The sequence below is a fragment of the Cynara cardunculus genome (assembly GCF_001531365.2).
Source record: "Cynara cardunculus var. scolymus isolate 2C chromosome LG 17, CcrdV1, whole genome shotgun sequence".
Lineage (NCBI taxonomy): Eukaryota > Viridiplantae > Streptophyta > Magnoliopsida > Asterales > Asteraceae > Cynara > Cynara cardunculus.
In genome coordinates, this window is record NC_037544.1 from 199,618 (window position 1) to 324,104 (window position 124,487).

The window sequence follows — 124,487 nt, forward strand, 5'->3', positions numbered from 1 at the left end:
ATAGCATCACCCGCAAATTCAACTTCTTTCTCCACATTGTCGCTGGTTTGATTCATCACAGAGCTGTCGTAATCATCTTCTTGATCAATCTGATGATGATCGGTTGGCGTAATCTTGGATTTGTTGTGGCTGGACCTATGCCCACCAAGTGCTTGATGGCTAGTAAAAGATTTGTTGCAGGTGGTGCATTTGTACTTACTTTCCGGCTGTTCATGTCGTGACGCCATCGACGACGTCAGCGGCAGCGGCGGATGTCCGCCAACCGTCTCCTGAGTAAATCCCTGTTCCAATTCCATCATCAGCTTCATCTTCTTCCTCTTCTTGATCTTGTTTGGATTATTGGATAAATTCTTCTTATATTTGCAACTAATCATCATCTGTTCATTGGTGTTCCGACTATCGGATTCGTTATCTGAGAAATTCTTGATGATCATATTCATACCACCACCACCATCAACCTCCACTTTTGCCACCGGTTTCCCCTCGATTTCTTCCTCCATAAACGCCTTTCCGTTGTTGCTATCGCCCGGCGACTTCTCGTCGATTTTATTATCCTTGTTCGTCGGAGAATTACTATTGGTACCTTCAAACACCTCCGCCCGTAACTGCCGCTGTGAAACATCGGATTCCGCCATAGTTGGATGATCACCATGAGCTAAGCTCATAAGATCCTCCACCGCTTCCCGTAAAACCTCATCTTCATCAGCTGCTTTCAACGCCCGACGGCCTCTCCTTTCCGTCACCGTCCACCCCCGTAAAAACTTAGTCAAATCAACCACCTCATCACCATCATCATCAACGATGTTGCTTCTTTCTTCATAATTAACATTCAAACCATTTTCAGACGATGAAGAAGGAGGAGAAACAGAAGCAGATGAGCTTGGTTTAAGGCTACGGCGGTATAGGGCGGTTGTGGGGGTGTCGGGTGGAGGTACAATACCTCGCCATAGACGTTCAGGATGACACCTCATATGACCAAAAAGAGATTTCATCGATGGAAAAATCTTGCCACAAATAGAACATATAGGTTTACCTTCACCATTCACACTGTTCTTATAATTAGGTTTGCTTCCATGATCGCCATTGTTGAAATCTTGACCAGATTTCTTAAACTTAGTGGTTTTCGAGGGTTTCAGAAAAGTGTTTCGATTAGCAGCTTGAACATGAATCCTCATGTGACCACCCAATGCTTTCCCTGAGCTGAACTCCTTTTTACATTCTAAACAAACCCTTTTCGTCGTCTCACCTTCTTTCAGCGTTTTCGAGCTCGACGTCGATAAGGTTCCGATCACATCCTCCTGCTTCATAACTTCCGACGATCTTTCATCTTCCATGGCCGCCGTGAGCTTTGGAATCCTTAGCTTTATCACCATCTTTCCTTCACTCAATGGCGATCCGATCATTGTATGATCTCCTTGACGATCTTCATCCCCCGTGATTTTCTCCATCAATCAAAAACAAACACTGACCAGCTGTGACAGAAACCGATTCCGACGGCGGAGATCAAATGAAGAGTGAAGAAAACCCTAAACCACTAGGAACACAAGATAAGGAAGAGACGATTTCATAGCAAAAAAGGGGATATTCTTTTCTTTCTTTCTCTCTCTCTCTCTAAATCGATACAACTGGTCATATCTTTGAAACCCAGCTCCAAGAATCAGCTGGAAGATCTGGGAAGTGAGAAAAGACGATGAAGAAGAAAGAAAACAAAGGTCTTGAGTCGACTCGCAACTGCCATGTATGTGTGTTGAGGGAAATTGACCATCACGTTCGCCCTCCGCTTCCCTCTTATTCCGGTTTCTTCTCTCCCTCTCTCTCTCTCTCTCTCTCACACACACACACACACACACACACTAATATCTCTCTAACTCCTCACAGAAGATATATATTATACACACACACACGTCTTAAGAATTTAATTTAAATTGCTTGACTACCCACCTCAAACCAAAAATATTCTTACTCAAAATACGAATTTAGCCCTTTCACTTTCATAATCAACAAATTCAGTCCCTGTACTCGTTAACTTATACTTTTCACATTTGTACTAGATCCATCATTTCATATTCTTTTGATGCTCTTTTGGTTGGAGGATTGTGTTGCTTTCTCTTAATTTCAACATAAAGAGAACGTAACCGTATTCCAAAAAGTTAAAAGAAAATATTTTACATATCAAAATCAACGTTAATTAATGACTTACAATCCAAACTAAATTTGCCAAAAAAGGAGAATCTTTTTTTTTTTTTTTTTTTTGTATTTGTAGGGTTTCTGAGCCAGCTTATGCGTACTAACTAATCCTCCGACCGACCATGAACACCGTGGGTGAACCTCCTAACTATAAGAGCTTTGACAGCGTCTGAATTTGAACTGAGATTTTCCATTACATCCCTGTATATGAGACTTACATATGTGATTAGTTAAAGTAATTGATTTTTATCACAAATTACCTTTCTAAGTCGAACACAAAAACCATTATTTTAATACTTAGTTTAAGCTTGTTAAGAAAATAAAAACACTCAATATAAGAAACAGTGAAAATGCAAAATTTTATAAGTATCCTAAAAACCTACAACATGTATCTTTTTGAGAAGTTTTTATGTTAACTTTATCTTAAAATTCTTTATGCAAGATTGATTATTTGTTATCAATTAAGGTTTACATGATTTTTATTGAAAATTAGTTATTACAAATGTTATTTAGCTTATCAGCTAACAGTTAACTTATTAATCAACTGTTATATCATCAATTACTGTGTCAAGTATTTTATTTTTTTTCAAAATCAAGTAATAAATAAGATATTATAGTTCATAAGAAGATATATGTTTTATTTTTCTCACACAATGCAACAACTACATAAGAATTTTTATTTATTTATTTTCAAGAAAATTAATATATAAGTTTATTAGTTATTGCATAAGGAATGGTATTATGTTTGTTGTAGATTGAAACATTTGCATTCTTGGAAAATGGAAAATGGAAAATGCTTGACTTAAAAGAGTTGAAGGTTCAAATAGAAAATATTCAAATAGTGTAGGGGCTAAATATGTTTGGTGTGATTTCTATATATCTGAGTGAATCCTTATATTTTTAATTTATTTAGTATTATGTATATAAGGTTTAAGATATAAATTATTTTCCAATTAAAACAACCCAATATCTTTCATATCTCCATTCAATTAAAAATATATCGTTTTATTCTAAATATATAATATTCATAATTACCCAAAAATTTGGTATTTTTGTTATCATAATAACAAAAAAAAAAAAAAAATTGGTTTAATTTTTTTTTAATTAACATGCTAAAAAGATTATTAAAAAAATTTAATAAACGTTTCTCTCTCTCTCTTTCTATATACATATATATATATATATATATATATATAACTAAAGCATTTGAACATAAAATCTGTTATTTTAATTTATAATATAGTAATGATACATGAAATCATTTCTATAGATAAAAGAAAAATGGAATTGATGATTTCCTTGTTGTTGTAATTGATGGATTATTATCTCCAAATAGTTTCCTAATTTTTGTCTAAATTAGAGTCAAACATCCAATCAAATTTAATTATTATCCTCCTATTATCTCAGTAGATCATCGCAATTTGATTTTTTTATGCTTATCTTTTTATTTATATATTTAAGAAAACAATATTATATACTTTACAATTATATTTTAATTTCAGAAAAACTATTTATTCGTTAATTTTTTTTATATATATTGATGAAAATAAAAAATGAATAGTGTCAACACTATTAAAATCTATAAAAGCTATTATACTTTAATTTTAAATATCCAATCAAAATATTTTTAATTTTAAAATTGATATACATACATATGTAATATCAAATTTTGCTAATTGTATTCCAAGTTACAAAAAAAAAAAAAAAAAATCAAAACAAAGGTTAAGAGTTAGACGATAACATGTTTATATAGAGTCAAGTTTATGTCTTCTTATTCGGTTATTCTTCTCATTTAAACTTCTTTTAATATATATATATATATATATATATATATATATATAGAGAGAGAGAGAGAGAAAGGTTCAAAAAGAAAAAACCCTAAATAAATGAAAAAATAGAAAACATTTTATCAACTCTCAGATTAATTGAGCTAATGGATGTGATTAAATGAACATTTTTTAAACTAGACAGATAGGGGGGTTAATTTGCAAGAAGTACCAGAAATGTCAAATCACATGTAATACAAACACATCATGTTGATCAACAATCGTACGGACGACTTTGTGCATGAGCTTAGTCCCATTGACCAAGTACCTGCATGCATACCGACCCTTCTCGCATTACTTGCAAATTGAAGGATATTTCGCATCCTTCCACACATGTACGTGTACGTCTTATTTTACAGTCTGGATCACTTATGTTAAATAGACTATAAAGATTGTTGCTACAACTTGAACGAAAGAATGATTGAGGGATTAAAGTTGCATGAAGACTAAAAATCCATGGACTTGAAGTTCATATATTTGATATTTAAAGTGAAGGCCATAACTAGTATGGAAGTGAGGTCTTATTTGATGAATTAATTGTCATGATCCAACGGTGGTGATCATAATACTCATCCTTTTAATCAATGCCTTCATTAATTCTCTTAATCAACTCATTTTAATTACTATCCTTCTCTCACACGCCAATTTTATGTTTCATTTTAATTCCCTTTTCCATTTTTACCCCTCGCAGTTATATATCACACATTTTTATGGTAATGGGATTATTATTCTAGAAAAATCATTATGTATTTTAAATTTGAGCAAAAAAATGTCAACTTATACGCTAAATACATTTAAATCGAGCAAATTAAACATATAAATCAAATATATTTCTATAATATATGTTTCAGTTCAACAAAATTATGATACACATCAAGAATTGATGGAGAGACAATTGTGTTCTTTGGGTTTCTTTTTCTTATAACAAGTATTGATGACAAGTTATGAATTCAATCTCTTGGTATCCAAAAGTTATATTGTTGACATGTTTTATGTAAGAAATTGGAATTTATGAAGCATAACAAGTTACAAAAAGCCTTCATTTAATATGGTTGGTATTAATTAAATTTCTATACGTATATTGTTTTAAGAACCAATCTTAAAGAATACAAACGGTTTTCGGTTTGATACATAACTCATTCATTTGTTAATGGACGTTATATAAGTTCGTCAAATGTTTAGACCAATAAACGAGTACGTTTTGGTAAAACGAAAAATGAGTTGGGTTTGTATTAAACCAGTTTTAAATTGAATCTTTTAAGATTATGAAATAAGACGTAAATTTGGATTTATTTAAAAGAAAAGGCAAAAACAATAATATGTTTATAAAGATTGTCATGTGATGAGAGTGATGTAGAAATAATGGGTTTGCATTTGTTTGTTTAAACCCACAAAAAGCAATTCAAAAGCCTTGGATATCATGTGACATGACATGGGATGGCTTTTTTTCCTAACAATTTTTTTGGAATTTATTCTCTTTTCTAAATAATATAGAAATTATTTTATAAAAATAATATCTTTTCCCAAACAAAACTTAAAGATAAGTATCGAGAGCGGTGGTCAAAGTTCAAGAATTCTAGAGATTGAATTGAACGAAGACCATCCAAAGAAACTTCTCTTCCAAATTACAACAAACCAAATCAACCTCATATATCCTCTGTTCCCATTTGAAAAGTGAGACCCCACACTTCATTATCGGTCTCATGACTCGACCTGCTTTGCATTTAGTGGTAGTCTGCAAAACACAAACCAGCTCAAGTCATTTGACTCGATTACGGGTCTCAGACAACAAGATTGTGTCATTTCACCTGTTCCAACGACTTCAAACTTGCTCCTATCAACACCAAGATTCAGTGATGAGACGTTATAAACTTCAGCAAAAAAACCCACCATTTTTTTTTTTTGGCAAATTTCGCACATCGTGATTGGAGAAAACAAACCCTTTCTCCGGCGATCTAAACTACAACAAACCGAAAGGGTCGGAAACAAAGAAAGTACAACAACAAACCCAGAGTCTACTACAAAAGAGAGGAGAAGAAGAAGATTGCCCGCAGCCTACCAAGCACTAGCTCGATGCGAGTCAAGAGTCTTTGGCGTGATCTATCTTTCCTTGCCTCTTGATCCCTTTTCCTGATAAACCTACAACACAAAAGAAGGTTCTTGAAAACATTGGTTTACTCAAGTTTCCGATACACATCTTTTGATCATTAAAGAAAATTAGTGAAAAAAGTCAAAACTGTCCAACTGTCCTAATAAATTGTTTTATAAGATCCAACAATTGTGCGTCACATATAAATTTACTACAATAAATTGACAAGACCGTTTCTGGGCGTTCTAAGAGCATCTCCAATGCTCCTTTTTGCACTTTTTGTCGTCACCTCATCTCCAACTCTCATCAAATCAAGAACTATCCTAAAAATCCACAATAATAGTTTTTATAAGAACCTCCTTTTGTGGGTCCTATTGATTTTTTCAACATCACTAATAATTATAAAGTCAAGAAAATAAAATAAAAACTAGGAAATGTCACTTCTTGCAAACTTCATGGTAAGAACCAAGGTTCATGTACAAGAACCTAAAGAGGATAAGCTTCTTATAAGAACTCTCCACAATGATTAGTTCCTACCAGCCACTTCACTTTTTGCTAATAACAACCTAAAGTTATTGGTTCTTACCTTGAATTTTGTATGGAATCATGTATTATTAGGTTTTTAGATATTTTTTGATTTTTATATCCATATTATTGATGTTGAAATAATATATGGGACCCACAGAAGGAAGATCTTATTAGTCAGTGTCATTGTCGAGTTTTATGCTAGTTCTTAAATTGTTGAGTTGGCAACGATGTGACTAAAAAGAAGTGGAAAAAAAAGGTTCTCATAAGTCACTCTATCGGAGATGCTCTAACAAGTTCCTTAAGACGATTTTAGAAAAATAAATCCTTATATTAGTCTTTTTATATGACATTATTTAAAAATGTGTCTTATAAAAAACAAGTGTCGTGTAAAAAGAAGACACCTCTGTAAAAAAAACTAATAGGACACTGTATTTCAAAAGTGTGCTTAAAAACTTGCTTGGATGCCCAAATACGTAGCAACTTCCTATTGTAACACCTTTAATAGGATGCATAGTTGTTTGATCATTTAAACTGAAGTCCTGTAAAGTAGTCTATTAGAACATTTAGACAAATGATTGAGGTGATCGGGCATTTACCTGTTTCTCCTCTTCTGTCAGAGTGCTCCATAAAACTTGAATTCTTTTGCGGATGACATTCTCCTGCCCGTGGTACAAAGGCTTTAACCTGATATAGTGCTCGGTGAAAAACACGTCGTAGCCGCTCGTGTCCGGCTCAGGTGAAGGTTCCCTTAGTGCAAGCTGATACATATTGTGGGTCCCATGAGAAGGAGCCGGAGAATCGGATGGAAGATGATACAGAAAGCCTGAAAGCTTCTCAGAACCCATATCCACAGTAACTACATAACCATGATCGAATCTTTTATCAATGGTTCCAGTTACTTGTCCACCAACCTCAACCATTCGCCTTCCTGCACCACATAAACAACAACCATCCTTCGTTTCAGTGACACACTATCAACACATCAAGCGTTTTCTACCGTGTTCTCGAAATATTTGTTTGAGGGAAAGGAAAGGGAGGAAAAGGAGCGAAAAACAAAAAAAATCATGTGTTCTCTTAACTTCTTAGGAGGAAAAGGAAATGAACACAGATAGAAAATATCATTTATGTTTCCTCCCAAATATGGAAGAAACGGATCGAAAGAAAATAAGGGAGTCTACAATCTTTTATGACAAAAATACCCTCATAAAAAAGTGAGAAAAACAAATATAACGGGTATATTCCTATCATTTCTCTCTGGTTCAAGAACATGAAAAACGGTTTCCTCTTCATTCCGTCCCTTCCATTTCAAGAACACAAATAAAAAACTTCCTTCCCGTTCCATTCTTTATGACAAGCATACCCTCATAAGAAAAAGTGAAAAAAACAAATATAAAGGGTATATTTGTAAATATGACATCTTTCCTTTCATTTCTATCCGGTTTAAGAACCTGATAAATTGTTTCTTTTTCATTCCTCTCCTTCCATTTCAAGAACAAAAATAAAAAACTTCCTTCCCATTCCATTCTTTATGACAAACATACCCTCATAAGAAAAAGTGAGAAAGCAATTATAAAGGGTATATTTGTAAAAAATGACATCTTTCCTTTCATTGCTCTTCAAGGACATGAAAAATTGTTTCTTTTTCATTCCTTCCCTTCCATTTCAAGAACACAAATAAGAAACTTTCTTCTCATTCCATTCTTTTCCCTCCCTTTTCGTTTCCTTTCTTTTCGTCTCAAATTCACAAACACGGTATTATGGGATGTCCCAATGAAATTGCAATATTTCTCTCTACGGTAGCTTTCTAAGTCCAAAATTACTTATTTGCCCACCACCAGTATTACAAGGAATCCACAGTTCTCCCCTATTTTTTCATTTTTGAGGGGTATTTAAGAAATTTGGTTGATAGTCAGTGATTTATGAAAGATCAAAAAGTTGCAATTTTCATGGGACAGAACAAATACATGAACCACATAGTAACCTGACCAGAAAACAGGTTCTTGACAGAACCAGATCCACCGGAGAGCCTGTTTGTAGCATCTGTCGGGAAAGGGCAATAAAGTCATAAAGCTTTTTATGTTAAATAAAATTTAAAGAAACATAAGATAAAAGGATGTTCAAGAATGAGTACCAGCAGGAACGATAGTGGGGGTCTTCTTGCGGAAGTAATAAACCTGCTCAAAATGATAGAGCAACGAGAGATAGTATTTTCGCAAGACAAAAGACGCGTTGGTGATTGTAGGACCAAATTTGAAGACAGCCATAACTTCCTTCCATCTTCGGTCACTCACAATCTGTAAAACAACTTGACAGGAAATGTATGCCGAGTTATATTTGTTATAAAAAGTCCGATAATTTGTTTGTTTTACCATTTTTTCAAACGGGCCTGAGCTGAAACGGACCGGCTTAGACTTCTAAGTTATGAAAAATTATCATTCACTATTCCACTTGCGATTCACAAAGAAAGAAAAAAGATGCCCGATCTTTACGCTGTTTGTTCTGGTATATGAATAAAAATCATACCTTTTCAATGCCACCTCGTGAAGTGACCTCTATAAATAGCCGGTGTAGATCTAACGACTTCCCTCCAATGATCGGGATCCTATGTACATTAAGAAAAAAAATTCAAATCTTATCATACGACCCACAAAATTAAAGCAATATCAGAACATATCATAGTACCCATAGAGGCATACCATGAAGATTTAAAGAAGAATAAGTTCATGATTACTTGGTGGTAGAAGATGAAACTATAGATTGTGGTTATTATATTTATTCTTTAACATTTAATATCCGTATCAACGTATGCAAATTGAGCGGGTATGGATGATACCCGTTTTGACTAGTACATGTAAAAAATTGATTTACCCCGATAGCCTTTTTCTCAAACAATACATTTTGCAGCCTGAATCATTAAATGATTTCAATTATTTTTTGAATCTAAACAAAGCATCACTAGCATGAAACTAGACCCTCTTCATGATAAAACTGAACAAAGTTTAACAACTAAGCTGATTAAAAGAAGAGCATAACATGATCTTTCATATATACACAACTTCCTTGATCTCAATCTTGAAAAGAAGCTACATATGGTGCGAAAGTTTACAGCATGACAGAACAGACAAAAGCAGCAAAAGCAGAACAATCTTTCAAGAAAGTTACGGTTCCTTGATTTGGTCCATTCCAAAATGAGTCACTTTCCAAACCAAATGAGCCCAGTATATCCCACCCGGCGGTGGGGTTAGGACGGGTGTTAAGATGTACGTGGACTTGAACTCTACCCTGAAGACTAGAGTACCCGTTTCCAAGAAGACCCCCAGCTAGTGAGAATCGTGTGAAAGTGAAAAAAGAACAAATAAGCTAAGATTTGAAAAGCTAGATATGAGTAAGCAATAGCAATATAAATAGAAAGACAGATATGAGTAGCCTCACCCCTAGTCTGCTATCCTAGTCTTGCATATCCAAGAACTCCTAATGAGAAGTATGAAAATGAAAAGAAGGAAAAAAATAACAGATGAGCTGAAATGAGTCACTCAATAGGGACAATGGCAACTTTCAGTGGCAATTTTAAAGAAAAAGAAGTCTTCATTCAAGGACAGCAATTCAATAAAAACATACTAAATAACTTGAAAAACAGTCCAAGTCCCTTCATCTGCCTATGCGATTAGTAAACCTACAGGTTATCATAGATCTTTTGGGCTCATTTGACCAGGTTAACTAAATCTTTGCCACCAGTCGCAAAGCCTGTTGCAACTTTCCTTCGTTACCAGGACCTTAACTATTTCACCATTCTATTAAATTTTTATGGGGTCCATTTCTAGCCATCCCCAACTAGTTTATGAAAAAAAGATCGTTGTTCATCATCATCCAGAGTCTACTTTTACAATACAAAATATAAAGTGTTAATCTTGCAGTTTAACAAGAGTTTGCTATATTGGATGGGTAACTAGTTACCAAATAACCAGTTTCATCTAACTTGTGGTGGTACGTAGTCTTGGTTGGAAAATATGAAAGGATGTTGTATATTGAAGTATTACAATGCAATGTACTATAGGTGCTTGTGTCTCGGTATACACACATATCTAATGAAATATCCCATCTAATATATTTCAAAACAAAGAACTTACTTTTAATTATGTTTGAATTTCACCTGAGACGGATGAATTTACCCTAGTCCTCTTAAGAGTGTTATTTTTCTTTCCTATATAGAGATCCAATAATAGAGATTTAAAAAGTAGCACATTTTCTAACAACTTCAGTATAAATATTGCATATGTTTCTTACCCATAACTCTCTCTCTCTCTCTCTCTCTCTCTCTCTCACTTCATGCTCTCAAAGAATGGATTGATGGCTGCAACCACAAGGATCGACGAAATCTCACAATGATATACACAATGGTACGAATTCAAGTATCAATGTGCATAAAACCTTTTTTTTTCTCTTACCATTGTTCAAAAATAGCAAGACTGGCCTTAACTTATTGTACCTTACATTCTCCGCTGCCTTTTTCCTTTCTATAGCTGCTTCCAAGCCTAATTTGTTGTCCAAACAACCACATCTTGGGTCATACAGTCTTGATTGCATTGCAGAGGGTTACTAAACTAAGTAAGAAAAAGATAAATCACTCCATAAATGACCAAGCTTTCTATATTATAAATGTAGACCAACCCTACCCAATTTCATTTCAATATGACTTTAGCACTGCAGGTCACATAAATGACCAAGCCTGAACCTATGGCACCAGAAACTTTCTAAATTGTATTTCAGATAGCTAGTGTCAAAATCAACTATCAAAATAACACATAAGATGAGTGTAGGCGTGTAGCACAAATGCAAAAACTAAGTCTAGTGCCCACACGTGACGGGTGGATTAGAAACAATTATATAAAGGTAACATCTATTATAGTGCACGTTGATGAGGAAAACAAGGAGAACCTGCTTGAGACATCTTGATCATCTCCAATTCACAACAATTGGGATATAATCATGTCAAACTTGAACCAAAAGGAGATCTTTAAGCCATAGATTGACATTTGGGATAAGTAGTTCACATGTCCAAGAATCCAAAGTTTTCAACTCATAATAAATTCTATCAACGCATTAGTTTATAGCTTACCCTACTTAATTTGAGATAAAAGATTAATAATGGGTTACACATCAAAAACACTAAAAGGTATTCAAAAACTTTGACCATATATACTAAATGACAGTGTGATGAGACTTCACATTCTTAAACTCTTTTAAGACAATCAAATCAAATAGTGATCTAAAACTGCACATTTATGTCCTACAACACTCCAATAACAATACCAAAATCAAATTCACCTCAATCCATGCTTCAGAACCCTGCCAATTTGGTTTTCCCAGATTTTGACACAGATTTCCCCAAATTAAATTACAAGGCTTTCTCAAATCATCAAGGAAATACACACATAAATTGCAAGTACATAGTTAACCATCAAACCTACTACAATGAAAGATCAAATACCCAGAAAAATCCCTCATCATTCAAGAAAAAAGAAATGAATATTGGGAAGAAGGGTGAAACTAGAAATTCAAAGAAATCTTTGAAACAAAAATAGCAAAATATGATTAAAATAAAATAAAAAGGTAGACAATAAATAATGTATGTGTACTTACTTGAACTTGGTACCGAAAACCGAGTGAAATATTTGAAGTTTTTCCAAGAAAAATTGAGGGTTTTGAGTGATTTCTTCATAAGAAGCCTCTGGTGAAGGGTATGAGGTCGTGGGTGTACCGTAACCATTGGTAAAGACGGCCGTTTTTGGGCCGTATGAGAGATGAGGGGCCGACATTTTTAATCGGAGGTTAACCAAGATTCGATTATATGTGTAATCATACACAATAACACTAAGAGGTGAAGAAATTTCGATTAAATAGAAAAATATAAACAGCGTGACTCACTGACTGTAGATTTATTTCAGTTTTTTTTTTCCTTCTCATATATACAAGACGATGAAGCCTTCTTTATTGGATACCGTGATTAATATCATCAAACCTACCTTCTTTAAAATAATCTTTTTTTTACTTTTTAATTTATAAATTAATAAAAAGATCCAAACTTTCATCACCAAAATGGAGTTTACACTCAATGTCATAATTTTAAAAGAAAATGAGGATTAATTCATTAAATTAAAGATTATTTTTTGTGATTATTATCGGTCAAACCTATCCCTCTTATATTTAGAATATTTAAGGTTTCTTTTGCTTTACTCTGATGTGGACTTTTGATGTTTCCATTTTTTTTTTCCTTATTTTCTTTCAAAAACATCAAACAAATAATTCTTTTCTTGTATTTTTTTTTTTTTTGAAATATATGGTTTTAACTCTGTGTTTAAATTATATTGTATGTCTTTGAATATTGTTCTATACTTATACTTAAACCATTACTTCTTTAATTAGATACAAATGGAGTCGCGTTCGTTCGTAAGTAATTCTTTTTTTTTTTTCTGGTTGCCAATATTTGCTCGAATAGATATTCAATTTTGTTGACCAATAGTTACCATGTGACTGTATTTAATGATATCCTAAAAAGTTAACGGCTTTCGGTTTCCCATTTTTGTTCCCGTGGTCAGCATGCATATGAATTTTATTTAATTCGCTTGAAACCCTTAATGTTTTAATGATGATGTTTGCTCTTTCTTTTATCGTTTTTCAGATTTATTATCAACTCTTGATTTTTATTTCTACTGTTTGTATTGCTTTTCTTTGACGAATCAAAAAAAGACGCATTCTTAACAATGCTTTGATCTAAAATAAGGGGAGAGTTTATAGTATAAGAAAACCTCCATACTTTAATCAAAAACATCTCTTTTAAGCCAGTATTTTTTATAGTGGAGGGTACAATAAAAATTTCGTTCATGATTTAAAATAATTATCATAATATGAAATAAAATATTATAGTACATAAAATATCAATGGGGAATGGGCCACCATGGATTTTCTTAGCGGGCCCATCCATGATCTTATGTGTGGAAAAAATGAATCGTGTGACTTGGTGGTTGAGGTTTTAGGGGATGTCGTGTGATATCTCATTTGTCAGGGTTTGATTTCAGATGTACACAACAATTGTGTCACTGAATTTATCAAGACTGACTTTTACTGTCACAGTTTATCATAATTAGTTCAAGCATAACCTAAGATACCCTACTAAAAAGATAAATCACATCATTTTCTATCGTAAAATGTAAACCAAAAACACCAAAAAGACAACGATAATTTAGCCTTTGACTATCAAAGTAATAATACAAACCATCCAAGTACTTGCATGTGGTTGTTATCATGATTGATCATAAGTCTAGTTTGCGACATTTAAACAGTCCAACTTAATCACGGTTGTTTGGAAAAAAATTAACTCAACCTAAACCACTAGACATTGCAACTCTACGATAATCCTTCAAAAGTATAATGGAATGACAACAAAGTAATGTCTAATTACAGACAAAATGTTACCAATAGTTTATCAACATGTATATTTTTCAATGACTCTATTGTCGTACTATGAGTGCACAATTACATATTAGACCACGATTTATCAACCACATACCAATGGTAACCTGACTCAACTTTCCAACTAATTACTAAGGGATCGTCAAAATTTTGGAATTCAAGACTTTTTTTTATTATAGTTTTTCCGAAAAACGTTTTCATTGAAAAACAACATTTAAGATTTTGGAAATACATGTAGACTACTGTACACATGCATATACTATAGGTGATCATGATGTGCACATAGACTATACATACATGATACATATGCACCATAGATAATTACACACACACACACTATATTTCATATATACAAGTAGCTATACACTACATGTAAATCTGAACTATATATGAAACCTCAAATGACCCAACACACTATACATTATATGTATTGAAGACCATAACAACACATTAAAAGATCCATGACAATTCATTACTATATATTAAAGCATATTGTGAGGAACCGGTTCATTATTAAGTTTTGTACGAATAAAGTTATCTGTTTGGATTAATGTGTCTGTAAAGATTGATAAATTTTTTGTTTGAAAGAGTTTTTTCATACATGAAATGAGCATGATTTTATTTGAGAGAGACATGTTTCGACAAAACTTGGATTTTTGCATAAAGCTACCCTCGAAAAGCTTAATGAATACTATTAAGAAGTAAACAAAAGCTTAATAAAGTTATCCATAATTGTTTTTTTTTCCAAGCAAAATCTTGATTCAGGATGCCTTTGAATGAAACTATTAAGAGGTAAACAAAACCGCTACTCTTTTTATTTATATTTATGAAATTTCAATACTTTTGGATGCTTATGAAGTGAATTTTGAATCATACGGAATCTTTCAAATTCGTTTAAATTTTGATTAGAAAGGGTTTTGCAATTTGAGTGACATCTATTTAGTTTTTCTTTCTTTCAAATGTAATTTGTGTTTATAGACTATGAAAATATTGGTGGTTGGGATACCAGTTTGTTCAATTGCTTAGTTTGTAAACAATTCACAAGATTTTCTTGGAGAGGGAAAAGTAGTAAAAGGTATATCAATCCACTGTCAGCTTTTATCTATACAGGATTTAATGGAAAACCATCAGTCATGAGACGGTTCATGTGATCGCTTCTCTAGTTCTTTGACACTGTATCAGTTTTAGATACTCTTAGGACATGTTTGTTGGTGTTGAGAATGATACGTATTTCCTCCTGAATGGTAACTGCTTTTTGGCATAAATTCTGGAAGACTAATCGGAAGCAATTAATAGGGGAAGACAAAAGTCTTCTAATATTWCGGTTATTATCTCAATTCATGGAGAATAGTTGTTTTTACCTTCAAATATATATTCTCCATTCATTCATAAGAAAAAGGAGTATTGAAGGAGAGCCAGAGAAGAGACTATAGAAAGATTGAGATACTTATAAACTCTTGTAACTTCCTCATTTTTCTCATATAGTGATATCATCGGTTGTGCCTGTGGTTTTTTCCCGCAAGGGTTTTTCCACRTAAAATCTTGGTGTTCTCGTTTTATTTCCTTTATTATCGTCGATTAATTATTACAGTTGGCAACTTAATAAGCTTAATGAAACTCAAAGCTTATTCAGTCAATTATGCATTTTAGTAGCGGCTTAATAATATAGAAAGTTTATTCAGAGCTTTATGCAGAATGCCAAGCTTTTCTTCTTTCCAAAGTTTGGTAATATATAATGACCCTGACAGTGACATACTTGAATTGTGATTGTATAGGAAATCCTCGTCGTCATATGCTATCATTTATGCATATATAGGGTCAACGACTACAATCCCCTGGAGCTATATATGGTTATTGCAAAATTGGTTGGAGCAAGTACGGTTCTCCATCTCGGTTGGCTACATATGTGGTAAGTGATTGCTTTAGTAGACCATTTAAGACATCACAATACAAGCATAGAACTTGATTTATGACTTGTCTGTTCCAATTACGCTAATCATTTGCTACTTACTGTGACCAAGTATTTGTTGTTGATCTGCTTACGGTGTCAAAAGGAATGTTTTCTATTCTATCACCATAACGTATGTACAGAATCTATTAAGGTTCAAAATGAAAATACTTCTCTCTTATTCCCCTAACATGGTTGTTGCATGACTTGCACCCAACTCTAACTTTATTTGCATCAAGAAGAACAAGCGGAATCTAAACAACAGCTTTTAGCTTGCTTCTTGATTGTGGCGATCCCCTTCTTCTATTCTTGACTCGTACCTGAAGCTAAGCTAGACTCAAGAAGGCTTCAAAGCCAGATCTTCGTCTTTCATATAGAAAGGAGACCTCTCCTTCTCAAGTTATCCTTTTTTTTGCTTGAATCTGGCCGTCAACTTCTTCAACTGCTGACCTATATGGTGTGCTTTTCGTTCCTTTTGCTTCGAGCGCCCTTTCCCCTCCTCCGCACTCAAGTTGTTGTTCACCTTACTTTCAAGCGTCAATCATTTTTAAGTCAACACCAAAATGACACATGCAACTCACATAGTCTTTTCCTGACGGCTATCTAATAGAAGTCAATCTGAGAGTTTTATTTGAGATGAGCGTGTTCATCATGTGAAATAGGAGCTGAAACTTGAAAGTGTTGCTACAGATCCACCGAACATTAGACTTTAGAAGGAGCTTAATGATGTATCCTTGGTATATTGAAAATCTCTGTTTCCTACAACCCATTCAAGACTTCAATAATATGTCCATGTGTAACAACTTGTCCCACATGGATAGAAAATTATATCTGTGAGTTTCTCATAAGCTCAAAGTTGTCGGCTACCAATAATTTTTACCATGGTTTTAAGTTGATTTAGAGGTTATTGGGTTGGCCTATTGTTTTGGCCTTTGGGCTATGGGTCGTTACACCACGCATTACTCCCATAGCATGAGCACATCCAAATAAAATTTTCATAAATGTTGCTTAATAAGCTTCTACATCATCACTCCCTCCAATGACTAAATGGATAAAAGATCTCACCCAGTTGAGCAGATCATATATTCATATTGATTGGGTTACTTTGCATGTAGAATCTTTGTTATGTGACTTTGGACTATTTGTCTGAATTCCGGAAGGATACAGAAGCATCACAAAGAGTTGGTTCCGAGGGTTTGTATTCATCTTCATTGGAGCTTTTTTGTAGTAGTCGTGACCAACAGCCATCAGCTGTCGGCTCGTTGGTAAGGTGAGAGCTTCAAGCCCGATTTCTGGTGGCGCACCCCCCACACAAGGACCGCCCGACGAAGGGGGGACGAGTAAAGCTACAGGCCCAAAAACTTCGGCTCCTCCTTCTAAATGAGGGTGCCCAGGGCACCTAATCTTGTCATTTTGTCCTTGCTCATTCCCGTTAGGCTGAAGTATTTTCTCTCAAGAAAAAGCGTTTCCAAACAGGAGAGATTCTATTTAAGCCACATATTGCAGGAAGGTATGTAGACATACCTTTGAACCTATCATCTCTACATCATTTGTCTCTGTGATTTTGTTTTTCCATCATGGTATTTCAAGTCATTTTTTATTATTTATGTAAAGGGCTTGCATCGAGTAGTGGCCCATTGCATTGACCATTGCCAATATGTCAAACCAAAGACTGGTCGTAATTGGTACAAGACTATTGTCTTGGCTGGGGGCACTGCAAGTTTACCAGGTATACATTCGTGTTTTATGTAGACACATCTAATTCTTGACGATTGGCCGAACTTTGATGTTTGAACTATCTTCCAACTTGCAGAAGGAACTACACGATCTTCTACCCTCCTCCATATCCCATGGAATCCGTGTTATTCCGTCGCCATATGGTGCAGATGCTGCATGGCATGTTGGGTTTTTTGTTAGTGGGTCATGTTTGAATAAGTCTTTGCTTTGCAGGGGAAGTTTATTTTGTTTTTGAAATTTTCCAGCTTTCCAATAGAATAGGGAGTTTGTTGTTTTCAGCGTTTGTTATTTTCTGTGGTGTATTTAAGAAGCCAATTGGCAGCATGGATAAGTAGAGAGGCTTTTGAGCATCAATACTGAGTATTACTATGTGTGTGGTACCATAACATTTGGTATCAAAGCCAGTGGAAGAGCTCTTTACTGTCAAAAGGTGAGGAAGAAAGGAAGATATGGAAAACTCTGATAAGTTTGTGCAACCATCAATTCCAAAGTTCGATGGTCATTTTGATCATTGGGCTTTGCTAATGGAGAATTTCCTAAGGAGTAAGGAGATGTGGAACCTGGTGGAAAATGGCGTTCCCGCACAAACGACCAATCTAAGTGAAGCACAGAGGAAGGCTTTGGTTGAAGCCAAGTTGAAGGACTAGAAAGTGAAGAACTATCTGTTCCAAGCAATTGAAAGGGAAATCTTGGAAACTATCTTGGATAAGAGCTCTTCAAAGGGAATTTGGGACTCCATGAGACAGAAGTATGAGGGCTCTACAAAGGTGAAGAGAGCTCAACTGCAGGCTTTGAGAAGAGAATATGAACTTCTCACAATGAAGGATGGTGAAAAGGTCGACACTTACCTTGCCCGAACCCTGACGATTGTGAACAAGATGGAGGCAAATGGTGACCCTTTGACCTTAGGTACGGTTGTTGCCAAAATACTACGATTTTTGAGCCCAAAGTTCAATTACGTTGTTTGTTCGATTAAAGAATCAAACAATCTCGACACTATGACGATAGATGAATTACATGGTAGCCTATTGGTTCATGAGCAGCGCATGATCGGGCAACAAGAAGATGAGCAAGCTTTGAAGATAACAACTAGTTCACCCTCTCGAGGTTGGGGAAGGGGACGTGGTGGTTCAAGCAGAGATAGAGGACGTGGCAGATCTTCCTTCAACAAGAGTACTATTGAATGTTACAAATGTCACAAACTTTGACACTTTCAAAGTGAGTGTCCAGATTGGGAGAAGGATGTTAACTATGTCGAGCATGACGATACGGAGGAAATGGTGTTGGTGGCTCAAGATGGTGGTTCAACAAAACAGTGTGTTTGGTTTGGATTCGGGTTGCTCGAATCACATGACGGGAGAGAAGAAATGGTTTTGTTCGTTGGATGATACCTACCGTAATAACGTGCGTCTTGGAAATAATGTACGTATGGTTGTTTTGGGAAAAGGAAGTGTACGTCTCGATATTGAAGGGATCGTTCATACGTTAACCAATGTGTACTTTGTTCCCGATCTCATGAATAATTTAGTAAGTATCGGTCAAGTTCAAGAAAGGGGTTGGAGATATTAATAAAGAAAGGAACTTGCAGCATGTTCCATCCAAAAAGAGGCCTGATCATACGCATCCAAATGAGCTCAAATAGGATGTTCATGATCAAAGCTAAACCAAGTTGTAATGAGGAATGTCACAAAGCAGAAACTGATGATGTTACTCTTCTTTGGCATCAAAGGTTTGGACACATCAACAATAGGAGTTTAAAGGTGCTACATGACAAAGAATTGGTGAAGGGGCTGCCGGCTATCAATACTGAAGTGGGTACTTGTGCAGATTGCTTGGTGTGAAAGCAAACTAGAGAGCCATTTCCAAAAGCATGTTCGTGGAGGGCAACCCAACGATTACAACTCGTTTATTCCGACATTTGTGGACCTATCACCCCCCAGTCGAGTAGTCTAAAGAGGTACATTCTTAATTTCATTGATGATTTCTCAAGGAAATGTTGGAGCTATTTTCTTACAGAAAAGTCACAAGCTTTAGAAACTTTTAAGAAGTTTAAAGCCTTGGTTGAGAGAGAAGCAGGAACGGTGATCAAGTGTCTGAGAACCGATAGAGGAGGGGGGTTTAATTCCAGGGAGTTTAAGCTATTTTGTGAAGACAATGGGATACAACGACAACTTATCGCAAGCTATACGCCACACCAAGATGGTGTGGCTGAGAGGAAGAACCGAACCGTGATGATATGGTCCGAAGTGTGATGAGTGCTAGAAAGGTTCCAAAGATATTTTGGCCGGAAGCCACCAACTGGTGTATACATGTCATTAACCGAAGTCCTACTGCAGCTCTCGAAAACAACACACCTGAAGAAAAGTGGAGCAATCGAAAACCCTTTGTAAGTTATTTTAGGGTATTCGGTTGTATTGCTCATGTTCATGTGCCTAGAGAAAAAAGATTAAAATTGGATGATAGAAGCTTTAAATGTGTTCTATTTGGGGTTAGTGAAGAAGCCAAGGCATATCGACTCTATGATCCAACTACCAATAAGATTATTGTTAGCAATGATGTTGTATTCGAAGAAGAAGCCACGTGGAACTAGTCTCAAGAATTTGGAATTAAGGTTTCAGATTTAGAATGGGAAGATAATAATGACGATGGGTCAGGTTCATCTGACGTTACAAACGAGTTATTCAATGACTCAACTGGGCCTCACAATTCTGACGGGACTGGCAATTTGGATGGTCCATCAAGTGGGACTGAAAGTGGGTCTTCAGATGTGAATCCGGTTACAACTACAACCAATGAAAGGGGAAGAAGGCAAACGAGAGCACCTGCTTGGATGCATGATTACGTCAGCGGAGAGGGGGTTCTTAGTGATGAAAATCAGGAGGAGAATGTCGCTATGTTCTCTTTTTTATCGGAGCCTACAAATTACCATGATGCAGCGCAAGAGGAGTGTTGGAGACATGCTATGAAGCTTGAAATTGAGGTGATCGAGAGGAATAACACCTGGGAACTTTGTGATTTACCCCCGGGTGCGACAGCAATCGGAGTAAAGTGGGTGTTCAAGACCAAGTTAGACAAGGGTTAGACTACTCAGAGGTCTTTGCTCCGGTGGCTTGGTGGGATACGATCAGAACTGTCTTCGCTTTTGCTGCACAAAGAGGTATGAAAATTCACCAGTTAGACGTTAAAAGTGCCTTTTTGTATAGCATGCTAGAAGAAATTGTCTTTGTAGGGCAGCCCCAAGGTTTTGAAGTGCATGGTAAGGAGGAAAAAGTATACCGACTAAGAAAGGCCCTATACGGTTTGAACCAGGCTCTGAGGGCCTGATACGGGAGGATAGAAAGCTACTTTCTTAAGGAAGGGTTCAAGAAATGTCCTTATGAACCAACACTATTTGTTAAGTCGGTCAAGGAGAATGATGATTTTCTAATTGTTTCAATTTATGTAGATGACTTGATTATAACAGGAACCACACTTGCATTAATTGAGAAATTCAARACCTCGATGAAGTCTGAATTTGAAATGTCATACATGGGGGAGATGAGTYATTTTTTGGGTGTGGAAGTTAATCAAGGTGAAGATGGAATTCACCTAAGTCAGCAAAAWTATGCTCGTGAAATTCTTCAAAGGTTCAACATGAAGGATTGCAATAGTGTAAAGAATCCTATAGTTCCCGGTTGCACGCTGGTAAAGAACGATCAAAGTGGCTTCGTTGATGCAACCGTGTATAAACAAATGGTGGGGGTGCATTATGTACTTGGCTGCAACCAGGCCAGACATAATGTTTTTTGCAGGTAAGCTTTGTCGACACATGGAAGCTCCTACCGAGCAACATGTGACAGCAATGAAGAAGATATTCCGTTATGTCCAGGGAACTAAAGAGCTTGGAATTTTCTATAAGAAAGGGGGTAGTAATCGGTTGATCGCATACTCCGATAGTGATTACGCAGGTGATTATGATAATYGAAGGAGTACATCGGGTTACGTTTGTTTTCTAAGTGGGGCTGCAATTGCATGGTCATCAAAATGACAACCGATTGTGACTCTTTCCACCACATAAGCGGAGTTTGTGGCTGCCACAGCTTATGCATGTCAAGTGCTGTGGTTAAGGATGATGTTTGAGCATATTGGTCTTATTCAAGAGGAAGGTACTATTATTAATTGTGACAACATGTCAACCATCAAGCTTTCAAAGAATCCGGTAATGCATAATCGAAGCAAACACACAGATGTGAGGTACTTTTTTCTTCGTGATTTAGTGAATGAAGGTACAATCAAATTGAAGTACTGCAACACACAAGCTCAAGTTGCAGATATTATGACAAAGCCACTGAAGGTTGATCAATTTGAGAAATTGTCAGGTATGCTTGGTATGTGCAACACATCAGAGCTAAACTAAAGCTGGAAGTGTTTAGTTTAGGAGAAGGTATGTTGGGTTTTTTGTTAGTGGGTCATGTTTGAATAAGTCTCTGCTTTGCAGGGGAAGTTTGTTTTGTTTTTGAAATTTTCCAGTTTTCCAATAGAATAGGGAGTTTGTTGTTTTCAACGTTTGTTATTTTTTGTGCTGTATTTAAGAAGCCAATTGACAGCATGAATAAGTAGAGAGGCTTTTGAGCACCAATACTGAGTATTACTGTGTGTGTGGTACCATAACATGGCATGGGGCAAAGATGGTCGGTAATGTAAGTTCTTATTTACTCTTCCCCCCAATGCCCACTAAGTACCCTTCTGGGTTTCTTCACTGAAACTTTAGTGTCGAGACAAAGTCCGCATATTTCATACCCCGATCCTGTCTCTGTGTGGGATATACTAGGATTGTTTGGTTTACCAGATACGCACATTTGGTCAAATCGATCGTGGTCCCTTTTTTGTTCATTATATGTGTAACCATTTCATTTTTAACCAAATTCCGTAACATACATGTACACTTTTTATGGTGCAGTTGAGCTCCTTTCAAAAGTCTTGGTGCTTATCTGGGGTCAACCGTCAACGTCTAATGATCTTTGGAGGGTTGTATAGATACATAGTTCTTGAAGATCCCTAGAAAGAAGTTGATTGTTTCGAATTTTCCGTTTTTAAGATCACATACCGCTTGAGAAGGAGAACAAACGTTACTTTATTGTAAAACTTATATATCAAATACATTTTAAAACCCCAAGTCCAAATGTAGATAAAACAGATAATATTTGGTACAATTGATCGAGATGATGTTAATCTCTCATGTTATCTACCCCAAAGGGTATTAATTTCTTTATTGGTACAAGAGTAAATCACATGTTTCGTGTTTTTAACCGTCATTGTCCCTTTTTTAAAGTTCAACAAAACATGTTCTTATAATTGCGTTTTTTAATGAGTTATATCCACGTAGTTGCATTTTTTTAAGAGTTGGGTCGCAATGATTGCAATTGAGTCTAATACCTAAAGATATCAAGGACCCAGCTCCTTGTAAATATTCAACTACAAGGACACGATCCATTGAATTCTCATAAAAAGAGACAAGTTTTGTTAAGGGCATATAACTACATATAATTTACTCTTGGATTAATTCAAATTTGAAAGTTATAATAATTAACACAAGTTTAGAGCTATGACAGACTCAATTACGTTGAAATAATAAATACAAGGACTAAAAATAACAATTGTTACACTATAGGGACTATAAGTGTACCTAAATCTTAAGTAAAGGGACATATAACGAAACTAACATCATCCCAAGTGCCAACAACTTCCTTTACCAAAAAATGACCCAAACGGGAAATCGTCCCCGTTTCTGTTAAAACCTCGCCGGAGAACCACTAGTCAGTTCCGACTTCCGATGGCGCAGCTGTTGAAGAAGGTTTGGGAATCAATTTCTAATGATTGGTATTCGAGTCATTCTAGTTTAAACTCGTTATACAATTTGGACTACAGAGCTCTAGTTCATGGATCCCTATCCGATCAGATTATCATCTGTTCGTCATCTATTGGAGCATTCGATCGATTGCCTCTAGATATATTTATGCAAATACTCAAGCTTCTCGGACCTAAAGAGGCGGCTAGGCTCACCTCCGTTTGCAAATCGTGGAAATTTATGGTCTCCGATAACACGTTGTGGATATACTTTCTCCAGAACCAACAGGATCCGTGGGATTCTATTTTCTTTGCTGAAACTAACTTACGATCTGGTTTTCCTCTTCGGTACGCTTCTTTTTCTTAGTTTAGTCATTCAATTATTTTTATGAACTTTCAATTATCTTTTGTTAGTTAGGGCAGCTTAACGAGGTTAATGAGATTCACAATTTACTCAGTCGACTTTAAGTAGTGATTTAATAATATAGAGATCGGCTTATTCAATAATACTTTTTCCAAACCTGCCCCTCTCATGCTCTCCCTTCTATGAAAAAAAAATTCTCTCAAACAAAAAATTTCCCCACACGCACCAGTTCTATCTATACAGGACTTATATCTAGTTGGTTTTCCATTAAGAGGTTGTTTGATTGGTTTTCATTAAGTCCTGTACGAATAAAGTTGTTTGTATGGATTGATCTGTCTGTCAAGAGATTGAGAAATTTTTTGTTTGAGAGGGTTTTCATAGATGGAATGGAAGGAGCGTGTTTCTTTTGTTAGAAGAGACATTTTTAGAAGGAAAAAAACTTGGCTTTCTGCATAAAGCCCTCCTAAAAGCTTACTGAATAGGCCACTTTATATATCATTAAATCACTATCAAACAATCATGTATAGCTGACCAAATAAGTTGCAAGTCTTATCAAACTGCTAACAAACAGACTCACTGTACGTAATGAAGCACCATCATTTCAATTTTTTTTTTGGGTTGAAAATTATCTTAGTTTATCAAGAGTACTTTGCAGTGGTCATGCAATAAAATGTTGTTTATTTGCTATGTTATGTCACCTGTGCCGATCTGTACTATGGTTTAGCTATAACTTGACGAGCCTGACATAGTTGAATTGTGATTGTAGAACATATCGTCGTCAGATGCAATCTTTTATGCATATTTATGGTGAACGAGCAGAAGTGCCTGGAGCTGTTATCATTGACGGTGTGTGCTCATAATTCTACCCAATGCTGTCATGCCAATTTCGGGCGTCTTCTTTCTTGCTTTGTGCCATAGTTCTTATCGTATTTACTGTTCCTTGTTTACCTAATTGTTTCTGCATGAGGAAGATAATTGTATGATTCTTTCTACATTAACCAAAATGGTTCTATGCTGAAATTTTTAGGAGTCAAAAAAGTCGGTTCCCTTTTTATGGGCTTATGAAGTTCAACTGTTAATTAGGGGCTGATTGGCTGGTTTTCCATCAAGTCCTGTATGATAAAGTTGTCTGTGTGGATTAATCTGCCCGCATAGATTGGGAAGGTTTATTTTGGGAGAGTTTTTTCATAGATGGGAGAATGTTTTTTAATTGGGAAGGACAGTTTGGAAAAAACTTGACCTTACGAGCCACTTTATAGCTTAGCCGAATAAGCTGTGAATCCCATTAAGCTCATTAAGTTGTTAACAAACAGCCCCAGTCTAAAAGATGTGCTACATATGTACGCTTCCACTACATCTACTGTTATTACCATGTCAATTAATTGTTGTTCCCTTGATGCTCATTGTAAATTATTTGGTTTACTGTATCCTTCATTAAAGGTGGTGCTGGCTATTGCAAATTTGGTTGGAGCAAGTATGATTCTCCATCTGGGCGATCGGCAACATTTGTGGTAAGTGATTGCTTTAGTGGATGACTTAAACATCATAATATAAGCATAAAACTCGATTTTGATTTGCATTTGTTATTGCACTTCATTGACTGTGCTAAAAGTTTGACTTCATGTGTAGGAATTTGGTAACATTGAGTCTCCATTGTATTCTAGGCTTCGTCATTTTTTTGCGACAATCTATAGCAGGTTTTTCTTACATTTGCAGCTGCACTTACCCGGCACTTTAAATATAGGTGCCTTTTACTTTCCCTTCATCTTATCCTGAAAGATTTCTCATAGTTACGACTTTAATCATTCAGGATGCAGTTGAAATCATCTACACAGCCAATTATTGTCTCAATTCCAATCTCCCATTATGAAGGTATCATCCGAGTTGCAATCTATTTTTGTCTTTATGCAGATTAGTTCATGTGGATTTTGTTTCATAGTCTCCTTTAATGATCGGGTTCTTTAATGTTCTCTGAATTTACTTTAGATAACGGAGCTGCTAAAGCTTTTAGAAGCGAACTAGAAGAAGCCGTCTACTCAGCATTGTTTGGAATGAAGGTTCCCGCTGTTTGTGCAGTCAGCCAGGTATGAGGTACTTATTTCTTGTTCATTCCTTTAACATTCAAATCAGATGTCCTTATTTTCCACTGAGGTTTAGGTTAAATATATCTTATTTCCAATTTAGTTGATAGCAAGGAAAGATGAGAAGATTACAAAAAAGTAGGGATGGATTTTTAACATGATCTATGACTTGTCTATTCCAGTTACATCCTGCTACTTGTTAGAAGGAAGTATTTGTTATTGATCTGCATACAATGTCAAAAGGGACTGCTCCCTGTTCCATCACAATAACATATGTACAAAAACAATTAAATTCCAAAATGGAAATACAATTGATAGGTACACGTAATTGATGAATAAAGTCTGTATTTTTATATGTCACTCCCCTAATGTTGCTGTCACATGATGTGCAGGCAACTTTAGCATTGTTTTCAGCAAGAAGAACATCAGGAATTCTTGTCAACATTGGTTTTCATCAAACTTCTGTTGTTCCAAGTACGTTATTCAGTTAGGATTTCATCCTCCTACCTTAGGCATAATAGACTGAAATCATGTTACAGGCTTTATATTATACCCTGGGCGCTAAATGATGTTATGTTGGACCAAATGCAAATCAAATTTCATCTATGTGGAGGAACCAAGTTTGAGGTCCCCTTGTTTGAGCACTTTTGACATATAAGGTTTGTGCTATGTTTCCAGTTTTACATGGTAAGGTAATGCATAAAGTTGGCGTGGTAACCGTGGGTGTTGGAGCTGTAAAACTTACTGAATACCTCAGGGAGCAACTGCGGCAGAGAAATCTACATATTTCTTCATTATACACAGTGCGCTCGTTGAAAGAGGTATTGATGACATTCCACATACCGCTTTACTCTTACGAAATTTGTTGGTGGACATAGAACTATAAAAGATAAACATGTTCCACTCAATGCAAATAAAAGAACCCCTTATCTTTCACTTGTATTGAACACGAGAATCTCACATTCCCTGATAGCTGTCTAGCAGGAAGTTAAGCTGAAAGTTCTATTCAAGAACAACCAACCCATCATGTGAGTTTAGGACTTGAAGTGTCACTACAAATCCCAAAGTGAATATTAGAGGGAGTTTATGATATATAGCTTAATGATGCATCCATGGGAACTGGGATCAAGATCTCCAGTTACCTACACCCATTCAGACGAGGGCCGTCTAATTGTGCAGAATACCAAGTGATCCATGATTTAAGCATTCTTTTTTCAAATTCAATTATGATTAGTGGCGATGATGAACTGCAAGGCCTTAAAATAATGTGTCCATGTGTCTCTCACCTAGCATGAGAATCTCTAACTATGTATTTTCATATATGTTGCTTGATTCTGTCTGGTTCAATTCACATGCAGAACCTTTGTTATGTTTCTTTGGACTATGAGGCTGAATTACAGAAGGATACAGAAGCATCATACGAAGTTGCTTCTGAGGGTTGGTTTACTCTTAAGCAAGAGCGTTTCCAAACAGGAGAGATTCTATTCCAGCCACATATTGCAGGAATGTATGTCCATGTACCCTTGAACCTGTCATCTCTACGTTATTCACATAATTCTTTGTCACTGATACTGTTCTCTCATTATTGTTTATCAAGTTATATTTGCCCTTTTTGGTACAGGCATGCAATGGGTCTGCATCAGGCGGTGGCGCACTGTGTTGACCGTTGCCGTGCTGCCAAAGTGACGACTGATCATACTTGGTTCAACACCATTGTCTTGGCCGGGGGCACTGCATGTTTACCAGGGTTAGCAGGTATAAAATAGTATTTTATGTAATGTACATCTAACGCTTCATGCCAAAATTTATTGGCCAAATCTTGATGTTTAAAGTGTCTTTCCATCTTGTAGAAAGATTGAATAAGGAACTACATGATCTTCTCCCTCCCTCCCTGTCCAGTGGTTTGCGTGTTATCTCGTCTCCTTATGGTGCAGATTCTGCATGGTATGGAGCAAAGCTTGTCGGCAATGTAAGTTCTTAATATGCCGTTCTCTCTTGCCGCCTCCTCCGACCCCCTTAAAATAAATCCCTTCTAATTGCCAACCATTTGGTTTACCATATGACAAAGGGCCATGTATTAGCATGTTAAATATGAGTTCTTGAACAGCGCCCCCAAAATTTTGGGGTTCAATCTTACTTTTGTTCGGGGCCTGATTTATATAGACTTGTGAATCAACCTCAATTAAGACCTATCTAATTCATTTCAAAAGCAAAAGCGGCTCTTTAATTTCAGAATTTGCTGGTCAAAACAAAAATGACTACGAAATTCTTTTCATTTTGTCATTTTAACCATTTTAGATGATCAATAGTTCTAGTACAGGTGTACCAGGGCCTCCAAAAAGATTGGGGAGGCCCTCACGCACACTTCATCTTAAAAGCATTGTGGTCCTTGTTTCTGCGTTAATTGTCTAGTCATCATTTTAACCAAATTTCATGGACTACCTTCTCTAAATAACATCTGTATATATTTTTATCTGTGCAGTTGAGCACCTTTCCGAATTCCTGGTGCATCACAGAGGAGTCTTGGTCAAAGTCCAAACGAACCATCTTATGGTGAACCTCATAGTCGAGTATGCTAATGATCTTTCAAGGTTGTATTTGTCGGGATATATACTTTGGATTCCTAAACATCATAATCCACCGTTAAGTGATAGGGGTCGTGTTATATTGTCTGGTTTTGTACATCTTGTGTAATTATATACCTGATATAGGATATGAAACACTATTATGTGTTATAAAGATGAAGTAAAACCGCAGCTTTCATAGGAATCAAAGACAAATGAATAAGTTTCGATATTGTGCAATGAAATATTAAAAACTGAGTTCTAGTGTACCATTTTATTTGTTGTTTCTTTCTTACGTTGATGCAGTATCAGGATCCAGGGGTCACCCCAATCTTTCTGAATATATGCCCTCTTGTTCTCTATCATCAACAGGTATGGAAAATTCTTTCGCTGCCGCATTAGAATCATTAATTCATGCGCCACACACAGTGGCACAAGAAACATCATATAGCACATACATATTTAACTTCCTTAATAAACTTATCAACTGTTTCCTAGAAAAAACTCGCATTTCCCCATTTGAAATCACCTTATTGGTGTAATGTTTCATTGGTTAAACAACAATGTATTCAAAAGAGACCAACCATATGTGTTGTTTCATTGGTGAACCAACACTATATTATCAAAACGGATCAACACAGATCAACCATATTGTGTTGTTTCATTGGTGAAGCAACACCGCATTAGTAAAATGGATCAATACAAATCAACCTATGTATTATTTCATTGGTGAAACAACACTCCTTGTTTCAAAAGCAAAAAAAAAAAAAATGAGTTTTTTAGGAAACGATGATAAGATAATAAAGATAATTATGGAAGTTAAATATTAGTGGTTAATATTGGTTCATAGACTTTCTAACTTATAGGAGTTTTTTATGAGTTTGGCCCTATATATCAACACAATCTAGAACATAACCTTGAACCTTGAAACTCACCAAAAAAACAAGATTAGGAATCCTGTAGTTAGAATTGTTTACTGATATAAAAATATTTATATGTATATCAACACAATCTAGAACATATTGAAACTCACTAGAAGAACAAGATTAGGAATCCTGTGGTTAGAATTAGCAGTGAGGATGGATTGCAGATAGTCGGGGTGTGGTTAGAATCATCTGTCACCCCACCCCGGCCCACCCCTGGTGGTACTGCATCACAAGGTAGCCCAACATTGTCACCATGACACAAACTAGAAAAAAGTCCAGGTGGATAATTCCCGTAGCGGTTGATGTAGCTGAACATTACCGTCGAACAATCGTTTGACAAGTCGTCCAATTCGCTAGTGAAAGGACAGGCAAAGTCTTTGAGAGCTTGACAACAGATATTAGCAGAGTATTTTGGACCTTTGCAACTGCTAGTGATGATTGTATAATTCATAGACTCTAAGTTTACTGGGCATGCTGCAGATAGAAACAAACCAAGATCACATAAAACACTGTTGAACACCAAGATTTAAGGTTCTTATAAGCAAAAAATGTAGCTTCTCATAAGAATCAATATTGTTGAAGTTGATGTCAAATAACAATTTGCAGTTTTTTTTATATGTTTTAAATTAAATATCTGATATTCGTTTATAAATGTATAATAGCTATTGATGTTTAAAAAATACATGGTACCCATAAAAGAGGTGGTAGTGAATGGAAGCGAACTTAATGAAAGGGATGTATGAATTGAAATTTGTAGATGAGAGAAGAGGGAGAGAGATACGTTTGGCAGCCTGAAGAAGGTTTCGTCTGATTGAAGGTTGAGAGGTGAAGACGACATTATCTGGTAAACATACACAAATAACCATTAACCAAGATGCGATAAGATTAAGAAGGTGATGGCATTGGAATGTGGGAAAACCCTAATTGACGAACCTGAAAGGGAAATTGGAGATGAGAAACAGCAGGAGGATAGAAGCAGCAGCAGCAGAAAGCAGCGAATTGCGATCTTCATAGCAGATGGTGGGTAGGGTTTTGATTGAGATGGTGTTTAGTGAGTAAATTAGTATTTGGGTTCAGATGCTGATTTGTCCAAACAGTAACACTACATTTTCGCTTCTTACGTGTTGTATATTTATTTCTCATCTACAATCTAGTGGTATTATGGACAAGTTTTAAAAAGGAGCGAGGCGTGACGGCACCGACACGTTTTTTTATGTCACATAAGGATGTAAATTTTTATATTATATATAAATATATGTTTTGTATATATTATTTAAATCAATTAATGATATTAAAAAATATACATTCATATTCATATTAGAAGAATAAAAATCATATATATTATTATTATCATAGGTTTTTTATTAAATATTTAAAATAAAATTTATCAATTTGATCATGAGTTTGTAACATTTATGAATTTGTGAAACTGTCAGTGATGTGATTAGTTGTATCTCTAAAAATGTAAAATCTAAAGTTAAAAGTGTAAAAAAAACAAAAAAAATATTCTTTTTGGAAAAATAAATCATGTCTTGGAAAAAAAAGTACGCTATGGCATAAACCATGCCTTACAAAAACGTTATGGGTCATTTTATAACGGCATTAAAAGTTGAAACGTTTTGTCACCACCTTTTTAAACATTGATTATGACTAAAAATAGGAACATTCTTCATCAACAATAATAATCAAAATTCAAATTTATTACAATATTATTTATATTATTAAAATATTTTTATGTATTTTTTGTTCGGAAACGTATAATTTTAAGGTTTATTTATTAGTGGAAACATAAAAATATTTCTTTTATGGTAATTAACTTTTGTTGTTTTGGAGAATTTCATGGAACGAAAATCTGATCAAAATTCTTAAAATCTCAATTTTTTCAATTTTAAAAATTTGTTCGAAGTCATGCATGATAGCAATACCAAATCAAATAAGACAAAAATGTGTTCCTCGTCTATATAGATTCTCAAGATGGCCTCTTCATTTTAAATGCCGGTGAAATAATAATAAAAAAAACTCGATATCTTATTGATGAGATTTTTATAAAAGCTATCATTTTTTTTAAATCTTACTTCAATAAAAAGGTATGGATGTTGTTTAAGTTGTGTAATAAAAGTTATGCGTTAAACGAATATATTTTGAGAATTTTCGGATTGATTAGTCTGAAAATTATAGTTTCTTGACATGGTACTTTTAAATGATTTAAAAAAATTAAGAATCTAAAACACAAATATCTTCTATTTAAATTAGAGGGATTACTATTCATACTCCTCTTCACTCACATATCATCTTATTTCTTACCTCTTTTCAAGTCATACAAATAGAATACACCAAATTAGAAGTCTTGATTGAGACTTTATTCATAACAATCTAATTAACATTCAAGAAAAGTAACCAAAAGAACAAATTTGATTCGAAAAAAGTAACCACCTTTTTTTCTTTCCGTTTAACGCTTTGTTCTCGAAACCCCTTTTTACGAAAGAAAGGAAAGGAGAAGGAGAAGAAAAAAAAGACGGGTGTTCACGAAACTTTTTTAGGAGAGAGAGAAAAGAAAAATAATTTCCTTCCAAACATGAGAGGAAAGAAATTAAAACCCTTTCAAAATATTATTAAAATTATAAAACTATCCAAACTTTTATCATAAATAATATATTTTTAAATTTTTTTTCCCTAAATTCGAGAACACATTCACATTGAATTTGGATGGATAGAGGAGAAGGTAGCAAAGCAAGAATATTTTGAAAGCATGTATTCACATCTCATTTCAAGAAACTTTATTATTATTAGTATTCAGTCAACATAATATAAGCCTTTGATTGTAACTTCACTATACCTTCTCAGACACAATTAGCATAACAGAGAACAGAAAAAAAGGGTGCTCACTGTCTCTAACATAACTTTCACCTCTTTCCAGTTTCTCCACTCTACACCAACTTTCAACACATCGTTCGCCGCTGCAAAACATATACTACATCACAAAGTTGTTGCAAATCCATCTGAAGTTCCAATTTTAAAGAGACTCGTGTGTTTGGTATGCAAATAATACTAACAAAACAAGAACTTGTTGCCTCATGTTTGGTATGAAAATTTAAGGAAAATAAAATACAATAAACAAAATTTAAAGAATGGATCAAATTTATAGATGGAGACATAGTTGATGTTTTAAAATAGAATAAGTTTTACTTTAAGAGTATATTGGTTAAATATAGGCTTGTTTCGCCTTGTTTAATGCACACAAAAGTCGTGCCAAACGTGAAACAATGATCTCAATTCTGTTCTGTCCTGGTCAATGTACCAAACATACCCTAATAGACCAAACAAGATGAGAGAAAGTAACTTACACAGAATTTATACTGCTGCAGCCTTTCCATCAATTCTGAAATCTCAAGTTGCTTCACCACAGTGGCATGTAATACCTGTGTGCAATGATTGGTGAGGAGCTCAAGTCAAGAAAAGCAATAGTGATTATCCAGAAAAGTGGAAAACTGACCAAAACAGTCAATTCCCTTACCAATTTCACTTTTTAATCTCAAATTTTTATTTTAACCGAAAATTCACTTTTTAATCTCAAATTTTTATTTTAACGGAAGTTTACAAGCATTTGCCTAAAGTCTATTTTCAGATTAAAGAAAAGTAAAAAAAATCTTTTTCCCAAATGAGATCCTTACTCAAATTCTTTAAGCGAATCACGCAAATTTGTGTAAAGATTTTTTATTTTTATTTTTATCTGAAAATAGGATTTATGCAAACATGTAAAGTATTTGCATAGGAATTTGATTAAAAAATGGCTAAAAAGGGAATTTGATAGAGAAGATTCACTATTTTGGTCAATTTCCAATAAAAGTTTACGAGGTTGTAAAAGGAGCCTACTTTCTTGGTTTTATGAAGATCAAGTTCTACCGACTTAATCCTATCTAAAGAATGTTCCAACATCTGCTCTTTTTCTGCAGGAATTTGGGCAGGTTTCTTTTTAAGTTCTTCCAGCATTCTTTCAAGTTTTTGTAGACGCTCCAAACACGGAAGGATTTGATCTTCTCTGATACCCTCCGTGCGAGAGGCCGAATCACTGGGTGCCACTGCATTAGAGGGGCATATGATGTTCAGTTTTCTCCAATATTCAATGGGTAGGCTGCAAACGAGCGTTTTCAGTTTTGTCGCCAATGAGACCACCGGTTTTGCTATATAATTGAAGCTTCTCTTCACAACCTTTTCCTGAATGGTGTTCAACAACTGGATACATACAGTACCTAAAAAAACGATGAAAATTAACCCACATGTCTTCATAAAAACCAAGAAAGAATCCAGTTGTTGAACGGTGTTCAACAACTAGATTCATAAAAGCAGATTAAGGGGATGTTTGGTTGGTTTTCCAATTAGGTCCTGTTGTTAGCAACTTAATGGGACTCGCAGCTTATTCGGTCATCTATATATGATTGGTTGGTAGTGGCTTAATGATATAGAAAGTGGCTTTTTCAGTAAGCTTTCAGGGGGGATCTTTATGCAGAAGGTCAAGTTTTTTCCAAAGTTACCATCCGAAAAGAGAAAAAAAGGGGTTTGATTGTCCATCTTTTTGATAAATTGGATATCTATATAACGCATTCTCTGGATAATTCAAACTCGGGGGTGGGTGCAGGGCGGATGATTTTAAAGCAGACTCCCCATTCATTAGAAAGAACCGAGTCGACCACTAGAACTTCTAGTCTTAGAGCCAGAAAAAGATCTATTTAGATACGCTCAAATGACCCCTTCTCACAATGAGAATGTACGTTAGGAGAGTCAAGGGGGGACATATTGTTTTCGGCATTAAGCTTAGGAGAAAAAAATTTATCGTCTAGACGTCATAGAGAATTGAGAATTCTAATTTCCCGTGAGGGTGAGCTAACTCCAAAAACCCATCCTTAGTTCAGATTGCAGCGTTCTTAAGGCCAAAGAGTCGGCGTAAAAGGAAGAGTGTGAAATTCTATTTCCTTTCCGCAGGGACCAAGAGATTGATTCTCTCCCAATTGGTTGGACAGTAGGTGCGATGATTTACTTCACGGGCGAGGTCTCGGGTTCAAACATTCATGATCTGGATGTGAATGAGTCGAATTGCTTCTCCCTAGCTGCCCCTCCCAATTAAAAAAACACGTTCCCTCTATCTATGAAAAACCCTCCCAAACAAAAACCTTCACAATCTATACAGACTGATTAATCCACACAGACAGCTTTATCCATACAAGACTTAATGAAAACCAACCAAACAGCCCCTAAGTCCTATATGAATAAAGTTGTCTGTGTGGATTAATATGTCTTATATAGATTGGGAACGTTTTTTGTTTGGAAGGGTTTTTCCGTAGATGGAAGGAGCATGTTTTTTAATCAGGAGGGCAGGTTTGGAAAAAACTTGGCATTCTTCATAAAACTCCCCCTAGAAGCTTACTGAATAAGCCACTTTATATATCATTAAGCAACTAACAAACAGCCATGTATAGCTAACCAAATAAGTTGCGAGTCCCATTAAGCTCATTAAGCTGCAAACAGGCCCTAAACCTAGTAAAAAGGTTCTTTTAAACTGAACAAATGTTGTAAAGTTCGAGCTTATGGATGTTTTGTAACATCTTATCAAAAACACCTTCTGAAACCTGTAAAGCCGTACCAGAAGTAATTCCCTCACTGTCTGGTGTAGGAGACCGACTGCGAGAAATTTCCAGACCTCGATCAGCGGCAATAGCTTCTTCACGTGGACTGAAATCATCATCACAACTATGATAGACGGGTGAATCAGATGCCACGGCCTGCATAAGTTACAACTCATGCTGGTAAGTATTCACATGAAAGCTATTGTTGGCTTTAGTACCCTTAAAACTACTGTATCAAGTCCTAAATTAATTAGGCCTCTGTCTCAAACTTGTTTTGAGCAGGCTGAAATAGTTCCCTTAAGAGTTTCATTATTCTAGTAAAAAATATGGTTCTTAAAAATGTAAATGTTTCATTAACCAAACCTAATGCATTTCAAAGTTGACATAATAATCATAAGCGATACTAGAGCTATGTGATGTCATAATATGAATTCATATGTGTGTAATATGTAAATGAACCATAACATACAAGTATGAATGTATGTTATCTGTATTACGGAATTAGATCCAAAATTTACTTGTGAAAAAAAGGAGAAAGGGTGGGTTGTATAATCTCACTAGTTGACACTTCATGGAGAAAAGTACCTAACAGAATTTCTTAAGACTTACTTCGTCACTAACTGATGCGAATTCTGGAATCCTAGAATTATTTGGGCTAGTTAGACAAGGGTCATCAGCATCTGATCCTGATTCAAAGATTGATGCATCACTTCTGCCCTGAAAATAGAATGCAACCATATGATAAAAGACCCCGGATAACAATCAATATTCTAAAACTTGACTTGGATACTTGCCTTCACAGGTTGTATTTGGACAGAAGAGTCAATTTTCTGTTGATCATTATAGACTCTGGTGATTTGCCTTTCAAATGTGGCTTCTGCATTATTTACAACCTGCAAAAATTACAAAGACACATAAATATAAACAAGCAAGGAGGTAATCTTACCAAATCACTGTTACATTCTACCACGATCAAGACAAAAGTCATCAACCTAGAAACAAGTGTTGTTTAACAGAATCGTACATTAAAAAAGTGGCACTTAGTTGGAATCTAGGTAGTATTTTAAGAGATAACTTATATACTAATGAGAGGAAGAAGTCAAGAATGAACAAGTTTCTGAACATTTCTGTACAAAATGAATCCGCTAGATAATACATACCTTCATTATTTCAGGGTCATTCCATGGACCCATGTTAGACCTAAGGCAACCACCCTCAGAAGGACAAGAACATGAACCACCAAGGAAGTTGGGCAATTGACTAAAACAGTGATCAAGAATCAGATGATTGTATAAGTGGAAATCGAACAGATTAATTCAAAAATCAAAACAAACAGACCTTGGGTCTATGGCTTCATGTAGTTTTCCCAATGATTTGGGTTCAAGCACCTACAATGCGAGAACATGAGTGGAACTGCCGCAAAGGAAGCTAGACATAAAGATGTAAATAGTTAACACATTTCTGTTACCTGAATTTTTGGAATCGTCTTTGCATCCAAAAACTTTTGAGCAGCAGGCCATAAATATTTCTTAAAAGTTGCACTAGCATTGATGACGAACATGTGATGTAATGTCTACTGGTAAATGCGGAAATCCATTATTGCAAACACCCTTGTTGATTTGAAAAATCTACTAAAGGAATAGGAGTTATTTACCTCTGGGTAGTAGTTACTGTCAACCTTTGTCACAGCTCCAAGAATACTTGCAGCAGTTGGAGTGAAATTCTTTAAACCCTGTATATTATATTAAGTGTATGGTTAATTGTGTTAAACGCCGGAGTAAGAGGCTGTTTGGTTGGTTTTCCATTAAGTCCTACATGGATAAAGTTGTCTGTGTGGTATGGATTAGGAATGTTTTTGTTTGGGAGGATTTTTTCATAAATGGAATGAGCATGTTTTTTAATTTGGGAGGGCAGGTGTGGAAAAAACTTGGCTCTCTGCATGAAGTTCCCCCCTAGAAGCTTACTGAATAAGCCACTTCTCATTAGCCACTACCAAACAGTCATGTATATCTACTGAATAAGCTGAGTCCCATTAAGCTGCTAATAAACGGGGCTGTTTACTTGCGGCTTAATTAGGCTTATTGGTCTATCTGGCTTATTTACACAGCTCATTTGGATTGTTTACTTACGGCTTATTCGCACAGATAGAAATGGTGTGTTGTCCCCATTCAGCCACAAAAATTACCCCTACCCCTTATTTAAAGCACCGCCTCCTTCCCATATGAGACACCCCATCTTCGGCCTCTTTATGATTTTTTGTTTTGATGTTCAAATAATTAATATTGGGGGGTAATCAGTCATTTATGTTATTCAGACTGTTGGTTCAGATAAAAAAAAAAGTAAAAACAACAACACCCATTTATCCAGACAGACAAATTTATCCATACATGACTTAATAAAAAATTTGGTTTGAAGTCTTGTATTGATAAAGTTATCTGTGTGGATTAATTTGTTTGTATAGAGTAGGAAGGTTTTTGTTTCGAAGGGTTTTTTATAGATGAAATGAGCGTGTTTTTTAATTGGGAGGGACAGGTTTGGAAAAAAACTTGGTTTTCTGCATAAAGCTCCTCCTAGAAGCTTACTGAATAACCCACTTTCTATATCATTAAGCCACTACCAAACAGTCATGTATAGCTGACTGAACAAGTTGTGAGCCCCATTAAGCTCACAAACCTCTAATGGCAATATGTCCCTTCCCCTCCCCTCCCCTCCCCTTCCATACTTAATCACGTGTCAACTCTGATATTTTCGGCCATCAACTAGTACTACTATTTGTGTACACAATTTGTAAAAAACCGATCGTATGAAGAGTGTAATAAGTATTAAATCAAGTAGTTCCCGTACCAGGCCTTGCACATCCAAGATTGTTGTAGTTGAACAAATTTGTCTCTTTGCAGCAATTGAACAAGCAGGGAACTTCTCGTTAAAAGCCCTTTCAAACTCTTGGACATGGTATTTCAGGTAACGTTCAACTGAAGTAGTTTGCATAAGCTTACTAGGGTGTGCCATCCCGAGCCTTTCAATGTAAACGGGTCTTCCTTCCCTATCAACTCCATGGTACCCTTGAGGGTACTGCTGCAAGACTTCTTCCAGCTCCGTAAATTCGTAATCCTGAGGGGGGTTCATATTAATATATAAGCAACACACCATGGATGATAAAGTTAAGATGGTTTCAACCTCAGGAAAGAAAGTGTTTGAGATACATGTAAAGAAATATTATCTACGTATGCCCAGATTATATGTGTAACATCTCAGGCTAATTGTACCAAATATTGTCCACTTTGTCCGCACACTTGGACTCATAGTTTTAGAACGCATCTGGTATAGGAGGTATCAAGCCCCTTATAAGGCAATCTTTGTTCCCCTCCCCAACCAATGTGGGATCATACAATCCCACCCCCCCTTGGGTACCTGGGGTCCTCATTGGCACACCGGTCCGATTCCTGATTCTAATACCATCCCACGCTAACCGTACCAAATATTTTCCGCATTGTTCACACAGCTGGACTCACGATTTTAAAACGCGTCTGGTAGAGGAGATATCAAGCCCCTTATAAGGCAACCTCTGTTCCCCTCCCCAACCAATGTGGGATCTTATAATATGAACTTATTTGAATACCACACATTCATGTGACTTCAAATGCAAAAATGTTGACAATTCGTACTAAGTTCAGGATGATTGTTACTACCTCCAACATTGTATCTGCTCCAAACTCTTTTCGCCAATTTAGCATTTCTTCCCACATGAGGGTTGTTCTTCCAATGTCAAAATCCCTCGCCTTCAAGAACCTAAGAGAACAAATAGACAAGTTAAACACAACTTATAAAACCAAATACGTTCTGTTTACATTCAAATGAAGACAATTTCACTCCAAGAGCTATGAATGTCCACCGAAGTCCAAAAGCCACCGACAGCAGAAGCAAAACTATCTCACTTGAAACTTCTCTGAAGAAGACAGGGCTTATCTTCTTGGATATGAAAGACTAAAGAACGACACATTCAATCAAAAGTGCAGAGACCAAACTCTCAAACTCATGCAGAAGCTCTGACCAAGATCAAAAGGATCTTGATCACAACTGAACATCTTTTTGGGTGAACTCTACACATACTCAACCTATGCACATTTGATGAGTCAAAGTATCTATGAAATGGCAATATCTCCATAACTTTGTTTATACAAAATATTTTATGTTGTCTGGTGGGTTTTCCATCAAGTCCTATATGGATAAACCTATCTGTGTGAATTAATCTGTCTATATGAATTAGGAAGGTTTTTGTTTGGGACGGTTTTTTAGTAGATGGAAGGATTGCGTATTTTAATTGGGAGGGGAAGGTTTGGAAAAAATATAGCTTTCTGCATAAAGCTCCCCTATAAAAGCTTATTGAATAAGCCACTTTATATAGCATTAAGCCACTATCAAACTGTCATGTATAGCTGACCGAATAAGCTATGAGTTTCATTAAGCTCATTAAGCAGCTAACCAACAGGCCCTAATTTGAACTTGTATTTCAATTTTTTGCAAAGATTATACTTATCATGTTTCTTGACATGTTATGTACTTATTTTTAGACTTTTGATACATAAAACATAATTTTAGCAAATGTACATGATTCTTGGTTTTCATAAAATCTTGAAATGTATTTTATAGGCACTAAGTAATCAATATAACAAGTATGCTTCTCCAATGTTTCGGCTTTGTTTAGAAGAAACATTGATATAACAGCTCGGATATAATAATGATTTTAAACTGAAAAAATTTACTCGCCTCAACAAGGTATGATAGTCATCATGTCTAGTTGGCAGTAAGTTATTGTCAAGAAGCTTTTTCCGTAATTCACAGACAGCTCTCTCCTCATTTGCATCACGTACATCTACTATGGGAACCGAAGGAACCTTGGAATTAACTTTTCGCTTTCGCCTTCTCTTGAGCGAGTGGGTAAACCTGTTAGATGCATTCAATGCCTTCTTCTTTAGGGATCTCATTCTGGATAGCCGTATCTCATCTTCAGAATTCTCAAGATCCGACTTCCTTTCTCCTGTTTCATCGAAAGCCTCATTTCCTTCTAGGCCTGATACACAAAAAATAAAAACAAAAACAGCCCAATATTGTTATTTTCTTGATCAAAAACTACAAAAAAATGGTGCGGTTATGTGCATAAAACAATGTTACTTAACGATGCAAAATGCAACTCACCTGACATTTTAGCCAGGTGCAGAAGGGTAGAGACTCAGCAGTAGGCTAGAGTGCAGGAAGATATGTCTGTCAGCACACCCATCAAAAGCCATGTTACCATAAGAACAACTCCACGTACCAAGCAACCGACCACCATGATTACATAAATAAAGCATCATACAGTATACTGCATAAAGTAAAATGTCAGGCAAGCTCTAAAATAAGAAGATTAGGGCTTCAAACAATCAAATGTCAAATTATTGATTTTGTAAGGTCCTAGACCTCATAGGAAATTGGACGACCTACGTTAAGAAGACAATCTTTAATTCCATCATGTCATGGTGGCCTTAGAGGTTGTTCAGTTGGTTTTCCATTAAGCCATGTATGGATAAAGTTGTCAGTGTGGATTAACCTGTTTGCTGTTTGCATAGATTGAAAAGGTTTTTGTTTGGGATGAATTTTTCATAGATGGAAGGAGCATTTTTTTTTTTTAATTTGGAGGGACAGGTGTGGAGAAAACTTGACCCTTTCTGCATAAAGCTCCCCTCTAGAAGCTTACCGAATAAGTCACTTTATATATATAAGCCACTTTATATATATAAGCCACTACCAAACAGTCATGTATAGCTGACCGAATAAGTTGTGAGTCCCATTAAGCTCGTTAAGCTGCTAACAAACAGGCTCTAAAGTTGGGTGAAAGGGAGTTGGATAGGTTGGGGTAGTGGGATGACTTAGGCTAAGAGATGTGTTTTTCGCCTTATTTGCTCTACATGGGTTTTCCTTTTCTTGTCTTTCCTATGTTTTCATTGTACCTTATTGTTACTTTTTCTTACTTATTTTTCTCGTGCCACATTCACCTCATATTAGTATTTATTCTTTCTAACTGTTTGCTCACAATCTTGAACAAGACAGGTTTCTTCATAAAAACAACCTCTCAACTATTTTCGGATAGATTTAAGGTCTGCGTACATCCCCCCACCCAGCCACCCTACTTTCGAGTGGGATTTATGGACCAGGTCGTTTGGTTTGGGTTGGTTAGTTCATGTCAACTGATAAAATATGTAAATACAAAGAGGGATCTTGAACCTCTTGAATGTCTAATATGTACACGATAGATAAAAACTAACAATGTAGGTTGTGTAATCACCAAAAATGGCAAAAAGATCGCATCTAATATCTTCCCTCACTTCCATTAAATTCCTAAAACCCATGATCAAGAAACTACCTATAGTGATCAATTTTTTCTTGAACATGTAAGCACATAAATGTAGCTGTACAGGCAATTATCTTAATTATGGCCTCAAGTTAATCTACAAACTTACCATACTTAATCTAACTCTTATTACATGAAACAAATGCAACAAAATTAATGATTAGTACATTCAATACAAGGGGAAAAATGGCAAATTTCAAAAATGCCAGTTGATAACCAATCATATATCGATTAGTTCAGCAACACAAATCTCATGGATTTCGTATAACACGATTGCTTCGTTCAAATAAAAACATTTGATTCGATAGAAAAACAAAATCATTATAAATCATACCAGAAACCCTATAACATACTCGTGGAAAGATTGAAATTGATAGGCGGAAATTGGGAATTTTCTTGAATGAAAAAGAAAATTTCCCAAAGAATGAAACAGAGATGATCGGGGCGCGCTGGAACCGATCAAATCAATACGTATATGTTGTATGTATAATAGGTTTCTTGATGCCTTTCTCTAATTTTTCTTCCGTTTCCTCTCTTACCTAACTTTCACAATTTACGTAATTACGTGCCTAATATATTTTCCTATGCAGCCCCCTTCTTTTAGAAAGCTGCAAAACACCCCCTTTATTTTTGAATTTATGTCACTTCATGACGTCTTTTTTTATTAACTTGGATATCCAACCCGCTATACAAGCCGACTAATCTCAGTGCAATCAACCGCTTTGTGGGTAGCCCGGAGTCACCGCATTTGAACCTCCATGGCCATAAGATAATTTTTTTTTCTCCTTGGATTTGAACCTGTGATCTTTATGCACTTTTGGCCTTTTAAGCTCAAGCTCAAACCAATCAGACACCACCCTTGTAGTTATAATTCATGAGAAAATAAATATTGTCTTGAAAAATTAAAACCGAACAAATAAACGCATTATATTCCACTTGAAATAAGGTGCAAGAGTGAAGTATATACAAACATCTTTTTTCTCAATTTGTAGAATGGTTACATCTTCTTAAACTTCCAAATTTGTGCAACGGTATGGCTGAAGTGAAAAGAAAAAAAACTAGCATATAGGAAAAGAAATATATGAGTAGAAGAATTAAAAAGTATATACACTGCAAAAAGAAAAAAAGATAGGATGAACATATAAAAAAGAAAGTACAAATGTATAAAGTCTTGTTATTCTGTTAACCCTCTAACCTTACCCTCACCCTATCCAATTTCCTCAAACTATTTGTGCTAACTACGGGTCTTTCCGCTTAGTTTGTTATCCTAGTTTTGTGTCTACAATAACTCTTATCAAGGATCATGTCCTTTAAAATGTCTAAAGTCGTTATATCCATCATCAATTGTTCATCCCACACCCTCCTCAATTTCTATCGGTGTATGCTTTCTACCCTCATCACCAGTGAAATCATCTGTATCTTATGAACGTGTTTAAACTACGCCAATCTAAACTCTCTTAAATTTATCCATCTTCTAACTTCGCTCAGAATAATACGCTCGATATTTTATCTAACATGGTTCGACCACAAGTTCATCTAAGCATCCTCGTTTATGCAAATTCCCATCCTTTTTGGCATGAACTTTCTCTTCGCCCAATAATGCAATTATGTTTTCAGTTTTGATAAAACATTATTGTCTCACAACACCTCTCTTTTTAGTCTTCTTGTTCTTATATGGTATGTTACATCATCATCGACCCTACGTCTTTCTTGATCATGAAATCAAATTACTTAAAGAAAAAAGCCCAAAAACCATAAGCAAATGAAACCAAACTGACAAATCAGAAAACATAAGACGTAGAATCTTAAAAAGCAAATTCAATTAGTTTTATGTGTGATCTTTTATAATTAATAAACATTCATCCAACAACATCATTAGAAAAAATCAAATAAAAGATTTGATTAAAAAAAACAAGAATGTGGAGATATTTTCTATTCTCCCATGGTGATAAAAAATCCGAACCCAAGTCCACGGTCTTCCCTATTAAAAACATAAAGCACTATAAGAACGTTTGTTGCAACAAAATCAACTTCACATCAAGTTCCTTTCACCGCCGACTTGGGTTGCCGGTCACCCGTAGCCACGCAATACCCATTTGCTCTAAATTTCCAATCTTTGTCTTGCCCAGAAAGAAAAAGACCACCCCCTTCTCTCTCTATATATACACACACACCCGTCCAGATATATTATACATACAATTATATATAGACCCAGAGTTTGAAATGCATCTGTATAACGCCTGGCTTCCACCTCCGGTGGCCGACGCCACCAAGAAAGAGAAAGAATCGTTCGCCGGTGTTTTATCTTCTGTGAAAGAATCGTATCTTGTGGATGATCCAGAATCTGTCTACTCCACTCTCAAATGGATATCAGTCATTAACCTGTGAGCTCCAATTTTTTGTTTATAGTATTAATTCGCTGTATTTTATGTGCATACGTATGCCAGTAACTACGATCGCTTGTTTTTATGTCTGTTTACACTTAATTTTACTGTTAATTTTTTAATTTCTCACTCGTTTTTTGATAATTGATGCCTTGAGTATTCTTTTGTTGAAATTGATGGATAAATCTTGAATTTTTTTGAGTTCTAGTGAAATCTTGATGTGTTCTTGAGGTTTTACTCGGACAGGTCAACTATCTACTTTGAACAGTTCAATTATTAATCTTTTCTTGAAGGTCTAGTTCTCTTTATTGTAATTTAGGCAGACAAACATATGTGAGAAGTAATGCGTATTAAATCTCATCCAACAAGTTCAAAATTCACTTTCTTTCAGAACTAGGTATCATCTTTTGTTTGTTGTAGCATGTTAGGATGTGTCATTTTTGGGATTCAATTAGTTCATATTAATTTTTAAAGATATTTAATATGTGGGTATTTGTTAACTGTTTCCCTGAGGATGTTAGGATGTGTAGCTAGAGATTAACATCCCCAAACATACCATCATGGATATCTTGAGGCATCACTTTGCTTGTGATGTTGTAGTTTGCATGTGATCAAAATCTTGAATGTGTGGTGGGTTCTTTTTCTTCTTTTTAACTTTTCCCCAAGGGAATCATCCCTTTTAGTTGGCAAGATATTCATATTCCTTATCTAATATTGATTAAGCAGGTACCTAATGGTGAGAACTGAAGGATCATTGGCAAGATTCCTTATTTGTTTGCTGAAATAAATTAATCATGTACAGGCATTTTATAAATGAACGATCGGTTTTACTTTGACAGATCATTAAGAGCAGAAGCTTCATTTCATTTTCTTATTTTGTTTTTATGTTGTTTTATACTGATTGAATTTCCCTAGAAACTACTTATAGTATTATTTTTGGAGGCATTAGGCATGACCTCATATAAGAGTTCTTGGAGGAGGCAGTGGATTAAAGCAGTTTATTGCTTGGGGGAGTTTCAAGAGTCTTTAGATAGATTTGCGGTATCTTTTTGATAGAAATAGGGAGTTTCTTTTGGTAGGGGGAGTGTTGTGTGTGTTTTTTAGTTTGGGAAGCACTTTGCGTTTTTTTATATTTCTGTCTTTAGAAAATTTTGCTTTCTAAATTCTTTACTATACATTTTTCGCAAGTTGGGGGTTTTCTCGGAAACAACCTCTCTGTCTCTTGAGACAAAGGTAAGGTATGCCTACATCTTACCGCTCTTAAACTGTAATTCTCGTCCCACATGGATAGAAAATGGGACTTGTGATACCTTTATGGGCTACCAATAACTTCCACATTTGTTTTAAGTTGGATATGAAGTTATTGGGCCAGCCTGTTGCTTTGGGTTTTGAGGTGTTAAATAAACCCTACCTCAGGCCTCAGGGTCTGATATATTGGGTTTTTTTGGTCTTCTTTTGTAACCTAGTTATCAGAATGATTTTATTATTGAGTAAAGATATTCTTGTTTGTTCATTATTGATTCAATATCCTAGCAACTTGGATATGTAATTGGAGACACAGTGTAACTTATTTTGAGATATTTGCATGTGATAAAAATTTGGATGATTGTTAACTTGTTTGGTTGGATGGAATCAGCTTTTCAAACAGCAAGATGTTCATTATTATCAATCATGCAGGTTCATAAAGGCGAAGAGTGAAGTGTCATTGGAAGATGTGGCTTCTCTTGTGGAATTTGGGCTGCAAGTTTTTCATGCATCACAAGACAAGCTTTATGCTCAGGTGTTCTTTTGTGTCTCAAAATTTCTCCTCTTCCATGTGTATGTATTCTGTTCACTGTCTACCACGATACTGAAATTGGAATCACTTGTATTTGGTCAGGTGAGATGGGGAAATGTTCTCGTGAGCTTGCTGAATAAATTTCGCAAGAAGTTGACTTTGAAAGTTGACTGGCGCCCTTTCTATGATAATTTGATCCAAACACACTTTACAAGGTACTACTATTCATGATTTACTCGCTATACTATGCTTGTTTTCAGCTTGCTTTATTATTATATACTTTATTATATGGATCAAATTATAAGAAATCAGTTAGTAGTTGATCTGGATAAATTACATTGATGTTGATGCCCATTTTGATGGTAATCATGAGTTTTTATTGCATATCTGCTACAGGAATACAGGACCAGAGGGATGGAGGGTAAGGCAAAGACATTTCGAGACTGTCACTTCCCTTGTTCGTTCCTGCCGCAGGTTCTTTCCACCAGGTTCTGCCCATGAGATATGGTCCGAGTTTAGGTAAATTTCTAACTTCCATTTTCAGGTTGGTTGGCAACAATGATGATAATTTATAGAATAAGTAAGAGATGTCATCTGATTTCTCTTGGCTATTGTGAGATTATAAAAATAAAAAAATCCAAATAATTTCCCTTGAATGTTAGTACTGGATAAATGCTAATTAAAGGTACCTTTCGTGAAATATGGACCAAACTAGTAGTTATGATTTGCTCTAGATTCTACCACATAAAGAGCCTGAGGAGTAAATTATCGAGTAGTTGAGGTAAATAACTTGCTGAAAGAACCTGTCAAAGTCATTTTGCTTGCCCAAAAGCCAAACAATAAAATTTATGCCAACTGGAATAGCTTTTAAATGAACATTTAGGAAACGGCACTAGAAAGTGAGGGGCTTATTCTTTGGAAAAATATACTTTTGTTCAAAAGCCAAAGAAGCAAATTTATGCCAACTGGAGATCGCTTTTGAAGCACACTGTAAAGCGTGGGGGATACATTGAGAGAGACATACTTTTAATCTTATTAAAAGAACCTAATTGGTTGTTAGCCACTTAGCCTCAATCTTGTGTTGGTCTTGGATGTTATTTGTAGAAGAGAAGTTATGCTTTTAGTGCTCTAACATCACCTTCTAAGGAATACCTTGTGCCATGAACGCCATGAGTGACTAAAACACTGCTAATGTTTGCCAAAGTTTTTTTGAGCTCACCTAGTTATCTCCAACTCATCATTACACACCCACTAAAATACAAATAGGGATCAGAAATATAATGTGGTCATAATCCTGATTTTGGTCCACAAGATTTACTTGAATATGGGAACCAAAAGTTAATTTCAAGCACACTAATTCGACATGGTAGATGGTATTTTATCCATGACTAATGTGAAGATACTCTTATTGTACGCACTTAGTGTCTATTGTTGCAATTTTATGTGACCAATAGAGTTGTACACTAGACTCTTGGTCGTCACCAACTCATTGAATTTGAATGAAATCAATTTTCAGATCTCTACTTGAAAATCCATGGCATAACTCAGTTTTTGAAGGCTCTGGATTTGTGAGACTCTTCCTTCCTACAAACCTGAATAACGAAGACTTCTATTCACGGTAATTTATAGATGCTTGTTCTGTTATTCTCTTGATGCCGTTAATTAGTGAAACAAATTAATCACCTTCCCTGTCTTGACAGTGAATGGATCAACACATGTATTCTTCAGTGGGATTCTATACCAAATTGCCAGTTCTGGAACAGCCAATGGGCAGCTATTATGGCCCGTGTAATTAAGAACTACAAATCTAAGGACTGGGAGGACCTTTTACCTGAAATATTCAGTCGATTCTTGAACATGTTTGAGGTACTGTCTTGTAGAAATTATCACTTCGCTCTTTTAATAATTACTAGTTACAATCTAAGAAACTTGTACTTTCAGCAGATATCGTCCAATATATAGTGTTGGCTCTAAGGACCTGTCTGTTAGCAGCTTAATGAGCTTAATGAGACTCATAGCTTATTCGGTGAGCTATATATAACTGTTTGGTAGTGGCTTAATGATATAGAAAGTGGCTTATTCAGTAAGCGTCTAAGGGGATCTTATGCACAAAGCCAAGTTTTTTTCAAACCTGCCCCTCAGTTAAAAAAACGCTCCTTTCATCCGTGAAAAAAACCCTCCAAACAAAAATCTATAGACAGATTAATCCACACAAACATCTTTATCCATATAGGGCTTAATGGGAAACCAACCAAACAGTCCCTAAATAAAATATAGCAATGTTTCAACAACAGTTGAATGGACAAGATATTCATTCCCGCAAGTGATATATTATAGCTTTAGGAACAAAAATCAATGATGTCAGATTAAAGTTTGTTACTTTGTTGTGCCTATTTGCTTCTTGAAAAAGTATATAATATTACTCACTTCTACAGGTGCCCGTGGCTAGTGGGGGTGGATCATACCCTTTCTCTATCGATGTCCCAAGAAATACAAGATTCCTGTTTTCCAATAGATCACACACTCCATCCAAGGCCATTGCAAAATCAATTGTAAGATCAATATGCTAATTCATAGAACTGCAATTTTTTCATTCATATTTGGTCCCTAACAGTTCTATATCTCTATCCTGTGTTTTTGATGCTGCAGGTTTATCTATTAAAGCCCGGTAGCTTGGCCCAACAACACTTTGAGAAATTGGTCAACCTCTTAGAACAGTTTGTTTTCTAGATTTTGTTACTTGCATCTTCAACGACATATGTGGTTATGATGTATATTCACATGTTTGGATACTTCTCGCAGATATTACCATCCTTCTAATGGCGGTCGTTGGACATACTCGCTAGAGAGGTTTTTGTTTCACTTGGTATATACATTCCAAAAGCGATTACAACAAGAGAAAGAGTAAGAACCATTTTGCCATAGTTTTTATCCAATTTTATCATCCTTTTCTTTGCTCGCTTAAATATATATGATTTCTTGTAAGTGTGGAATTGTTGGTACAGGAAACCAGATAAACAGATTGAACTTTGCCTAGGACAATCAGAAAGGGAATCTTTTGTCAGTACTGTTCTGAAGTTAATTGATCGTGGTCAATACAGCAAAAATGAAAACCTTTCTGAAACAGTTGCTGCTGCAACGTCCATTTTGTCTTATGTGGAGCCTTCATTGGTTCTACCCTTTTTGGTTTCTCGATTCCATATGGCATTAGAAACGGTTAGTGACATAACAGGTTTTCATCTGAGATTGCTTTATCTAGATGAGCGATTGATTTCACTAACTCCTCTTGCATTTCTTTCTGGTTAGATGACAGCAACCCATCAGTTGAAAACAGCCGTGACATCAGTGGCGTTTTCTGGACGATCACTATTTTTTATGTCCCTATCTGCTTCACCAATGGAAACAGATGACATTAATGATGCTGATATGTTCCGTGATCTTCTGATGATATCGCTGACCAATGCCTTGCTTGGGATGGATGCGAATGATCCACCCAAGACCCTAGCAACTATGCAACTGATTGGCTCCATATTTTCCAATGTAACAAAAAATAATATGAATGATCAAATTGTACCACTTTTGAAGAAATGTTCTATCTAACTGATTTGCCAATTCCAGATGGCGACATTGGATGATGATACAGATAGTTTGTCATTCATGCCTGCAGAACGCTTTTCAGAATGGCTTGATGAGTTCTTATGCCGCCTATTTTCTTTGTTACAACACTTGGAACCTAGTAGTGTTTTGTAAGTATCATCAAGATGCAATACCCTCCTGTTTTTTTTCATGTTTACTCCCTCTAAAATTTGGAATTTAGCTAGTTTGGTCACAGAAGGATTGTAAGATCCCGCATTGGTTGGTGAGGGGAACGAAAGTTGCCTTATAAGGGACTGGATACCTCCTCTATGAGACGTGTTTTAAAATCGTGTCCAGGTGTGTGGACAAAGCGGAAAATATCTTGTACGGTTGGTCTGGGATGTTACAAGTGGTATCAGAGCCAGGAACCAGACTAGTGTGATAGCGAGGACGTTGGGCTCTCAAGGGGGGTGGATTTTGAGATGCCACATTGGTTAGGGAGGGGAATGGAAGTTGCCTTATAAGGGACTGGATAGCTCCTCTAGCATACACATTTTAAAACCGTGAGTACAGTGTGTGGACATCTGGTGCGGTTGGCCTGGGATGTTACAAGGGTATTTTGTATAGGAAACAAAAATTGCATCTTTTCTTATTTCTGTTAGCCTCCATATGTCCAATTAACACTTGGAAAATAAAATAATGGTGTCCTGCAGAAATGAAGATGTTCATTCACCTGCTACATCTGGAACGTTCCTAGTTGAGGATGGACCTCAGTATTTCTGCATGTTGGAAATATTATTTGGAAGACTTTCAAGATCCCTGTACAACCAGGTTCAATCTTTTGTCTCATATTGAACGGAACTGTTCCATTATGTTCAAGGTCGTAAGCTTTTCTATTTATACTGAACAGGCTATTAAAAAAGTTTCCAAGTTTCTGAAGACCAATATTCTACCTGGAGCTATCGCTGAAGTTGGGCTTCTTTGTTGTGCTTGCATTCATTCAAATCCAGAATTGGCTGTTAATCACCTTGTTGAACCTCTTCTATCTTCGGTTATATCATCTTTGAAAGGAATCCCTCTGACGGGTTTTGGTGGAAGTGGAAATTTCACGACCCCATCTTTGAATAAGGTTTTTTCTCTTGTAACTCTTCTAAATCATTTATTTTATGTTTGACTTGCTTCTTGTGTTACTATCTTTAGTATAATTGTAGGCAAGAGCGACACTTTCTCCAGCCCTTGAAACATCAATTGATTACCAGTTGAAGGTCTTGTCAATTGCAATCAGTTATGGAGGTCCTTCACTTCTTCATTACAAGGATCAATTTAAGGAGGCTATACATTCTGCCTTTGAATCCCCATCTTGGAAGGTTTTTTAAATCTCTTTCCATTATCTTGATGGTTCAGTTAACTTAGTGGCATTGCAATTCGATTACAAATGTTATGCATGAATAGTTTATATAACTTTAGACAACAATTGAACCTTGCAAATGCAACAAAAGCCGACCATGTCCATTTTTCCCATATTTCTTTAGATGCCCACATACATTAACTTCAAGTCCTAAATCAACGTTCAGTCGAGGTCAAACTAGGCATAAAAGTCCAACATCGCAATGATGTTCTCAATGCGGAAGATAATACAGATATCCATTCAGTCAAACTTGATAAATGATAGAGCAATAAACTTGAAGCAATATAATGAAGCATAACAGATAGGAGACTGACAGTACCAAGATTTACGTGGAAACCTAATGCAGGAGAAAACCACTGGTGGGTAATCTCACTGAGAGAAGCCCACTAGTAAATGATGAAGTTAGAATGCAAATCCAAGGAGAAACAATGTTGAAATAGTGTTGGAGTTATAGGAGCGTCAATGGGGTTTTGAGATTATTTTTGTATGAAATGTTGAAGAGGGTAAGTAACAAAGAAACCTAGAAAAGGCAGATAAAATATATAAAAGAATAATAAGGAAAAAGAGATAACTTGTCCAAGCAGGATCGTAAGTATCCTTCTTGTTGGCATGGTTCTTGCCTTTTTATTGGCTGTTTTTGCAGTCTTGATTTAGTTTCTTGTAGTTTTTGGATACAATTTTTTGGGCCTAATGTCGCACACACTAACTCGTTGCTACTTTCATAATTTGACAGGTTAACATAGCTGGTGATCAAGTCCTTCGATCCCTCCTTGGAAGTCTGGTTCTCTATTATCCTGTTGATCAGTACAAGTATGTTCCTTGTGGTGGTTGCATAACAATATAATAATAACATTAGCAACAATGACGATAATAACGTTAATAATGATAATTATGATAATCTTGTAACTTGTGTAAACTCTTCTTGTAAATCAGTCTCTATTACAATGTGAATGTGTCGATATTAAGGGGATTGTGCTATTTGGCTTCACAGGTCTGTTTCACGCCATTCTTCTTTGACCCCACTGGAGGAATGGATAAGTATTAAAGATTTTTCAAATGATGAAGCATTTACGGGCCCAAAGTGGCATATCCCTAGTGATGAAGAAATACAATTTGCCAATGATCTCTTGAACCTGCATCTCAATTCAGCTTTAGATGAGCTTCTGAAAATATGTCAAGATAACATTCACTCTGATCCAGGTATACCTGAAACTCCTATCCGTAAGAATTTCTTGTTTTTATGTGTGTGTGTGTGTATATATATAGAGGGAAATTCAGGGGAAACTTCCAAAAATATGAAAAACTGATGAACACCTTCATCTGGACGGTATGCACATGTGCATACAAGTAATTGAAGTTGTTTGTTGGTTTTTATGAACGTGTGCACGTTATGCACATGTGCATACCAAACAAATTGCTTACAGATTACTTGTATGCACATGTGCATACCGTCCAAATGATCAGTTTACCAGGGTGTTCCTCAGTTTTTCATTTTTTTGGAGGGTTTCCTCTGAACCTAACCCTATATATATATAGTCAAGAGTAAGTTCAGACATCTTGTAGCTATTAGTTAAGGTTGCAACTTTATGAATTCCCATTGGTTCTGTTGCACAGGAAACGAGAAAGACCACTTGAAAGTGACTCTTTTGCGCATAGACTCTTCATTGCAAGGTGTTTTGTCATGTTTGCCTGATTTCATACCATCCTTTAGGAACGGTAAGGTTGATCCGCCTTTCTTAATCGCGGGAGCAACGGGGGCAAGTGTTGGTAGTACTAGATTGCGGGAAAAAGCTGCTAATATCATCCATATAGCCTCCAAGTAAATCTGTTCTCCGGTTATCGTGTTTCCCTTCTTTCAATTATTTCTTCTCTTAAATTCATTTCTCTACATGACTTGCCTAAGAGCTTAAACCTTTGGCTACTTGCAGATACTTGCTTGAGAAAAAATCAGATGACAGCATTCTATTGCTACTCCTTATTCGTATTATCGAGGCTTTGGGGAACTATGGTAATGTACACTGCAACTTTATGGGCGTCGGTATCTATTTTCGAGTACTTATTTAGACTTGTTTCTTGACTAACTTGCTGTACAGGAAGTTCTGAATATGAAGAGTGGAGTAACCATAGGCAGGCATGGAAATTGGAATCTGTTGCCATAATCGAACCTCCTGTTAACTTCATTGTGCCATCTCATTCTAAAGGGAAGAAAAGGTAAGTTTTTTATACATAACCCCTTTATATCCTTCAGAATGACGAATTTTTTGTTTTCCTAATTTTGATTTGTTCCTTAATTCCAGGCCAAGGTGGGCACTCATCGATAAAGCATACATGCACAATACATGGAGAACATCACAAGCATCGTATCATTTATTTCGTACAAGTAAAAATGCATCTCCATCAGACCATGTGAATGTTTTGATGGATGATCTTCTAAATCTATCTGTGCATAACTATGATACTGTTCGCACGTGAGTTCTCTTCTACATATTTGCTCTCTTATCTACTTCTGATACCCTTTTGATATTCTCCCCGCTTTGTTATTCTCTCCCTCGAAAGGAAAAAGTTTCTCGTTTCTCTTAATTTATGTTGTATTTATCTCCAGGCTTGCTGGGAGATCTCTTGTCAAAATGATCAAACGATGGCCATCTCTCATTGCAAAATGTGTACTTACTTTTACCGAGAATTTGCGAAATCCTGGCTCACCGGAATATGCAGTCTTAGGTTCTTGTGCTGTCCTCGGAACTCAAACTGTTCTCAAGCATCTCACATTGGTATTTTATCATTTACAAATTTGCAAGGACTTCAATTTTTATATTCCAATTTTCTTTCGTACATGATTTCTTCCCGTTGTCTCTGAATACAGGAACCAAAATCTTTCTCATCTTTCCTTCTTGGAATTCTTTTGAGGTGAGTATATATATACATATATATTATGATACAAGTTATAGTTGTTGAATCTAGTGGTGGTGCGAGATTGTCTTACTCTTTTTCATATATATATATATATATATATATGTGTGTGTGTGTGTGTGTGTGTATTATAATACAAGCTATAGTTGTTGAATCTAGTGGTGGTGCGAGATTGTCTTACACTTTTTCGTTTTCGCTTGCAGTTCTCATCATGAATCCTTGAAAACCCAGAAAGCTATCAATTCGGTAAATGTTCTAAGATGATTCAATAGCCTATTTTCCTGTATTATACCTGCTAACTCTATGACAACCATTTGTCAATATTAACAGCTTTTTGTCAAATACAACATCTATTTTGCGGGAATCTCTAGAAACATTTTCCAGAAATCGGCGGACCATTCTGGGACAGACTTTGCATCTTTGGTTTCTGAGATAGGTTCTATGAGTTTTGAGTCGACTAACTTGCATTGGAGGTAAACATTCTGTCCCCTTAAAATCTGATGATTCATCGTCTCCATATATGGTCATCCAAACTTTCTATTGATGGTTATATGAAACATCTACTAAATTTGTTCAACTGTTTTGTATAGGTATAACTTGATGGCCAACAGGGTTCTACTGTTGTTGGCTATGTCATCTAGAAACGAACCCAACTTGTCGTCAAAGATTCTCAGTGAAGCTGCTGGTTAGTTTTTTGGTTCATGCTGTTAATAAATTTGCAAATTAATTTGGCCTAATTTCAGCACCTCAAGTCCTCTTCAGTATGACATGGAATATGTATATATAGAGGGAGGTTCACGTGAAAACCCCCAAAAAAATGAAAAACTAGGAATACTCTAGTAACCGTTCATCTGGACGGACGGTATGCACATGTGCATACAAGTAATTGAAGATGTTTCCTTGTTTCTATGCAAGTGTGCATGTTATACACATGCACATACTGGAACAATTACTTACAAGTTACTTGTTTGCACATGTGCATGCCGTACAAATGAATGGTTACCAACTAGGGTGTTCCTCACGTTTTCATCTTTTTACGGTTTTCCACTGAACCTGCATATATATATATATATATAGGATTGATTTCCGGTGAGAAAGAGTGTTAAGGTAAGAAGCGTAAGAAGGATCTCCACCCTTGGATGCACATTAGGATGAGATGCATCGAGATGCACCAGATCAATCCTTGTATCAAGCACGATTCATGGGTGGGTTTGAGATTGAAGGTGATCAAGGGTCGAGATCCCTTCTTACGCTTCTCACCTTAACTCTCCTTCTTACACGATGCTTCTTCTATATATGTATGTATGTATGTATGTATGTATAGAGGGAGGTTCTGAGGGAAACCCTCAAAAAACGAAAAACTAAGGAACACCCTGGTAACGTTCATCTGGACGGTATGCACATGTGCATACAAGTTATTGAAGCTATTTTTTGGTTTTTATGCACGTGTGCCTACAGGACAAATTGCTTTAAAATTACTTGTATGTACATGTGCATACCGTCCAGATGAACGGTTACCAGTTTCTCAATTTTTCATTTTCTTTGTGGTTTTCCCATCCTATATGTATATACTATTATATTCTCGTTTGGTTTGGTTATTATTTTATATAAACTTTTGTGTATGGCTTTCAGGTCATTTCCTAAAGAATTTGAAAAGTCAACTTCCACAGACGAGAATACTGGCCATCTCTGCTCTAAATATGTTACTGAAAGAATCACCTTATAAGCTGTCAGCTGAGCAACAAGTTGTAGCTGCACGGGATTTACAAGAAAATACCAAATCCTCTCTTGAAGGGACGTTGAGTAATATATTTCAGGAGGAAGGATTCTTTAGCGAGACTTTTGACAGCCTTTCTAATGTCCATATTATTGGTGATACTGAAAACTCATCTTCCAGAGGCCATGAAAATTCTTCGTTTCAAAGTTTGGCAGATAAATCAATCACTCGTTTCTATTTCGATTTTTCATCTTCATGGCCTCGTACACCCACTTGGATTTCCTTTTTCGGAAGCGATACTTTTTATTCAAGTTTTGCTCGTATATTCAAGCGTTTAGTTCAAGAATGTGGCGCCCCTGTTTTACTATCGCTAAAGAGTGCATTGGAGGAGTTTGTAAACGCTAAGGAGAGGTCTAAACAGTGTGTTGCTGCCGAGGCTTTTGCGGGTTTGCTGCATGCTGATGTTATTGGCCTCGTAGAAGCTTGGGATAGCTGGATGATGGTCCAATTGCAGAATATCCTTCTTGCACCATCAGTCGAATCTATTCCAGAATGGGCTGCTTGTATACGTTATGCAGTTACTGGGAAGGGAAAATATGGGATGAAAGTACCTCTTTTAAGGCAGAGGATTTTGGATTGTCTGATTGAACCGTTACCTCAAACAGTAACTACAACTGTGGTTGCCAAGCGGTATTCTTTTCTTTCTGCTGCTTTGATAGAGGTCTCTCCACCGAGGATGCCTTTGTCAGAAATTCAGCTCCACCATAAACTACTGCAGGAGTTGCTAGATAAAATGAGCCATCCCACTGCCCACGTAAGTATGTTTGTTGATATTTTCACTACGACAAAATCGGCTTATAGGACGTGAATATGTCTAAGGGCTTGTTTGTTAGCACTTAATTAGCTTAACAGAACTCACAGCTTATTCGGTCAGGTATAAATAGACTGTTTGGTAGTGGCTTAATGATATATATAAAGTGGCTTTTTCAGGGAGAGCTTTATGCAGAACACCATGTATATTGCAAACCTGCCCCTACCAATTAAAAAACATGCTCCTTCCATCTATGGAAAAACCCTCCCAATCAATACAGACAGATTAATTCACACAGTCAGCTTTATCTATACAGGACTTAATGGAAAACCAACCAAACAGCCCCTAACTGACCTAATAGACTGCTTAAGAGGACCTAAGTTTATAGGACCGAACAATTGTAAAGGTGCAATAATAAGTTGATGGAACGCTTTTTGGGTCTTAACAAGTTTTTAGGACAATCTTGAAATAAAGCGTCCTATTTGTCTTTTCATATGACATTATTTGAAAAAGTGTTCTATAAAAATCTCTGTACTTGTTGTTGATGTACATGCCAATAGGTCAGGGAAGCAATCGCTATTGCCCTTTCTGTGTTGTGCTCAAACATCCGACTACATGCATCCTTCAATACGCCTGAGGAGGGAAATAGCATGATAAATGGAAAACATGGAAAGAGTTGGGATCAGCTTTTACAAGAAAGAGCGTCTGAACTCGTGGTGGCAATTCAGAACGCTAATCCTTCTGACAATTTGGAGAACTTAGCAGAAATGAATGCACTTTCTGGATCAGATAGCAACTCACCAGATGATGTTCAATGGATGGAAACGGTACTTATTAGTGGAATTGTGTTTATTTCATTGTTATAGCTTTTCAAAAGTATTAAAATCTGCTCTCTTTTATGTGTAGTTGTTTCATTTTGTTATCTCATTAATGAAGTCTGGGAGATCGGCATTCCTGCTGGATGTTCTTGTGGGTTTCCTTCACCCTGTGATCTCCTTACAGGTGAGTATATTTAATAATTCATCAAAATAGTTGATGATTTTCCATTCTTGTACGGTTAAGATGGTTCAGATGGTATATAGGTTTCCACACTTCCTTACGAGTTGTTGTTATCTTGAAGGAAACTTCAAACAAAGATTTGTCAATACTGGCCAAGGCAGCTTTCGAGTTATTGAAATGGAGAATATTCACAAATGGTCATCTCCGAAAGGCGGTATCAATTCTTCTTTCTTCAGCTGAAGATCCTAACTGGCGGACCAGATCTGCAACTCTAACTTTTCTACGGAGCTTTATGTACAGGTATGCAGCTATTTTCTTGAATGCTTTATGCACATATATAGGATCGTATGTTAGTGTGAGATCTCTATCAGACGGGTTTTTATAACCTTGAGTCCAAGTGTGGATAAAAGCGGACAATATCTAGTACGGTTGGCCAGGGATGTTATAACTGGTATTAGAGCCAGGAACCGAACTGGTGTGCCAGCAAGGGCCCTGGCTTCCTGAGGGGTGGATTGTTAGATCCCACATCATTTGGGAGGGGAACAAAAGTTGCCTTATAAGGGACTGGATACCTCCACTATCAAACACGTTTAAAAACCTTGAGGCCAACTGTCTAAATGTGGATAAAGCTGACATTATCTGGTACGGTTGGCCGGGCATGTTACAGTTAGTTTATCTTATGACATCCTTCATAGTATTCTGTGTTGTTTATATTCCCCTGGAAACATCTTTAGTCATGACGTGCTCTCAATTCTCACAGGCACACTTTCATTCTCTCGAATGATGAGAAGCAGAAAATCTGGAAAACCGTTGAGAAGCTACTGACAGATAATCAAGTAGAGGCGAGTTTCTGGCTTCTCCTTCTTCCCAAATATGAATTATTTCTTCATTTCTTGTAGTCTAAGGGGCCGTTTATCAAACACTTACCTGGTAAGTGCTTACCGGTAAAATTTAACACTATTATGTACTTACCGGGTAAGATTTTAGTCCACCAAAACGACATAGTATACAACAATTTACCCGGTAAGCGCTTACCGTGGTAAGAGTCGCCGCCCTCACTTACTGGATAAGACTCTTGATCCTTGTCTCGCTCATACCGGGTAAGATTCTTGGTACTTGCTATATTCATCCGGTGAGGTAATGTTACTTGGTGAACACTTACCCGGGTAAGCGTTTGGTAAACGGCCCCTAACTATAACTTCTCTTACCAGACAGTTTTCTCTTTCAACTTCTGTTTTCTGTTCACATCCTTCTAAAATGAGGCTACGCTTGGTTGAACCTTATGTAGGAGGTTATAAAGTATTTAGGTTAAGGTCTTAAAACAACTAATTAAGCGTTAGGTATTGCTTAGTGATGCTTAATTTTGAAGGTTACAAGTAATTGCTACATATGAACAATATTTTGAAGCTTTCTTGCACTCCTACTGAATCCTTGACTAGAGGGGTTGACGCCATTGAAAATTGGGCTTTTGGTACAGGTAAGGGAACATGCAGCAGCAGTTTTAGCTGGCTTAATGAAGGGTGAGGATGGAGAACTATCAAAGGATTTCCGTGAGAGAGCTTACAGCGAGGCTTTGAAGCTTCAGAAAAGAAGAAAGCAGAGGTCCCCCTTCTGGTTTTTAGGAATTATAAATCTATTATTTTGAGTTCAACCAACCATGGTTATATATATAGAGAGAGAGGGGAAGGTTCAAACGAAAACGCTAACTATTTAAGAAAACAAGAAAAAGGTCGTTAATGTACAAAATCATGTGATTTTGTACATTAACTGGAAACGGGCGACTTTCGAGGCCACTTAAGTCGTGGGACAAAGTTTCCCGGATCATGTATGATTTGTTACGTGAATCATATATGATTTTGTACATTAACGACTTTTTTCTTGTTTTCTTAAATAGTTAGTGTTCTCGTTTGAATCTGCCCCCATATAGAGGAAGGTTCTATGTATGTATGCGTATATGTACATAGGGTTAGATTAAGGGGAAAACCAATAAAGATGGAAAATAAGGAACGCCCTACTATAACCATTCATTTGTCTGACATGTATATGTGCATAAAAGCAATTTGTCCGGTATGCACATGTGCAAAAAATGCACAATTTCATAGAAACCAGGAAACATTTTCAATCACTTTTATGCAGATGTGCGTACCGGATAAGTGAATGGTTATTAAATTTTTCCTTAGTTTTCCATTTCTTTTGTGGTTATCTAGCATGTTTTAATTTTTGGGTAACTAATAATTCTATCCATTTATTATTATAAACTGCAGAAGCTCAAGTAGTGGTCCTTCCATAGCCTCCGTACATGGTCGTGTTCTTGCTCTGGTTGCTTGTGTGCTCTCGGTTCCTTATGATATGCCCAGGTACCTCTTAACAGAACGAGTAGCCTAATTATTTATTTCATCTTTATACTGGTCACTGCAAAAACAGCCGCTCTACTCTCCTGGTGGTATATATTGGGCTCGTTTGGTTTGTTTTGGCTTTCCTGTTCGTTCTCTAAGATGATCCATTAATTGTCGTTATTTTTGTTTTAGTTGGTTGCCTGAGCATGCTACCTTGTTGGCCCGTTTCGTTGGAGAGCCCTCCCCAGTTAAAACCACTGTCACAAAAGCAGTTGCAGAGTTCCGCCGCACCCATGCAGATACTTGGAGCGTTCAGAAAGATTCGTTCACTGAAGAACAACTCGAGGCAAGATTATAATTTTTTTTTCTCTACTCTTAAAAACCCCATAAATATGTTTCTAATTCCTAGTTTAAATACTTGCAGGTTTTGGCAGATACATCATCTTCATCATCATATTTTGCCTGATTTATGTTTGAAGAACAAATAGAAGTACTACAAGCAAGTAAATTTGATAAGTAGTCCAATAGAAACTGTAATTTTTCTCAACAAGTAGAAGAAGAAGACATCAATTTTTCATAATGGCATGAGACATAAAATAAGCCATGCTTATTTACATTTGGTTACCACCGGATTTAGCATCAATATGTATCTGTACGCTGTAGTTGATCCTTCTTTGAGATCGTTCTAAAGTAACAATGACTATTGTTGGTCCATTGATTAGCTCATCTTTGCTTCTATGACCCCTGCAACTGATCCAATAAAAGCCATTGCTGATACCACCATCAGCAGACTGCTGAAGATTTGCAGAACCACCCATTTTCTGCTCCAAGATTCTATCTTTCTTTGAACTATATACATTTCCACTGGAAAATATATTGCCAATGGCCATAGATTCAAACCCCCTAAAAGCCCCAATATTTCATTGAAGTATGGGAACGCCATTGCAATTCCAGTTGTTGACACAACATACGATGTTCTGAAGCTTAGTCTGAATAGATTCAGCTGAAAATGGGGCAAAAATGGCAGCTTTAAGCCGTAGAATTTGTTCAGAAATCCACTTCCTGGGAACTTCCCAGTTAACCATCTTTCTGCATATGCGAATACCGGCTGACTGTAGAGCTTTTATTACCAAAAAAGGATGTAGGTTTGTGTTAGTCAGTTTTAACAGTCAAATTATTTACAGTTCTAAAATGAATATGCCCCTTACTTGGTATCCTCCGATTAGATGTAGTATGATGCAAGCATTAGCAAAATCGATGAGCCAATAAGGCTCATAAAAACCGAATCCAGTCAAGAGGTTTCCTGGTGTATCGTTCCCAAAGGCTGCATATCCGGTACATGCACACCCGAGGTAGAAGAAGGTTGTAACTAGAATTGCAATAGCCGATGCCCTTTTCATAGTCTTGTTCTCCGATGGGGGTGACTTCACAGTATCCTTAAACACAAGAAAAACAAGCATCACACGTCACAGGTCAGAGTCCTATATCAGCCAGATCTAAGACATATTTTTTACGTTCTTTTTCTTCTCAATGGATTTTTTAGAAAGAGATTCAGAGGGTTTTTACATATTCTCACATGGTATTAGAGGCAAGATCTAGCGCTCTAGGCACTGGACCCCTTGGGTCAATTTGTACCTGTCTAGCCCACTCCGGAACAAATTGTGTCCATTTAGCCTCCGTTAGAGGGGGCGTGTTAAAATCACACATTGACTAGAGTGGGAAAGTAGTTTAATAGGGTTCCACGTATTCTCAAATTCCAATTTGTCAACCTAAAATAGATTGCTGACCTGTATTTCAAGAAAAACTATGGAATATGGATAAGCAAAAGCTATATCACCAAGTGCTTGAAAAGCGAGCCATGTTTTCAGGGGTGCACTGATGGTTGGGACTCCTGTGATGCTCCCATATATTTTGCCGTTCTCTGCAGTTACAAACGTTCGTTAGAAACTGTCGAATGGAATTTGACAGCATAATTGTGAACTATTAATACATACGTACCGATTACTTTAGCCACACCAAGTCCAAAACCGATCGTGGAGTAACAGAAGGACATGATGGCAGCAATAACAGATATCCACACCATGCTATGAAAATCAGGTATTTGTGACATAAGAATCTGTATAACTCCAAACAAGAACATATAAAGATTGCCCTCATATTCACAAGAAGCTTCATGCCCTTCTTTATGGTAACAATCTGATTTCTGAATTGCACTGTTATATAAACATCAACATAAGAATCAAGAAAAACACCATTTCATGCCTACGGGTTGGATTTAGGGGAAAACCACAAAAAAGAATTGAAAACTGAGGAACACCCTGCATAACTATTCATTTGTCCGTTATGCACATGTGCATAGAAACTTAGAAACATTTTCAATTACTTTTATGCACTTGTGCATACCAGACAAGTGAATGGTTATTACGGCGTTCCTCATTTTTTCATATTTTTGTGGTTTTCCCCTTAACATGAGTCTTATGCTTAGATTCTGAAAGAACTTACTATCTGTGACTAAAATGATTTCCAAAAGAAAAGAAGCCAAAAAAGGGTGGCAATACCTCATACAAGTTGAAGTTGTAACCACATAAGCAACACCAGTCCCATAGAAGTTCAAATATTGAAGAAAACCACATAACCATGCCTGTTTTTCACCTGGAGTACTATCAATTTCTTTGACCAAATAATAGAAATACAAAAATAAGCGGAACCCCATTAGATTATTCTCCAAAAGAGTACTTGTAGAGAGAAAGGAGGTTCCAACATATATAGAGGAGAAATGATCCAAGTCTAGCTGATGTGGGACTCTTAACACTCCCTCTCCAACAGAGGCTAAAAGGGTGTAGATTCTCCCAAAGTGTCAAGTCCCCCGAGTAGTAGATTTCAGTTTTGATACCATGCAAGGATAAATGGATCCTCATTAGATTATTCTCCAAAAGAAACTTTGGGGAGAGAAGGGAGATTCCATATGTTGAGAAGAAAGGATCAAAGTCTAACAGCCCCCGGGCGTCTAGCTTCCTCTCAACACTTTGGAAGGACGTGTTAGGGGCTGTTTGGTTGGTTTCCATTAAGTCCTGTATGGATGAAACTGTCTGTGTAATCTGTCTGTATAGATTGAGTAGATTTTTGTTTGGGAGGGTTTTTCCAGAGATGGAATGAACTGTTGTTCTTTCAAATCGGGAGGGACAGGTTAGAGAACACTTGGCTTTTCTGCATAAAGCTCCCCCAAGAAGCTTATTGAATAAGACATTTTCTATATCATTAAGTCACTACCAAACAATCATTGCATAACTGAGGGAATAAGTTCCGAGTCCCATTAAGGTCATTAAGCTGCTAACAAGCAGGCCCTTGGAGTCTCACATATGCTTAGATTGGACCCTTTCTTCCCAAAATATAATGGAATCTCCGTTCTTTCCTCAAGGGCTATTTTAGAGTAATCTAACAGGGTCATACGTATTCTCGTAAGATATCTAGAAACTATAAGTAGCTAGATTTAGAAACTTTGAGGAGGTAGTACCAAGGATAACTCTAACTGCATCTATATACGAGCAGTTTCTAGTTCCGGTAACAGGATCAGGAGACCTGTAACAATCCGAAAGTAGCGATGAAGACACGTAGGTTACCAACGCAAAGCAGATCAATGCAACTGGTCCTCCTATCCAACCGAGTTGTGACACACTCCAAGCGAGCGAAAGTACACCGGATCCAATAACAGCAGTGATTATGTGAGCAATTGTAGTCCATAGGGTGCCTGACTCAAAGCAAATCTATTCAGATTGCTATCTTTTCAAGTTTGAATTCAAGAAACACAAAAGGATGTTTAGATTTACCCGTTCTTATCGTTTTCTTATGATCATCGATGGCAAAAACTTCAGTGCAGATTGCATGCTCGACTGTTACGTCTATCAAAATCAAAAGGGTCTTAAATTAATCAGAAAACACTGATCAATTCATAAGTATCTCTGAGAGAAAACAAGAAATTAAAGATGAAATTAAACGAGGGTTCTTACGAGGGGAGGCCTGCAACATCGGAGTTTCCTCCTCCTCATAATCATCTTCTGCTCCGACCATGTTCATGAGTTCTTCCGATTCTGAAACTTGTGAAGAATCTTGGAGCATTTTATTTGGGAATTTGGATTCTGCAGAAAACATCGTTTTCCAAGTTCCAGTTTCAAACCAATCTTGCAGACCATATAAAAGTGGAGTCTTGGTCAACAACTCTTTGTGGAGGAGCAATCTGGCTAATTGGTTCTAACTCAAAACAAGAATCGTTTAAGAATTTACAATTGGGTATGTATCTTTAATAATAATAAAGAAAAAACACAGGTTGTATTCAGACATCGTTGTCTGAAAGGCGCCAATTTCACTATTTCCGTGGGTCAATGTATTATTTCTTATTAAATTGCTTACGATAATTCTTTGCTTTCGTTTGATTTATGGATGCGAATCCGGAAAGATCAACGCTAAATGCCTTCTAATAGTAACATATTTTTCATGGATTTTATTGCTTTTATCATTTTAATTCAAATCAAATATGAACTATTATTATAAATAATTTAATATATATAATAAAGAAATACATAAAAGTATGTAGGTATTTCATCCATTTATCACAGATTCAATTGCATACAATGTAACCAAATTGGAATAACAAGATTTAGGTAGAGGAGGACTAGTTCATCTTTGCTTCAATAAGTCCAGCAACTGACCCAACTAAAGCCACCACTGAAACCACCATTAAAACCCCACTGAATATTTCAAGAATCACCCATTTTCTGCTCCAAGTTTCCATCTTTTTCTGCACTATATACATCTCCACCGGAAAATATATCGCCAACGGCCACAGATTCAATGCTCCTAAAACACCCAATATCTCATTGAAGTAAGGGAACACCAACGCGATTCCGGTCGTCGATGCCACATATGCTGATCGGAAAAGTAGCCGGAACAGATTCAACCTTAAAACCGGCAACAATGGCAGCTTTAAGTCATGGAATCTGTTCAGAAATTGACTGGTCGGGAACTTTTCAGTTAACCATCTTTCAGCAAATGCAAATACTGGTTGGCTGAATAGCTTTTGAAACGGGTTTGTGTTAGTTATTCTCTTAACATTCATGTGTGCCAGCAAAAGAAACAGTTTGACTTTTGAGATCAACTAGAATTGTTCAAGATTCCATTATTTACTTGTATATATGTCTTATGCTTGAGAAAACTTTGTTAATTGATGGAATTTTAATCCAGTATTAGATGTAAAAAACAATCTTGGTATGGAAAAAGTTGATAAAAATCTACTAAAATTCAATTTCAAAAGTCATGTTTTTTATCTTAAAAAGTCAAACTGTTCTTGCAAAACCAAACAGTTTGACTTTTGGAGGTCAAACTAAAAACTAAAGATTCCATTATTTTTGAGGAATCTCTAATATTTCAGAAACACCTTAATTATTGGATCAACCTTAAGAACATTTAACATGTGTGATAGAATCTTGGTTCAAAAAATCTTGATAAAACTCATCAATTTCAACTTGAAAAGTCATAACTTTGACCTTAAAAGTCAAAATGGAATGAAATGGCTTGTTTTTGTTAAGTACTGAAGGTTTACTTGATATCCTCCTATCAGATGTATTATAATGCACACATTAGCAAAGTCGACAAGCCAGTAAGGCTCGTAGAACCCGAATCCCGTCAATAGATTCCCTGGCGTATCGTTCCCAAACGCTGCATATCCGAAACATGCGCATCCAAGGTAGAAAAAAGTCGTCACAACAATTGCAATCACTGAAGCCCTTTTCGTCACCTTGTTCTCCGCAGGAGGTGACTTCACGGTATCCTATTACGAACGAACAAAAGAATTTATCAAACACTCTTACATATGTATATGTAACGGAAAATTCATTTAGAAACCATGAGAACCAACTATTCATGAATAATTCATCATTAATATACTTGTATGATTGTATGATTGAATATACCTTGTATATTCATCATGAATGAATGATTTCATCATCAATATGCCTGTATATTCATCATGAATGAATGATTGAGCATACTTATGAATATACCTATGTATTCATCATGAGTATACCTATGTATTCACCATGAATATATCCTATATATATTCACCATGAATAGTTGGTTGTCACGGTTATCAAATGAACCTATCCCTATGTATGTATAGCAAACATGTAATCCTGCACATACAAACTTCTAACCTGAATTTCTAGAAGAATAAGGGCATACGGATACGCGAAAGCTATGTCTCCGAGTGCTTGAAAAGATAGCCATAACTTCTGAGGTAAACTAGCAGCTGGGACTCCTCTAATGCTCCCAGCTATCTTCCCATTTTCTGCAGTTTTCAAGTGATCCGATCACACCGTTGGCCTGAAAAACCAAACGGAAATCCAAATACAAAGGCATCCGTACCAACAGCTTTTGCCAAACCAAGCCCGAAACCAATGGTAGCGTAACAAAATGACATAATAGCCGCAACAACCGACACCAACACCATGCTATGGAAATCCGGTATCTGTGACATAACAATCTGCACAACCCCGAACAGCAACATGTAAATTTTGCCATCGTATTCGCAACTAGCAGCGTGTCCTTCTTTATGGTAACAATTGGATTTCCGAATCGCCCTGACAGAAATCGAGACCACAAACATAGCGTTAACAGATGACCCAGATTCAAATGTAACCGTCTGTAAGATTACCTCATACAAGTTGCGGTTGTCACCACGTAAGCAATCCCGGTTCCATAAAAACTCACATACTGAAGTAAACCACATATCCATGCCTGTTTTTCACCTGAAACCGAATCCCGCCATGATCACTAATCCAAAATGCCGAAATGTAAAGTTAAACAGCAAAAACCAGAAGTTCCAAAAGTTGGTACCGAGGATAACTCTAACGGCATCCGTATACGAACGGTTTCTAGTTCCAGTAACAGGATCAGGAGACCTGTAGCAATCCGATAAAAGAGACGAAGATAGATACGTAACAAAAGCAAAACAGAATAACGCAACCGGCCCTGCGATCCAACCAAGCTGCGCCGTGCTCCACGCAAGCGACAGTACACCTGAACCAATCACAGCGGTTATAATATGCGCGATCGTGCTCCATAGCGTACCTGGTTTCAAGAATCAACAAAATCTTTCACACCCATTATAGTAATCGATATAATTCACAGAAAAAATCGGTTTTTACCGGTTCTTATCGTCTTATCGTCATCTTTATCAGTCGTGGGATCTCCATGGATGAGTTCATGATCATCTTCGACCGCCATCGCTCTCCACCTCGATCCAAGATCGACCCTTAAGACTTCATGTGTTTCGACTAAGCTGAAGTAGTTAATTAATTAATAGGGTTTTTATTTTCGTTAGAATTAAGATTCGTCGAGATGTTTGCTACCATCGTTTAGCAAATGTGCGAAGATTCTTGGTTTCCTTTCGTTCTCATTTGGGTCCATCTTTCTTGAAAACATGTTGGAAACTTTTTGCAAAAACTAATAATTGTCTTGTGATTTTTGGATGTATTTGAGGTGGGCAAAAGAAAATAAGTGATAAAGATGGTATTTGGGTTCTGAACCAAAGCTTTTTAAATTGCAATAATAGGATACGCCGGCCAAAAATATACCCTATTCCCTTTGACCATGGGGATTTTGGATCTCTTGTATTTTTTCTTTTTTAGTAAATGTGAGTTTTCGTGATAGTTTACAAGCATTAAGGGTCTGTTTATCAGTAGTTTAATCAGTTTAATGGGATTTATAACTTATTTAATTAATTATATATAATTGTTTGATACTGACGTAATGATATAGAAAGTGATTTATTCAGCAAATTATATATGACTAATCGAACTTGTCCCTCGTAATAAAAAAAAACACATTCCTTTCATCTGATGAAAAAATCATCTCAAACAAAAACTTTTTCAATCCATATTAGATAGATTAATTCATACAAACAACGTTACCTATACATAACTTGACTCAAATAGCCCTTAAATCACGACCAGAGATGGTCTAGAATCATTGCACATCATATTCTACAACTACAAAAACTTTGACAATGTTTGGATTTAACTTCAGAAAAGATTACATTTCTTCAACCTTAATCAGTATGTCACAATCTATGAAAATTACATAAGTAACAGAAAAAGAAAAAGAAACATTTTGGTAACATTTGTGTCTTGTTCAGATCAAATAAAACATAAACGCAACAAATGTTCCTAATTTTCGGTAAAACACCTAACCTCCACCTCCCATTCATTTTGCATGCTACAATTATTATAAGTCTATTAGTAGTAAAAATTTACTATTAATATTCGATCAAAAACTAGGAATACTTGAATATTAAACTTTTTATATATTAATATTAAACATTGTACCTTTAAGTTTGAATATTTGATATTTTATTTAAATATTTGAATCTTTATATGTCCGGTTTTACAAACAAAAAGTTTCGTACAATTAAAAACTTTTAGACATGTATTACATTAAAACAATCTTAAAATCTTATAGGTTCAAAAACAGAAAATCTTTGAATTAAATGTATGAAATACGTTGGAAAAAGGAAAACCTTGAATTAAATGTTTGAAAGAGGCCGCGCGAACGCAGACCTCCACTGGCACAAATTATGACGTAGGTTCGACCTCTTGGGCCGACCTTAGACAGGAGCCCCTCCAAAGTGCAATGGAGGTCGCCAACCTAGGCCATGGGCCATCTTGACCACCCATTGACCCCGTCCAGGTAAGTACCTTTTCATTCCCCACCTCCTCCTTTTAAACCCACCTCTCCACCTTTCAATTCTTCACTCACTACCGATGTGGGATCAACAATTCTTTTATTATTACAGACCACACCAAACTACACTTGTAACTTATTCGTTCATAAACTAAACCCTTCGTTATTTGAACTACTAATTAAGCTGTGTCTGCCGTTCTAATCTCCGCCGAGTTCTCCGCCGTCTGTTTCAGGTGATTAGCCCAATCTTTTCCGGTATCTTTCACATTTTCAGAAGCTTTGTTGGCCGTTTTATTCTCCGGTGAGTTCTCCACCGGTTGTTTCAGGTGGTTAACCCAATCTTTTCCGGTATCCATCACGTTCTCTCCTGACTCAACCACCTTCTCTTTCAGTTTCTCGCCGGACTCCACCAACTTCTGTGTCAAGTTCAGACCTTTTAATCCGTCGTCTTTAACTGACCGGAGAACCCAACTCAACGCCGACAGACCTGCGATTGCCATCAGTCCTGCGGCCCCGAACCCCACCAAGGCTGCTAAGAAGACAAAGCTGGCAGCCATGAGAAGAGGACTGAAGATGATGAGAAGTGGAGAAGTGACTACAAAGAGAGCCATTGTTGTTAAGAAACTGAAAGCCATTAAGGCCAGAAGAGGTCCTCCGACTGTAATTCCGGCGACGGTTGCGAGTAAGATGGTTTTGGTGCTGACTTGCCGGTGCCGGTGCCGGAGTGCCATGTGTGTTTGATGCTGGTTCTCCATGTTTGATGATATGTATGGTGTTTTTAGTTTTGAATTCGATTGGAAAAATGGTGGTATATAAAGTTGGGGGTATGGGTGGTGATAAGAATGAAATTTATGAAGGAAAGAATGTGTAATTGGTTAAGTTGAATGGTGAGGTGGCACGTGGCAGGATTTATGGGAGGTGTATAGATTGAATGATGACAAGTGGTTATAATTGGAGTGGTGTATTTAGGTCATAGTACATGCATGCTTACGGATAAAGTAAAATAACAGGCGTATCTTTGGGTAATTTTTAGAAATATAATATAAATAGCAAGATTTGCGGTTTTGATTTGAGAAGTAAAAAAATGATTCTAGCTTTTCATCTTAAAATTTGTGGTTTTGATCGATCAAGATTTGTAGCATTATAAGAGTTTTGTGAAAAATAAAGAGATAGACTCGTAAATTTTACAAATAGACGGTAAACAAATATATATGTAAACTTATGTGATAAAAAAAAATCTTTATATGTAGAATATACAAAAACAGAGTAATTCAAGTATTGTGAAATGAATGCCACAAGCCATACCACAAACATCCTTTTGAAGGAACCCTTTCTAGAAGCCCTATCCGTTCTGGTACACCAAAAATACACGGACCCACCTCCAAGCCCGCGGCTCAATTCACGCCTTTGGGCTATCATAACTATGGACCCTGGTGCACCCCTGACCCCACCCTTCTAGAAACAAACAATCATCTCCCAACACGCAAACAGAAAGAGACCTCCGGCTGGCCATCCGTCATTTTTCTATATATAACACACTGCCTCCCAAACCTTAAAAATCGATTCAAAATTCCCAATTTCCAAATTCTCCAATATCGGAATGATCGGAACCCTATCCACCTCGCTCGGAGGGACATCTCTCGGCCTACTGAATGATACACGGCCATCACCACTCAATTCCACCGGAAAAGTGTCTTTCCGGCGTCACAAAGCTTGTAACGCCTTAATTCATGCCGTAACTGACTCTGTTGAGTCCAGTCTTTATGAAGTTCTACGAGTCAACCGTAACGCTTCTCCGATCGAGATCAAGACTGCGTACCGGAATTTAGCGAAGCTTTACCATCCTGATGCTTCCGATCTCAAGCAACATCATGAACCGAACTTTATCGAGATCCACAATGCTTACGCCACGTTGTATGATCCGGCGGAACGAGCGATGTATGATCGGAAACTGAACATTGGATTAGGACGTGGGTCTACGGCCGGCGGAATGAGGCGGGGGGTTAACACAACCCGGCGATGGGAGACCGATCAGTGTTGGTAGATTCTGATTTATGACCATATGATTGTTCAAATATAAAACAAAAAAAAAAAGGAAAAAACTAGTTGTATATTATGAGGTAATGACATCCACTAATCCCCTTTCTTCTTTAATTATCTTATTTCTGATAGCTACAATTTTTTTACAACAAAATTAAAATAAAAATAGTGTAACAATCTCACATTCACTCTCCTCCTAATGCAATATACAACACTCAAATTTTTCAAAACCAATTTGGAAAAATTACTCATTCCACCTAAAATAGACGTCTACAACAAAAAATGACCAATGTACGATTATTGCACTATTTAATTAATCAAAACACAAATGTACCCTTAGGAATAAACAAAGAGAGTAATCAAGTAATTTAAGGGTGGTTTATCAAATATTTATCCGGGTAAATACCTACCAGGAAACTCAACACTATCATTTACTTAGGGGCTGTTTGTTTACGTCTGAATGATACCATTAAGACTTTAAGGTCTGATTCGGTCAGACATTTTCTTGTTTGGATGGGTTTTTAAAAAGGTCTGAATGAAAACTTTACATCTGATTCGCTCCTTCACCCTCTAGCCCTCCATACGATTCAGATGTCATATTTTTCCAGGTTTACCCTCCCTTTTTTCTCTAATCATCGTTCTATTCTTCTTCATCAGTCCATATGACGCTTGTTCTTCTTCATCTGTAGGAATCGCCAGCAACCCTCGTCGTTCTCTTCTTCTTCATCAGTCACCAGTCTCGCTTGGTCACAAACAGCCCCTATAGCTGTGTTTGGCCCTGTTTTTCAACAGATTTTTGGCCACTGTGTTTGGCCCTGTTTTTTACATTCAAATAGTAGCCAAAGCAAAGGGTTTATACATGATCGTTGAAAACAAAAGGGAGAAGAAATAGATTCAACAAAAGGGAGAAGAAAAAGAAAACCTCATGAGTTCTAAATAGAAAAAGCATTTTAACAAACCTGCAGATGCTTCTTCTAGGTTGATGGAGAAACCACTWTTGAGATGACAATTTGGAGTTAAAACAATCCATGGTTTTATGTATTCCCTCCCACGGTTTTGGTACAATTTRAGTAATATTATAATATTGATGACATTGGAGGTGGGGTGCTTGGAATGAACTTCACATTTACCAAAAACAAGAGGTTGGGTATTAAAATTATATGGTGGATAAAGAATGTGTATTTATTTTTTTGTTGGGTATAAGAATTATATGGAGGACCATTAATTATTTTTTATTTTTTATTTAGAAATTTCTTTCAGAATTGTTGTTAAACGTTAATTTTTATTAAACATAAGACTGAGGGTAAAATGGTAATTTTATGTCATTCAGACAGTTGATTCAGAACAGTTTCCAAACAACCTTTTTCTATCTGACACTAAATCATACAGAGTCTCTTAATCATTCTGACCACTTAATCATACTGCATTAAACCATTCAGCAACTGCCAAACAGCCCCTTACCTAGTAAAACTTTAGTCCACCAGAACATCACCAATTCATCTAGTAAACGCTACTCGTGTCTCACTTACCGAGTAAGATTCTCATTGCTTGTTATATTCATCCATCCGATAAGGTAAAATGACTTGGTAAGCGCTTACCCAAGTAACCGTCTGGTAAACGTTCTAGAAATATGTCAACCAGCAATCTATCAATGTCATACTTTAAGAAGATGAATATTAGAACTTACAAAGTAAACCAAAAAAAACCCAATACATCTCAAACAAAGATGCAATGACATTGCATCTACCCCAAGGGGTAGAAAGGGGTTATTTCCATAAAGACTACTATAAAGTGTATGCAAACCATCAACAAAACGAAAGCGCAATATAGACCAAGGGAGTGTGAAAAACCAAAACAGCCATGCTCAAAATCCAACATTGTGAAAGAACTTATAAAGAACATCTCAAAACTTTGGATTAAATAAAAAAAACACCACCACATACAGACAACCTCTACAAGAAAGGAAAGACTGAATACACAAAGAACAAATGTACAACTTTCACCTAAAACATGCAACATAATAAGAATATAATAAGAAAGCAATAAGAATAAACTCTCAAACTCACCTAACAAATATAAGTACCACCCCATTACAAAATTCTAAGACTTCTTTTGTACAAGCTCCTCTGAATGCATCATCAATTACTTACAGGGTCCTGAGTGTGGAATTGATGAGTTTCATGATAACCCGTATGATTGATAGCTCCGATACCTTAGTAGTCGGAATGCTTACTTGATGATTTAGTATAGACTGAACTTGCTCGAATATTGGGCGTACGTGCATTGCTATCATCCCATCTGTTGGCTTGATGGCCACCACCACATCCATCATCCATCCAAGTTTCTTTGATGGTTCATTCCCAATATCACACGCCAACTGCTGCAGCAAAGATAGCAGTACTCCTTGGCTCAGTGGCAGAGGATTGCTTGTTAATAGCCCCTGTAGGTCAACCTAAGTCACAACAACCAAAATATAAATTCAACCCCATTAGAAAAGAATATGATGCACTAAAAAGTGTAACCCAAAAAGAAATTTACATAACGATAGCAAAACAAATGAGAACCATCAGATCAACACAAGATCAGTTCTGGGGTCCAAGTATGGCCTTATCCCGACACACAAACACCTAAATTTTGCCATTTCAGATGGTCAATCTCATTTTGTTACGGCAGTAAATATGGGAGCTCAACTGGTGTTGCTCCCTGTGAAGATGGTGAGCTTTTGGAAGAATGAAACAAGTGCATTACAGGTTTTGTACAAAAAAATGAGGCACAAAAGACCTCGAAGGTAGAATTTGCTTGTTTTCACAAACCATTCACAAGAGTTCTCAAGTGATACTAGAGAGGCAGCAGATCAAATGTCCTAATTTAGAGGCATTGTAGACATTTGATCAATTACAATTTTATTAAATTATGTGTCAAGTCAAGCGTAACATTTTTTCCATACAGAAAGTAAAATATTGAACAATGAAATATCAAGCAACCTCACCACTTAACAGTAAAAAAAACTAACCAGTACATTATATTACTATATGAAGAAATAAGCTTTCAAATCTATATGTAGCGTTCACAAGGATGATATATGTGTGACAATTATATTGTGTTGGTAACTTAATACATTTAATATTAGTAGAACAAACTGTGCTTGCAATCTATTAACTTGGAGGTGATGGTTTTAACTAAGTATATACCCTATAGATGTCCTTATAATCATAGACGAAGAATCGTGTGAGAATAGGAGTTAAGATGAGAAGTGTAGGAAGGGATTTGGACCGTTGATCACGTTTAGTCTCAAACCAACCCATGAATAGCGCTTTAGAAGGGAATTGATCCAGTGTATCTCATTAGTGTTGATCTAGTGATTCTTTTCAATTAGGATTGATTTAAGGACGGAGATCCCTTCTTATCTTTCTCACCATAACTTCCATTCTCAACAAAACCCAACCCCATAATCAATATGTATGTATAAATTCTCAGGTTTGACAAACTGTTACCACAACCGACAAGATATATATATGTGTGTGTGTGTGTGTGCAAGTCCCCTTTGAGGGACCTACGTGTGTGACAACATATCAGAGAATCATAGGATTTTGCAGACAAAGCATACCTGAGAGCATAACCAGGACACAATCCAAACATCACTTCTTTGCAGAGCAGCAGTGAAAGCCTCCTCGTATTTGTGCTCATATACCAACCTAGATAACTCTTTTGTAGGATCCAAGGGTGCCTCAATCTATTGCAGAAATTAGTATAGATACATAAGGAATTAAGGATATCATTGTTAGTTATTGCAATCATTGCAGAAAACATAACAAAGAGCTATAGTGCTATACTAACCTTCTCATGGAAACTGCCTATAGGTCCATTACTTATTTGGGTCATCAATGGATTCCCTGCTTCGGAATTCGCCCCTGCAAGTGCCAAGGCTACCAACTTTCTTTGACCATCAGCCAATTCACCACTCAAGGTTTGAGTCACAGATGATGCTGAATTGATAGCATCCTGCAGAAATCAGCATACCACCAAAAGGGAATCATTTTAACAACATGCAAATAGGTGAAAAAAATGAGCAGCTTCAATAACTAAAAAAGAAACCCAAGCACTGTAAGGGATTGTGTTGTTAGCAGCTTGATGAGCTTAATGGGACTAACAGCTTATTCGGTCAGCTATACATGACTGTTTAGTACTCACCTAATGATATAGAAAGTGACTTATTCAATAAGCTTCTAGTTAAAAAAAACACTCCTCAAGAAAGCCAAGATTTTCCAAACCTCCCCTTCCCAGTTAAAAAAACATACTCCTTCCGTTCATGAAAAAACCCTCCTAGACAAAAACTTCCTCAATCTCTAGAAACAGATTAATCCACACAGAAAGCTGTATCCATGCATGACTTGATGATAAACCAACCAAACAGAAACTAAGCCAAAATGGGAGAATATGAAAGGTCCAGCTGGCCATTAGTGATTATAATTTGTTACCCTTAAAGCAATTGCCAGAGGAGAATGTGCAGACTCAATTTGCTGCTGAGCTGCACTTGTATGTTCAACCATTCCCTTCTGAAAAGTAGCATCAACTTGATCAAACATGGCCTTGCAAGACATCTCAAAGGCAGGAACAACCGAGGCCTCCATACTCAACTTCAGCGCTTCCTGTAAGAAAGATTGGAGGTTTTGATCAACATGACAACATATCCAAAATCTTTACAATATAGGCCGCATCAGGTCAAACTAATGTTGGCCATTTGTCTTAGAACGCATGCATAAATCCTAGTTACAAGATCCATATAACAGAATTTAGATACAGAAATAAACCCATATGAGAGAATTTAGATACCGGGTAAAAAACTAAGGTTTGTCCACATATACTTGCTACAATGTCTATATAATAAGAGTATACAGTAAAAGATGAGAGTCAACATAGAATGCATAGCTGAAATTTAATCTAGTAATGCCCTGTAACTAGCATGCCTAAGTCAGGTACTCGGGTTATTAACTTGACTAGCCTTTTGTAACAAGAAAATGACAGAAGTGACCTAAAAATACCTTTTTTTTTCAAAAATAACCTCCACTTTCTCAAAACTTTTCACAAAATGGGAAAGGGCCCACAAAATCCATGTAGGCCCAATAAATCTTGGAAAAACGGTGTATTGTTGAAAAAAATGTATTTTTAGGTTATTTTTGTTAAAAAAATTACAAAAGGCTAACCAAGTTAAGAGCCTTGCCTAAGTTCCCCAGAGACGAAAATAAATGCTATAAAATACTTGGATGAACTCAAAAACTACAGCGGATGTCAGTAATAACTCACAAAATTTAGCCAAGAAATTAGCTCAGAGAGACTTGAATCATTGATATACCTGTAGAGCTTGTTTGCCAGAAGTTTGAAACTGGGTTTGGATTTGCCTGGCAACACTAGCTTCAAGCTTCGAATTAATCGATTTCTCCAATTGGTTTACAGACTTATCAGCAACACCTCTCTGCATGAAAATTTTAATTAGACTTCCATTATTTAATATGAAAATAGGGAACTTAGCTGTTCAGATTCAGCAACCTGGAAAGCCTCTGAGATCGCAGTAGATACTGTTTTCTCAATAACTGGAGAAACTGCACGAGCCACAGCTGACACGAGTGCAGATGTTTCCTTCTTCAACATTTTTTCCCATGCTGCAAGCAAGTCCTTGTAGCCATTTGTTACCAAAACAGAAATTTGTTGATTGCGATCTCGGTTTGACTTCTCTTGCTTTGCAAATTCTTCTTGAGTTCGAGCCCAAAGAGCATCAGAATTAGTTTTGTAAGTTTTCTCCATGCTTTTCCCTATGGCTGCCTCAATTCTACGACCTTCCTTTGTAACTGGCACTGCAACCAATGCTGGAATCTGCTTTTGGATTTCCTTTTGATTGATTAAAACCTGCAAAGTAACATCAGCAAACAAGAGCTTGTATCAGCAAGGATTAGATGATGGGAAAAAGCAATTACATTGAAGTATGATTAACTATAAAACAAAACCTCAAACCTATATAGTTCAGAGTAAGTTTAACAGAATTATTTACCGTAATAGATTAACAAGATTAACATGATCACAAGAATGACCAATGCTGGAAGAAATGAACTAGTGTTACAATATGAAATATGAAAAAAAAAACTTTTCCTAAGCTATGAAGGGCCGAATGAGACTTGCAGCTTATTCAGTCAGCTATACATGACTGGTTGGTAGTTGCTTAACGATATAGACAGTGGCTTATTCAGTAAGCTTCTAGAGGGAGCTATATGCAGAAAGCCAAAAAGAAATTCAAACATACCCCTCACAATTAAAAAATATGCACCTTTCATCTATGAAAAAACCCTCCCAAAAAAACCTTCTTAATCTATACAGTTTTGTCCATACAAGACTAAATGAAAAATCAACCAAACAACCCCTAAGCATGATAATATTTTAAATCGTCCTTAAGAAGATGCAACCAATTGAAACCCGAGATGTTTAACTATATTTTCAACCTGCTCCAACTTATATAAGATAAAGGTTTGTTAATATTGATAGATACTAACCTGACTTATGGCTTCTTGCATAGATTGAATCTGTGAAAGTATGGCTTCAGCAGAGGGAGAGCTTGAACTGACTCCCGGTTCATTAGAAGAATCTGTTGAATTGAAAACACTCGGGGAAGGAGAAGAAGGGCTTGATCCCTGAGTATTCTTTCCCTTATGTTTCTTCCCTTTGGCTGAGGTAGCAGTCGCTGGGGAGTGACCGGTTGCTGGTATCACTGTCTCAACCTGTCCCGAAAGATCAATTTTCACATCTTGAACTTCATCTTGGCCACCGGAGGCTTGACCCACTGTTTTGCTTTCTCCAGGCCCATCAATGTGCTTGGACTCATTAACAATATAAGTTTCCCCAGGCAAGACTCGACGATCTCTACCCATCTCAAGTCCAAAATCCGATGCCTGTGAAGAAAACCCATGAAGCTCTCCTTGAGAAATAGGTTCAACATTTTGACTCTTACCCGCTTCACCAACAACCTTAACCTCCACCTCAACATTCTGCGCATCGGAGTTCACAATCACATCCTGAACAACTGGATCTACGTCATTCTTCTGCTCAGAAACATGACTCATTTCAGAGGATGATGTAGCCATCAATTCAGCAGGAGTTACCAAATGAGTTGGATGCTTAAACTTCGTGCCATGACCGGTAACAGGGGAGACGTCCTCTTTCAATGGTTTGTTTTCATCAGTGATGGAATCATTAGCCAACGAGGGCATAGTAGACGTGTTCGAATGAGCGGTGTCAACTGAATATTCAATAATTTTCTGCTCACCATGATTACTTAGTTGGGCACTAGATTCAAGGCCACCGGCTGGACTTTTCAAATCAGAAAGTTTTCGAGATAATGTTGGACTTGATGCAACTGAGGAAGATGCAACACCAGAAATACCTGTATCAATAGTGATGGGAGATGGGTTGGATTTCGATTCAATACTCGGTGCAGAAAATTCCTTCGGCATGGAAGTTTCAACCAAAGGAGAGTTTGAGAGCTGTCTCAAAATGGCACCATCAGAGCTAGGTACCGAGACAACCAACGGCATCTCAGTCTTACTTCCAGATGGCTCGAAACCTTCAGTACTTGGTGCATCACGTAAAACAGTTGTATCGAATTTCTCATATGTAACACTATCAATTGGCGGTGGTAAGCACTGGGACAAGTCCAAAGCATATTGCTGAATGGCCTGTGTCTGGACACAGTAAACCTGAACAATCTGCTCCCCATGAGGTAATAAATCACTAGTGCCTGTAAAACTCAGTATAGGCATAGTCACTGTAAACTCAGCAATGTAATCCATGTGGGTGGCTTCTGGATTGGGACCATATTCCAAGTGTACAACGTATATAGCATTTTTCTTCGCGTTTGCTAGTAAGAGAAGACCTGCTTGGGATAACGCAACCACTTGATTAAAGAATGCATCTTCAACTCTAGCCTCAGATGAACTCTTCAATTCTAATGTCTGCAAACAGTGCCATGAATCTGCATCACTGGGAAGCAACCATCCTTCTTCACTGTCTGAGGCCCATATTTTCACTTCCCGATTCAGGGGTCCCTGCGATCATCTTCAAAAATCAGAATATGAAATATATATATATATATATATATATATATATATATATCGACAGTCCATCCATCAAAAGCTTATAAAAGAACAGAACTAATTCAGGAAAAACTCAATAAAGCCAACAACAAAAACAGGCTGAATTGCAGACGAGTCCAATTTTAGTAAAGGGGAAACCCATCCCTATGCCTGTGTACATGAATAGCATCCTTTCGAAATCTTCCATCTAAGTCAGATTCTTTGGCATGTTCCAACCATTCAAATCTTACCATAACACAATGGTCAAAATTTATATAAAATATAATGCTACAGATAAATACTGTGTATCCAACCATATTGATTATCTGATGGTTCACAGATGAACATAAAGGAAGTAGAAAAAATATGAAAAGCACATACCCCGGTGATAAGTATGATGTGATCTGGGCGATGAGGAGCGGTCAAGAATGTAACAGAGTTAACTGGCAAGCCATCATGCGGCCTCAACACTGCAATCGGTGAGGACTTCCGATCTTCCCAAATCTTTATCTGTTCAACAGAAAGATAGGTCATGAAAGAACAACTCATTTAGGTAACAATTTTGACATTTAATGGTTAAAGGTGTAACCACAATTTCACAAGAAATAATATAAATGAAAAAATAAGTCCTTGATCGTGTACCTCAACCTTGTGTAGGTTTAAATTTCATAGGTTCAATGATAATCCAAGGCAATTAAATAAAAAATATATGGAAGTAACTATTAGAAAATGCACATTAAATATTGACTACCCTTACATTCGGATTACAAAACGCAAACAGAAAAATCCCTAGATTAAGATTACGGGGAAGGAACAACATTCTTCCATTCATATCTACCCAAGACCCAACTCATTTGGTAAATTTCACTTTCACAAAGTCTCTGCAGTAACTGAATTAAATACAAACTTTCACCTCTCATTTCTTTAGCGAAAGTTTTGAAATCTACAAGAGTGCGTTTTTTGATGAACCAAAGACAATGTATACATGAAAACAGTGCCAACTGTTCATATGTTAAGACTTAGACCATGGTGTGCTCGCAAAGGGAATCACCACAAAAGAAACCCAAAATATATTTGTTAAGAACATAACACATAAAACTCAATAGAAATTGAAGAACAAAAGAACAACTCGGTCAAATCATGTTGAAAAACAGCGCCTAAAACCTTTACATACAAATAGAGCTATGTTTTTCAATTGTCTTCACTTTCAGTAGCTTAATGCTTATGTAAGAGAAAAAAGTAGGGACCAGATACTATGAAGAAAGGAGATCAAACGAAACTAACGAGCATAAAATTAAATTGTTAACATAATCAAACCTAATTACCTTATCCAAGTCCCTCTCAAAAAACATAAGTATCTTACTATATTTCCATCTATATATGTTTTACATAATCCAGCAAGAAATGCACCCTTTTTTTAAAAATAGAATACAAATCGGTTTATCCAGTAGTGTAACCATCTACCCCAAAACCATTTGGGTTTTTTAAAAAGTCGTACCATGCACATGTGTATAATTAATACAAGTATACGCCAAGCATAACGAACGTACTGCAATCAAGTATATCATACCAAATGAGACTACACTAAACGAATACATCCGAATAATTTCCTTACAGTGAACCAACCTGTACCATTAATTAGACAACATTGATTGGAAGCTCCCTACTTAGAGGCCAGCTAAAGGCTATTCCTATCAAAACCTCATTTTATATAACCTATATACTTGTGGGCATAGCTATGAGATAGAATTTAACTTTAGCTAGCACTGACCAATAAACCACCTGAAGGTCGGGGAAACAAAAGAAGTTTGACATCACAAAACATGTAGCCCAAGCTTATAAGATTATGGGCCTGTTCATTAGCAGCTTAATGAGCTTAATGGGAGTCGCAACTTATTCGGTCAGCTATACATGACCATTTGGTATACAAAGTGGTTTATTCGGTAAGCTTCTAGAAGAAGCTTTATGCAGAAAGCCAAGTTTTCTCTAGACCTGCCCCTTTCAATTAAAAAAATGCTCCTTCATTCTATGAAAAATCCCTCCCAAACAAAGATTTCCCCAATCTATACAGACAAGTTAATCCACACAGACAACTTTATCCATATAGGACTTGAGGGAAAACCAACCAAACAATCCCTATATGTGATGCAGACAATAATGCAATGCCAAGTGATTATAGCTACAGCAGTAGATCATTACATGTATTTGCCAAGAGAACATTTCATGAAAATATTAAGAAGTTCACTAACCGTTCCATCTACAGAGGCAGAAACCAAACGAGTAGTCATCCACTGGCACATTGATAGATCTGTCACTTCACCATCATGATTGCCAACAAACTGAACTCCATTGATCAACTTATCAACAGGACATTTCAGAGGTTCCTCTGCAGAATACACTTCACCTCTCCCAACCTTCGTAGTATCAATTCTCAGAACACGTTTTCCGATTCCAACAACAAGCACTTCCTGCAACGGATGAAAAAAACCATCAACTAATGTTTTCAGCAATACAAATTCTACAGAAAATACCAGTATGATACCGGAAGTGGAAGCACGTAAGCAAAAGGATCTAAGAATTGATATCAAATAACAAACATTAGGAAAAAGATGTACTTGTTTATGACAGTGCCAACAAACTCGGGGATGAACAGGTTCCCCTTCTCCTACAATCTGGATTGCAATAACTATCTTCCCTGTAATTTGTGGTTTATCATCCTCATCTGTGCCTTCTGTAATTTTCCACACATATACTCGTCCATCTATGCTTGCACTGCACAGGATCACTTCATTACAACTTAGAACCCAAAGATAAAACAACACAAGTGATAAGCAACGACTAAATTGGTACCTAGCTAAAAGATGAACATCCTCCGCGAAGAAAACCATATCAGTAACCCTCTGAGAATAATAATTTGGTTAATTGAATCAGTGAGAATTCAAGAAGCAAGATTATACTAATCCAACCGTCTATCAATTTGAAATAGGAAACTCAGCAGATCCAGGAACCATCAAGACAGATAATTTATATCTATTGAAACGTTGATAATAAAAACGAAGATGCGATATGACTTCAACACTCAAGGCTAACACACAAAACCACTCAAACTCCATCAACCATGCATTTTCAGACTTGTTGATGACACTAAACAGCCAAGCATGGCAAATTATAACCAGAGATCTGATACCACATGAGGCTGCAACTTAGGATTGGATAAAAAAACAAAACCAAATCATGAAAACAGAAGGGTAGACCTTACATCTACACCGACTCTGATTGCAATGAAAATGAAAATATCATAATCTACTAAACCTGAAAAAAGAAAGTAACAAACCTGAGCTAGACCTTTAAGCAGTGATCTTAAAGCAGTGTTTATATTAAGAACCCTAATCGCTCCCAGTTTCAGACCATAACATATGTAAGTCTTGTTAACAGCAATTTGACGGCCAACAACAAGACCAGGATCAGACCCATACTTGGTAATGGGGGTGACCTCAAGTTGAGGCTGAACCTCTCCAGGAAACCTAACATCAATATCATATACAACACGATCACCGGTCAAATGACGTCCTTTCGGGAGCTTACTGCTCGGCATCCGCAAAGGACCGGACCCAGAATGCAATGCAGGAACCAACGACGACGGAAGCATAGGATTAGTAGGTGGAGCCAAAGGCATGGACGATTGAGACGAATTGTCAAGCGTGGTAGGCGGTGGAGAGCTTAAAAGAGCCATTAGACGAGCCCCATGGTTAGGGTTAGGGTTGCTATTAGGGCTAGGAGGTTGGAGAGGAGGTGTAGGATACGGAACGGATCGCTGATGTTGCAGGTTAGAGGAAGGCATGGGGTTGTCGGGTTGTTGTTGAGGATGAAAAGGAGGTGGTGGGATGTGAAATTGAGGGTGGTATAGAGGGTTAGTTTGAGGAGGGTATGAGTAAGGTGCGCCGCTGACGGTGGGTGGAGGATACGAGGCGGCAGAAGATGGTGGAGGATAAGGAAGGTTAGGGTTTTGGAAGGTGGTGTTAGGGTTTGATGAGATTGGTGGTGGGGAAGAAGAAGGGTTGAAGAATCTTTGAACATCAAATGGTCCTCCACCTGGTTGTTGGTTCTGGTTTCCAGGGGAAGCCATGAAATCAACACAACCAGTAAGAATTTGTTGTTCTGGATTCGATTGAATTTGCAGGTTGAGATCTGAAATGGAAAATTTTCGAAAGGGGTTTAGGGATTTTTAGGGTGTCAATCGAAGAGAGAAAAGAAGGATTGGATTTCGTAGAACACTCTCTTCTATGTGTGCGCTGTTGTTGAGTGAGATTATGGGAGGTGGAGAGTATGACTTTTGGGAGACCAAGCCCATGAACAACAAGAAGAAGAAGACGACGACGATGCATTTCCTAATTTCTTTCGTGATTGGAATTTTTGAAAAGCACACTTTTAGTCCTTTGCTTTTACAAAATGACTACAACACTCTTCATGATTATCAATTTTTGAACATTTTCGACTCAGCCGTCTTTTTGTTACCAGCTTAATAAGTTTCATGGGACTCAACCCTTGTTTGATCAGCTATACATAAAAATGATTTATTCAGTAAGCTTCTATGAAGAGCTTTATATATAAAGCGAGGGTTTTTTTCTTAGTTTCAGAATTACAAAATGGCTATTGTGGTTTACAAAAACGTTCGGATTTGATCGCTTCCTCTAACGGTTGTTAAAAAACTTCATTAAATGAGGGGCATTTTATCGATCTTTTTGTTCTTTGTCCAATCAAAAACCACAAGGACCAAAGTCATAAAATCAGTTTTGATCGATTAAAAGACAAAAAATGATGAAAATCCCACTCATCTAACGGGATTTTTAACAGTCGTTAGAAGAATATATCAAGTTCGGACATGTTTACAATTCATAATTGGGATCTTGTAATTTTGAAACTATATGGAAAAAATTATTATTTTTAACAAACCACAAGGACCAAATTTGTAGTTTAAACTTTTTTATTTTATAGATTTCAAAATCAAATATAACACATTTAATAGAACAATAAATTTTATATAAATCATTAAGCAACTGTTAAACCATTCAGTAACTGTCAAACAACTCTTAAGTGGCTCTTACAATATAGTGCAAAACAAAATATAATTGTTTGATAATTATTTATAATGAAATTATGGTGCTGAATGGTTAAAGAAGACACAATATACAAAAGCATTCACTCTCTTCTTAGTGATTCAGATACTACCTTTTAAGGGATCTATTAAGAGGTAAACAAACAACTTCTTAGTGAAATCAATAAAAAAAAATCATTTATCTCCTTTGACAAGAAATTTTACAAATTTTTTCAAATTTGAAATTTGTAGACCCTCTCTCATGATTTATCTATTTTGCATAAACTTTTACAAACTCTATTGAAATAAAGACTCCTGTTTTTTTAAAATCAATTTAACAACTAAAACTATTTTCAACTCGACAAAAAGAAAATACAGCTTTTAAATAGATATATAGTTTAATTAATATATAAATGATACGTAACACATTTCTTTATTAGCTAAATTAAGGTTGGTTATGGACATTGATTAATCTTTATTAATTGCTTTTATCATATTTTTAATATTCAATTTATACCTGACAAATTTAACAATGATTTATTTGTATATGTAATAAAAATTACCTTTCTACTTAACTAATGGCTTACCAGTCAACTCTGTAGCGTTTCTAATCACTCTTCGTCGTCCATATCATCCGGTATGTGATATTCATATATGTGAAGGGGGCATGACACTGCAAGGTGGGTAGTTTATCTGGGGCGGATAACAAAAAAATTAAAATTTTGGAATATATTAGAGTTGTTTTAGTTCTTTGAAAACGTTATTTTAAATATGTAATGTAATAATTAAGTCATGGATAATGTTTGACCTTATAATCGTAATATGAACAAATGATCATTATGAACCTCCTTAAACCAAACAAAAAGGTTAGTATCGCATGTGATCTCTTGGCCACCCATCATTCATGTACTACTTGGCCACGTGACCATACCACAATATATATTATCATATTATTTTTATAAATAATTTAAGTAAAATTATTAAATTTTAAGAATGTGACAACTCTAAAATAAAAATATACATATATTAATGTCTTGTGAGTTAAGGAAAATTGTATTAAAATGTAACCAACTTTATCTAATATTTGTCTCGGGAACGAACTTTTAGAATCTCGTCGGAGACACTCACCACCTCTTCTCACTTGTAGTATTTATATTTGGTGTTGTCTTTAATGACGATTGAAAAAAGGTAAAATAGATTACATCAGCTACTATCGTGTTATGGTGGAATCCACGATCTTTCTGAAGGTGCTGGTTGATTACAAGGCAAGTTGATGGACATGACGAATGTAACACAAAAGCTCGTTAACAAGAACACATCTTTCGATACCGTTTCTCTTTGACAGATTCTTCTCTACCACCATATATGACGAAATAGACGAGCTCTTGGAGGCGTTAGGTAACATAGGTGTTAAGATTTACAAATGCCTTAGGTATTTTGTAGGGGTGTTAATGGTCATTTCTTAATATTCCCCAATATCGAAGATTTTAGTATATCAAAACATATCGAATACAACAATTTACTGGGTAAGATTTGTCATTCTCACTTACCGGGTAAGACTCTCCATCATTATCGCCCTTACCCGGTAAGATTCTTGGCCTTTTTCATATTCATCCAATGAGAAAATTTATGCGTTAAACACTTATCAAGTAAGTGTTTAGTAAACGGCCCATAAGTTTTTAGTATACCAAGTTTTTGCTTGTTAATCAATATTCAATGATTTTTAAGTTCTGCTTGTTTTTTCATAAGTTACAACGATGGGTTTTTTTTTTGAAGTATATAATATTTATATACAACAAATGTAACAAATAAACTCACACACCCTCATCATCTTTGTTGAGGTTTGAACCCTTGACTTCCTATGAAGCCAAGGGCTACGATACCGCTAGGCCGATGGTTTGTAGTCAAGTTAGGGGTCATTTACCCAAACATTAAAGTAAATTTCAACACTATCACTTATCTTACCGGGTATGATTTAGTGCATCCAAACAACATTGTATGTAACAATTTTCCCGCTAAACACTTACTGGGTAAGAGTCATCGCCCTCTTTATTGGATAAGTCTCTTGGTCATTGTCTTCACTCTTACCGCATAAGATTTGTCGGCTTCCTTACTAGATAAGATTTTAATTGGGTTGGTAAAGTAACACTTCGTTAATGGCTGGTGTTGGTTTTGTTTACCGGTGGTATTAAAATGTTGATCCAATCATCTATTACTTTTTGTTTGACTAAGGTCGTATATGTCAAACAAAACTCACTAAGACCCTCTCTAAAGGTGATGAAAAATGAGACTAAACATTTTTAGTGTCAAAAATTGTATGATAATCAGTCAACACTTATAATGCATTAAATACTACTACTTAATACATTTAGTCTTAAAATCTATTAATCTACAATTAAAATAACATATAGTACAAGTTACCGATGCACATTATTACTTTTTCTTTTTATGTTCTTAAGATACTTTTGACATATTTCGCTCATGTCTTCACCCTCTCATACATCTATGTCTTCTCAACATCCCCTAAGGTGAGATTTAAAATTAAATTCACCATGAGTTATTAAAAGTTATTTCATTCAATTGCTCTAGAATTCTCAGTCTCACTCTCGATCTCTTGATTATTTGTTTTTGGTGTAAATCGAACACATTTGTTGAATCGTTTAAATATGTTGGCTTTTAAATATATTGAATTTTAAACTGTCATACAATTTTTTTCATTAATAGACTGTAATTGGAACTATAACTCTTATTTATTCAAATTGTATTAATATGTAAAGACAAATAATAACTTATATCATCGTTAATTCTTCCCTAATAAAACCAATGAAATTTCAAAATCATTGAAAATTCACGACTCAACCCTATTGCATGGATACACAACTGGTTTAATGAATCTATGACATATTTTATATTATTTTTGAATAATCAAGCAAAGGAATCAAATCGACGGGTGAATGAAAGGACCATTTTATCCTAAAGTGTCACATCCTTAGAGAAAACAAAGCGTGCAGTGAACCGCTCCACTATCACCACTACGCTACCTGCAACCCCCCCCCCCCCCCCCTCCAAAACCATACGATTGCTCCACTGATTGCTGCCATTTTTCTTCAATTCTCCATCTCAGATCTCGCAGAATTCAACATGTGTTGTGGGAAGATATGCATGATGTGTACGTGCTTGATCCTCGTCGTCATAGCAATCGGTATGTTATTTGGATTTGGTGTTTTCGGCAAAGCTTTCCACAAGGTCAACAATGAATTGCATTATTCTTATTCTCCATCATTTCAACCGGATCCTGATATTCCCGCCGGTCGGCCGTTCTTCGTTTACGCTGCCCCTCCCCTTAGTGGTTAGTTTTTGACTAGGGATTTGTTCGTGATGTTCCTTAATTTCAAGCGACAACAATATTCTAGTAATATGAATATTTTTACTTATTTCTTATATTCTGCTTTCTTCATGTATATTGTCTCTACATTCCATAATTCACATTGAATCATGCAAAAATTATTACTTTTAACAATCCCTCGTTTCGATCTGTAAGATCTTTTTTTTCTTTTTTTCCAGAAATTGATTTGTAATCAAATAGTGTGTTTTTGTTAAATATCTTAATCTACCTTTGTCTAGCCAAAAAAATGTAAAACAAACGCAGAACTTCAAATTTAAAACACCTGTTGTGATGATCAAAAGTGCATTATACCATTTGGATTCTTAAATCCGTGTATTGGAACCTAATCAGGAGTACATATAGATCTTATTGCAGTTGAATTGTGAATGGTAACAATGATTATGGCGTTAAGGGAAAGGTAATGGTCCTGAAGCTAATTGCGCAATGATGTTTTTAGCTTCCAGTTCTATGTAAATTTTAAAATTCCCTTCTTCCATTTATGTCCATTGTGTCTTCTGATAATTGTTTCAGTTGACATAATTGTTTATAAGAAATTATGGAATTATAACGAAGCTTTAATTGCAATGTGAAATTAAAAAACATATCAAAGATTTAAATAGAGATGGAGAGACATGGGCTCACATGTACCCTTCATAAAGAAGCAATGCACTGTGATATCAGTCCCCTTAACTCATAATATGTGTTCAATGGCATGACCCATGATGCCTCATGATTCAGCATTCACACATCTCTATACACAGCTGAAACAGTTGCTAAAACCAAGCCCTGTTCAAACATCAAATTAAATTAGCATAAAGATCAAAAGTTCAAAAAACTTCAGATATCCACTTGCAGAATAGCTCTCATTATCTTTGTAGAACACGACTCGAGAGTGTGCTATCAATCTGGGGTCTTGTAAGCGTGCACCTTAATATCAATGAACATCCGAAGCAGCAGTTTTAGGAAGGCTATTGGTTATGATAATTGACTAGTAAATCAAACCAAGTACAGGGAAAGAACACCCTTCACATTATTCATCTAAAAGCTAAACTATAATGGCCAGTTTCTGAGCTAATTCCAATGATTTACAGCCAATAAAAATGAATATTTTTTGTTTTGCTTCTGATCAGAACAACAAACGCATGCTGTCAAAATCATTAGGTACCAACCTAGGTGGTGGATTATGGTTTACGTCATTGCCAATATCTGATGCCATGATCAAATCATTCACATCCAGTGGTCACATTTCTTTGTATTTGCATACCCAACTGAAGTTACCCCGGGAAATAGTTCTCCAACAGGGTATCAATTAACTATGTTGATGGTGGGTTAAAGATTCTGACACCTAAGTTTGAACTTCCAGTGAACTTCTGTCCAGCTATGAATTTATGTATTTTGCATCAACCCCCTGCAGTCGATGGCAAAGGGGAAGATGGGATGAAGACAAGGAAGGGGTAGGGGTTCTTTCTGCTTCACATGAAAGGAAGTTAGAGGGTTGGGTGGCTTAAGGAGACTGTTCTTTTTTTGTTGCAGAATCTGTGTTTCTGCAATCTCAAATGTTTGTACTTTTCAATTGTTTATGGTCAATTTGTTAAAATAACATCAAAACAAAAGAAGTCTTGTTGTATAAGTAATCTTATATTATTCTATCTCTTAAGGATTACCAATTACACGGTCAAAATTAATAATTTAGATTGTTTTCTTTTCCAAAGAAACTTGAATTAAGTTGCAGCAACGCTGAAAACCAAAAATGTTGCAATAACTTTGGGACGAATGAAGCAAAAAATGGCAAATAACTTGACACAAAAACCATCTCTTTAGAAAACAAAATCCACCAAAATCATTTGTGATTCAGGTAGTACAGGATTAATGAAGGTTCATTCTTCTACTGTCTCCTGGGAAATCAGCTTGGACCAAAGTCTCCAAAGAATATGCTTTCTTTAAGAAAAAAAGGTACTACATAATATTCCTCTTTATATGCTTTACACACCTAATAAAATCTATCTCCCTATTTCTCCCCATGAAAGACGAGAAGCCGAAAGAAGAGAAGCTGCAGAGGAAAAATCAAGGCCCAGGAAGGATTACAGGTATATATCATTGAATCTAAGAACTTGATGATTATCTGGAAGTTATTCAAGTTCATTGGAACACCTATTTTGCAGCCATGACTCAATTTATCAAGCTAAGGTAAGCGAATTCCTATGTGTCACTAGTAATTCTTGAATCATGTCAACATGTTAAGCTAAGCATTTCAGCCTTCTGCTTGAATTTTGTTAACAAATTAATCATGGAACAGAGCAAGATATGCAAACAGGAAAGAAAGAATAGCGACAAAGTTAGGTTCAAACACAATTTATGTATATTCTTTTCATTGAGCAAAGCTATTTTGTACATGTACACAAACGGATGCAATTCACCGTGTAATCCAGTTTATATGACAATAAATTATGTACAAAACAAATCTTGAGGCACAGCCAGTTTCATAAATCAATAGATGCAACAAATAATCAACTTAACAATGCTACATATATCTATATATTTTCAGGTTGAGCAAGGTATTAGAAACCTTTCCAGACCGAAAGAACTTCATTGAAGACTTCTCCTATTAGTTCCCTGTCTGCAGACTCTATAAATGCATCGAATTCTTCTAAAATATCAAATATCTTACCAAACCTCACAAGATACTGCATGCAGCAAATCTTCAGCTTCGGCAGACAGTACAGAGAAGCGTTTTGAAGCCTCTCGAGCACATTATTCGTATCAATATCTTCTAACAGACTTTCATGGCATGCTTCTTTTAAATCCATAATATCGTACTTATCAGCTGCTCTGAGAAGGTCAAGCCTGTGAGTTAGAAAGTCTTGATCTACGATGTTACCATATATGTAGCTTAGAAAAGCTTGACAAGATTCACTGGACATGTCGGAGATGTTTATGACAGACATTTCTTTTTCTTTCAGGTCATGGGAGAACATGCTTCGAAAGACTGGTGACCGTGCAGAAAGGACAGCACGGTGGGCCCCAATGCTTCCATCGGAAGCATTGATGATGATGTCCGTGTGAATACTTTCTGATAACATTCTGCCAAGGGATGATAGAGCTGTTGCTCGTGATTCCTTTTGTGTAAACACTTCAGTCCAAACCGAGCAAGATTCACCACCCTGTTGCATTATGTCACATCAAAAAGGTAACTTTCATAAAAAAGTTGCATAATTTAACATCTCATTTCAATATCCTATCGAATTCAAAGTTGAAAAATCAGTATATTCGACCTTAGGCTATGTTTGGCAAACTAGCTGATAAGCTAATTGTTAGCTGAAAAACTAGGTGTTAGTTGACAAAGTAGTAATATTCGGTAAAATTAGCCGAAAAGCTCTACGTTATAAAATGACCTACAAAGACATGTTGAAAAAATAATCGTAAAAATGTAAGAGGCATAATTGGAAAAAAGTGGAAAAGAGTCTCTGCAAGTAGCTTTTCAAAAAGCTAACTTATGGCTCACAAAACAAGACTTTTTCAGTAAGCTCAAAAAACGAGTTACCTTATGGTTACAAAACATGGCCTTTAAGATTAGCCATTTAAGAGGAACATTAGACCTTGGTTTTGTAGCAAGTGAGTTATATAAGTAGCATTTATTGGTAATAGTAGGAGCTGAAATCGACCCGTGACCAAACCTTAAATACTGGACCAAAAATGCTGGCTTGTCAACTAACACAAAATTTAGATGCTGCAGTCATAACTTTCGGTTCACCAACCAACAATTTAATGATAGGTTCAAAGTGATAACCTTGTAAAGAAACAGTAAGCATCACACAAAAGCTTAAAATTTCTGAAGAGATAGATGGTTGAATTACATTTGGAGATGCAGTCTTAAGATCAAGAAATTCAAGATCGATGATAAATTTGCCCGCAAGTGGAACCTCAAGTGCCCAAACAAAATCCTCGCTGCTTTTAAGCGGCTTATCTCTAATTTCTGCAATCACATAGTAATCGGGGAATGAAAATGCTAGAGAGATGCTTATCGAATTCAACCTACAAATCACACCTATTCAACTTATACAAAGTTTACCACAACATAACCATTAGTACCCATAAATGTGTCAATCTTGGTGGGTCTCAAAATTTGACTCATTTGACCATGAAAGTAAGGGTCCTTTTGGTTTGACTGGATATTTTTTAGGGATCTCGTGGAAGGACTTATATCGTTTTCATGTGTTTGGTTTATAAGATTTAGAATGGAATTGCATTCAATTCAAGATGAAAACAAATTATAGAAAAATATATAAAAATAATTAAATTACCTTTTATTAATTGATTATTAATAAAAATAAGTGTTCTTTAACGTATTTTAACACTATTACAAATGAAATCCCGTAAAAAAACCTACCCTTGGGATTTCTAAATTCCATGTTTGTGTAATTTTATTGAAATCTTCTGGACTTTCTTTAGTCAGAACATGGGATTGGCGTCGAATCCCATTCCAAATTCACCAAATCCCACAAACCAAACTAGGCTAACAGAAAATATACCTGGATGAACCAAGGCCTTACGACCTCCCAATGAAGAAACCACCCGAATAATGAAGGAAGCAATCGGAGGGTTGTCTTTCGTAAAACTCGTGATCTCCGGGTATAATTTGATGAACAAAGATCGATTCTTCTCCAAAACCAAACGCCTGAATTTCATTACAAAACAAAGAATTCAGGTGACCAACCTTAAAAAACATCTAGAAAAACTGCAACAAGAACAATAATTCAACTACTACCAAAATAAATAACCATTGAACATACAAAAAAAAATCTAATCCCAAATCAGGTACTATGTGATATGTTGGTGAATTACCCAACAACAAAAATGAAATAATTACCAGTTCCAGTTGCCGATCTTAAAAGGATCCGATTTCCTGTAAGTACAAGAAGCCAAATTGTCGATTCGCCATTGCGCAAGGCGTGAAGTGGTATCAACACGATAAGCTGAGTCGGTAGTCATCCTAGCAAAAGCAAGCGCCGTCGTGATTTCATGGAAACAATCCAGAATTCCCAACTCCCCGTGCTTTCCCAGGTTGTCGTTTAAGGTTCCAACTCTTCTTCTTCATACACTTATTCCAATATGATCATCTAAAACACACTCACCAACTGTATCTCTTCCTTCCTTCCTCCTCCCATAATCTGTGAACTATTAATCAATTATTAGAATAAATAAAATTCCACTTATTTCTTGGAAATTGATTTCTTGAAATCTTTAGTGATAGCCAATGGGAGGAAAAGAGAAATGATTCAGGGGTTGGTGTAGACCATTCTCACTGGTTTTTTGCCATTTTAAACTCATTTGTTTGCATCTTTGTCAATCTTTTCCCCTAAACTATTAAATGCATCTCCCCCTTATTGGGTCACATCTATTTTAAGTTTTCTTTTTAAAATTTTATATCACGATAATGTGATGGGAGAGGAAGGAAGATCTTTGTTGTGTTTAGGTCCTTGGAAGCAAAGCATCTTTAAGATTCAATCCATCAAGGAAAAGGGTTAGAGGTTGGTGGGTGTTTTCGAAAAAGAAAAAAGTGAAAGGGGGGGTTGTGAGTACTTCTTTTAAAGTGAAAGTCTAAGCGGTCGTTTGGTTGGTTTTTGATCAAGTCTTATATGAAAAAAAATTGTTCGTGTGGATTAATCTATTTTAATAGATTGGAAAGTTTTTTGTTTGTGATAGTTTTTTAATAGATGGAAGAAATGTGTTTTTTAATTGGGATGAGAAGGTTTGGAAAAAACTTGACTTTTTAGATAAAGTTCCCTTAAAAGTTTATTAAATAAACTACTTGCTATATCATTAAGCCATTACCAAACATTCGTGTATAAGTGACTGAATAAGTTGTGAGTCACATTAAGCTCGTTAAATTGCTAATAAACATGTCCTAAATAAATGATGATTTACGACACTACCTTTAGACGAGATATATTAGGGGTGCTTTTTGTACATGGATGAGACTGGACATGATTGGATGGGTGGGAAATGAGGTAAACATGTGTGAAATTTTTTTGGATATTAATTTGATATGAATAGTTTAGTAATTTTTACTTGTATTGTTTCATGTTTCTGATTTTTGTTCTACCAGAATGAATTTTAATCTCACTCAATCATATCTTATCCCTGGACAATACATCTTTGTTCTGTTATATTATGTCTTGTCTTACCTATCAAACGTAACTGTAATAATTATTTTCTGTATGAACTGAATACTATACATATACTTACATAGATATGTATGTATAATAGTGGATGATGGAGACTAGTTTTATATTATTAAACCCCATTGGCTAATCAATGTTAGTAGAGTGCAAACAAATACTATGACTTGTTGAAACAATATAGAAGAAAAATGAAATGTGGGGCAAATGATGGAATCTTGAGGAAAATTAAATAATTGCAACTTGGGTTTGGATGAATATTGTGCAAACGGACAAGAAAAGAATCCATTTGTGTGGGTCATCTCTCCATCCAACCATCCCAATTCCACAAGCAACCTCCCTCTATCTATACATACATAAAATATATCTATACATTCAAGATTTACAAATCATATGTTGGTTTAGTCAGATACATAAATGAATCCATTCAGTAACTGAATCATTATTTCATGATCACTGTTATCCAAACATCTGGATTCAATGTGTTTGTTTAGTCATCCATCATGTATTTACATGTGTCAATATCAGGAACACATGTCGTGCGTTGAGACAATGAAGTAGTACAAGATTTGTACTACAGATACCAAGTCATCTGTAACAAGAGGAAAATAATGACAAGTGTAAGCCTCTTTCACTTCCTTTTAGAATAGGTAATTGGTAGCATCAAACCGCTTTTACAATGGGCCATTCCATATTAAATGAAAATGAAAAGCCAACATGTTACTCTCATCATTCTAATATTTCAAACCTACTTATTAAATCTTAATCATAGTGTCTGCTATTTGATCGACGACTAAATATATAGAAAAAGTAGAAAGGAATAAAATCATAAGAAACTCATATAAAGTTATGCCTAAGAACAAGATGTATCAGTTGAAGTGTATTTTAGAAACAGTAATTTCATCTGATTGATGTTTTCGTTCTTGTTGGCTATTTTAGTGTCATCAAGCCATTTAGTATGATCGGGGGATTAAAATGAGACAAGCCGAAATTAGACTTGGCTATAATTTAAGTGCGAAGGTGCAAGGTGCATGCTCGGATAAGTTAAGATGATATCGGATACACAGGGGGGTTGGGGGCAGCGCCCCTGGCTGGTCAACTATGATTTCGTGGTACCGCTGGCTATAGCGTTGAAATTACAGATCTGGATGAATGCTCTTATAGAAAATCATTTCCCTAATCAATGCTTATTTGATTAAACTTGACTTTGGAAAATCTTGTAATCTAGCTTATATATTCTTTTGCCACACAAATTTTCATTCAGCCCTCTTTCCATCCAGATTGACAAGCCCATACTTTATAATTATAAGATACTAATGAAATACTTTGTATATTGTCTCAAAGAAACCAAATCGACACTGAATTCAAACCAATAGAATTGCAGTTTCAGTTTAATTAGTTAGATTTGGTGCTCTCAATTACTACCTTAGAACCAAATAACATTGGCAAGCACCCTCCAAAAGAGAAGATACTGTTCGTATAACAATAATTGAAGAACTGAAGACTCGTTTTTTATGAAACTTGTACATTAAAACTTACAAATGTTGCATTTATGTAATCAACGACAAACCCATCGGTTTCCATAATAATTGTAAAAAGAATTTTAATCGATTTAGGACCATTTTTTTTATTTTTCGTCAAGATAAATTCATTATAGCACATTTGTCCATTAAACTATAGCATAATATAACAGTTAAAATATATAAAATAAAAATTAACCTAAAGAAGAACTAAATTTATTTTAACTTATATGTTTCAGTAAGATGTGATTTCTATCTAATCAGTTTAAATCAATTCGATCAGCTTATTTTGTCAAACAATCGAATTTTGTAAATCAAATCAAGGATTATAATTTTTTTTTTCAATCCAAGAAGGGGCCATGTTATGAAAAATACAACCAAGTAATTGACAATTTGGCTCGTATTTATTGTTTGACAGTTTAATTTATATTCAACGTGTTGTAAAATAAATATAATATCTACTTAGAAGTAACTATTTAACAAAATCCGACTGTATTAAATTATCAGTAGAATTTAATCGTGTCAAATTACATTCAAATTAAACTTCTGTAAAAATAAAGTGTCATATTTATTTTAAAAAAACAAAAAGAGGTCATTTAGTTGGATAGATTGCAATAACACAAATAAAATAAACAAAGTAATATAAAATATAATATTATATTTATCAATTATTGAAATAAAAATATTAATCACATCACTTTAATCAAAATTTTTAGTATAAATAATCAATAATTAAGATGATTAATATTTTCACCATATTATTCTTTATATTGTTTATGGTCTCCAATAATTATTGATATTAATTGATTTAAATAAAATCAAGAGTGTAATTTAACCTTTTTCTTTTATTTAAACATGTAATCATGATTAATCCTTTTAAAATATATTTAAAGACATTAAGCAAGAAGATGAAAGTTGTTGCAAGGTTTGATCCATTCGTAAATCGTATCATCAGTTTATCCCATTACAGTAGTTTAATAGTTCAAAATCATATTTTTATCAATCAGGTCCCACCTAAAACCAAAATAATGTACCCATTTTCACTTTCTGATTACTGTATTATTTGTTTATTTTACAGTTTCGGTTTCTATTAATTTTAAGGTTCCAAAATGACAAATACCTTACACTAATGACATGATTTTCGTTCCAAAATCCCAATCGAGAGTACGGATCGAACCGAACCAAGTAAGGATTTTTGCCCCTTTCCCTTCACCTTAATCAAAGGGAACCCCTTTTTCCACTTTATGTAGATTCAAACAATAATAGTAGCTCCCAATAATTTGCTTTCTTTGGCCCTTCTCTCCATTCCCATTTCTTAGCCACCAAGCATCGCCACTTCATTCCCTCACAACCCTTTCGTCATGCAATTTTCTTAAAAGACTGATATAATACAATAAACCAATCAAATTTGTTAAATCCAATTAAGGACAAAGACAATGTCCCCACCAAAAGAGCCTACTTTCCTCTTTTGGTTTCCACTTTACTTTAATCACACCTTCTTAAAACTCCATTTTCTAATCATTCATGGTGTTCATATCTCTACTTCATTCCTTCATTTAGTGGTTTTTTCCTTCTTTAAAGAAGATGCATCCACAGCCACCGGAATCACCATCGCTCTATTGCACACCTTCATCGCAATCCCGAGCCGCCACCCCATCTCCGGCCACCCGTTTCTTCATGACAAAACAACAACCACCCATGATGACACCGACACCGGAATATCTTTACCAACATTTTCCAGGGAAAACCAGAGATAGACTCCTGCTAAGAAACCACCACCGGACAGATCCTGCCATTTGGTGCACTGCAATCATCTGTCTGATCTTCAGCATACTCATCATCTTGTTTGGAATCACCACCCTGATCGTTTTTCTTGTCATCAAGCCAAGAAACCCCGTTTTTGACACCAATCACGCCAGTCTCAATGTCATATACTTCGATTCACCCGGGAATTTCAATGGGGATTTCACTTTTCTTGCAAATTTCTCCAACCCCAACAGGAAACTTAACGTTAGATTCGAGTATGCTGTTCTTGAGCTGTATTTTGCTAACAATTTGATAGCGAATCAGTCAATCAAGCCTTTCAGTCAGCGGCAAAGAGAGACGGGTGTAGTCAAGATTCATTTCATATCCAGTCTTGTGTACCTGCCATTGAATCATGCCATGGAACTTCAAAGGCAGGTATTGAGCAACAAAGTTATGTACAGTGTGAGAGGAACTTTTAGAGTGAGAGTAAGTATGGGTTTGATTCACTTTTCGTATTGGTTACATGGCCGATGCGAGTTGCAGATGAGCAGTCCACCATCTGGTTTCCTTATGGCAAGAACCTGCATCACTAACAGATGAAAACAATCATTCTTGCTTTTATCATCTCATTCCCACTTTTGATTTCCTTCAAACTGTTTGGATTGAGATCTAAAACCGACTCAATTCTGCGTGTTAAGAGAGATTAAGCAACTGTAAAATCAAGATTCAGCTATATATATATATATATATATGAGGCCAGGTTCAGGGAAAACCGTAAAAAACCGAGTAACACTCTGGTAACTGTTCATCTAGACGGTATGTACATGCACATACAAGTAATTTCTAAGGAATTTGTCCGGTATGCACACGTGCATAGAAACCAAGATAAAATTTCAATTACTTGTATGCACATGTGCATATCATACAAATGAATGGTTACTGAAATGTTCTTCAGTTTTTTGAGGATTTTCCCCTGATTCCCTGAACCTCCCCCCCCCCCCCCCAAACTCTCTCTATATATGTACCCATATGAAAAACCCAAATAAAATCTATATACAATGAACTATTTTCTGATACATCAAGAAACAGTTTTGTGATTACATGTGAAACTCCATTATCCAAAAGAGCCCTCGATGAGAGAAGATTCCAACATGAAAATGGTCCAAGTCTAGCTGATGTAGAACCCCAACATACCCTCTCCAACGGAGGCTAGACGGGCACATATTGTCCCATAGTGTCGAGTCTCTAGAATGGTAGACCTTGGCTCTGATACCATGTGATGATATGTGGAACCCTATTAGATCACTCTCTAAAGGAGCCCTCGAGGAGAGTTCCAACATATATCGAAGAGAAATGGTCTAAGGGTCCGTTTGTTAGCAGCTTAATGAGCTTAATGGCACTCGCAACTTATTTAGTCAGCTATACATAGTCGCTTAATGATATAGAAAGTGACTTACAATAAGCTTTTATGAGGAAATTTTATGCAGATTGCCAAGTTTTTTCCAAACCTGCCCCTCCCAAATAAAGAACACACTCCTTTTATCTTTGAAAAACCCTCCCACACAAAAACTTTCCTAATCTACAGATACAAATTAATCCACCCAGATTGCTTTATACATACAGAACTTAATCGAAAACCAACCAAACAGTCCCCAACGTAGCCGAATTGGAACTCTGACACATGGTATCCGAGGTCAATAATTTGGAAGTACAGTCAAGGTTGCAGTCCTGAATCATGCAACATGGGATTTGGAAAGTGGTCGAGGCACCAGTGCTACTTCGTTGAACTCTGGAATAGACCTACTTTGTTTGAAAGAGTGATCAAAGGCATACTAGAGTGCGGACAACACAATCTACTTCAGATACCAGTTACAATTTCAACAATTAGATAAGAAGATATGACGTATCCATTAAAGAAAATGTCATAAAAATGAGATCTTGGGTATCTTTACCCATTACCAAAAGCAATATATTTGAGGAACAAAATAACATAAATGTAAAAAGCAGATATATATATATATATACACACACACAGAAGGTATGTATTTTGACATTTGTAATCAAACCCGCTAGTTACAGCATTTAAATATACTTATAAATATAGCCTTTTCTAACATTCCGTGATCGTTATGAGTTCAATGTAGTTGATAAACATGTCTAGAAATTAAATAAACTCATCTCAGTTTCACGGTTGAATGTTTGTGTTACACCTTCTTCCCGAGATAGAAAGGGAGGTTACATTTGAACCTAAAACCTACAAATAAATGGTTTTAAGTTGATTTGGAGGTTATTGGGTCAGCCTGCTTCTTTGGGCTTGGGGTGTTACAGTTAGGGGCTGTTTGGTTGGTTTTCGAATTAAGTCCTGTATGAATAAAGTTGTTGTATGGATTAATCTGTCTGTATAGATTGGGAAGGTTTTTTCTTAGATAGAAGGAGCTTATTTTCTAATTGAGAGGGACGGGTTTGGAAAAATCTTGGCTTTCTGCATAAAGCTCCCCCTAAAAGCTTAGTGAAAATAAGTCCCTTTCTATATCATTAAACCACTACCAAACAGTCAGATATAGCTGATCGAATAAGTTGTGAGTTCCATTAAGCTCATTAAGCTGCTAACAAACAGGCACTTAGTCCTTTTGACCTCATACATGAAGATGACCTCCTCTCTTTTTTTGAGCATAGGGTGCAATATTCTTCTTGCTTTCAAAGTCTTCTTAAGTTTCAATAGCAATGGCTGGGCCACAATTATCATCCAAAACGGTAAGCTGTAGATGGTTCATTTATAACATCAGAAGACTTGAGTACAACGAAAATATGAAGACCCAAGAGCATTTAGCAGACAATTTTATCATGTTTGTTCTAAGTACTCTAATGTAACGGGAACTCATCTACTTTACTTCAAGTGCAGGAAAATTGAGGTTAAACCAAACAAAACAGCGGCGGTTCAGCACTCCCCAGGATGAATGCAGCCCACATCAATCAATTATAAAGAATTAAAGATTGCGAAACTAAAAAAACCAAATTTGCTAAGGCGAATGATGCCATGTGACTTGATCAGTGTGCAGAAGATGTTAAAAGACGGAGCGGTTTTAAAGCAAGTCTCATATCCAAACTGAAACCAGCAGCGGGAATTTTCTTTATTTCAAAAGTAAAGCAACAAAGAAAAAAGTATTCGACCAAGCGTATGGCTTTAATCTGAAATAAAACAGGCATTAGAAAAAGACCAATAAATTCGTAAAAATACAAAACTGAGGGAAAAGGAAAAGCTTTTATAAACAAGCAAGAAGAGCTTCGAATATAACAGAGTTGCAAATTCCCTTGCCAACATAAAAAAATTCCCAATCTTTAGCAACACCCAAGACTAAGGGTGCGTTGGCATCCAGATAGAACGGTTGTTCAGTGTTTGATAAGACATAATTGACAGGACAAAACAGATAAAAAGACCAATTTACCCCTAATGAGTTGTTTATTTTTATCATTATTAGTATTTAATAAATTACATAAACTGATCAAAATATAGAAACCGTATAAAAATAATATTTTTAGAACACTAAAGTGAAAGTTTAAAGAGTATAAAATACGATAAATAAAATTTAAAGAATGAATAAAATATAAGGAGGAAGGCGCATTTGATGTTTTTGAAGAGAATTAGGTTTTCTTTTGATTTTACAACGGTAAAAGTAAAACATAACGGGGTAGGGTGGATAACGTCTATTCCACATAAAAATCCTTCCACACATGAAACAATGATCCCTATTCTGTTATGTCCTGTATACCAAACGCACCCTAAGTGTTAGGATCTACATCACACACAAAATAAAAATTACAAGAAATGAAAGAAACGAACATAATCATTTTCTGACAAGATTTGAACAAAGGACCAGTTTACAATCCAATTATCCAAATGAAGAGCTCTATCTAAAACAATACGAATATGAAGTATGCATATTCCTCAAGTTGAACACATATACATACAAAAGCTCATCTACGTATAAAACATTATGCATTCTTTTATCCCAAATGAAGCAATAATAATCATACAAACATAAATTCAAGCATCTATGGTAAAATGGTATGGAAATATCCAAAGCTATAGCATTAACTGAATCAAGAAAACTATTAATCAAAAAGTATACCATCATTTCATGATTGCATAATGACTAAATACCAACTTCAGATGGCGTCTTTGCCTCGATCGATAACGCATGCAATCCACTCTGTAACTCATTGTCCAATAAGGAATAAATAAGCCTATGCCTCTTAACCAAACTCTTGCCTTCAAACTCCTTTGAAACCACTTTCAAATTAAAATGTGTCTCCCCATTGCTACCTCTGACCCCTGCATGACCAGCATGCTCATATGAAACATCTTCTACTTTCAATTCAAATGGTTGAAGCTCCCTTTTTAAAATCTCAGTAATTCTATGTCCTCTGTTCCCTAATATCGAACCATTCGGCTCCGAATCATCGGTATTTGATCGAGACTCAGAGCTATCAATTCCCTTTTCAAGTTTTGGATCAAAATCCACATCCTTGGTGGGGTTTTCAACAATCCCAGTTCCTGATTTAATCCCTTTCTCAGCTTCAACATACAACATCAACGCCTTTTTTTGCATCAATTCAAACATATTCAAGAAACCATTATTTCTTGAAGGTGATAAGCTTTGTTGCAAACCCAATAGCACGATAAAATCAGGCGAAATTCGCAAGATTTCTTCAACAGTGGAACCGGAAAGACCTTGAACTAGCAAAGCAGCTAAGCCCTTGGTGATTAAAGCATCAGAATCAGCTTCAAATACGACGGTTTTCTTATCAGAATCATCAAAATAAGCTCGTAACCAGACCTGAGAAACACAACCTTTGACCTTATTCTTGTCAGATTTGAATTGGGGATCGAGAGACTTTAGGTTTTTGCCGTAAAACAATAGCTGTTCGTATTTGGCTTTTGGGTCTTGTACCGATTGGAAGAGTTTGACGATTTCTTGAAACTTTCGAGGGAGTTGTTCGAATGTTTGAGGGTCGGATGAAGTTGGTAAGGAGGGATCAGTGGGTGAGGGTCTGATGGGTGTGGATTGGACGGTAAATGATTTGGAAATTAGGGGAAAACGTAAAATTGGGAAATATGATGGTGGTAAGGGTAGGGTTTTGTAGATTGATGGTGAAGGTGGGCGGAAATTGGTGGAGATATGACAGAAAGACAAGGAGAGAGACATGTCGACGGCGGAGGACGATGGCGGAGAAGAGTGGCCGAGAGCTTTATAGAAAAGCGGTAGCAACATCTCTAAATAAATTATAGAAACGGTCTGGTTTTAGTCCCTATAAATTTATTTTGTACAGAAACGATCCTCAGACAATAGTTTTGGTCTGGTTTTAAACCCTATAAATTTATTTATTTTACAGAAACGATCCTCAGATAATAGTTTTGGGTTGGTTTTGGTCCTTCCTACTAACTCTATCTATCTCTCCCCGTTAATCGTCTCACGTGCCCTGTACACAAGGGCAAGCATGCCATTTTAGAACACAACTTTTTCTCTTCCACTCGGTTCACGTTTACCCTATGGTCTCTCTCCTCCTCTATCCTTGAATCTCCTTGGTAGATGGCTTCAAATTCAATCTACGTTACTAAACTTGAACTCAATCTTTTCTAAATTTAATCCAGGGTTCGTGTCTTAATCTATAGTTAGGTCAATGAAGATTGGTCCTCTCTGTCCCCGCACTTACTGAAAATGCACCAAATCTTGGATTCAACATCAAAAGAATCAATAGTGATTAATGTCGAACTGATATTGATCTCCTTTGATCGTTAATAAAAACAAGTAGTGCATTCATCACCAGTCTAAAAAAGTTTGCAACAGATGTAACTAAATACTATTTTTATAAACAAAAAACTTTATTTGACCTTCAAATATCAAAACCGATGCCAAAAAACCAAATCAAGAAACGAAGAAAACTCTAGCAGAGAAAACGACAAAGTATAGAAAAGCACAAATCCTTAAACATTTACATTGATGAGATACGAATGGAAAGACGAAAGTTTTAAATGAGGGGTTTAAAGATTGGAACTTTTGGAGTAAGAAACAGAAAAGAGGAAGAGAGAAGCCATGGAGACATAGCATGTAGCATATATATATCTACGATTTTTGTCCCTATCGTTTGTTTATAACTATGAGTCTATGACTTCCGTTCTTGTACTCTCAAACTACGGGTTTTCATCCTTGCAGTTTGCATCTTATTGTTGTTTTCATCTCTGAGGCAATTCAGTACAACCAAGTATGAGAGCTTGAAATAGCAAACACTGTAAACCACATGGACAAAAAAAATCAAACAGAAAACACAAGGATTTATAAAAATACAGACGAAAACCGTAATTTCAAAAACACAAACAGGAACAATAATTCTCAACAAAGTACTGGGACGAAAAACGAAGTTTACTCTTATATATTATAATGGGTGTTTAGAATACCACATATCAATATATCATGTGTATATTAAATCCTTCCAAAACCATCTCATCCAACCATCCATGACTCACTTAGGACTCAACCAAGTCCACAAAGAAACACATGTCTAAACCAGAACCAAAGCCAAAACCAAAACCAAAACCAAAACCAATCTCGAGCAGACCACACCGTCTTCCGAAAACAACTTCATTCATCGTCAGTCCCAAAATATCTGTCACCGAACTCTCCCATCCCCGGAAGCACACGGAACTCTTCGTTCAACCCTGTTTCTATCTCTGATGTCACTATCTTTATTCTTGGAAATCTTTTGCAGACTACATGCACTCCTTGTGGTGCCTGTTAACAACATTTAGGACCTTTTCATCAGCAGTTTAACGAGCTTCATAGGACTCGCAACTTATTCAGTCAGCTATAAATGACTGTTTAGTAGTGACTTAATGTTATAGAAGAAAGTGACTTATTCATTAAGCTTTTAGGGGAGAGCTTTATGCAGAAAGCCAAGGTTTTTTCCAAACATGTCTTTCTCAATTAAAAAATACACCCCTTTCACATATGAAAAAATCTCTACAAAAAAACCTTTCCAATCTATACAGACAGATGAATCCAGACAGGACTTCATGGAAAACCAACCAAACATTCCCTTATTTCTACTTGTTAAATTTCATATATTTGGTCAAATCACCCCAAAAATATGATTTTGTGCTTACAGAGATTAGATTCAGGAATATGATGTTGCCCTCTGGTACCCCTTTCTTTAGAAGCAAAGATATAGCCTGAACCGCGGAATTGCCTGAACAAATTGTTTGTAATTGTGAGCACAGAAATTGGTTTGACAAGTGGGAAATAATCTCAAATGCTAACCTGTTCCGAGTATAGGATCCAACAACAACACGTGCCTATCGGATATGTCTTGTGGCAGTTTTTCATATATTAACTGCATGATAATTCAAGCATAGGGATAATGAGGTCTCATGCTCGGTTTTCAATTTTAATAAAGATAGTGTCACTGGTGGATCTTGTGGATATGGGGTTCACGAACCTGTTGGCCATTGTCGCCTTCTCTATGAATAAGAATCTTTCCGATCTTGATCCCCTTACAACATGCTCGCAATGCGTTTTCCATACTCTCACCGCTGCAAACAGATTGAAGTTTCAGATTGAAAAACCAAAAAATAAAAATCAACATAGAAGTTAATTTGAATTCAAATACCTCCTAATAACAGAAACACCACATAATCTCTTACAAAAATCCACGCCTGTGTATACCGACCCTGCATTTACACAAACCAAAATATCATTAAGGGTCTGTATGTTAACAGCTTAATGAGCTTAATGGGACTCACAGCTTATTCGGTCAGCTATAAAAGACTATTTGGTAGTGGTTTAATGATATAAAAATTGGCTTATTTGGTAAGCTTCTATGAGGGAACTTAATGTATAAAGCCAAGTTTTTTTCCCAAACCTGCCCCTCCCAGTTAAAAAACAGGCTCCTTCCATCTATGAAGAAAGCATCCCACACAAAAATCCACCAATCTATACAGACATTAATCCACACAGTCAACTTTATCCATTCAGGACTTAATGGAAAACCAACCAAACAGCCCCTAAATTTGTAACTTGCTATCCTCTTACCTAACAGGCAAAGATTTGCCTCGGGGGAGGCCCCAAGTACACAGATAGGGCGGTCCTGGGAATGAAAGTCCCAAATCCGCTATATATTTGACACGGCTTTGCCGTAATGCTGAAACTAYGGCGAATGCATCTATCGTCAATTCATCATTTCGGGTTAAAAAAGAAATAAGCCTTGGGTAAAACAAATGTTTGGCTGTTCACTAGCCTATTCCATTTCGCAGGCCCTTTAGAGAGCAGTAGAATGTTGGGCTAGCTCACTGCTGCCCCCTGCGGGAGTCCGGGCCGTGTCTCGGTCCCAATTCGCTCCAACAGACAGGCATGGTTCCCCTTGCCTCTCATTCTTCGAGAATCAGAAAGATCTTCTTTCATGACAAGCTCTGGTCCCAGGTGTCTTCCGAAACATTTTGTTATGGTGGGAAGTGAAAACACCATTGCAGCAGAGAACGTTAACCAACATGTTAACTAATCGATTACGATAAATTGGATCGGATTTTGCATCCCCGGAGTCTTTCTCTCCGTCAAAGGGACTCTCTCTTAAAACTTGTTCTATAAAAACTGGATGTTTTCATGACTCAAGAAATGTGGTGCAAGAATTGCTTTCTATCATCTTTTGTGAAACTTGATGAGACCATTTTTGTCTATTGAGCTTATAGCTAATTAAAGAGACTAAATTCAGTCGATGCATTTATATGATATCATTGTATTAGTAAATAAGAAACCAAGATGGAAGTGGGAATATATTCAAGGTCTAATAGTAGGATTAATGGCTGCAGAAGCTTACCGGTTGGAGTTATCACCTGCATTTCTGTAAATGGTAGATGTCCCAAACCATGTTCAACAACCTGATTAGATGGAGTCAACTTGTCAAACCAAGTGACGGTTATGCACACATTAACATAAAAAGAAATGACCTTTCTCACCCCCGGGAAAAGAACTCACCAAACGGATCAAACGATCCGCATAAAAGACAAAATCATGTTTTGTTGTTTGAGCATCACGTATAAGTGTATGCATTCCACGTATCTGCAAATCATAAGTAGGAAACTATATTACAAAAGAAATATACAAAAAAAAGATATAAAAAGATTATGGAATTTGAAAGTGGTACCTGAAAGGTTGAGTGGATGACGTATAAATTAGGATATATTTTACAAAGATCATGTTGACCAAGTTTTGTCCGAATATGTTGGACAATCAAATCAATAGCTACATGGTTGTCTCCTCCACGAGGTATTATGATGTCGGCATACTTTTTTGTTGGAAGTATGAAGTCGTCAAAAGCAGGCTTTACGAACTTTGAGTACTGCATATAAGTCAAAGAAATGAACAAAAAGAAGACAACAACTACAATTAAACAATCATACAAAAGGAAAACTAAATTAAACAGAAAAAGTCAAAATAAGAGTCCATTTCTGAGTCTCTAAAAAGTAGAACCTTTCAGACCTCAAACATATATCAAGTATTTTATATTTTGAACATAAAAAATTTCGACCGAAATACATACTTTATGTTTTTGTACTTTGATTCCATCCTCAAATCTTAGTTGAAGCAATCAATTTTGAAATTCGGTTGTAGGTTTGAATCTAAGGGGTTGCTTGGTTGGTTTTTCATCAAGTCCTATATGAATAAAACTGTCTGTGTGGATTAATTTGTCGGTATAGATTGGGATGGTTTTTGTTTGGGTGGAACTTTTCATAGATAAAATGAGCATGTTTTTTTCTAATTGAGAAGGGCATGTTTGGAAAAAACTTGGCTTGTTGCATAAATCTCCTCCCTATAATCTTACTAAATAAACCACTTCCTATATCATTAAGCCACTACCAAACAGTTAGATATAGCTGACCGAATAAGCTGTGGGTCTCATTAATCTCATTAAGCTGCTAACAAACAGACCCTAAGTCAAATATAGACTCTATCTTGGATCTCTTAACTCCTAAAGGGTAGAATCGTCAACTAACCTGATCAAGTACCATACCAATATCTCGTCCCTTTTCGCCTGTATCACGCCTTATTCTCCTTGCCAGGCGCACGTCAGCATCTGCACTGAAAATCACAATTGTAAATACTGACAAACTCAATTAAATCAAAGAAATCCATGAATAATATGTTATAAGTATGGTAACAAGCTCAGGAATTCACAACAACCAAAAAAATGAAATACCGTTCTATGATATTAAACTAAATTGAAACCTGGACTGTTCACTGAAGAACGTAGGAGATAAAAAGCACCCAGAAGCAAAATCCACGAGTTTGAGTAGCATTAACTTGTGTCACATGGCATCCTATAGGGCACAAGAACTCAGATGCCATGGACCACAATTGGTGTTATTTCTTTGTGAAAAAAATCAACCCCTAAACATCACAAATATAGAAAATCCATCAATGGGCCTTTAAAAGCACGTTTCATCCTCTACTATATTTGGGCTTTTATGCTCCTTTCTTTGTGTCTATCTCGTGTAACATATCAAAATATCACAGACATGAGAACAACTATTGGCTCTTTGGTTGGTTCCCATTTAAGTCTTGTATAGATAAAGTTGATTGTGTGGATTAATTTGTCGGTATATATTGAGAGGGTCTTTGTTTGGGAGGGTATTTTCATAGATGGAATGAGCATCTCTTTTAATTGGAAGGGTAAGTTTGGAAAAAAAAAAACTTGGCTTTCTGCATAAAGTTCTCCCTAAAAGCTTACTGAATAAGTCGGTTTCTATATCATTAAGCCACTAACAAACAGTCACGTATAGCTGACCGAATAAGGTGTTAGCCAATTAAGCTCATTTTTCGGGTAACAGGCAGGGCTGCAAATCTCCATTTTAGCTAGGTCAAACACAATTTTATGACTTCAATAAGAATCTCTATACTAGTTACTTCTGTGCCACCATGCCATGCTAGTATATTAAAACATACTGAAATTCAAACTACAAAAGCACCAAACTCCATCAAAGTTCAAACATTTGATTTTGATCTATCAATGGTTGGATGTTTTGAAGATAAGAATGAAATGTACGACGATTCTTGGTCCTTCTATTGGACAAAGTTTTCGAAAATCAAACTAAACAACTGGGACCAAAATATTAAGCCTGTTGCCAATAGAACATTCTACATTGGACACATGTAGCAGCTTCAACCATTAATTATCAGTAATGTCTACATATGACATACTCTGGAATCATAGGAAGCTCTACTTCAGTAGATTGATGAATATTAGTGGGCATTGGTTGGATTGCAAGCTAAAAGAATACAAACTAGAAGAGAGGCATAGAGATAAATCGGCCAAATAAAAATGATAAAATCAATTAACCAATTCTCTTATCTTATTTAATGAGTGTATAGAACCTGTATCAACAAAGATCTTCATGTTCATCATATCACGTACACGGGGATCATGAAAAATTAGTATGCCTTCCAAAATTATGACATCTGAAGGATTCACCTGCCAATTGAGTTGTGTAATATTCTTAATTAGATTATAATTCACCATAAATAAAATAAGAGAACTTCCTGCTGCAAATGCTAACAAAAAAGAGAGACAAAGAAAGAAGAGAGATAAAACCATTTAAGTCCTTTTTACTGAAAAGGCAATAAGAAATGTTTGGAAAAAGTAGCTTATAAAGCTTGTCTATTGTGCAAATTACCAGCAGAATATTCATGACAGCATAGATATCTCTTGTATTCATGAATTAATTAATTATTGTTTCTAATAAACCTCTTATTTGGTTGCAGCATTAATCTTGATTTTCCCTTCAACACACGAGCATTGAAATAACAACTTCAGAAAAATGTGACTACAAAGTATTTTTCAAGGCAAAAGCACATCATTTTTCAAAAGATCCCATTTTATTACAATGTAACATCCTTTTCTAGGGTGATTTGATTCCCTTATGCCGTCCACCAAGCAATTCAAATACCAACCCATTTCCTGGGCCTCAACTTTAGTAGGAATAGATGGTGAAAGCATGTAAAATTGGAATTTGATGATGTATGCAAATATATTAATAGTAGTCCATAATAATTCAGAACTATATGAAAGAATATTGTATTTTTTACATGTTAGTTTAATGGCTGAAGGTTTTTCAGTAATGTGCCAACCGACAAGGGTACAAAAATCATTTAATTGACTCGAACTACTGTTTTTATAAACAGGCCTAACAAGGAAAAACTAAGACAATGGCTTAACATGCCACATTGAGAAAAACAAACGGCATTGGTGCACTTTGTAAACCCTTCGAATGTGATAAAATTTTAGACCTTTCTAAGCTAAGTAAAAAACTAACCCTTCGAGAGACGTTGTTCTTATAGCTCCTGAAATTATATTTTGGAATATCCACTGCTTCCCCATGCTTCAACATCTCCATAGCTGACAATAACTTCTCATTATCGAAAGCATCTGGAAAAACAAATAGGGAAGTACCATAAGAAGCATGAAAACAAATTTCAGTTTAGAAAGATTACAACAAATTACTCCACCAAAAGAGATTGCAGTTAACGGCATATGTCAAAATGCCAAAGCTTTATGACGACAAAAAGATAATAAGGAGGTCCTCTGAAAGATTTGGAGTAGCAAATGATGCCTGTCTATCAAAAAGAAGATGGATGATCCCTTTTTACTTCAATATTATTAGGAAAATAGCCAGTTTAAGTAACAAAACTTGCCAGGATGATCGAAGTTGTACTCATGAACCCTTGTAAGTTCTTCAGCAGTCAAATTATGATAGAATGAGTCCTGTCAACACACCCGTAGATTCCTATGTGTTAGATAACCAGCTTTTGTAGGATCAAAATATAATAGAACAGAGAACCCTATTCATAGACGAAAGGGCAGATTAACAAGATCATAAAAAAAATGCAAGAGAAAAGGGGATATCATTTGAGCAAGGCCTTTTGCATACTCTATACATTAATTCTTAAATTGTCAGTGAAGGAGAGATTAAAGATACCTGGTTGACAAGTACAACACGTTGATCATGAAGCTGCTCGATGATCATATCACAAACTGTTGTCTTCCCTGAAGCTGCACCTCCAGCAACCCCTGTATTTTTGTCGGATCATTAATAATGAGAACACATCATCATAAAGAATAACATGTATGAAAATCTCAACCTTCCAAAGAGAAAAGGAGAACGTACATGCAAATGATACACACACAGAGCATTTTGTATGACAAAGAAGATAGATCTTATCTATCTCAGCTTCAGTAGAAGGATGATTTTAGGTGTCCCCTTAAACTTGAAAATAATTTGAACATCCATATGGTAAATTTAGTAAATTTAAAGAGCTATGCAGCCAATACTCATTCCCTAGCAAAACCTTGTCTAACTTGGTTATGCATCATAATAAGAAAATGAGATTAAACTGAAGCTTTAGTTATTGCCTTCAGGAATTATTCTGAAGCAATCAAATATCAAACTTTGAGCAACACACTTCACCAACTCTATTATAAGGTAGATGGCTCAAGATAAACATGAATTTACCATACACATAACTCTAATAACATGACATTCTTGGTTCTAGAGAAACCATACAAGTAATCAAGTACATTATGGACTTGTTCTTGCTGCAATACATACCAATGACAAAAGGTTGCTTGTGCACATTTTCAGTCACTGAAGTTGTTGCCTGCCCCGCCTGTGAATTTCTTGCCTGCATGCCATCCATGTGAAATCCAGAAAAATGTGCCCCTGATGAAGCCTCTATCAAATACTCTACTGGTTTAGACCCCATTTGCAATTACAAACCTGCAGAGATAAGTTGAGCAATCAAATATCCAGGTTATAAAATAAAACTAAATTATGATAATAATAATAATAATAATAATAATAATAATAATAATAATAATAATAATAATAACAATAATAATAGCAGCAATTCAAAAGAATCACATGAGACATGCCCACCTTTGGCATGGAGATTTGGTTTTTTTTTCTTTATTGAATCATATGTTTCCTGTCTAGTTGATGTTAAGGGTTTTTCTCTTTTTCTGTTTTTCTGTTTTCTGTTTTTCGGTTCAATCAATGCTGTATGGTTTCATGCAAGCCTGCCATGGAAAGGATCAAAGGGTGCCTAACATTTTTGATGGTTTTGGGGGTAGACTCAAACATTTTCACTCACCTCGTACCTCTCCATTGATTTAAGGTCATTGGCATTCACCTTCACTTTGGGCTTTCAAACTCGCTTTGACGAGTTTCAGACCTCTTCAATCTGATAATTATCAATTCATGATGCTAGTTTAGTTTCAGTGATTGATTTTGATGCAAAAAAACACAATTTCATGGGCAAAGAGGGTCAAGGGCTTTCTCAAGGGTCGTCAAACATCAAGGGTTTGAAGGGTCGGTTAATCTTCAATATATAACCATCAATTTGCAAAAAAATTGCTCTTGGATGCACTTTTCATGGGAAAGCCAGTTGCCTCTTCTTAAGACATTTAAGGTGTTTGTAATCTTCCATTAAGGATGTCATTCAGATCTCTATCAATCAATGCAGCCAATAAATAAATAAATAAAGCATATAGTTGATGCAAGTTTCATCCTATAAACTTCTAGGAGAAGCCGAGAAGCTAAGAACTACAGTTGGGATAAATCAACCCACCTGGCGCCAATTTCGAGTGTAAATAATCCATCTTGCTAGTCCATGTAATTTAAAACTTAAAAACACCCTGATGATCATCAGTGATCTTGAACAATCTTCCCAACTCCATGTTAATCATTGTCCTTAAACCCATAGGAACTCAACCTCCAAACAAATTCCTAACCTAATCGATCTCAAATCAAGTATAAATTCTTGTTCATCATCGACCTTTAGCCTTGGTAAATCCCTCCTACCACCATCCAAATGATCCAGCACTATATCCACCAATAAACAACAACGATTACATCATTCACAATGCCCACAAGAAACAAAAAAACATGCATCCCCAATAAATCGACGGTTAACTATAAACTATTCCAAGTACTGTTAGGCGCATGATGTTTGTCGACATAACAATCGAACTACTCTCAGAAGCAATCCAAGTTCTAAATCCCGATCTTCGCCACATACAACAAACGAATAACATCAAGTTGATATGGAATCACGGATCAAAACATGCAAGAAACATAAAATGCAAGATACAGGACCACAAAGCAATATATACATACAAGATTTCAATAATGTAGAGATCCTTAAATATACCTTAAAAAAAACTCGATTAGATAGTTGCGAGATTCAAGATATTTTTCGATTTCTTTCAAGATTTGATTTGAAACTTGAGCTAGGGATAGAAGAGACGAATCAAAAACGAAATCAGCTCCATTTTGTACTGATACATTGAATTTATAGGAAGAGGCAGGCTCTGTAGTGTTTTTGTGAGTGTGTGAGAAGGGCAGTAAAAGAGGGTTTGAGAATTAGGGCTTGAAGTTGGACATAATTACGATGATGAACCTAACGATTTTTTGCATTTCGATATCAATTTTGGTAGCAGAATTAGAGATGTCAAAATTACGCTAAACCCATACGAGGCTGACGTGGTGCCTATTAATTGTGGGCCCCTTTTAATAATTACTTATTTTATTTTAAAAAAATTAGGGAAAACTATAAATTTGGTCTATGACAGGAAACATTAGGAGACACGGTGAGACCACAACATTTTTTTAAAGCGTGACTTATAACGGCAAATATCTATGTCATATATATAGTATTTTGTGTATATATATGTATATTCAAGATTGGATTCTGGTGAGAAGATAAGTTATGCTGAAAAACGTAAGAATAAATCTACATTATTTTGGATCAATCTTACTTAAATGTTAACACTAGTGAGGTGTACTCGGATCAATTCTCTTACGAAACACAATACATTTGTGGGCATGAAACTAAAAGTAATCAGTTCATATATTTTCTTACGTTTCTCGCTGTATTTTCGCTTCTCACACATCTTTCACCTATATATATATATATATATATATAGAGAGAGAGAGAGAGAGAGAGAAAGAGTTGGGTTTTAGTGATAATGAAAGTTATTGTGAGAAAGGATCTCCACTCTCTCATCAATCATAAATTGAAGATCATCACTAACGCAGTGCACAGAAACGCATCGGAGCAATTCACGTGATAAACGCAATTCATGAGATGGGGATAAAATGAAAAGTGATCAATGATTAAAAAAAATTGTATTTCTCACATTAATATCTATTTTCACATAATTCGTCATCTCTCTCTCTCTCTCTCTCTCTCTCTCTCTCTATATATATATATATATATATATATATATGGGGTTAGGTTCACGTGAGACCAATGATTTTTCATGAGACTCGTAAGACCAATTTATATTCATTAATCAACTTTATAAATTAATGATCTAATGGTCTAAAATTACGCAGTGGCAATTTTGTGATTATTGAGAAGTCTTGTGGCAATTTTGTGATTATAAATGTTCAAATTGTAGACTAATCAAAAGGTTGAAAATTAGTCTTATAGATCTTACAAAAAATCTTTGGTCTCACATGATCTCAAATCTATATATATATATTAAAACCTAACAAATAAAACATTAAAAAAATAAAATAAAATATTATATTACAAAAACCAGACATCAAATCAAACACATATCATATGATAATGATCGTAATCTTATCATATGATATGATATGTTTTGATTTAATTAAAAACTTTATTTTAACAAATAACATAAACCAAGATATATAATTTACTCTAAACAGTAGAACACATGCCACTATAGATTTTTCCCATCATTTATTTAATATTTAAATATTAAAATATTGTAATTTTTAGACAACTCGCATTTTGTTAAAGCAAGGGAGCGGTCACTCAGTTAGTCGGCGTATGAGTCAAAAAAAAGAGGGCCCACGTGGATGGTGTTTCGTTTCTCGAGGTTTGAAAAAAATATCAAAAACAATTATAATTTAAATGATAATTTTAGTTCCAAGTAGTCTCTCAAAATAACATTTATTTTATATAAATAATCTCTAAATTATAAGTCATGTCTGTTTATCTGGTAAATGTTTATCAAGTTATATTATCTTACCAGATGAATTTTGTAAGGACTAAGAATCTTACCCGATAAGTGAGATCGACGATTTTTATCACGGTTAATGCTTACTAGGTAAATTGTTGCGTACGGTATTGAATATAGATAAACTAAAATCTTACCTAATAAATAAATGATAGTGTTGAATTTTGTCGGTAAACACTTATCCGGATAAACGTTTGGTAAACGGCTCCTTAGTCATTATAGTTTTATAAAAATGTCTTGAATTAGCCCTTTTTTAAGGACAGTTAAAGGAGAGTATTTTTGTAGTTTTTATCGATTCTTTGTCTTTTATCCGATTAATATTGATTTTGGTTCTTATGGTTTTTGATTGGTTACAAAATAAAAAATCAATAAAAGAACAAAAATGTCATTTATTCAACGAAATTTGTTAATGGATGTTAAAGGCATAGATAAAATGTGGATTCATTTACAAATCACGATGATTGTCTTATAATTTAAAAAACGTAAAGGATGAAAAGTGTAACTTTTGATAAAACCTACATGACCAAAATTGTAATTTACTCTATAATTTATCATATTCACATATATATTATCATTTTTAAAATGGAACTGTAGAATCTCAGATGAATGTTATTCTCTTTCAATCAGATAAATGGAACTAATAAGAGCATATCTAACAGATTATCTGAAATAGAAAAAGGAGATGTTTCTGTTATTTATTCGACTCTAGCAAAATTTATATATCTTCTATATAATAGATAATTTCGTTATTTGGCAAACATAAGTTAACTTATAAGATAGCTTTTAAAATAACTTATTGATAAGCTATTTGAAATAATTTATGAGAATCTTTTTGACATTTCTTTAATTATAATCCTGATTATTATTAATTATAAACAAATATTAACTATTAATTACAAATAAATATTAATTTGTAGTAATTAAAATCATTGATTAATTTTAATTATACAAAATATATTAATGATTATTCATAAATGTCATTAATTACATCAATTATTATTTTTAATTATTACTCAATATATTTAAATATCAAAAACAAATATAATAATTCTAAAAATATTAATGTAAGTTATAAAAAAATTAAAAGTGTAATATAATAAATATGCTAAATGATTTAAAAGAATTTGTAGTTTAATTATTAATTTTACTTTGAAAAAGTATTAATTAATTAGGTTACGTAAAGTCGACTAATTTTATTGTCATTCATATTATTTTTTAAAATTTGATTTAACAAAATCAAAATTTATAGTATATATATATAATAATTTTTAAATTCTTTCAATTAACATAATCTATTATTTAGGTTTTTTTTTACTATTTTGTCTATATTAATTAACATATTATATTAATAGAAATTTGTTTTAATTATGTTATCAACAATTCATTTAAATTATATTATGAAATATTCGTAATTGACTATTTCTTTAAGATTCCCTTTTTAGTCATTTTACATGCTTATAAGTTAGTTTTTATCAAACTTTATCAGCTACCAACTAGTTTATCAGTTATCAACTAGCTTATCAGTTAGTTTGCCAAACATAGTCAAAGACTAAAGAAAACTGAGTTTAGAGAATTTTTAAAAAATTAATATGTAAAGAGAAGAAAGTTTTTTGTTAATTCTCACCAATTAGATTGATTTATTATTGTCTTGTATTTTTAAAAAAAATATATTGTGACGATAAATTTGTAAAATATTTTAATGATATAACACACGTTGAAATCTTTAAAATGTAGACTCTGTTGAAATTATATGTAATTTTTTTTTGGAGATTTTAACTATTAGTTATGTATTTTAGAGAAATTATAAAGAATATGGTAGCATGTAATTATTTCAAACATGTTTGATGGATTTTGAATCAATTTTAATATCAATTTAGTAACGTCATTTGGTTTATGGTTATATTTGAGTTGTGTATTTTTTTTTATTAACTTGGATATCCAACCCACTATGTAAGCCGACTAATCCCATGACGATCATCTGCTTTACAGATAGCGCGAAATCACCGCATTTGAACTTCCATGGCCACAAGGGAATTTTTATTCCTTCTTAGATTTGAACATGAGACTTACTGGTACTTTTGACTTTTGGAGCCAAATTCAAACCAATTAGGCACCACCCATGTGTACTTGTGTATTTTTATATTGTTTTACACATTAGAATATTTAATTATTATTTTAATAAAGTATTTTTAGTTTAAAAAAAATTAAAATAATTAATAATTAATATATTAAAATATTTTAAGTTTAAAAAAAATAATTTATCAAAAAATGTATTTTAGTCATTTACCATAATTTCATTACAATTTCAAAACTATATTCTGTGAACCAAACAGACATAGTTCAATTTCTTTAATAGATTCAATTCCAATTATGTCAACCAAACAGTGTTCAAATCTGACAACATTTCATTTCAATTCATTCAAAGTAAAATTATTTGATAGATTTTATTCAATTCAAAAACATTGTGCGAACCAAATGTAACCTAAGTGTTAGAGAATGAGATGCATAGTACAAATCATTAATAGTCATGAAATCCATGTGAATGAGATGCATAGTACAAATCATTAATAGTCAAGAAATCCATATGTATCACATGTAAGTTGATATCAACTTTATTTAGACTTGACTTTCTAAAATAATAAAATTAGTTATACTATAAATAACCTTAACAATTTGATTATATGTTTATAAAACTATAACTGATCAAACTGGAAGTGTTATAACATATTCCATCGGTTTGAATTCATCTTGCAATACTTTTTCGAATTTTATAAACAATTAATATATTTGAACATGATTACAAAAATTATCATCAAGGAGTAATTAATTTGTTGTTGAATTAAAATGTAAATATATAAAAAGGCATATTATATGAAAAAGTAACGTATTTTAACTTGATTCATATTTTGAGTAACATACTTTTAAAACTTGTATTTTAGTATCTAACATATAAAGTTTTAAACATTAAAGTATATAATATGTAAAGTTTTAAACATTTAAGTACCCGACTAACCGGTTGAAGGCTAATTTTAGATTTAAAAAAATCTTCATCACTAACTACGTCAACAAATAATATTGAGTTGGATATCACATCAACATAATAACCAATTAATACTTCAACCGATTAACCGGATAATTAAATATTTAAAACTTTACATTTTAGATATCAAAATGAAAGTTTTAAAAATACGTTACCCAAAATAAGAATAAAATTAAAGTACGTTATTTTTTCATGCAATTTACCCCGTATAAAATATATTTGTTGAATTATTTGTTTTTTAGCTCGATTTTAATTTAACACCCACTTTCTCATGATAATCCAAAACACATGGCTTCTCGAATGCCCAATAATTCACTTTCAAGATCTCAATATCCAATCTTTGCAATTTGTTGAAATTTCAACATTCATAAGAAAACAAGACATTTATTAATTTCGAGTTTTTTATTAAATCATATATTAAATATAAATAAAAATATCTCTTCATTTAAACCAAGGAACCGTTCACCAAATACTTATCAGATGGATTTACGTTTTTTATATAAATAAACAGATATTAAAAAACTGGGTCTTTGTACCGGTTACCCAACTGGTTGTACCAGTTACAAACTTACAATCGGTCCTCAATTTTTCATCCAACAACGGTTCAGGTCCAATCGGTTCCTTCCGCTGGATATCTTAACCGGGCCCAGTCGTAAACGGATACAGGCCCGACCGGTTACCCTTTTTGCCCATATGACTTACCAACACAATTCAAAAAGATGGTAAAGAATGGCAATATGAAAGTGCAAATCATTCAAAGTTACCAGTAGGTAGAATATGTCTTAATATTTCCTTCAAATTCACAACAGAATCAAAATCTTTAGTTTTACCTAGTTGAATCCATTATGCATCTTCACCTCCTGTCATCCCTGTAGGGGCCCTCTTTTTCTTGATCCTTAAGAAACCCTAGAAACGCAAGAAACCCGAAAAAGAAGAACCCACCTGACCATCCACCACCACCACCTCCACCACCACCACCTCCATCATCATCACGTGGTGGAAATCCAGTCCCACCGTCATCAAGGTCTGGAGACTTCTCTTTACCTGTTTTTCACTTAATTCTTTAGAAACCATTCAAACAACATCGTCATCTCAAATAAACAAAAACATAATACAACCTCTGCTTTCCAAATAAAAAGATTCAGGCTAATTCATATGAAGAAATTTAATTGCCTCCCCAATTTCTTTTTGCTGACACTAAACTCCATCTATATTATTCATCCTTAATATCCAGCTATTCCATGTTTACTAAGGGTGCATTCGGTATATGGATGGGACTGGACGGGTGAGAGTGAAATAGGTAGATGAAAGAATCGTAGAATGTCTTTAGGGTTTTGATTAAATGGGCAGTTTAGTAATTTACCAAACTTCTCCCATCTTCTTGATTTTTATTCCACCTATTTTGGTGGGACAAAAGAAATGGATTTTGTCACACTCAATCATGTCGTGTCCTAGTCTAATCCCGAGACAAATATGGGACAAGTTTTTGACCTGTCTTGTCCTGTCCTCTCCCGCATTCCATATGCACCCTAACAAGATTATGAGCAGAGGTGGACCCACATGAATAGATAGATACGGTGGAACAGGCCATCGCTTCAAAGTTCCATCGTAAGGGGGAAAATTACGTTTCTGAAGGGTGCCACCATATAGTTTTTTGAAACTAAAATGTTAACACAGACTTTAATGGTTAAGATGGTAAATACTCCTGCCTTTGTACAAAATGACCAGGTTTGAGTCCCACAGTTGTCAAATTTGTTGTTTTTTAGCTTAAATTTTGGTGTTCTTTATACACCTCTTGTGTTTTTAAATATATGTAGACCGGACTCGAACACGTGTCTTTTCTATGCAAGGATAAAAAACCAACCAAAAGATCTATACTAATACTGTGAAAAAAAAAGTAGATATTTTTTATAGTCAAATCGTGCCACCACTTGAAAAAATTTCTAGGTCCGCCTCTGAGTGTAAGGTCCTTGTCCATGCTCCTGGTTTTATGCCAACAGGAAAATAGTAGCATACCATAAGAAAACATGTGCTTTCTTGGGAGCGGATGTATTTGTGACCATTAGTATTATAAGAAAAGGCAACAAATGTTTTCCAGGACCACAAATTTGACTACCTTCGGTAACAAGGTCCAAGAGAAGATGAAACGACAAGGTTCTGATGAACATAAGCTAATTTTTTTTATAATTTTCCATGACAAAGGAACAAAAAATTTCATAAGCGTAATGCAGAAGAAATTACGGGATTACCTTGAACGGGAGCAATGGTGATTGTTGATGACTGACGTGTTACGGTTTGAGTCTGCTCTGCACCACATCTAGCATTCTGCATGGAAGAAAACACAAGATCAATAAACAAACTTACTAACATCGCTCTTGCAAGTTGCAAGTATGCATTAAGAAACATGGATAACAAAAGTAACAAAAAAGGGTTCAGCTTGCCATGAATGAAGTATATATCATGTCTCCCAGTTTTATATTACATGTTAAATACAGTCTCTTATCCGACTCTTAGCAAGGCAAACAGCAACAGAAAAGCTACATATCCCCCCTACCATATGGTCATTTGGTTAAATGACCTTCTGACAAGTTCTTTTTTAAATCCATGACCTTCTGCTAATAAGAAGAATGCCACTTCCATATACAAGAATGTCTAGAAGCTGTCAGAAGGTCGTAGATTGTAATAACACCTGTTAAGAGGTCATTTAGCTAAATAACCGTCCTACCATACCTTCAGGAAATTCAGGCTTCAGAGAGAACTTGCAATTGCCCATGACTTTAGACCAACCTCCAAATGTTTTCTAAAATTATGGGACTTGGCATTTGAGTATAGAAGAAAATTTGTTCAAGAATTTTTTTCAGCTTTATATATTCGATTATCATTAATATCCAAGATTTCTTGTCTTACTTAGTAGATTGTAAAATATAATTGCTTGAAATAAATCCAGATAGAAAGTGTTAAGGGTGTTATGATAATATGCATGCCAATTAGAGAAAGAGAATAATAAAGATGCAGATCTTTTGGGATTTCAAAACTGATGCTTCAAAATTCATAAGGTTGAAATATAAAGCCCCATCAACAGTGACATAACCGACATCATAAAACAATCTAATACAAATAATATGTGGCAGGTGAAACACTCACCAAGGCTGAAGCACAAATAAAAGCAGCAGACTTCATTTGTGAAATGTGCATTTGTCTTCCAAATGTTGCAGGCTGTATTGTATGTGGTCCGAGGGCCAAGGGGCTATGACCAATAGGCTTGATTTGCCCCCCTCTCTGTATTTCCGGCCTCCCTGTGAAAGAAAAATCAATATCATACAAACCTAAAGTCAGTCATTTTAGAACCTTCTGATAAGAAATAGAACAAGTTTGAAACAACAATAAGAGATTTATTTTTTAAAGAGATATCCGATATGAAATGTCAGTATCCTACAGTTTTAGCTTGTGACTGCAACACGTCAAAGGCCAAGTTTTAGCAAATAAACATCATACCTAGTTGGGTAGTGGAGCTAGGAATCAGACTTGCATTCAACGAGAACATCTTGCTACCAACCTGAAAATCGTCCACATTAGACCATATACCTTTGTAGTGTGAACTTGTATGAAATCCATACATGAGTTTATGCAACTAGAGAGACTAGAATAAAAACAAAAAGGTAACGAATGACATGGAAAATATGCAACCATAACCATATCTTCTAGTTACACTATTCAACTAACAAACTCCAATATAGTGTTGTCATTTAGCAAGTCTTCACGTAGAATTCTTAAATATTGGCAACAAAGTACTAAACAGACAATGCATGGAATCTGTAATCCAGACAGTACGCTCACAATGAAGCTTTACATTTGCGTCATATTTACCCAAAGAGCTTATCTATAACTAACTAAAATAATGAAATCTTCTATTAGTCTGGACATGTTCCACAATAGAACAAACCAAGTTTGGCAAAAATCAATGGATAGTTTTATCCTTTAAAACAGTAGTCTGTCAACCAAACTAAAGTAAGCAACTAAACTTCACATCTTTTCTAATTTCTAATTTCCTACCAAAGTTTCATCAGAACAAAACTGACAGATAAAGAGAAAAACATCAAGTCAGCTGCAAAAATTACTAATTCATATGTTACACACTTACACAAGAGTTAAATGATGCAATCTTGAACGGCAAATACAGTTAATTACAAATCACAAATGCAGAAATGATACAACAGTCAAATGATGCAATCTTCAAACCCATAAAGATTTTGTTAAAGCTTTTAAACCAACATTGTCCCGTCTGCACAGCTGGTTTTAAAGTTTAACATTACTACCAACGTATTCTTTACAACTTCAATTCTCCAGAGTCCAAAGTAACCGGTTGCATACCCAAAAAAATTTAGCCCTCTTCCCGTTTCTGCGAACTGGGGAATATACGAACTCATCCGATAAAAACAATGTAAGAACACCATAACTTAATCTAATATGATTGTTTTTCTTTCATTCAACAACTATTTTAGACATAACGTCTTATATGTTAATGAAACCAGTTGGAATTGGATGATAATTACAACCACGGTATTTGAATTACAGTGATACGATGATGAAATATTGGAACCCTAAATCAACACTGATTGTACCTTTTATCGAATCAAAAATGCTCTCTGTCGATCAGGGACCTTTCCGGCGATATTATCGACAAAGAAACACGTCGCCGACGAGCTAAGAGAATGCTTGACGGAAACCACGTCGACGTAGAATTGGGTAACAGAGCGAGCGACTCAGAGAAGAGGCTGGTAGAAGATATAGCTGCTTCTTATATAGCATCGTACGTTCTGTTTGTGTTGCATTTAAGCCCCCTATACTTTGTGCTTTTGTCAGTTCTTTCCCCTGAACCAAAATAAATTGCTGTTTGACCCCCTGTACTATTTTGTTTTTTTGGGTGTATGATAGCGTCGTCAAACCAACGCGATTCTTCTCAGGGGTAGTATCGTCAATGGTTATAAACGATACGACACATTTACTTGTAGTTACATCCATTTTACTTGTGTACGAATTTTCACTTATTTAATCATCAGTACTTGATTATAAAAATCTAATCTAAAAAACAGTTTAATGATTTCCTTACTTTATTAAGTAAAGTCTGCTCACACTTTTTGTTCATATCAACCAGAAAAACCAACCACAAGGGTGGTGTTTGATTGGTTTGAGCTTAACTCCAAATGTCAAAAGTACCAGGAGATCTTAGGTTCAAATCCAAGGAGAAACCTAAATCCCCTTGTGGCCACAGAGGTTCAAATGCGGTGACTCTGGACTATCTGCAAAGCAGGTGGCCGCCCTGGGATTAGTCGGCTCGCATAGCGGGTTGAATATCCAGGTTAATAAAAAAAAAACAACCATCATGATTTGGTATCATTAGCAACGAAACTACACGTACAATGATTATAAATTCTTATTGACTCTATAGGAAAATATGACAATTTACAATTATGTACACATTTTATAAATTATGTTGATACTTTTTATAAAAAACCGGTAACAGAACAATCATTTGTGATTCAACCTATGACAAGGGGTTGCGATTGGATGCATCACATATTCATATGTGCAACTCACGGGTATAAAAGTACCTACTTGATTCGTGATTGCATAAAAATAGGTGTAATTTAAATTTGCGTAAAATGCTTGTAATTTATAAGCCTATCCATGATAACCATGCACGGTGGATATAATTTAGTAGGTAAATATTAATCCAATGTGTGTTGCATTAGTGGACACAGAGACAGGCTACAATTATGGTCTTAAATACGATAATAATTGACCAGTAATTTACTAAAAGACAAATTTAGTATGTTCTGATGTATTTAACAAAACCTGGTTTCCTTCTTTCCTCCTCCATTTGCTCTTCAAATTGCTTGATTCAAACACATCCATCCCCCCAAAATAGAAGAATTTTGCAGCAATAACAGGTACGTTACCAGGTTGATTGTTGTGAAAATTAAAAGTTTTTCAAACGTGACCATTTTGCAAATATTTTTATTATGATCACCACATGTTTGATGAAATGCCTCTTACGATGCTTGTTTCATATGTATTTAATTATATGTGAATATGTTGACGTCATAGGTGCAAATCAACCTGCAATCATGAGCATTCAATTGAGAGCAGATCAGATGGAAGAAAAATACGAGCAACCAAAGTTTGAGCCATCTAAACCATCCATGGAAGAAACCGGAAAGCAAATGCTTGGAAGCCATAGTGCACAATCACCGCGATATGGTCTTGGTTGCATCAAAACATCACCCCAAAATGTACAGTCATCACGACCTTATGTTGGTAGCATCAAAACACCACACCAGGGTGTACAATCACCACGACTTGGTGTTGGTTGCACCAAAACACCACACCAAGGTGCAAAATCGCCACGACATGGGGTTGGTTGCATCAAAATAGCACATCCGGGCGTGCAAGACAGTGATGGCATGAGAAGAGTACCTTCGGAGGGAAAGATCAATTGTCTTTGCTCCCCCACTACCCATGTTGGATCTTTTCGGTGTCGCTTCCATAGAAGTAACAGTAATCTTAGCAACAATTCAAGGTCTGCCGGAAGATCATTTAATAGCTTGTCTAATCTTGCTGATGCCCATGATTAAACCTTTGAAGTCTACTTGAAATGGATTATAAATCAATCTCCCGTGTAATATGTAAGGATGATCGATCCAACACTGTAAAATATTGACAACCATGTCTTAGAAACAATTGATTGCCATGTACAAATTATTATTTTGTCGATGTCTTGCCCAATAAGCCACAAAATTATTCATGCTGATTCAAAAATAGTAAATGTCCTATTATGATCGATGATCAAAGTCTTAAATACAAGTTTTAATGCATTGAATACAAGCTTTTAAAGCACAAAATAAAAATTCTCTTAATTACAAGGTTGTATGCATGATGTACAACTTATCAATACACTGATTTTTCACCACAACCAAAAATGGAGTCCTAGACTCCCTTTTCTTCTACAATTGTCTCAAAAACTCTCATTTGGTATAAGCTTTATTTTCTCTGTTCCCTATAAAACTTTCTTTTATTTTCTTCAACATCCATTTTTACACATAAATACCCACTGGAACACAATATACAAGCATTATATGCATGTTTTGAATTATTTAAAAGCTTTTGACCATTTTTGTCTTCATAAGAGACTAAAATTTTAGGTTGCTTTCATTTTTTTGGTCTAACTCCATCGATGCTCCGCTCCCAATACCATTTACCTTCCTCTTTTACTTTTTGTTTGAATTTCAAAATTCAAATGGAAGAAGTAGTTTGTCATTATTTTATAGTCTCCTGGTGATTCTTGTCACATTTCAATTTTGCTTATCTGGTGCATTGCATGGGTACACTGCTAGTTATATTAAAAGGGTACTCGCATAATGCAACGCGATACATCTTGATTTTAATGTTTTGCTTTATTTTCGATTTTCGTTGATAGTATAATATTGTTTTATGTGGTTTTGATAAAATGATAATGTTTTTATGTTTAATCAGTATAAATTCGAATATCTCATAAAAATTTGAAAAAATATCGATATTATTATCAAATTAATTATTTAAAAGTTTATGTTTTATGTAATTTCGTTAATTCAATTTCTTATTACAATTTAATTTAAATTTGATAACGAAGCAATTTTTTTCGGTTTAATACTATAATTTTTTTATAAATATAATATTTTAGTGTTTTCTTAGAATTATTTTAATTATATTTTAGATTTTTTTATATTTAAAATGAGATGTTTATCTTGTATTAATGTATTTGATTATGTTTATCGACAGTTAGTTACACGAATTCAAGCATGAAACTTTAATAAGTCGTATTTACACAAAATTTACATGCAATATTGATATTTAAATATTATGCATCAATAAATATTACTTGATCATCAAAAATGTTTTTTAAGAGTTTGTCTCATATGTTTTATAATATTAGAAGGGTACTCGCACAACGTAGCGAGATAAATCTTGATTTTAATGTTTAGTTTTATTTTGTCTTTACCGATATAATACGATTTTATGTGATTTT

The 124,487-nt window shown here is 35.6% G+C and overlaps 18 protein-coding genes and 1 non-coding gene across 29 annotated transcripts in view; 6 read left to right on the forward strand and 13 right to left on the reverse strand.

Annotated features, from left to right (window-relative positions):
• LOC112500381 overlaps positions 1 to 1,448 on the reverse strand; it is a 1,740-nt gene extending 292 nt beyond the window's left edge. The window contains exons 1-3 of the mRNA XM_025103866.1: positions 1,311 to 1,448; positions 896 to 1,241; positions 1 to 814 (exon numbers count right to left, since the gene is read on the reverse strand). The exon at positions 1 to 814 is cut by the window's left edge and continues 292 nt beyond it. Of these exons, the coding sequence (XP_024959634.1) occupies positions 1 to 814; positions 896 to 1,241; positions 1,311 to 1,448 (1,298 nt within the window). The remainder of the gene's footprint in view (positions 815 to 895; positions 1,242 to 1,310) is intronic.
• A 4,437-nt stretch (positions 1,449 to 5,885) lies between these two features.
• Positions 5,886 to 12,549, reverse strand: LOC112501147 (high mobility group B protein 10). 2 transcript variants are annotated; one of them, XM_025104819.1, is made up of 6 exons: positions 12,271 to 12,549; positions 9,154 to 9,232; positions 8,762 to 8,804; positions 8,617 to 8,670; positions 7,227 to 7,558; positions 5,886 to 6,152 (listed from the first exon to the last, which is right to left on the reverse strand). In XM_025104819.1, exons 1-6 carry the CDS (start codon positions 12,444 to 12,446, stop codon positions 6,114 to 6,116), a joined length of 723 nt encoding a protein of 240 aa, XP_024960587.1. In that variant the 5' UTR covers positions 12,447 to 12,549; the 3' UTR covers positions 5,886 to 6,113. The 2 variants fall into 2 exon arrangements, with proteins under 2 accessions (XP_024960587.1, XP_024960586.1); XM_025104818.1 differs by having other exon boundaries at positions 8,762 to 8,924; positions 12,271 to 12,548.
• A 5,973-nt stretch (positions 12,550 to 18,522) lies between these two features.
• LOC112500383 lies at positions 18,523 to 18,993 on the forward strand. Its single transcript, XM_025103868.1, has one exon. It carries the CDS (start codon positions 18,523 to 18,525, stop codon positions 18,991 to 18,993), a length of 471 nt encoding a protein of 156 aa, XP_024959636.1.
• A 4,448-nt stretch (positions 18,994 to 23,441) lies between these two features.
• LOC112500292 (actin-related protein 8-like) lies at positions 23,442 to 30,390 on the forward strand. 5 transcript variants are annotated; one of them, XR_003067349.1, is made up of 14 exons: positions 23,442 to 23,959; positions 24,742 to 24,821; positions 25,416 to 25,486; positions 25,605 to 25,672; positions 25,786 to 25,847; positions 25,962 to 26,059; positions 26,449 to 26,530; positions 26,735 to 26,877; positions 27,415 to 27,563; positions 27,678 to 27,811; positions 27,907 to 28,025; positions 28,539 to 28,647; positions 28,927 to 28,992; positions 30,304 to 30,390. XR_003067349.1 is itself a non-coding variant. In XM_025103739.1 (13 exons), the coding sequence occupies exons 1-13, from the start codon at positions 23,598 to 23,600 to the stop codon at positions 28,611 to 28,613; spliced, it is 1,338 nt and encodes a 445-aa protein (XP_024959507.1). In that variant the 5' UTR covers positions 23,442 to 23,597; the 3' UTR covers positions 28,614 to 28,848. The 5 variants fall into 5 exon arrangements, 3 of the variants coding, with proteins under 3 accessions (XP_024959507.1, XP_024959508.1, XP_024959506.1); XR_003067350.1 differs by having other exon boundaries at positions 28,933 to 28,992; XM_025103739.1 differs by lacking the exons at positions 28,927 to 28,992; positions 30,304 to 30,390 and having other exon boundaries at positions 23,442 to 23,618; positions 23,724 to 23,959; positions 28,539 to 28,848.
• On the reverse strand, positions 29,209 to 30,708 carry LOC112500293 (GPI-anchored protein LLG1-like). The gene is made up of 3 exons (XM_025103741.1): positions 30,480 to 30,708; positions 30,328 to 30,387; positions 29,209 to 30,020 (listed from the first exon to the last, which is right to left on the reverse strand). Exons 1-3 carry the CDS (start codon positions 30,556 to 30,558, stop codon positions 29,653 to 29,655), a joined length of 507 nt encoding a protein of 168 aa, XP_024959509.1. The 5' UTR covers positions 30,559 to 30,708; the 3' UTR covers positions 29,209 to 29,652.
• A 1,674-nt stretch (positions 30,709 to 32,382) lies between these two features.
• Positions 32,383 to 42,068, reverse strand: LOC112501167 (phosphatidylinositol/phosphatidylcholine transfer protein SFH13-like). 2 transcript variants are annotated; one of them, XM_025104843.1, is made up of 15 exons: positions 41,909 to 42,068; positions 40,364 to 40,429; positions 39,935 to 40,238; positions 38,857 to 38,956; positions 38,012 to 38,278; positions 36,822 to 36,899; positions 36,636 to 36,740; positions 36,506 to 36,555; positions 36,328 to 36,427; positions 35,962 to 36,060; positions 35,777 to 35,884; positions 35,185 to 35,323; positions 33,420 to 33,796; positions 32,891 to 32,965; positions 32,383 to 32,503 (listed from the first exon to the last, which is right to left on the reverse strand). In XM_025104843.1, exons 2-15 carry the CDS (start codon positions 40,368 to 40,370, stop codon positions 32,486 to 32,488), a joined length of 1,827 nt encoding a protein of 608 aa, XP_024960611.1. In that variant the 5' UTR covers positions 40,371 to 40,429; positions 41,909 to 42,068; the 3' UTR covers positions 32,383 to 32,485. The 2 variants fall into 2 exon arrangements, with proteins under 2 accessions (XP_024960611.1, XP_024960610.1); XM_025104842.1 differs by having other exon boundaries at positions 41,890 to 42,068.
• A 1,551-nt stretch (positions 42,069 to 43,619) lies between these two features.
• LOC112500132 (proteasome activator subunit 4) lies at positions 43,620 to 60,187 on the forward strand. 3 transcript variants are annotated; one of them, XM_025103449.1, is made up of 35 exons: positions 43,620 to 43,939; positions 45,617 to 45,719; positions 45,819 to 45,931; positions 46,113 to 46,235; positions 47,233 to 47,334; positions 47,417 to 47,582; positions 48,152 to 48,268; positions 48,366 to 48,433; positions 48,519 to 48,620; positions 48,722 to 48,932; positions 49,023 to 49,256; positions 49,335 to 49,462; positions 50,006 to 50,123; positions 50,203 to 50,421; positions 50,504 to 50,659; positions 51,434 to 51,510; positions 51,692 to 51,900; positions 52,315 to 52,519; positions 52,629 to 52,708; positions 52,794 to 52,911; positions 52,998 to 53,168; positions 53,303 to 53,471; positions 53,564 to 53,607; positions 53,814 to 53,856; positions 53,941 to 54,083; positions 54,201 to 54,295; positions 55,243 to 56,141; positions 56,699 to 56,965; positions 57,045 to 57,140; positions 57,259 to 57,437; positions 57,898 to 57,979; positions 58,615 to 58,739; positions 59,402 to 59,494; positions 59,666 to 59,819; positions 59,898 to 60,187. In XM_025103449.1, the coding sequence occupies exons 1-35, from the start codon at positions 43,779 to 43,781 to the stop codon at positions 59,937 to 59,939; spliced, it is 5,412 nt and encodes a 1,803-aa protein (XP_024959217.1). In that variant the 5' UTR covers positions 43,620 to 43,778; the 3' UTR covers positions 59,940 to 60,187. The 3 variants fall into 3 exon arrangements, with proteins under 3 accessions (XP_024959217.1, XP_024959218.1, XP_024959219.1); XM_025103450.1 differs by having other exon boundaries at positions 51,692 to 51,879; XM_025103451.1 differs by lacking the exons at positions 43,620 to 43,939; positions 45,617 to 45,719; positions 45,819 to 45,931; ... (3 more) ...; positions 48,152 to 48,268; positions 48,366 to 48,433 and having other exon boundaries at positions 48,532 to 48,620; positions 48,703 to 48,932.
• Positions 60,005 to 63,877, reverse strand: LOC112500134 (probable amino acid permease 7). Of its 2 annotated transcripts, none has more exons than XM_025103453.1 (8): positions 63,481 to 63,877; positions 63,301 to 63,372; positions 62,988 to 63,221; positions 62,032 to 62,125; positions 61,472 to 61,557; positions 61,261 to 61,394; positions 60,682 to 60,909; positions 60,005 to 60,593 (listed from the first exon to the last, which is right to left on the reverse strand). In XM_025103453.1, the coding sequence occupies exons 1-8, from the start codon at positions 63,620 to 63,622 to the stop codon at positions 60,192 to 60,194; spliced, it is 1,392 nt and encodes a 463-aa protein (XP_024959221.1). In that variant the 5' UTR covers positions 63,623 to 63,877; the 3' UTR covers positions 60,005 to 60,191. The 2 variants fall into 2 exon arrangements, with proteins under 2 accessions (XP_024959221.1, XP_024959220.1); XM_025103452.1 differs by having other exon boundaries at positions 61,472 to 61,686; positions 63,481 to 63,873.
• Positions 63,878 to 64,113: 236 nt separating this feature from the next.
• LOC112500086 (probable amino acid permease 7) lies at positions 64,114 to 67,788 on the reverse strand. Its single transcript, XM_025103374.1, has 7 exons — positions 66,673 to 67,788; positions 66,362 to 66,595; positions 66,180 to 66,273; positions 65,891 to 66,105; positions 65,680 to 65,813; positions 65,070 to 65,297; positions 64,114 to 64,544 (listed from the first exon to the last, which is right to left on the reverse strand). The coding sequence occupies exons 1-7, from the start codon at positions 66,749 to 66,751 to the stop codon at positions 64,143 to 64,145; spliced, it is 1,386 nt and encodes a 461-aa protein (XP_024959142.1). The 5' UTR covers positions 66,752 to 67,788; the 3' UTR covers positions 64,114 to 64,142.
• A 272-nt stretch (positions 67,789 to 68,060) lies between these two features.
• On the reverse strand, positions 68,061 to 68,220 carry LOC112501352. Its single transcript, XR_003067483.1, has one exon. It is a non-coding gene; the product is annotated as a U1 spliceosomal RNA (small nuclear RNA).
• A 69-nt stretch (positions 68,221 to 68,289) lies between these two features.
• On the reverse strand, positions 68,290 to 68,959 carry LOC112501110 (oleosin S1-2-like). Its single transcript, XM_025104765.1, has one exon. It carries the CDS (start codon positions 68,935 to 68,937, stop codon positions 68,386 to 68,388), a length of 552 nt encoding a protein of 183 aa, XP_024960533.1. The 5' UTR covers positions 68,938 to 68,959; the 3' UTR covers positions 68,290 to 68,385.
• Positions 68,960 to 69,747: 788 nt separating this feature from the next.
• Positions 69,748 to 70,356, forward strand: LOC112500882 (chaperone protein dnaJ 11, chloroplastic-like). Its single transcript, XM_025104489.1, has one exon. The coding sequence runs from the start codon at positions 69,807 to 69,809 to the stop codon at positions 70,248 to 70,250; it is 444 nt and encodes a 147-aa protein (XP_024960257.1). The 5' UTR covers positions 69,748 to 69,806; the 3' UTR covers positions 70,251 to 70,356.
• A 1,771-nt stretch (positions 70,357 to 72,127) lies between these two features.
• Positions 72,128 to 82,671, reverse strand: LOC112500156 (enhancer of mRNA-decapping protein 4-like). Of its 2 annotated transcripts, XM_025103491.1 has the most exons (13): positions 81,698 to 82,671; positions 81,214 to 81,263; positions 80,979 to 81,135; positions 80,613 to 80,831; positions 78,745 to 78,873; positions 77,260 to 78,336; positions 76,789 to 77,184; positions 75,794 to 76,150; positions 75,600 to 75,719; positions 74,725 to 74,895; positions 74,084 to 74,248; positions 73,854 to 73,979; positions 72,128 to 72,698 (listed from the first exon to the last, which is right to left on the reverse strand). In XM_025103491.1, exons 1-13 carry the CDS (start codon positions 82,487 to 82,489, stop codon positions 72,393 to 72,395), a joined length of 4,065 nt encoding a protein of 1,354 aa, XP_024959259.1. In that variant the 5' UTR covers positions 82,490 to 82,671; the 3' UTR covers positions 72,128 to 72,392. The 2 variants fall into 2 exon arrangements, with proteins under 2 accessions (XP_024959259.1, XP_024959258.1); XM_025103490.1 differs by having other exon boundaries at positions 76,789 to 78,336.
• Positions 82,672 to 86,513: 3,842 nt separating this feature from the next.
• LOC112501197 lies at positions 86,514 to 86,976 on the forward strand. Its single transcript, XM_025104881.1, has one exon. The coding sequence runs from the start codon at positions 86,600 to 86,602 to the stop codon at positions 86,810 to 86,812; it is 213 nt and encodes a 70-aa protein (XP_024960649.1). The 5' UTR covers positions 86,514 to 86,599; the 3' UTR covers positions 86,813 to 86,976.
• Positions 86,977 to 89,199: 2,223 nt separating this feature from the next.
• On the reverse strand, positions 89,200 to 92,289 carry LOC112500709 (BTB/POZ domain-containing protein At1g55760-like). Its single transcript, XM_025104265.1, has 4 exons — positions 91,711 to 92,289; positions 91,373 to 91,518; positions 90,698 to 90,816; positions 89,200 to 90,004 (listed from the first exon to the last, which is right to left on the reverse strand). The coding sequence occupies exons 1-4, from the start codon at positions 91,830 to 91,832 to the stop codon at positions 89,402 to 89,404; spliced, it is 990 nt and encodes a 329-aa protein (XP_024960033.1). The 5' UTR covers positions 91,833 to 92,289; the 3' UTR covers positions 89,200 to 89,401.
• A 3,528-nt stretch (positions 92,290 to 95,817) lies between these two features.
• On the forward strand, positions 95,818 to 96,963 carry LOC112500982. Its single transcript, XM_025104605.1, has one exon. It carries the CDS (start codon positions 96,127 to 96,129, stop codon positions 96,886 to 96,888), a length of 762 nt encoding a protein of 253 aa, XP_024960373.1. The 5' UTR covers positions 95,818 to 96,126; the 3' UTR covers positions 96,889 to 96,963.
• A 3,294-nt stretch (positions 96,964 to 100,257) lies between these two features.
• LOC112500257 (sufE-like protein 1, chloroplastic/mitochondrial) lies at positions 100,258 to 101,512 on the reverse strand. The gene has a single exon (XM_025103665.1). The coding sequence runs from the start codon at positions 101,493 to 101,495 to the stop codon at positions 100,443 to 100,445; it is 1,053 nt and encodes a 350-aa protein (XP_024959433.1). The 5' UTR covers positions 101,496 to 101,512; the 3' UTR covers positions 100,258 to 100,442.
• A 1,180-nt stretch (positions 101,513 to 102,692) lies between these two features.
• Positions 102,693 to 111,655, reverse strand: LOC112500287 (uridine kinase-like protein 4). The gene is made up of 15 exons (XM_025103732.1): positions 111,543 to 111,655; positions 109,943 to 110,110; positions 109,313 to 109,404; positions 109,029 to 109,098; positions 108,650 to 108,762; positions 107,712 to 107,808; positions 106,334 to 106,413; positions 105,484 to 105,678; positions 105,315 to 105,398; positions 105,157 to 105,217; positions 103,954 to 104,014; positions 103,783 to 103,876; positions 103,605 to 103,677; positions 103,451 to 103,533; positions 102,693 to 103,079 (listed from the first exon to the last, which is right to left on the reverse strand). The coding sequence occupies exons 2-15, from the start codon at positions 110,094 to 110,096 to the stop codon at positions 102,930 to 102,932; spliced, it is 1,407 nt and encodes a 468-aa protein (XP_024959500.1). The 5' UTR covers positions 110,097 to 110,110; positions 111,543 to 111,655; the 3' UTR covers positions 102,693 to 102,929.
• A 5,483-nt stretch (positions 111,656 to 117,138) lies between these two features.
• Positions 117,139 to 121,181, reverse strand: LOC112500105. The gene is made up of 5 exons (XM_025103404.1): positions 121,045 to 121,181; positions 119,918 to 119,978; positions 119,567 to 119,718; positions 118,672 to 118,747; positions 117,139 to 117,466 (listed from the first exon to the last, which is right to left on the reverse strand). Exons 2-5 carry the CDS (start codon positions 119,964 to 119,966, stop codon positions 117,276 to 117,278), a joined length of 468 nt encoding a protein of 155 aa, XP_024959172.1. The 5' UTR covers positions 119,967 to 119,978; positions 121,045 to 121,181; the 3' UTR covers positions 117,139 to 117,275.
• Between the last annotated feature and the right edge of the window lie 3,306 nt (positions 121,182 to 124,487).

Bases quoted from the DNA above. Each gene is read 5' to 3' on its own strand.
- LOC112501147 (XM_025104818.1), bottom strand. From the start codon at position 12,446: ATGTCGGCCCCTCATCTCTCATACGGCCCAAAAACGGCCGTCTTTACC. The intron at 9,233-12,270 runs GTAAGTACACAT...TAATGTACATAG, and splicing joins GTTTTCGGTACCAAGTTCAA to GATCCCGATCATTGGAGGGA. The intron at 8,671-8,761 runs GTACTCATTCTT...CTTTCCCGACAG, and splicing joins CCCCACTATCGTTCCTGCTG to ATGCTACAAACAGGCTCTCC.
- LOC112500383 (XM_025103868.1), top strand. From the start codon at position 18,523: ATGAGACAGAAGTATGAGGGCTCTACAAAGGTGAAGAGAGCTCAACTG.
- LOC112500292 (XM_025103738.1), top strand. From the start codon at position 23,598: ATGGCGCAGCTGTTGAAGAAGGTTTGGGAATCAATTTCTAATGATTGG. The intron at 24,822-25,415 runs GTGTGTGCTCAT...CCTTCATTAAAG, and splicing joins TGGAGCTGTTATCATTGACG to GTGGTGCTGGCTATTGCAAA. The intron at 26,878-27,414 runs GTATTGATGACA...ATTCACATGCAG, and splicing joins CAGTGCGCTCGTTGAAAGAG to AACCTTTGTTATGTTTCTTT.
- LOC112500293 (XM_025103741.1), bottom strand. From the start codon at position 30,558: ATGAAGATCGCAATTCGCTGCTTTCTGCTGCTGCTGCTTCTATCCTCC. The intron at 30,388-30,479 runs GTTCGTCAATTA...TATGTTTACCAG, and splicing joins ATCTCCAATTTCCCTTTCAG to ATAATGTCGTCTTCACCTCT. The intron at 30,021-30,327 runs GTATCTCTCTCC...TTCTATCTGCAG, and splicing joins CCTTCTTCAGGCTGCCAAAC to CATGCCCAGTAAACTTAGAG.
- LOC112501167 (XM_025104843.1), bottom strand. The intron at 38,279-38,856 runs GTAGTAACAATC...AACCCCCCTCAG, and splicing joins GAGCAGATACAATGTTGGAG to GATTACGAATTTACGGAGCT. The intron at 36,556-36,635 runs GTAACAGAAATG...CTCGCATTGTAG, and splicing joins AGACGATTCCAAAAATTCAG to GTGCTTGAACCCAAATCATT.
- LOC112500132 (XM_025103449.1), top strand. From the start codon at position 43,779: ATGCATCTGTATAACGCCTGGCTTCCACCTCCGGTGGCCGACGCCACC. The intron at 53,472-53,563 runs GTATTTTATCAT...CTCTGAATACAG, and splicing joins TTCTCAAGCATCTCACATTG to GAACCAAAATCTTTCTCATC. The intron at 57,438-57,897 runs GTATGCAGCTAT...CAATTCTCACAG, and splicing joins CTACGGAGCTTTATGTACAG to GCACACTTTCATTCTCTCGA.
- LOC112500134 (XM_025103452.1), bottom strand. From the start codon at position 63,622: ATGTTTTCTGCAGAATCCAAATTCCCAAATAAAATGCTCCAAGATTCT. The intron at 61,687-62,031 runs GTATTGCCACCC...TTTATATAACAG, and splicing joins ACAACTTCAACTTGTATGAG to TGCAATTCAGAAATCAGATT. The intron at 60,594-60,681 runs GTAAGGGGCATA...TGGTAATAAAAG, and splicing joins ATCTAATCGGAGGATACCAA to CTCTACAGTCAGCCGGTATT.
- LOC112500086 (XM_025103374.1), bottom strand. From the start codon at position 66,751: ATGGCGGTCGAAGATGATCATGAACTCATCCATGGAGATCCCACGACT. The intron at 66,596-66,672 runs GTAAAAACCGAT...TCTTGAAACCAG, and splicing joins CGATAAGACGATAAGAACCG to GTACGCTATGGAGCACGATC. The intron at 65,298-65,679 runs GTTAGAAGTTTG...CGTTCGTAATAG, and splicing joins TTATTCTTCTAGAAATTCAG to GATACCGTGAAGTCACCTCC.
- LOC112501110 (XM_025104765.1), bottom strand. From the start codon at position 68,937: ATGGCACTCCGGCACCGGCACCGGCAAGTCAGCACCAAAACCATCTTA.
- LOC112500882 (XM_025104489.1), top strand. From the start codon at position 69,807: ATGATCGGAACCCTATCCACCTCGCTCGGAGGGACATCTCTCGGCCTA.
- LOC112500156 (XM_025103490.1), bottom strand. From the start codon at position 82,489: ATGGCTTCCCCTGGAAACCAGAACCAACAACCAGGTGGAGGACCATTT. The intron at 81,136-81,213 runs GTACCAATTTAG...GATCCTGTGCAG, and splicing joins GATGTTCATCTTTTAGCTAG to TGCAAGCATAGATGGACGAG. The intron at 78,337-78,744 runs GTATGTGCTTTT...AGATGATCGCAG, and splicing joins ACATCATACTTATCACCGGG to GGACCCCTGAATCGGGAAGT.
- LOC112501197 (XM_025104881.1), top strand. From the start codon at position 86,600: ATGTGTTGTGGGAAGATATGCATGATGTGTACGTGCTTGATCCTCGTC.
- LOC112500709 (XM_025104265.1), bottom strand. From the start codon at position 91,832: ATGACTACCGACTCAGCTTATCGTGTTGATACCACTTCACGCCTTGCG. The intron at 91,519-91,710 runs GTAATTATTTCA...AATGAAATTCAG, and splicing joins AAGATCGGCAACTGGAACTG to GCGTTTGGTTTTGGAGAAGA. The intron at 90,005-90,697 runs GTAATTCAACCA...ATAATGCAACAG, and splicing joins TTAAGACTGCATCTCCAAAT to GGTGGTGAATCTTGCTCGGT.
- LOC112500982 (XM_025104605.1), top strand. From the start codon at position 96,127: ATGCATCCACAGCCACCGGAATCACCATCGCTCTATTGCACACCTTCA.
- LOC112500257 (XM_025103665.1), bottom strand. From the start codon at position 101,495: ATGTCTCTCTCCTTGTCTTTCTGTCATATCTCCACCAATTTCCGCCCA.
- LOC112500287 (XM_025103732.1), bottom strand. From the start codon at position 110,096: ATGGGGTCTAAACCAGTAGAGTATTTGATAGAGGCTTCATCAGGGGCA. The intron at 109,099-109,312 runs GTATCTTTAATC...GTGTGTTGACAG, and splicing joins GTGTTGTACTTGTCAACCAG to GACTCATTCTATCATAATTT. The intron at 103,877-103,953 runs GTATTTGAATTC...ATCTGTTTGCAG, and splicing joins GGTGTTTCTGTTATTAGGAG to CGGTGAGAGTATGGAAAACG.
- LOC112500105 (XM_025103404.1), bottom strand. From the start codon at position 119,966: ATGTTCTCGTTGAATGCAAGTCTGATTCCTAGCTCCACTACCCAACTA. The intron at 119,719-119,917 runs GTATGATGTTTA...TTTCTTTCACAG, and splicing joins TAGCTCCACTACCCAACTAG to GGAGGCCGGAAATACAGAGA. The intron at 118,748-119,566 runs GTGAGTGTTTCA...TCTTCCATGCAG, and splicing joins TTATTTGTGCTTCAGCCTTG to AATGCTAGATGTGGTGCAGA.